This window comes from Notolepis coatsorum (assembly GCF_963971535.1).
Source record: "Notolepis coatsorum genome assembly, chromosome: 11".
NCBI lineage: Eukaryota > Metazoa > Chordata > Actinopteri > Aulopiformes > Paralepididae > Notolepis > Notolepis coatsorum.
This window is the reverse complement of record NC_140175.1, coordinates 106,706,928-106,851,106: the sequence shown is the minus strand read 5'-3', so window position 1 is coordinate 106,851,106 and position 144,179 is coordinate 106,706,928. Positions and strand designations below refer to the sequence as shown.

Sequence of the window (144,179 nt, the reverse complement as noted above, 5' to 3'; positions counted from 1 at the left end):
CAGGTGATGACGCACTGGGCCAGCAGGATTTGTCAGACTTTTTTTTTTGTTTACTTTTCTCTATTGTTATATATTTAGTTGTGTTTTTATTTTTATTTTTTCGTTTGTACAGTAGAGTCGTGGTTTTTATTATTGTTGAGCCGTTGTTGCGTCACGTCAGACCCCGCCATGGCCACAGTTTGACCTAGTTCTCCTCTGTGTGCTCAGCTGCTAATCCGTGGCTGGTTCGGCCTCATGGTCACCATGTTGTGTGTAAAACCGGCCACAGTAGGTTTTCAGTGGCATGGCGTTTTATTACAATGCATGTTTTCTCTTCATTGATAAAAAATGTATTTGTATTTATTTAATTATTATGTCATATTTATTATTTTATTTTATTTGTTGATGTTTGTCAATGTAAGAAAAGAAAGACCAATTAAATGCATTGACTCTGTTTGTAGCCACAGGACTCCCTTCCAGACATTGCAATAAACCACACTAGTAAGTCCACCAAACATCTACCAGTCAGCCATAAAACATTAGACCTGCATCTGTCCAGAATGCACTTTTCATGGTAACTGAGTGATATTGTGATGTGGGCTGAATATAGCAGCACTAGTCTACCCACCAACATCTCCTCTCCCCTTCTCTTCCTCTCCTCCCCTCTGTCATGGTCAGGGCTCGGGCCTTCCTCACACCCTCTCTCCCCTTCTCTTCCTCTCCTCTCCTCTACCCTTCTCTTCCTCTCCCTCTCATCTCCTGTCATGTCCTCTCCTTCTCTTCCTCTCCTTTCCCCTTCTCTCCCTCTCCTCTCCCCTTCTCTTCCTCCCATCTCCCCTTCTCATCATTTCCTCTCCCCGTATCTCCCTCCCCTGTCCTTTCCTCTCTCCTTCTCTTCCTCTCCACTTCTCTTCCTCTCCTCTCCTCCTCTTCTCTCCTCTCCTCTCCCCTTCTCTCCTCTCCTCTCCTCTTCTCTCCTCCTCGCCTCTCCTCTTCTCTCTTCTCCTCTCCCCTCCTCTCATCTCCTCTCCTTTTCGTCTTCCTCTCCTCTCCCCTTATCTTCCTCTCATCCTCTCCTCTTATCTTCCTCTCCTCTCCCCTTATCTTCCTCTCATCCTCTCCCCTTCTCTTCATATCCTCTCCTCTTATCTTCCTCTCCTCTCCCATTCTCTTCATCTCCTCTCATCTCCCCTTATCTTCCTCTCCTGTCCTCTCCCCTTTTCTTCCTCTTTTCTCTCCTTCTTTTCCTCTCCTCTCTCCTTCTTTTCCTCTCCTCTCCTCTTCTTTTTTCTCCATCTCCTGTCCTCTTCTCTCCTCTCCCCTTATCTTCCTCTCCCCTTCTATTCCTCTCCTCTCCTCTCCTCTCCTCTCCTCTCCTCTTCCATCTCCTCTTCTCTCTCCTCTCCTCTCATCTTCCATCTCCTCTTCTCTCTCCTCTCCTCTTCCATCTCCTCTTCTCTCTCCTCTCCTCCCCTCTCCTCTCCCCTTCTATTCATCTCATCCTCATCTCCTCTCTTCTCCTGTCCTCATCTTCATCTTCTCTCCTCTCCTCTCTCTCCTCTTCCTCTCATATCTCCTCTCCTCTCTCCTGTCCTCTTCTCTCCTCTCCTCTTCATCTTCATCTTCATCTTCTCTCCTCTCCTCTCCTCTCCTCTCCCCTTCCTCTCATATCTCCTCTCCTCTTCATCTTCTCTCCTCTCCTCTCCTCTCCCCTTCCTCTCATATCTCCTCTCCTCTCCTCTCCCCTTCCTCTCATATCTCATCTCCTCTCTCTCCTCTTCCTCTCATATCTCCTCTCCTCTCTCTCCTCCTCCTCTCATATCTCCTCTCCTCTTCATCTTCTCTCCTCTCCTCTCCTCTCCCCTTCCTCTCATATCTCCTCTCCTCTTCTCTCTTCTTCCTCTCATATCTCCTCTCCTCTTCTCTCCTCTTCCTCTCATATCTCCTATCCTCTCTCTCCTCTTCCTCTCATATCTCCTCTCCTCTTCATCTTCTCTCCTCTCCTCTTCTATCCTCTTCCTCTCATATCTCCTCTCCTCTCTCTCCTCCTCCTCTCCTATCCTCTCCTCTCTCTCCTCCTCCTCTCCTATCCTCTCCTCTCTCTCCTCTTCCTCTCATATCTCCTCTCCTCTCTCTCCTCTTCCTCTCATATCTCCTCTCCTCTTCATCTTCTCTCCTCTCCTCTCTCTCCTCTTCCTCTCATATCTCCTCTCCTCTCTCTCCTCTTCCTCTCATATCTCCTCGCCTCTTCATCTTCTCTCCTCTCCTCTCTCTCCTCTTCCTCTCATATCTCCTCTCCTCTTCATCTTCTCTCCTCTCCTCTCTCTCCTCTTCCTCTCATATCTCCTCTCCTCTCTCTCCTCTTCCTCTCATATCTCCTATCCTCTCTCTCCTCTTCCTCTCATATCTCCTCTCCTCTCTCTCCTCTTCCTCTCATATCTCCTATCCTCTCTCTCCTCTTCCTCTCATATCTCCTCTCCTCTTCATCTTCTCTCCTCTCCTCTCTCTCCTCTTCCTCTCATATCTCCTATCCTCTCCTCTCATATCTCCTCTCCTCTCTTGTCCTCCTAGTGTGTGGTCTACAATTGGTGGATTTTTCTATAAATGTATTTGTATTTAATGTCCAGATGTTGTGAGCTTAGTGTCACATGACCGTTAGTCTGTAGAGCAGGGGACACTGGGTTCAGCAACCTTATAGGCACGAGTGCCACCATTGGCACATGGTATCTTAACCAATGGCACGCTAACAAGGGTGTAAGAGAGGAACCTTTTAGGATATGTTGAAGTGTCGTCCTCTCATCCCCACGCAGAGTTACCTCTTTCACAGCCGTTGGCAGTTGCACAGCCTGTTATTTATGGTAGTTTGACTGATATACCAGGGATATTTCAGGGTCGGAGCCAATCAGAAGGGTCAGTCTGTTGTTGTTGTTGTTTGCCGAACATTGAGTGTTAAATGCCATTTTGAGACCAAACATGATAATAACTAATAATATCGGCTTGAATTTATATAGCTCCTTTCACATACCCAAGGAGCTTGATGAGAAGACTTTCAAGGATGAGGCAGACATGGCTGAATGTGTCCAGGTATGGCAAGCAAGCATCTCATAAAGATGGCAGCATTCTTGTATAGCGCTCTCATATAATTATGAGAGGAAAATGGTTATTAAAACTATTTATATGCATGTAGCCTATATGGATGGAATAGAATTAAATATCTTATCATAGTTGGAGATTTACATTTTGATGTGGTGTCATAATTAAACTGAATGTTAACCTTAATGTTGATATGGCACACTGATTAACGAGAACATTTTAAAATTTAACTTGGTATCAAAATCTGCAGAGCCTCTTCTTACCGCGTGTTTCCAGGTCGCGTAGCAGCCCCGACACCGGAGATCAAATCAAACCAACGGCGCCCTCCAATGGATAGTGAGTGTTACTGCAGGCACACTGGTACTCATGTAAATTATTTCCTCTGTTCCTGATTCCTTGAATTATTATTAATCCCTAATACACAATAATAATAATAATAATAATAATAATAATAATAATAATAATAATAATAATAATAATAATAATAATAATAATAATAATAATAATAATAATAATAATAATAATAATAATAATAATAATAATAATAATAATAATAATAATAATAATAATAATAATAATATTATGTAAAATAAATGTTTCTTTTTATAATTTGTTGTTGTTTTTCCTCATCAATTGTTTAATAAAATAAAAAAATAAAATAGCCCTCATTTACAATACAATAATCTGGTTGAAGCGGGCTCCGTTACTTTACAGGATATGGTTCTGAGTTACTTTACCTCAACTCACTTTGAGTTTCTTTACAAAGGTCACTAAATTACTTCATAGTATATATAGCAGATATAGCAGACATAATACCTAGGTCCTAGGCATAAGACATACAAGGGATAACATGTAAAAGTGACAAACACTTATTCCAGTAAGCCAAAGCTCATTTAACCCATGTGTAATTTGTATTAATTGTTTTCACAATTAAACCTATTTTGATCAGAAGATCTGTCTACGATATAATCAATAAGTCCGGTTCCATGACAGCACCTTACATGAGCGCATGCTAGTTTCAAGTTTCTTTAATAGTTGTCATACAGCGGGCGGTTAGGTGGTCGAGCGGAGATTGCGTTCGTCACCAGCCCCGGAGCTGTGAGCTTGGTTCGCCTGTTCGAATCCAGCTCACAGCTCCGGGGTTGTCACCAGCTTGGCTGGCCGTCTGCACTGATACAATTGGCTGTATCAGAGGGTGGGAGAAGCTGGCGGGGTGGGTCCGGGTCGTTGTAAACAGCGACTCCTACAGTTCGGTCGGGGCGCCTGCTAAGCGCGGATTGGACGTGAGGGGGATAGTGTGGTCCTCCCACACGCTACGCCCTCTCAATGAGAATCCGCGCTGCCAGGTGAAAAGAAGCGGTGATTGGCTGGACGTGTGTCGGAGGAAGCACGTGGTAGCCTCCACTCTCCCAAATGATCTGACTGTGGGGGGTAAAGCGCAGCGACCAGGAAGGGACTGGGAATTGGCATACGACTAACATTGGGATGGGAGAAAATCGGAGGAAAATGGAGGGGGAAAAAGACCAAAAAAAAAAAAAAAAAAAATAGTTGTCATACAGAAGTACAGAATACTTTCATACAAAATGCTTCTTACTGTTACGCTCCAGAGACTGTGCTAGACAAGATAGTATCAAATAACATAGTATAGCATGTAATTTAGAGGAAGAAAATGAGGTCACAGTGTTCGGTATAGACATATGTACAATGTTCTGAGTTACCATATAATATACAATACTATGCAGTGTACTAATGTACAGTACTATCTAGTGCAAAGCAGAAATGGGATGAGGTACAGTTTAGGTACAATTTACAGTAAGGTGTACGAGTTGTAGTGCAATCCTTCATCAATAAATATAAAGTGTGGGGAGTGGGTGCTACAGTGTGTTTGTTTAAAGTGGGTGTGTGCTATAAAGTGTGTGGAGTGGGTGCTACAGTGTGTTTGTTTAAAGTGAGTGTGTGCGTGTGGATGTGTGTGCTATGTGCGTTTGGTGGTTGTTGTTGTGTAGTGTTCATTCATTGTTCGTTTAGCAGCCTGATGGCCTGGGGATAGAAGCTTCTTCTGAGTCTTTCTGTGCTCGCCTTGAGACTCCGGTATCACTTGCCTGACCGCAGCAGTTCAAAGAGGCAGTTGTTCGGGTGACTGGAGTCTTTAATGATTCTCTTAGCCTTGCCCTTGCAACGCTTGTTGTAAATGTTCTGGAGGGTGGGGAGCCCCCCTCCAATTGTGCGTTCGGCTGAACGTGTCACTCTTTGTAGTCTGCTTCGGTCTTGTGCAGTGCTATTCCCAAACCAGGAGGTGATGTTGCCGGTCAAGATGCTCTCTATTGTACATGAGTAGAAGTTCTTAAGGATCTTCTGACTGACTTGGAACTTCCTTAGGCGCCTGAGGAAGTAGAGGCGTTGTCGTGCCTTCTTCACAACACTGTCAATGTGTGTGGTCCATGTCAAGTCCTCTGATATGTAGGCTCCGAGGTACTTAAAGCTGTTGACTCTCTCAACCGGTGCCCCGTCGATGCTGAGGGGGCTGTAGTCCTTGACCCTCGACCTCCTGAAGTCCACAATCATCTCCTTTGTTTTGCTGACGTTCAGGGAGAGGCTGTTTTCCTGGCACCATCCCGCCAGGACCTTGACCTCTTCCAGGTAGGCCCTCTCGTCGTTGGCAGAGATCAGGCCCACCACCACTGTGTCGTCAGCAAATTTGATGATTGTATTGCTACTCCGCTGAGCCACACAGTCGTGTGTGTACAGGGAGTAGAGGAGGGGACTCAGAACACAGCCCTGGGGGGCCCCTATGTTGAGGGTGATGGATGAGGAGGTGCAGTTGCCTGCTCTCACCACCTGGGGTCTGCCAGTCAGGAAGTCCTTCCTAACCTGGTGTTGTGTCCATGCTGGGTATGGGCCGAGTCAGGTTCAGCATCAGAATCAGAATCAGAATCAGAAAGGTCTTTATTGCCAAGTAGTTTTCACATACAAGGAATTTGCTTTGGATGTTATCGGTGCGCCTCTCCTGACCGATGGACTAGATTCTTCTGTGTGTTTATGTGTTTATGTTGTGCTATGTTGTGCTGTGCTGTATTTATGTATTTATTGTGTCATGTTGTACTGTATTATGTATCCACCCTGGCCTGTACCGAACAAGAATACCACCAACCTGGTTGCGTGGCAATAAAGGAAACTTGAACTTGAACTTGAACTTGAATTAGCGGACAGACATTGACAGACAGATAATACAATAAAGAGGTGGAGTAAAATAAAATGAAATATGAGCTAAGTTAAGCACAATAGAATAATTTATTATGAAATAAAATATAGGCCAGGGCTGTACAACTGTAAATAAGAGGTTGAATAAAATTATATGGGATATAGACTAAATTAAATATAGCACAATAGAATATAGTACAATTATAAGTTAAAAAAAATTAATTGGAATAGGCCAGGGCTGTACAACTGGGCAGATGTGGTCAATTATTAGAATGAAGTAACAATACAGTGGGCAAGTATATAGTCCAGTAGGGGTGTGTTAATGTAACACAGTGGGGGGGTGTCAGTGAGGGTCCCGAGCCTTGTTGATGAGGCTCACTGCAGAGGGGAAGAAACTGATCTTATGGCATGAGGTTTTGGCCCTGATGGACCGCAGCCTCCTGCCAGAGGGGAGTGACTCAAACAGGTTGTGACCGGGGTGGTAGGGGTCGGCCACAATCTTACCTGCACGCTTCAGAGTTCTGGAGGCGTACAGGTCCTGGAGAGATGGCAGATTGCAGCCGATCACCTTCTCAGCAGAGTGGATGACACGCTGCAGCCTGCCTTTGTCCTTGGCCGTGGCTGCAGCGTACCATACTGTGATGGAGGAGGTGAGGATGGACTCGATGATGGCTGTGTAAAAGTGCACCATCATCGTCTTTGGCAGGTTGAATTTCTTCAGCTGCCGCAGGATGTACATCTTGATGAGGTCATGGGAGATGATGGTTCCCAGGAAGCGGAAGGACTCCACAGTGTCCACTGGGGAGTCACACAGGGTGATGGGGTTGAGTGGGGCTGGGGTCCTTCTGTAATCCACAACCATCTCCAGTGTCTTAAGAGCGTTGAGCTCCAGATTGTTCTGGCCGCACCAGGTCAGCAGATGGTCAATCCCCCACCTGTAGGCAGACTCATCCCCACCAGAGATGAGTTCAATGAGGGTGGTGTCGTCCGCGAACTTCAGGAGCTTGACGAACTGGTGACTGGAGGTGCAGCTGTTGGTGTAAAACAGGGTCTATGAACAGAGGCAACACTGTTAATGATGTCATGACGAGAGGGCCTACCTGGAAGAGGTAAAGGTTCTAGTGGGATGGTGTCAAGAGAACAGCCTCTCCCTGAACATCAGCAAAACAAAGGAGATGATTGTGGACTTTAGGAGGTCGGGGGTCAGGGACTACAGCCCCCTCAGCATCGACGGAGCACCGGTTGAGAGAGTGAACAGTTTTAAGTACCTCGGAGTCCACATATCCGAGGACTTGACATGGACCACCACACACATTGACAGTGTTGTGAAGAAGGCACGACAACGCCTCTACTTCCTTAGGCGCTTAACACATTGGACGCCAACAACGTCGTAAATCGTTATTGCCCGCCATGCGTTGAACGCCAACAACGTCGTAAATCGTTTTTGGGATCAATATTTAAATTTTTTTGCCATGGCATTCATAATTCATCCAGCCTCCCTCCGGACTGCAGCGGCACCCTGTCTGATATTGCAACGCCTCAATACCGCCGCCTGGTGGATGGTCGGGCGAGTTACACTCATGCCAAACCGGAAGTGGCGATCGGTGCATCGAGGAAATTCCTCCGGCAGAGATATTTTGTGGCGTGGATCAATATACACACTCGAGTGCATTTAGATCGCTTTCGAAACGCAATAATCGATATGATTTCTGCGTTTATTGCGTCATACAAACCAGAAAATGGATCTAGCAGATCAACGTCAAATAATTGGGATATTTTTCCTCCAGTCTCATCCGCGAACGGTAAGACGAAACTAACGTTATTTTCAGCCCGATTGTTTATTCATTTCACGGCAATCCATCTGATCAATATATCAACCCATACTAAATAAAGCTGTTACTGACGATCAAGGAATTATAAGCATAATGTATACCGATCATATACATTTGAATTTTTTAATATAGCGTGTATAGGAACGAAACACCAATCGATTATCTATCATATGCGTCAGGGCCTATAACTAGCGTTTTTGGAATTACAGCAGAATTCTCGATGGTATTAACACAACAATGTATGAATGAAAAAATATAACGTTCCCACATCCGGAACGATAGATACCCGATGTTGAATGGGCCATAGTAATGCAGATATAGCTATAATATTTAAAAAGTTATAGCCCTGCAAAGAAGGTAAACATCTCCATAGGCTTACAGCGGTGGCACAATGGCTGGCAATCAATGTGTTAAGGAAGTTCAACGTGAGTCAGAAGATCCTCAAGAACTTCTACTCATGCACAATAGAGAGCATCCTGACATTGGATTATTGACAAGACCATACTTGGTAATTTACTGTACATTGGAGGGGGTTGTGTTCGGACATTTACAGGGGCCAGTTTCGAGTTGCAGTCTCCCTTAGGTGTTTTTTGAGAGTGTTTTTGGAAGTGGGTAGTGATTCACATTCCTTTACAGCTTTAGGTAGGGCGTTCCACATTGATGTGGCATAATTGCGAAACTTGTTTAGTCCCTTGTTTGAGCCGAATCTGGGTTTAACATGATTTGTGGAGCTCCCTCTGGTGTTGTGATCGTGGTATTCACTGACCTCCTGTAAAACCCGGAAGTAGTCCGTTTGTGCTGTTTATTTTTAACCCTAACCCTAACCCTAACCCGCAGGAACACAGAAATGCAAATGCTGTCGAGTGTCGAGTCCTCCTCACCATAGATATATATATCTATGCTCCTCACTGCTTGTACAAATAAACAGCACAAACTGGCTACTTCCGGGTTTTACAGGAAACAACACACAGTACAAGCCCAGAAGAAGCCCCGCCCAGACGTTGGGCTTGCTGCTCTGCAGATATACCATATTGACGCCGTTTGCATGCCATGGAACCAATGTGTCTGCTCTGTTGTTTCCCTACATAAGGGGGGCGTCTTTCAGCGGCTCGCCGCCGGCGGTGTCACTGTGTTTCCCGGTGCAGCCAGTGAGGGTCACACACATGAGGAGCTGCTTCTACCGACTAGAGAATCATATAGAAATAAATAGAAACTAAACTATCACCAAGATGCTGAGGTCTGTGTGTCGGAGCGGAGGCCTACTGAAGGTAAACACTCTAGATTTGACCAAGTGAGCTGAACAGAAATTGAGATCCAGTCAAGGCGGGATATTGCATCGTTTCATAGATAGACACAGTACTGTATATCTGTATGTCATATTATGTTATTTATGATTAATAAAAAATGGGGGACCCTGATGTAAACAAGACGAAAGTCTTTCTCTGGTCTGCATCCCCTTAACAATTGTGTGTATTGAGCTGTACTGTACTGTACCCATTCTGCAATCTGTTAATAACATTTTCAATCAATCAATCAATCAATCATTCTGTGCACAGAGTCTCAGTTCGATAGAGAGAGAGAGAGAGCAGGAGGAGACAATCTGAGAAGTGACAAAACATGTTATCTGTACTACAGCGTTTCCTCGTAATAAGCCAGATTTATCCTAAATGGAATAAAGGAATAGTGCTTTTAATGGTACAACGCATTAAGAGGGTGAACATGTGGGTTTTCTAAGCTAACATGGACCCTGATAGACACAGGCTAGGCTAACTGTTCCCAGACCCTAACAGACACAGGCTATAGGCTAACTGTTCCCAGACCCGGATAGACACAGGCTAGGCTAACTGTTCCCAGACCCTAACAGACACAGGCTATAGGCTAACTGTTCCCAGACCCGGATAGACACAGGCTAGGCTAACTGTTCCCAGACCCTGACAGACACAGGCTAGGCTAACTGTTCCCAGACCCTGACAGACACAGGCTATAGGCTAACTGTTCCCAGACCCTGACAGACACAGGCTATAGGCTAACTGTTCCCAGACCCTGACAGACACAGGCTAGGCTAACTGTTCCCAGACCCTGACAGACACAGGCTAGGCTAACTGTTCCCAGACCCGGATAGACACAGGCTAGGCTAACTGTTCATAGACCCTAACAGACACAGGCTAGGCTAACTGTTCCCAGACCCTAACAGACACAGGCTATAGGCTAACTGTTCCCAGACCCTGACAGACACAGGCTAGGCTAACTGTTCCCAGACCCTAACAGACACAGGCTATGCTAACTGTTCCCAGACCCTAACAGACACAGGCTAGGCTAACTGTTCCCAGACCCTGATAGACACAGGCTAGGCTAACTGTTCCCAGACCCTGATAGACACAGGCTAGGCTAACTGTTCCCAGACCCTAACAGACACAGGCTATAGGCTAACTGTTCCCAGACCCTGACAGACACAGGCTATAGGCTAACTGTTCCCAGACCCTAACAGACACAGGCTATAGGCTAACTGTTCCCAGACCCTGACAGACACAGGCTATAGGCTAACTGTTCCCAGACCCTGATAGACACAGGCTAGGCTAACTGTTCCCAGACCCTGATAGACACAGGCTATAGGCTAACTGTTCCCAGACCCTGACAGACACAGGCTAAACTTCATCAATGATAAAACGGAGGAAAACAAACCCTGAGAGCTTTGGAAATGACTCAACAACCAACTAGGCTGCAGTAAGAAACTTTAAGACAGAAAACTCAAAACACTCATCACAGACAAGCTGGATGTGGCCAAATACTTAAACATATTCTTTACAAACATAGCCACAACACTGGTTAATAAACTACCCTCCCAATCAGGGCATTTTGCGGTAGAACACATCCTAGCCTACTACAAAAACCTAGGGGTTCGCGAAGACGATTTCAAACTAGAAGTGGTAAAAACGGATGAGGTGTTAAAAAAAAACTGAGCGCCCTCCAACCTAACAAGGCCACAAGGCAACTACCGTCTATCGCCCTGTTTCTATTCTTACCTCCATCTCGAAAGTTATGGAAAAAAATTTCTATGAACAGGTCAAAAAGTACCTGGCGGGAAAAAAGCTCATCTACGAATTCCAATCTGGCTTCAGAACATCCCATTCCACTGACACATGCCTTCTCTATTTGAACGACCATATCAAACAAGAGGTGGACACCGGCAAATACTGCGGCATGGTCATGCTGGACCTAGAAAAGGCTTTCAACACTGTCAATCACTCCATTCTGATTGATGAGCTAAAAGCAATTGGTTTTGATAGTTCATCAGTGAGCTGGATGCAATCCTACCTGGAGGCGAGAGAACGGATGGTGGTCACTGTCCCCCCCCCCCCCCCCCCTCCCAGTGAGCTGTGGTGTTCCACAAGGAAGCATACTAGTCTAGGACCTTTACTTTAATGACATGTCATCAGCTTGTGACTGCAACTTGTTCCTGTTCGCAGATGACTCAGCCCTGCTGGTCTCTGACAGGGACAAGTTGCAGGTTGAAAAAGCCCTCAGCTCTGAACTCGGTAGAATCTGCACCTGTCTCGCTATCATTACACATGGGCAAAACAGAATCCATTCTCTTTGGATCAAATAGCAAACTCAGCAAGACCGACGGCTTCTCAGTTACAGTGGGTGACAATATGACAATATTGTCACAAGGAAAGATGAAATTACATACCTAGGTTCCATCCTAGAGGCAAATCTTTCCTGTGACAAAATGGCAACCAATGTAGTAATAAAAAAGTCAAGCAACGAACAAGATTCTTGCACCGGATCTCCTCTCTGGTAAACAAGAATACCTTGAAGACTCAAACAGGAGCACTCATTCAAGGGTACTAGTCCTATGCTTGCACCTCAAAGGCCCTTAAAACAAGACTAAAACATCACAAAACAAACTGGTCAGATTACTGCTTGGCCTTACCCCCAGAACCCACCTTACCCCTGCACATTTTGACAACCTAGGATGGCTTAGAGTAGACGACAGAGTACAGCAACTTGCAATGGGCCTGGTCTACAAGATACACTACACCACTAAGATACACATACATAGGGTTGGGCATCGTTTGGATTTGAACGATTCCGATTCTCCATTTCGATTCCTGTTCTAAACGATTCTCGATTCCGATTCTTTGAGGTGCAGGTCAAAACAGGTCACAGCTTATTTCACAGGAGATTTTTATTTTTTATTTTTAATCTTAAATTTTTTTCATACTATTCACATTGTCAGTTGACTTGATACAGTTTAATTTGGTTGCTGTACTGTAACTAGGGTATTAATCAACAAAGTAAAAAAGAGGATCGAAATTAAGAATCGAAATGCAAGAACCGGAAGTTAGGAACCGGTTCCTATTAGAACCGGTTCTCTGTGCCCAACCCGTACATGTCAAAATACTTCCCAAAGGTCAGTGAATACCACGACCACAACACCAGAGGGAGTTCCACAAATCATGTTAAACCCAGATTAGGCGGGGGGGGGGGGGCAGGTGGCGCACGGAGATTACGTTCGTCACCAACACCGGGAGACACTAGGATTCGCCTGTTCGAATCCAGCTCCCGGCGTTGCTATCAGCTTGGCTGGCCTCTCACACTGATACAATTGGCTGTATAAAGGGGGGGAAAGCTGAAGGGTGGGTCCTGGGCGTTGTGGACAGCGACCCCTACAGTTCGGTCGGGGCGCCTGCTCAGCGAGGGTTGGAACTGAGGAGAGATAGTGTGGCCTCCCACACGCTACACTCTCCCCGGTGAGAACCTGCGCGGCCAGGTTGGCCTGCCCCAGGCTGCACATGCGTCGGAGGAAAGCATGTGACAGTCTCCGGTCTCCCGGACCAACAGTAGGGGAAAGTACGCAACAACCAGGAAGGGTGGGATGGGAGAAAAATCGGGAAAAAAGGAGGGGAAGAAAGATATAAAAAAAAAAAAAAACAGATTAGGCTCAAACAAGGGACTAAACACGCTTCGCAATTATGCCACGTCAATGTGGAACGCCCTACCCAAAACCGTGAAGGAATGTGAATCCCTAGCCTCCTTCAAAACCGCTCTCAAAGAGCACCATGTAAATGTCCAAATCCCCCCCACCAATGTACAGTTTCTTCCCCTTCGGATGTATATATCTTTTATGGTATCTTTTTAATACACAGTTCTGTATATCCCTTTGTAGTTTGTCATAAATGTCATGATGAATTGAAAATGGGGGACCCCGATGTAAACAAGACTAAAGTATTTTTCTGTTCTGCATCCTCTTAGCAGTTTGTTTTGTATTTAGCCCGGGTTGTGGAGGACAGGGTTGTGGAGGACAGGGTTGTGGAGGACAGGGTTCTGGGGTTGTGGAGGACAGGGTTGTGGAGGACAGGGTTCTGGGGTTGTGGAGGACAGGGTTGTGGAGGACAGGGTTGTGGAGGACAGGGTTCTGGGGTTGTGGAGGACAGGGTTGTGGAGGACAGGGTTGTGGAGGACAGGGTTGTGGAGGACAGGAGGACAGGGTTGTGGAGGACAGGGTTGTGGAGGACAGGAGGACAGGGTTGTGGAGGACAGGGTTGTGGAGGACAGGGGGACAGGGTTGTGGAGGACAGGAGGTCAGGGTTGTGGAGGACAGGGTTGTGGAGGACAGGAGGTCAGGGTTGTGGAGGACAGGGTTGTGGAGGACAGGGTTGTGGAGGACAGGGTTGTGGAGGACGGGGACAGGGTTGTGGAGGACAGGGTTGTGGGGGACAGGGTTGTGGAGGACAGGAGGACAGGGTTGTGGAGGACAGGGGGACAGGGTTGTGGAGGACAGGGGGACAGGGTTGTGGAGGACAGGGGGACAGGGTTGTGGAGGACAGGGTTGTGGAGGACAGGGTTGTGGAGGACAGGGTTGTGGGGGACAGGGTTGTGGAGGACAGGGTTGTGGAGGACAGGGTTGTGGAGGACAGGGTTGTGGAGGACAGGAGGACAGGGTTGTGGAGGACAGGGTTGTCCTCATGAGGCTGTGTTGTGTTGTGTGTCTCCAGGCCTCCCAGGCTCCCAGGCTGCTGGTGGGTCGGGTGCAGCAGCAGCAGCAGCAGCGCTGGGCCTCCAGCCTCCCTCTGAACACCGTGGTGCTGTTCGTGCCCCAGCAGGAGGCCTGGGTCGTGGAGAGGATGGGCCGCTTCCACCGCATCCTGGAGCCGGTAACACGGGGGGGCTGGGGTTAACCCTTTCACTGCCACGATACATAATGTTAACCCTTTCACTACCACAGTCCAGACGGTTAACCCTTTCACTGTGACAATACATAATGTTAACCCTTTCACTGCCACACGACAAATGGTTAGCCCTTTCACAAGCACACTACAGACGTTTAACCCTTTCACTGCCACACGACAAATGGTTAACCCTTTCACTGCGACTTTCACTGTCATAATGTTAACCCTTTCACAACCACACTGCATAAGGTTAACCCTTTCACTACCACTCGTGTGGTAGTGAAAGGGTTAACCTGCTGTAGTGTGGTAGTGAAAGCGTTAAAAGAGAACACAGTTGATGTAATTAAGGGATAACATAGAGCTAGTAATATACAGGGGCTGTGTGAAAGGAAGACATTATTAGGGCTAAACTCTATTTACTGAAAAGCATCGAGGTTCACGCTCACACACTGTCGAGTCCTGTCTTTAGGCAGAATCACGCATTGGACAATGTGGAAAATACCTTTGGGTGTTTGTGAGAGAGAGACCATGAAGAGAAACCGCACAGAGCACAGAGGGAAAGGCTGCTATATATAAAAGCTGCTATGCAAGCTTTTATATGTTTGCTCCTCCCCAGTGTTGCTGAGTTTGCGCAAAGTGGGTTATATGCACACCCCCATAGATATATATATATATATAATAACTAGATGGTGCAAGGCGGAGTCTCCAGCGTAGTTCACCGGCGGCCATCTTGCCACAGGCAGCACGCCCACTCATAACATGAATGTCTATGGTGCATGTACTATTGAAATAACCATAGCTTGCTCGATTTTCAAACGGTTTGGTTTATTACAAACATTATTAACGTAGCTATGATTCAGGATGCTTGGACACGTTGGAATTATTTTCATATGAAAGTCCATTATAAGTATGCAGTATGATAACTACATCTCTGACGTTTATAACAAACCAAACCGTTTGGAAATGTTGAAAGCTATGGTTATTTCAATAGTACATGCACCATAGACATTCATGTTATGAGTGGGTGTGCTGCCTGTGGCAAGATGGCCGCCATGTGGCAACGTCTGTCTCCATTGGCCAACAGCGCGGGTGAGTCATCTAGCCTTTATATTATGTCTATGCACACCAGGGTCATCCCTATGTTCCCCCTCCTGAAAAAAAGTCTGATACTGTATCTCCCTTCCAAAAAAAGGGTCCTATGTTCCCCGGGTCACACTGGCATTAGCCTACCTTGTTATTACGGGATCCGGGGGCAATGACATTGGCTAAGATAATGATAAGGAAAAATGTGTTCTAGATAATTTTAGATACCATAAACACTGCACCAACCAACATAATATTTGGTGGCGGTGTTGGAGAGAAAACTGCCACGTGACCAACATATTTGATGTAGAGGAAGACAAGAACATAGGACCCGGGGAACATGGATACGCTCCCTGCACACACCCCCTCCCCATTTCACAGGAAATATCAGAGCTCTCGCGACATGGGTTATAATATGCACACTGCCCCTTCCCCATTTCACAGGAAATGGTCTCCCCTCCCCATGTGAACTATGAGTGGTTCTCTCACTGCAGGTCTGGTATGTTAGATTAGGACCCTAAAGCAGAGGGAAGTTTTCTTAAGATTATACATTTGCATGTAATAGTCAATATTATCCTAAACAATCAAAACAAATGTGTAAATGTTGACATTTGTACATGTTTTATACAGTTGAAACAGCCAGGGGTGCAGTCGTAATATCAGAAGTGCCTGTACTCTGTTTAAATGATGCCACGTGCGCGCATGCACATACATGTTCCCTCGCGTGCGCACAGAACAGATGATTATTATGCATAAATAGTAGGAAACATGTTTGTATAGGAAATTACTAGTTTTAGTTTAGTTTTTGTAAATATTGCCTTGAAATAGAGAAGCTGAAAAAGGTAGCAGGATGTAGCCTTCAATATATAAAGAAATTATATTGTCAACAGATATGGTTGAAAAACAAACAATGTTTTAAATGTAATTGTAGATACAATATTGTAGTTACAATTTCTTTAATTGAATTAACTTAAACTAGAAAAGTAAATACAAACTAAATTAACAATGTAACTTAGTTTCCTTCTGAAGCACAACTTATAAGACATGTCTCATCCTTCCAGTCGGGACCATTTGTCACATAGTGAGAGATTCCACAGCTCAAGCAAACCCCACAGGGCTTGTCTTTTGGTTTTGCACTTCTTGTTCTTTGTTATGCTATTGTTGTACATCCGTGCGCATACTACTGCTCAGAGAAGTGCTGGGACGGCGTGGCACCACCACTGCACCACTGGAAACAGCCAGGGGTCAAATGAAGGGTGTGCAGGACATTGAAAACACACCATCTTAACCCTTCCAATACCACACTACCAAATGGTTAACCCTTTCACTGCGTCAATACAGAAGGTTAACCCTTTCACTGCCATACGACAAAGGGTTAACCCTTTCACAACCACACTACAGAAGGTTAACCCTTTCACTACCACACTACAGACGGTTAACCATTTACCCATTTACGTTTACACCTTTTTTAGAAAAAGTCATGTAATAATAAGCAAAATAAAATATTGTCAATAATTTATTTAGATACGTTTAAAATTGATTTTTGTTCAAATTGACCCCAATGATAACACAAGGGTTAAATAAATGACGTAGGTACTGGCCTATAGCTGTTTTGTTTGTCAAATGCACACTTTTCTTCTGTGTTCAATAACCAATTGGATTTGTTTTCCTTATTTATTTTACTAATGAATGGAACACAATTAATATTTTTTTTTGTATCCACTTTTTCTCCCATTTTTCTATATTTTCTCCCATCCCAATTTCGTATCATCCAATTCAACCCTCCCCTGTCACGAACGCTGTTTCTTGCCTCCCACAAGCCGGCTGCAATGTGGACTAAGTCATACATAGCACAAGTCCCCTCCGGTACTTGAGGTAACAGCAGTCGCATCTTTTCACCTGCGCAGCTCGATCTCTCAGTGGTGAGGAGTAACGCGTGGGAGGCTCACGCTGCCCCCGACACTTCCTGATTCTACTGCGCAGGCGCACCAACCGACCTGTAGGAGTCGCTGTCCACAACGCCCGATCCCCACCCATCAGTTTCCCACCCCCTAATACGGCCAATGTGTATTAGTATGAACGACCAGCTAAACTGAAAGCAATGTGGAGCGCTGGGCTCGAACAGGCGAGCCCAGCGTCTCCAACATTTGTGGCGAGCGCCTTGCCCACTACGCCACGTAGCCGCCCTGACATTTTGGTTATTTGTTTAGTGAGGGCGAAGATTTCAGAAGACCTTCAGGTTACTCCTTTTTTTAAAACAATACATCCACAGAACTGGTGCAAAATAAAAGTGTTGACCCCCCCCCCATAAAAGTATTGATTAATGAATTTATAATAAAAATAAATGTTGGCAGATCCAAAATGAATGTTGTTTACATTTTGCGTGAATGCATCCCCTACTTCCCATTTCCCCACATGGAATGCATTTGATTGGACAAATGACACGCTGGTGCTCTAGTGTGACACCTTGTGGCTGAATGTTATCTATGGCACCTTTTTTTAACCGTAAAACCTTTAGAATAGAATATTAAAATATCGATAGGCCGGGGAGGCTAAGTGGCGCAGTGGGCAAGGCGCTCGCCACTAACGCAGGAGATGCTGGGTTCGAGCCCAGCTCTCTCCGTTGCTTCCGGCTTGGCTGGTCGTTCATACTAATACAATTGGCAGTATTAGGGGGTGGGAAAGCCGGTGGGTGGGGATCGGACGTTGTGGACGGCGACTCCTACAGGTCGGTTGGTGCGCCTGTACAGCAGAATCAGGAAGTATCGGGGGCAGCGTGAGCCTCCCACCCGTTACTCCTCGCCACTGAGAGATCGCGCTGTGCAGGTGAAAAGATGCGACGGCTGCCTCCTCGTGTACCGGAGGGGACACGTGATGCAAGGCTTCGTCCTCACTGCAGCCGACCAGTGGGAGGCATGGTCTAGCAACGTTCGAGACAGGGGAGGGGAGAATTGAAGGGAGAATTGGCGAGGCGAAATTGGGATGGGAGAAAAATAGAAAATAAGGAGAAAAAGTGAATACAAAAAAAATATCGATAGGCCTTCAGAATGGCTTCCAACTACGGAAGCGTATCGCTGCCACACCAGAAACAGAAAAAATAAATCCGTATCACGTTATAACGTGATAACTTCTTGTTTTAACATAAAAGTTTCACGTTATAACGTGATAACTTCTTGTTTTAACATAAAACGTTTCACGTTAAACGTGATAACTTCTTGTTTTAACATAAAACGTTTCACGTTATAACGTGATAACTTCTTGTTTTAACATAAAATTGCTCTCGGCCTCCAAAATGTGTGTTACTGTTCAGGTTCCTCAGGTGACCCGATAATAGTCTATGGTCTGTGTTTCATCGTCATATAAATGATAAAGAAGTGAGATGTGTTTGTTCTTCTAGGGTCTGAACTTCCTGATCCCCATCCTGGACAGGATCCGCTACGTCCAGAGTCTGAAGGAGATCGTGATCGATGTCCCCGAGCAGTCCGCTGTGTCCCTGGGTCAGTTAGAAATACATATCTTACATGTGGACATGGGAAGGGCATCTTGTTCTAGAACAGCTTTGCAATCCTTAGTTTGCTCTTCGCTCCCAGTCACAACCGCCCAGCACACCAACAACCCCTTGGTACAACACTCCCTCCGGTTCTGGACCCAGTTCAGAAAACACCTTGGTCTCCACGCCATGTCACCGTCCTCACCTGTCCACAAAAACTTCCTTTTCCCTCCCTCTATGGTGGATGAAGCCTTCAGCAACTGGTCTAAGAATGGCATTCTGAGCATTTATGATTTGTACCAAGACGGTTCATTTATGTCTTTCACACAATTGTCCCTAAAGTTTAACTTACCAAAAACGATTTTTTTTCAGATATTTACAGATACGTGATTTCGTTAAGAACAAATTTGCTCAGTTCCCCCATATACCTCCAAAAACTGTGATCGACCGCATCTTGGAGGTGAAGGTTGCAATCAAAGGCTCAATATCTAAACTATATAACATCATATCCCTATCCCTACCCTCTTCAGTACTGGCTATAAAACAAAACTGGGAGTCCGATCTAAACCATCAATTTACAGACAAAGAATGGGAAAATGCTCTTGCCCGAATACACTCTTCTTCAATATGTGCCCGCCATTCACTGATACAGTTCAAGCTCCTCCACCGTCTATATTGGTCAAAGACTAGACATGCGAAGATAAACCCTGGCATGGATCCCACATGTGACCGGTGCCACCAAGCCCCTGGCTCACTTAGCCATATGTTTTGGCATTGTCCAGCACTGGCCCCTTTCTGGACTTCCATTTTTAAATCTTATTCAGATATATTTTTTGTGAATGTTGACCCATGCCCTCTTATTGCATTATTTGGTCTGACACTGGAGAACGCTGCGATATCTATTGGGCAATCCAATGCCATGGCCTTTGCCTCACTCATTGCCAGACGCCTCGTCCTAATCAACTGGAAGGCAGCCACTCCCCCTTCACATTTACACTGGATGAGGGATATTATGTCTCTTATACATATAGAGAAAATCAGATTCACAACACAAGGCCACACAGATACCTTCCACAAAACATGGCAGCCCTTCCTACTTCATTTCAAAACCCATATGACCTAGTCCCTTCTCCTTCCAAACTTTGGACCCCATGACCCCCCTCCTTCCCCCATCTACCTTCCTGACACTGCTAGCCCACGTATGGCTGGGGAGATGGCATTGTGGTGGTCTGCTGAGGGTGTTAAATTTACTTTCCATTTTATTTGTTTTACCATCTGGAAATTATGCTACTAAAATGGAGAGTATTACTTATATTATATATTATTATTACTGTCTTTCCTATTTATATTTTTTCTTATTTTCTTTTCACTTTACTTCATTTCTTTTTGCGTAGTTTTGTCTGTCACATCTGTATTTCATGTTTAATTATTTAAATTGTCTTTTATTTTTATTTTTTGAATTATATGTATGTTTGTTGTCGCCCTCACTGGGTGGGATGGGGTGGGGATAGGAATGGGGAAGGAAATGGAAGTTGTATAATTTGGAAAACTGAAATGTATAAATCTGCATAAATTCTTCCAATAAAAAAAGATAAACCATAGAAATACATATCTTACACATTATATACTATTAGAAATGCATATCTTACACATTATACACTATTAGAAATACATATCTTACACATTATATACTATTAGAAATACATATCATAGGCGGTTAGGTGGCCGAGCGGAGATTGCGTTCGTCACCAACCCCGGAGCTGTGAGCTGGATTCGCCTGTTCGAATCCAGCTCACAGCTCCGGGGTTGTCACCAGCTTGGCTGGCCGTCTGCACCAATACAATTGGCTGTATTGGAGGGTGGGAGAAGCTGGCGGGGTGGGTCCGGGTCGTTGTAAACAGCGACTCCTACAGTTCGGTCGGGGCGCCTGCTAAGCGCGGATATGACTTGAGGGGGATAGTGTGGTCCTCCCACACGCTACGCCCTCTCGATGAGAATCCGCGCTGCCAGGTGAAAAGAAGCGGTGATTGGCTGGACGTGTGTCGGAGGAAGCACGTGGTAGCCTCCACTCTCCCAGATGATCTGACTGTGGGGGGTAAGTGCGCAGCGACCAGGAAGGGACTGGGAATTGGCATACGACTAACATTGGGATGGGAGAAAAATCGGAGGAAAATGGAGGGAAAAAAAAATAAAAAATACATATCATACACATTATATACTATTAGAAATACATATACACATTATATACTATTAGAAATACATATCTTACACATTATATACTATTAGAAATACATATCTTACACATTATATACTATTAGAAATACATATCTTACACATTATATACTATAAGAAATACATATCCTACACATTATATATTATAAATCCATATCATACACATTATATATTATAAATACATATCATACACATTATATACTATTAGAAATACATATCTTACACATTATATACCATTAGAAATACATATCATACACATTATATACTATTAGAAATTAGGGGTGTAACGGTACGCGGATACGTACTGTACCGCCTCAATGTTTCAAGTTTCAAGTTTCTTTAATAGTTGTCATACAGAAGTACAGAATACTTTTATACAAAATGCTTCTTACTGTTACGCTCCAGAGACTGTGCTAGACAAGATAAGTATGAAATAAAATAAAATAGTATAGCATGTAAAATAGAAGTAAAAATAGAAGTCAGTGTTCAGTATAGACATATGTACAATGTTCGATGCAGAATAGAAGTAACTGAGTTACCATACAATATACAATATACTATGCAATGTACTAATATACAATACTATATAGTGCAAAGCAGAAATGGGATGAGGTACAATTTAGGTATAATTTACAGTAAGGTGTACGAGTTGTAGTGCAAATCCTTTACCAATAAATATAAAGTGTGTTTAGGTGATCTAAAGTGTGGAGAGTGGGTGCTGCAGTGTGTTATTTGTTTAAAGTGAGTGAGTGTGTGCGTGTGGATGTGTGTGCTGTGTGCATTTGATGGTTGTTGCATAGTGTTTATTGTTCGTTGAGCAGCCTGATGGCCTGGGGATAGAAGTTTCTTCTGAGTCTTTCTGTGCTCGCCATGAGACTCCGGTATCGCTTGCCTGACCGCAGCAGTTCAAAGAGGCAGTTGTTCGGGTGGCTGGAGTCCTTGATGATTCTCTTAGCCTTACCCCTGCACCGCTTGTTGTAAATGTTCTGGAGAGTGGGAAGCCCCCCTCCAATTGTGCGTTTGGCGGAACGTGTCACTCTCTGTAGTCTGCTTCGGTCTTGTGCAGTGCTATTCCCAAACCAGGAGGTGATGTTGCCAGTCAGGATGCTCTCTATTGTACATGAGTAGAAGTTCTTAAGGATCTTCTGACTGACTTGGAACTTCCTTAGGCGCCTGAGGAAGTAGAGGCGTTGTCGTGCCTTCTTCACAACACTGTCAATGTGTGTGGTCCATGTCAAGTCCTCGGATATGTGGGCTCCGAGGTACTTAAAACTGTTCACTCTCTCAACCGGTGCCCCGTCAAGGCTGAGGGGGCTGTAGTCCCTGACCTCCGACCTCCTAAAGTCCACAATCATCTCCTTTTGTTTTGCTGACATTCAGGGAGAGGCTGTTCTCCTGGCACCATCCCGCCAGGACCTTGACCTCTTCCAGGTAGGCCCTCTCGTCGTTTGCAGAGATCAGGCCCACCACTACTGTGGCGTCAGCTAATTTGATGATTGTGTTGTTACTCCGCTGAGCCACACAGTCATGTGTGTACAGGGAGTAGAGGAGGAGACTCAGAACACAGCCTTGGGGGCCCCTATGTTGAGGGTGATGGATGAGGAGGTGCAGTTGCCTGCTCTCACCACCTGGGGTCTGCCCGTCAGGAAGTCCAAGACCCACTGGCAGAGGTCATAGTTCAAGCCCAGGTCCCTGAGCTTGGCTATGAGTTTGGAGGGGACTATGGTATTGAATGCTGAGCTGTAGTCGATGAATAGCATTCTCACATAGTTCCCCTTCCTCTTGTCCAGGTGTGATGCTGCTGTGTGCAGCACATGGGCTATGGCGTCCTCCGTGGACCTGTTGGGGCGGTATGCAAATTGCAGGGGGTCCAGGTTGATGGGGAGGGAGGAGCAGATGTAGCCCTTTACTAGCTTCTCAAAGCACTTCATGGCTATGGAGGTGAGAGCTACAGGGCGGTAGTCGTTGAGGCAAGCAGGCTTGGATTTTTTAGGTACAGGGATGATAGTGGACTTCTTCAGGCAGGTGGGGATGACAGCCTGTTCTAAGGACAGGTTAAATATGTCAGTGAATACCGGGGCCAGTTGGTCGGCACAGACTTTTAGGACGCGGCCGGGGATGCCGTCCGGTCCTGCTGCCTTCCTGATATTCACTTTTTTAAAGGTCCACCTCACCTCATGCTCTGTTACCCTGAACACTGAGTCTCCATCAGCAGACCCCCCCCCCCCCCCATTGCCGTGGCTTGTAGGCTGGTGTTGTTATTACCAGCCTCAAACCTTGCATAGAAGGTATTGAGATCATTTGCTAAGGAGATGTCACTGTTCAGTTTGAGGGAGGTGCCTTTGTAGTCTGTCATCGTTTTGAGGCCCTGCCACATAGCTCTGGAGTCAGCCTGTTCAAACTGAAGTTGAATTTTATCCCTGTAGCGCCGTTTTGCCTCTATTACTGTCCTCCTTACGTTGTATCGCGCCACCTTGTGGTCATTCATGTTGCCTGCCACCAGGCCGGCGTTGTATGCTGTGGTGCGCGCTTTCAGAGCCTCACGGACGGATTTGTCTACCCAGGGCTTTTGATTTGGGTAAACTTGAATGTTTATGACCAATGTGGTCCTCCGGTACAGTACGCGCTGTGCACCGAACGGAACTTAAATCCCCCCGGCCCTAATATAACGTGCACAACTAACCGGATGTTGTTTGTTCATCCCACGCAGCGCGCAGCTACACTGAACGAGAGCTGTAATTCAGCATAGCATATTAGCCTTAGTATGGCGAGTCAATACTAACTGACCAGCCAGAGCTAGAAGATGCTCCCACAACATTCAAGTCTCCCGTTTGGGATCATTTCGGATTCTCAGTTAACCACAGTAATGGACAAAGACAGGTGGATCGCACTAAAGCTACGTGCCGGCTAGCCCCTTTCGTGACTGTAATGCACACTTGTGATGCAAGCCTTGCATCACAGTCACGAAAGGGGCTACGTTGCCGGCATTGTTCAACTTTATTGTGAACTTTATCACGCATTTGAAACAGCATCACCCTAATGTGAATATCACTGGTACACCGAAGAAGCAAACCCAGCTCCCCGTAGCATTCAAGCAGCATCTCGCTATTAATTCAGACCGGGCCAAAGCAATAACAAACGCCATATGTGTTTTTTTATAGCAGCAGATCTGCGACCATACTCCGTTGTCAACAACACAGGGTTTAAGCACATGTTAAAAGTAATAGAGCCCCGCTACCTAGTTCCCTCTCGTCCGTATTTCAGCCAGCAAGTCATACCAGCTCTGTATAAACTAGCCCCTTTCGTGACTGTAGCCAGCCCTGCCTCTGTATTCAAGCAGGGCTTGCTCATGAAAGGGGCTCTGTATAAACAAGCACACGCTACAGTTGTCCAAGGCATCTGCTATATAATAATCTTCAGATTTACATTAAGTGGTATTAGTAGGTTACAGCAGTAAGCATTAGTTTGCTCAGTAAATTATGGCCAATTCGTTTTATATTGTTTAATACAGTTAAATAAATAAATATATAAATGAAAAGCAATTTGTTTACTGTACCGAAAATAATACCGAACCGTGACTTCAAAACCGAGGTACGTACCGAACCGTGGATTTTGTGTACCGTTACACCCCTATTAGAAATACATATCTTACACATTATATACTATTAGAAATACATATCTTACACATTATATACTATTAGAAATTAGAAATACATATCTTACACATTATATACTATTAGAAATACATATCTTACACATTATATACTATTAGAAATATAAACTGTTTAATTAGAAACACGTATAATACACAGACTATAAGAAACGCATATCATATACATGTCATAAACTGTTTAATTAGAAATACATGTCATATATCATACACATCAAACTATTTAATTAGAAATACTAATACATACCGGTACATAAACTGTTTAATTAGAAATTCTATATACATATCAAAGTATTTAATTAGAAATGCATATCATAAACTATTTAATTAGAAATACATATAGTAGTGATGCACGATATATCGGCCGCCGATATAATATCGGCCGATATGGCAGTTTTTTTTACACATCGGTATCGGTCCGATATCAAGATGGGGCCGATATGGGCAAAAAAAAATATATATATATTATTTTTTTTACATGTTTTGGCCTTAAATAGTTTTAAAATATCAGTCATTTTTGAAAATAGGTTACAAAAGTAAAAAGAAAATGCGTTTTGGAAAATAGCTCTTTATTTGATTATCATAAAAAAGTGTCTTCTATACAGAGATATCGACATCGATAAATATCGGTATCGGCCAGAACAGCAATATTAATATCGGTATCGGCCACATTTTTCACATCAGTGCATCACTAACATATAGTATACATATCATAAACTATTTAATTAGAAATACATATATACATATCATAAACTGATTAGAAACACGTATAATACACATGGACTATAAGAAACGCATATCATATACCTGTATACACCATTGGCATACAAACATACTGAATATAGCATGTGCAAAATAATATCAATAATAATATAATATCAATGTCCTCAATAATAATAATAATAATAATAATAATAATATAACATCAATGTCCCAAGTGCAATAGTGCTAGTGCAAATAAATAATACAGTGACAGTCCAGTTGAGTTAATGGATGGAGGGGGGGGGGGGGGGGGGGGCATTGGCTTGCAATGGATGGAATAGTGTATAGTGCGGCAATGCAAGTCCGGTTCACAGTTGTTGTAATGTAGAAGTGGGAGTTATGTCACCGGGGGTGGGGGGTGTGGGGGGGCAAGTTGATGTTGATCGTTGAGCAGTCTGACAGCCTGTGGATGGAGGCTGTTGGTCAGTCTGTTAATACCGGACTGGATGGATCTGTACCTTCGACCAGAGGGCAGCAGTTGAAAAAGATGGTGTGCTGCTGGGTGGCACTGGTCCTGTAGGATGTTATTCACACAACGTAGGCAGCGGGAGGTGAAGACTGTGGAGATATCTGGAAGGCTAGCTCCAGTGATCCTCCTCGCAGCCTTGACCACTCTGTGGAGGGCCTCCTTCTCTGCCCTGGTGCAGCTGGAGAACCACACCAGTAGTCCGTAGGTGAGCACACTCTCTACTGCGCAGTGGTAGAAGTTAGCTATCAGTCCCTGTGGGAGTTTAGCCCATTTAAGTGTCCGCAGATAGAAGAGGTGTTGCTGTGCTTTCCCCACAGCAGAGGTAATGTTGACCGCAGGACGCGTGATTATTAAAGGCAACCAACTTGTGTTCAGCTTTTCTCTGATTGGCCACGACCCCACGCCGCTAGCCCGCCCCCTTTTGCTGCGAGTGCGGCAGGAACCTTCAAGTTCCCTGGTGCAAAATAAATCTGGTAGTTCGTTTATGACGTTAATTAATAATAAACACTGTTAGGACTCTTAATAATAAACACTGTTAGGACTATCTGACTCTTAATAATAAACACTGTTAGGACTATCTGACTCTTACTAATAAACACTTTTAGGACTATAAACACTGTTAGGACTATCTCGATTCACGCGTCACTACTGTAACTAGAAACTCTGGGTGTCACTGTACATCAGTGTGGAACTGTACGCTGTAACGTTATGCGTTATTTCGCGTTTTTAACGTCATAAACCAACGCACTACCAGATTCACTCGTCACTGTACATCAGTGGAGGCTGCTTGCTGAAGCGCCAGCGGGGCGATGCGGTGGTTTGTCCCCGGCTTCCGTGCGCCGCCGGCGGCTTGACTCTGTCCAGCTCCAGCAGCAGCGGCCGTGCTCCGTTGTAGAAGCCCTTCAATGACAGAGCTCTCATATTTTGCGAATGCATAAACTATATCTTAAATTATGGCTATGTGTCTAATATGGCTGTCGCTTATCAATGACTTCGCGACAGCCATATTAGACACATAATTTAAGATATAGTTTATGCATTCGCAAATATGAGAGCTCTGTCATTGAAGTGGGTGGTGGCAGTGTAACAGCGTTCACCCTGATGTAAAGTAGCGATTTTTATTGTTTTGTCATGACAAACCAATTACATAAGCTGGCTCTCATATTTGCGAATACAACAGCGTTCACCCACCCTGATGTAAACAAAACAAGTCATTGGGAAGCGGCGCAACTCTCTGCCGCGCGGGAGCGCGGTCACGCAACTCTGCCGCGCGGCAGCGCGGTCACGTGGCCGTGTGGCCAATCAGAGAAACGCTGAACGAAAGGCTGAACACAAGTTGGTTGCCTTTAATATTCACGCCCCCAGGACAGGTCATCAGACATAGTCACGCCCAGAAACTTAAATTGTGAAACCCTCTCCACTTCCTCACTTCCAATGAGGAGTGGAGAGTGGCTGAGGTCACCAGTCCTGCGGAAATCGATGATCATTTCCTTGGTCTTCGTGGGGTTGAGAGCAAGGTTATGACTACCGCATATACAGTAACTAAGACATACATTTGTGGCAGAGGCAGAAAATGGTTCAAAATAAACAAGCTGCATAGGTGGCATAATAAACTGTAAACGAGCAGTTTTTTCTACTTTCCATTATTATATATAATAAATGTTTGCACTGAACATTATACTTGTCTTTTTGCCATTTTATTATAAACCCAGAGACAAGCGCCTCTCATCTATCTATCCTACATTTCACACAACCAGTGTCTATCTGACGGCCTGTTCTGTGGAGCGGACTGGACTATTGAGAAGCGATAGGAATTGTCCATTGGTTCTCCCAGTCCATGTGACCATTTCTAGCATTTCCATTGGCTATAGTGACAGACAGATATATGATAAATAGATGGATACAGTGGATTAGATGCAATCCAGAGAAAACAACCAATATAGATATTTCAAGGTTCTATCTATGCTTTACTTCCGCGCAATGACTGAGAGATCTCCCGATTCCGATACAATAAAGCGAGTCTTTATCACAAATGGATCTAGTCTAGTGTTGCGCCCGGCTTTAGAGGGTTAAATGCCTAATTGTATTTATAATTTAGTTAATGAATGTCTCGTTGTAATTCTTATATACCTAATGTATCACATCTTTTTGAAGCGGATTCAGCATATTTTTCTCCGATTTGACGTCAGTTTAATTGCATTGTTACTGTTCACATGTGTGGTGCCGTCACAGTCACATATAAGTAAAGATAAAGTTTGAATGACTTACTGAACTGATGTTTTAATTTCATACCATACCACACTGCTTGTTTGCTATTTCAGCACCAGGCGCTGTCCACCGACTTTTTTCATGTTGAGCAAGCGCTACATTGCACCTCGCTGCCTATACCTGTTATTCACTCTCAACTTGGATAAAACAAAGTATAATAACTACGGTAATAAGCATTCATTAGGTGGTGGTAGTTTCTCTGTTTGGACATTATAGCTTAAATATATAGCCTAGCAGCATATAGTCGTATAGCCTATAGTCAAAAATATATTCTCAAAATAATTTGACGGGCCAGATATTATTGCTGGCCGGCCAAATTCGGGCCGCCTATTGCCGACCACTGCTCTACGCTCTTGCGCAATGACCAGGAAGCGACTAAATTGGGATGGGAGAAAAAGATGGAAAGGCAAAAAAATAAATACATATCATAAAGGATCTCTCCTCACTACTTACCGAGTTGTGTGTTCAACTTCAAAACACATTTCCTACAAATGTAGCAGAGTGATTTGATAGTAGAGCTAAATGAACTAAACCCAGCAGATGAATTGATTACATCGAGACGCATTGGGAATAGTTTCCATGCAGTGTGTGTGAGCCTAAGATGTGATGAGGAAAATGTTTTGACAACCGTTGGCTAGGGCTGAGCCCAAACGTTCATACCTTCGTCCGTTACGTTGGCATTCGAATTCTAAATCAACATTCAAATAGTTTTTATAAAAGTGTCTATTCATTCTGTTTAAAAACTTTAAACCAATGGGGTTTTTCTTCACAGTTGCATAGAAAGATTAGGCTACACTAATATTATAGTATTAAAAACTGATTAGTTATATTCATTAAAGAAAGTTGATTTAATAAATAAAATAAAACTCATTTAATCAGATTAATCACTTTATTCAAATTGAGGATTTAGTTTGAGGATATTTATATATAAAAAAAGAAAAACGATTTGAAATTATTAAATGTTTTTAAAATTATTATTAAAAACGAAGGTTCGAACGTCCGTTCGAAAAACCCTGACGAAGTTCGAAGCCCAAAAACAGGCTTCGGGCTCAGCCCTACCGTTGGCCGCTATCCTGGTCCCAAGCGTGACTTGCGTGTTGGTTCAGACAGTCAGAATGTTTCTCTGTTTGCAGACAACGTGACGCTGCAGATCGATGGTGTTCTCTACCTCCGGATACTGCATCCTTATAAGGTACGTCAGGACACTGGATCCTTTTAAGGTACGTCAGGACACTGGATCCTTTTAAGGTACGTCAGGACACTGGATCCTTTTAAGGTACGTCAGGATTGACAAAATGCTCGTACCTCTTGTGTCCCAGAGGACACTAATTGATCAAATTACTTTTAGGTCTAGTCAAGATTATAAATGTAGTTTAAAAAAAATGATGTACTGATCATAGAATAAATGCTGCAAAAATAGACGGTTTAAAAGATCTAGAATATTCTTGAGAATAGAGCACCCGTATGTCTCGCACCCACAGTCTGATACCAGTTAGCTGTCTTACGATACATACGAGAGCTCTAGACCCTTGAATGCACAGAGGTTATATACTTTCTTCATTGCTTTGGATGAACATCCGTTGTTCACAGTGAGTGTCCATCACGTGAGACCATGTTGATCTTCTTAGTTGAGCTGCGGTTAGCGGTTCCATTAGTCGGCAATGATTGGGATTCTCTTGTTAGAAGAAACATCCTGTGGCCTTATTTGGGGATGGACCGGGGAGTGTCGCGTTCTCAACTTCTGACTAGTTGACACCCCTCAGCTGGACCTTCAGCCTGTTTTGGTCTTTGTTTTGTTCTACAGGTAGGTCTGGAAGAACCTCGTCTCAGGGTTCCCACTCACATTCAGAGACTAGATTTCCAGTCATGGAAAACCTGGAAAATGTACTCGAAAATGATCGAAGATATGTAAACCTAGGTGTGTTACACAAAAGCAGGGTGTGTAAAAAGTACCCAGAAATTATACTTAAGTGAAAGTATGGGTACCGTCTCAAAATCGTACTCGAGTAAAAGTCAGAGTATCTGGCTAAAAACACACTTGAGTAAAAGTAAAAACGTTTCTACTTTTAAATGTACTTAAGTACTAAAAAGTTAAAGTAAAAACCTTTTTTTATTCCGCGCCAATGAAATGTTCCGTTTTGTCCTCTTCATCATTCGTACTATCGTCTGTGGCCGTCTTCTGTAGCTTGTCACTCTGACTGTCTATTCTTCTGATAGCAGGTATTTAATCAAAGATCCCTGCTTTCTAGTCTTGCACAAGGACCAATCAGCATGGGTATGGGCGGGTTCATTTCCCATTGATGGGGATTTGATTGGCTGTTTTTAAATAAAGAGTGGCCGCAGGATTAATAACGTTAATGTTAGTTCGGCCAGAGAAACAAATATACTACCTTAATTCCTCTAATAGTAACCGGTATTCAATAAAAAACCGGGTCTCTATTAATGACCGGGTGCGCTGTTGAGCTAAGCAATTATAAGCCGGCCTCCTAATACAAGCCGGGTTTCATGTATATTAGAGTTATTGTTGTTATATGCTGGCCTGGCTGTGCAGTAAATACCATATAATGGTATGGTGTTAATGTTTACCAAGAGAGTAATCCTACCTCAGAATTGTATAAAACAAAGTTGTTGTTATTATTATTATTATACCAGTATTGTGATTGCACTATTTTACTTTATTTAACTTTTTTTGACCACCTGTAATTGCACTGTTTACTACCGTATTTCATACAGTACTTGCTTGGTTTCAATAAATGAACCCAGTACATTTTACTGGGTTCAAACTGACACAAAATGTTGATTTATTCATTATGATCTGTTTGAAAATAGAAATATAGGCCTCTCTCTTATACATGCCTCCTCCTAATACAAGCCTGGTATCCGCTACAGTTGAAACAAATACAAGCCGGGGTTACTATTAGAGGAATTACGGTAATTAAAATGGTTGGACCTGCGAGATTTGTACTTTGTAGGTCTGCATTTTAAATGTAAGGAGTAAAAAGTATGTTTTTTCCCTCTGAAAATGTAATTGAGTAAAAGTACAAGTATACAAACCTAATAATACTTGAGTAAAGTACAAAAAACAGTACTTAAGTATTGTAACAAAGTACAATTACTCTAATTAAGTACAAGTTACACAAAAGAACACAAGACCTCTCCTCTGTCATCTTCTACAAGTTACCAGTGACGTGAGGGGGCGGAGCGCACCGCTGGGAAGGAAGCGTGTGCTGCATTTACAACACGAGACAATGAGAGCCATATTGCGTGCGACACAATCTCTATTATCTTGTCTTCATGATCGTGGGAAGACAAAATTGTAATTGCAACTGTATTTAAGCGCCCAGCCCTAGTAGAACCAAGAGAACAGGACGTTGTTGTTGCTACTTCCAGGTCTGGACGGTGTTTGTTGTGATGTCTTGCAGGCCAGCTATGGGGTGGAGGACCCGGAGTATGCCGTCACTCAGCTGGCGCAGACCACCATGCGCTCTGAACTGGGGAAGCTGACGCTGGACAAAGTGTTCAGGGTGAGGACTGAGCGTCGAGCTACTCTAGTCTGCCACTGACACGAGCCTCCCTGCTGGTGGTAACTCTAGGAATGTCTGATCACTGAGTGTGTCCGACTCCCACCTAAACTATCAGTCGACTATCGGCATATTTCGGCCAATCAAAGTCGACTATACAAATCCTTAGTCGAGGTCAGCCCTAGTATACTGTGTACTTTACCTACTCATAGTATATATTTAGATTCTAGTGTTTATTGTAACCATATTTATCGTAATGTATAATATAAATTATGGGGCGTACAGACCCTCAGCTGCATTCTATTCCCCCGTGTAGCTCATCTCATTGATTAGACTGCCTACTTTTACTGTCTACTGTACTATAATTGTATTGCCTGTATTCATGTATTCTACTATTACCCTCCCCCATACCTGTACCTCCCCTCCCCCATACCTGTACCTCCCCATACCTGTACCTCCCCTCCCCATACTGCTATGATGCCTGCATTTCCGAAAGGGGATCAATCAAGGAATATCTTATCTTAATTCCAAGCTTGTCTGTCTCTCTCGTCTGTCTGTCTCTCACTCTGTCTGTCTCTCTCTCTCTCTCTCTCTCTCTCTCTCTCTCTCTCTCTCTCTCACTATGTCTCTCTCTCTCTCTCTCTCACTCTGTCTCCGTCTGTCTGTCTCTCACTCTCTCTCTCTCACTCTGTCTCTCTCTCTCTCTCTCTCTCTCTCTCTCTCACTCTCTCTCACTCTGTCTCTCTCTCTCTCTCTCTCTCTCTCTCTCTCTCTCTCTCTCTCTCTCTCTCTCTCTCTCTCTCTCTCTCTCTCTCTCTCTCTCTCTCTCTCTGACTCTGTGTCTCTCCCCCCCCCCCCCCCCCCAGGAGAGGGAGTGTCTAAACTCCAACATCGTCCACTCTATAAACCAGGCGGCTGACGACTGGGGGATCCGCTGTCTCCGCTACGAGATCAAAGACATCCACGTCCCCCCGAGGGTCAAGGAGTCCATGCAGATGCAGGTACAACCCTCGTGCTGCGGAGCAAGGCACTAACACTGCCAGGGTTAGGGGTTATATTCCCTGTGTAGCTCAATGGTTGTGTGTGTGCACTGCAGGTCCAACCCGTCCAATCTTTCGCCGTCGACTAAAGACGCACTTCTTCAATCGTTATCTGCAATGAAAAAGATCTAACCCTAACTAACCTTACTGTCATGCACTTGTCCTAATAAACTAACCTACACTGTAGCACTCAACACTTTGATGAACATTGTTACTCAGCTGATAGAGTTGTGCCCTTCCTGATGACTTGTCGTACAGAACTTGTAAGTCGCTTTGGATAAAAGCGTTTCAGCTAAATGACTAAATGTGAATGCAGGTGGAGGCCGAGAGGAAGAAGAGGGCCACGGTGTTGGAGTCTGAGGGGTCGAGGGACGCGGAGATCAACGTGGCGGAGGGCAGGAAGCAGGCTCAGATCCTGGCCTCTGAGGGCCTGAAGGCCGAGCAGATCAACAGGGCGGCTGGTGGGAGCTTCTTTAACCCTTGCACTGCCACACGACAAAAGAAAAGTGTTATTATAAATAGTATTATGAATATAATAATGTGAGTGTTATAATAAATATCATTATGAATATAATAATGTGAGTGTTATGCATATAATATTGCTTAACCCTTTCACTGTGACAATACAGAAGGTTAGCCCTTTACCGTCACACAACCGACGGCGATGCTCCATCCGCGGAGCTAATGATGCTAATGATGGAGCATCGCCGTCGGTTGTGTGATAGTAAAGGGTTAACCTTCTGCCGTGTGGCAGTGAAAGGGTTAAGCAATATTATATGCATAACACTCACATTATTATATTCACAATGATATTTATTATAACACTCACATTATTATATTCACAACACACATTATTATATTCATAATAACACTCACATTATATTCATAATACTATTTATAATAACACTTTTCTTTCAACACTCACATTATTATATTCATAATGTTATTTATAATAACACACATTATTTAATTTATTTTGTGGAGAGAAACCTCAGATGGGCTGTTCAAAGGGGATCCAACTACACTATAATAACACTTGCATTATTATATTTATAATAACACTTGCATTATATTTATAATAACACTCATTATTACATTTATAATAACACTCATATTATTATATTTATAATAACACTCACGTTATTATATTTATAATAACTCACATTATTATATTTATAATAACACTCATTATTACATTTATAATAACACATTATTATATTTATAATAACACTCATTACATTTATAATAACACTCACATTATTATATTTATAATAACACTCACATTATTATATTTATAATAACTCACATTATTATATTTATAATAACACTCATTATTACATTTATAATAACACTCACATTATTTATAATAACACCAGGTGTTATACTTGCCAATAGAGTAATCGAGGCGTAGCCACTTACCGAGACCGAAGTTTTTCAAATATCATATTTGAGAGCATATTATTATAAAATGGCTATTATACTTTACCAAGCAGTACAATGTGATGACCATCAATTAGATTAAGTAAAATGTGGTTTTGCATACATAAACGGATATTGTGATACATTGATTTCAGAAAGAAATCCTTTTGATTATTGTGATATCTTTTTATTCTGTATTGCCCAGCTCTACTGCCATGCTTTTTAAGATTTTACAGTGGATTGTGAGTGGGTTTCCTGGGTGCTGTAGTCCGACACCAGCCCAGGGATTCTGATATGGCTACTTTGTTTTTCCAACCAGGTGAGGCCCAGGCTGTTCTGCTTAAAGCAGAGGCCAAATCCAAGGCTATCAGGCTGCTGGCAGAAGCCCTGACTGAACAGGTTAACTATACATCTGTCTAACTAACTATCTCTCTAACTATCTATGTATCTATCTAACTGTCTGTAACTATCTGTCTAACTATCTCTCCAACTATCTGTAACTATCTATATATCTGTAACTATCTATATATCTGTCTATCTATCTAACTGTCTGTATAACTAACTATCTCTCTAACTATATCGTATCTATCTAACTGTCTGTAACTATATCTAACTATCTCTCTAACTATTTGTCTATCTGACTATCTCTAACTATCTAACTAACTATATGTCTAACTATCTGTCTATCTATCTGTCTATCTATCTATCTGTCTAACTATCTATCTGTCTAACTATCTATCTAACTATCTATCCATCTGTCTAACTATCTGTCTATCTATCTGTCTAACTATCTATCTAGAGGATACATTCCTGGTATATGTAAATAGGATGCTTAAATACATTCCTGGTATATGTAAACAGGATGGTTAAATACATCCCTGGTATATGTAAACAGGATGGTTAAATACATCCCTGGTATATGTAAACAGGATGGTTAAATACATCCCTGGTATATGTAAACAGGATGGTTAAATACATCCCTGGTATATGTAAACAGGATGGTTAAATACATCCCTGGTATATGTAAACAGGATGGTTAAATACATCCCTGGTATATGTAAACAGGATGGTTAAATACATCCCTGGTATATGTAAACAGGATGGTTAAATACATCCCTGGTATATGTAAACAGGATGGTTAAATACATCCCTGGTATATGTAAACAGGATGGTTAAATACATCCCTGGTATATGTAAACAGGATGGTTAAATACATCCCTGGTATATGTAAACAGGATGGTTAAATACATCCCTGGTATATGTAAACAGGATGGTTAAATACATCCCTGGTATATGTAAACAGGATGGTTAAATACATCCCTGGTATATGTAAACAGGATGGTTAAATACATCCCTGGTATATGTAAACAGGATGGTTAAATACATCCCTGGTATATGTAAACAGGATGGTTATCCCTGGTATATGTAAACAGGATGGTTAAATACATCCCTGGTATATGTAAACAGGATGGTTAAATAAAGATAATTCCTCTGTGTTTCTACAGAATGGGGATGCTGCCGCCTCGCTGAGTGTAGCAGAACAGTACGTCTCCGCTTTCTCCAAACTGGCCAAAGAGTCCAACACTATCCTCCTACCAACCAACACTGGAGACATCAGTGGGATGGTCACACAGGTGTGTGGTGCATTTAACATACAGTACAAGAAGAAGTCTTTATTTGTCATGCAGATTAATACATGCATGCAAGATGGGCAACATACAGGAACACACACACACACACGCATGCATGCATTGGGTCGCCGATGAAATGTTCCTCTCTGCGTTTGACCCATCCCGTCGTCCTCCCCCCCCCCCCCCCCCCAAGGGCAGCCGGGGACCAATCCAAGTGCTCCTGTCCGTCTTCGTCAGAGTGCGGGGAGAACATGCAAACTCCACACAGAAAGGCCCGGGGGATACCCCACCTGGGTACCTGGTCCCCAAGCGGGAATTGAACCCAGGACCTTTTTGCTGTGAGGCGACAGTGTCAACCACTACACCACCAAGAGCGCGAGATGGGGTTGTCGTGTTTTGAGAGGCTCCACTTCCTCTGTCAAAATGTCACAGTGAAAACTTTAGTGACGGTATAGACCAGTGTTTCTCAAATGGGGGTGTACTGCAAGGGGGTACGCGGGAAAAGTTCTAAAGGTGTGAAAGTCTTTATCATAGTCATGAATATGAAAATCCTGCACCAGTGTCCGTACTGACGCGGGTGCGTCGACGACCGGCCGCGTGAAAGAACTAGGAAGGAGAATCCCGACGTGCAGTGGACTCACTATCATGCACAGGGAAGCATTGGCATCCAAGAAAATGAGCCCTGTGTTGCATGCCGTTTTGAACGATGCCGTCAAGGTAATTAACTACATTAAGCCAAGGCAACTTAATGCGCGACTGTTTCGCAGACTGTGTGAAGAAAAATTGTTACTACACACGGAGGTGCGCTGGCTCTCCCGAGGGAGAATTATCAACGGGCTGTTTGAATTACGATCTGAAGGGCTCATCTTTCTGTCGGATCATGGCTCTCCCCATGCCACCTTGTTCGAGGACACTCGACTGGCTTGCAAAGCTAGCATATCTTTCAGATATATTCACAAAGCTGAACGAACTTAATGTGTGTCTGCAAGGCAAGGACACTAACATTCTGAACCTGTATGACAAGCTGGGTGGTTTTCTCAAGAAAGCAGAGCGGTGGAAAAGGTCATGTGCAGAGGGGGGATCTCACCTGCTTTCCTGGGGTAGATGCTTTCCTCTCCAATGAGGATGTGGAGAGAGCTCCAGTGAAGTCAATAATGGAGTAGGCTGGTAAAGATATACCTCCTAAAATGTGTAAACGGAAGTACAGAAAGTACAGGCTACAGGCTTTCCGGTTTCGACAAAGCAATTATAGAAACGTCTGAAGTGCACAATATTTCCTCGTTTAAGCCACTGCAACAGCTTTGCCTGAAGGATTTAGTACATGACCGGGACGTTCTAGCTTGTTTGCCGACAGGATTCGGGCTAAGTTTAGTCCGTTCGGAGGCAGCTTCCAGGGGAAGTACATACACCAGAAATTCTACCCCATAGACACTTTCGGCAGTAGTTCTTTACCAGGCTTTATCTCACGGAGATACAACTGGGAACAAGGTTAATAATAGAGGGACATTTGGCCAACTTGACTTCTGATTTTAATTCGTACTTCCCTGACATTGAGAAGAGATCTGAACAGCTGGACTGGGTGAGAAATCCATTTCTCTTGTCTGAAAGCAACAGAAGCAAGCTTCCTGCCAGTCTCCAAGAAGATCTCTTGGATGTTTCATGTGACCGTGGTCTACAGATGAAGTCTGAGGGCTGTACTCTCACACAGTTGTGTGTGTGTGTGAAGAAGGAACAGCCAGAGCTAGGAAAGAAAGCCTTGGAACAGCTACTCCCCTTTGGATCCACCTATCTGTGTGAAACATCCTTTTCCGCAATCACCCAGATAAAAACAAAGCAAAGAAACGGGACTATGCTGCATTGCAGAGATAACGAGGAAGAATGCGAACCTTGTGGCTTTTCTTTCACTTTTCTCCAGACCCACACCACTGTAAATCTATTCTCCAGACCCACACCACTGTACATCTATTCTCCAGACCCACACCACTGTAACTCTATTCTCCAGACCCACACCACTGTACATCTATTCTCCAGACCCACACCACTGTACATCTATTCTCCAGACCCACACCACTGTACATCTATTCTCCAGACCCACACCACTGTACATCTATTCTCCAGACCCACACCACTGTAACTCTATTCTCCAGACCCACACCACTGTACATCTATTCTCCAGACCCACACCACTGTAACTCTATTCTCCAGACCCACACCACTGTAACTCTATTCTCCAGACCCACACCACTGTAACTCTATTCTCCAGACCCACACCACTGTAACTCTATTCTCCAGACCCACACCACTGTAACTCTATTCTCCAGACCCACACCACTGTAACTCTATTCTCCAGACCCACACCACTGTAACTCTATTCTCCAGACCCACACCACTGTAACTCTATTCTCCAGACCCACACCACTGTAACTCTATTTCTCCAGACCCACACCACTGTACATCTATTCTCCAGACCCACACCACTGTACATCTATTCTCCAGACCCACACCACTGTAACTCTATTCTCCAGACCCACACCACTGTACATCTATTCTCCAGACCCACACCACTGTACATCTATTTCTCCAGACCCACACCACTGTAACTCTATTTCTCCAGACCCACACCACTGTACATCTATTTCTCCAGACCCACACCACTGTACATCTATTCTCCAGAGCCACACCACTGTACATCTATTCTCCAGACCCACACCACTGTACATCCATTCTCCAGACCCACACCACTGTAACTCTATTCTCCAGACCCACACCACTGTACATCTATTCTCCAGAGCCACACCACTACATCTATTCTCCAGACCCACACCACTGTACATCTATTCTCCAGAGCCACACCACTGTACATCTATTCTCCAGACCCACACCACTGTACATCTATTCTCCAGACCCACACCACTGTACATCTATTCTCCAGACCCACACCACTGTACATCTGTTTCCACTGCTCCAATAGAAGAAGCCAATGACCTTTTCACTGCGACATGTTTGTCTGTTTAACGATCAGACACAGCGAAGCGACACAATGGAAAGCAAAATTGCCCACGAATTTCATATTTAGGCTATTTATCATTCTTATGTATGAGGAATTTGTTAGATAATAGACTTGAGAAACGAAGAATAATAGAATAATGATAAATTAGGGCGGTTAGGTGGCGTAGCGGAGATTGCGTTCGTCACCAACTCCGGAGCTGTGAGCTGGATTCGCCTGTTCGAATCCAGCTCACAGCTCCGGGGGTTGTCACCAGCTTGGCTGGCCGCTCACACTAATACAATTGGCTGTATTGGAGGGTGGGAGAAGCTGGCGGGGTGGGTCCGGGTCGTTGTAAACAGCGACTCCTACAGTTCGGTCGGGGCGCCTGCTAAGCGCGGATAGGACCTGAGTGGGATAGTGTGATCCTTCCACACGCTACGCCCTCTCAGGGAGGATCCGCGCTGCCAGGTGAAAAGAAGCGGTTGATTGGCTGGACGTGTGTCGGATGAAGCATGTGATAGCCTCCACTCTCCCAGATGATCTGACTGTGGGGGGTAAGTGCGCAGCAACCAGGAAGGGGATTGGGAATTGGCATACGACTAACATTGGGATGGGAGAAAAATCGGAGGAAAATGGAGGGGGAAAAAGATTTAAAAAAAAAGAATAATGATGATGATAAATTAATAATAATAATGTCTCCTCTCTCTCCCTCAGGCCATGACTATCTACGGCGCGCTGGCCAAACGGAACCCCATCGAGGTTGCGAGTACGACACCGGCCCAGTAGCCCGGCACGGCGAGGACCTGCGGCGTGGACACGGATTGAGCTCCGCCCTCCGCCGGGAAACTGCTTTCAGTGGGAATCGGCACCGAGGGAAAATCCTCAAGGGGAGTTTCTACTTCAAACAGAAGTGTTTCTTTAGGAGGGAAAGAATGTCGGCCGTTTCCTTTTGGCCAGTTCCATATTTTCTGTTCACGCTAACCATCCCGTTGTTCAACACAACCTACCCGTTGTCACTAGTTCTATTCCTGAACTCCGCCCACCTTCTGCTCCGTTCACAAGTCATGTAGACCGCTGGTGAATTCACCACGGAGAGAAACCAAAACGGTCTGAACAGCTGAAGAGAGGGGGAGATATAGAGAGAGAGAGAGAGAGAGAGAGAGAGAGAGAGAGAGAGAGAGAGACATGTATTTTCCTTCTGATCACACATCTCTGTTTGAAGTAGAAATAATACCCTCTGACCAGAACCAGGCTTAATCCACGTCTACGGAACTGGTCATGTAAGAACTGTAAGAACCTGTGCGGTAACGGGAAGCAGGGCGTCGCAGCCAGGGGGCGCTGTGTGACCCCAAAGGGTGTCTTGTATGAAGGACTGACATTAACGGCTGCAGAACAAGAGGACTTCCAACCAGGAGGATAAATAGAAGAGGCGCATGAATAGTGGGGGCTTCCTGCCTCTGACCGAGGACACTATAAAAGAAGGAAGGGTCATCACGTCACTGTGTAGCTCGTGAACTCACATTGCTGCCAAGTGTGGAAACGTCCTAATCGGCCGACATTGAGTTGAATGGGATCAGCCATCTACTCAAAATCATCAGCAATCTGTTGCATTGTTAACTAACAATATTTTTATATATTGGTTGATATATATATATTTCCTCAGATAGCTTATTTTGCTTCTCCGTGCATAGGTTTCAATAGAACTGGCACCAAGCTGAGCATAGAACGCTGGTATTCTGACACGTTGACCCTTCCTTCTTTTATAGTTTCCTTGCCTCTGACAGGGATGTGATCCTTCAGTTTTGATTGGACATTCACAATTGTTTACATCTACCAGCTATTCTTTTGTTGTTGTTGTGTGTCCCCCCGTATAGTTTCCCCCGTATAGATCCACACAGAGTGGCCGGGCTGAGCAGGAAGATCGCTCCTAACTCATTCAGCGCCAGCTATTATCCTCATCCCTGTAGTCACTGGGCCACACTAAAAGATAGGCATTTTCACTGTGCGTCACGATTTTTGCAGTACTATATCTATATTCTATATTATAGCTATGGAGACAATACTATGGCTCATTTGACAGTCACTATCTCTCGTCCAACATGTAAAAAAGTTAATTTCTTCATGTATACGTTCGCGTGTTATCCTGTGGTGAATATTGTATAGTTTCAGAGTGATCTGGGCTAATTCCTGGAAGCTGAGTTATGGAGCTGAGTTATATGTGCATTTTGCGAAAGTTGTTTGCGTTGCTCGCCTGGACACGCTATTATTTCCAAATCAAAGGTATATACCGGTAATAGGTATTGTGTTTCATCGTGAAGGCATCAAAGGGGGTGGGGGGGGGGGGTTGTTTTTTGATGCCTCTGATCGTCAGCAACGGCATACTTTTTGAATAACCGGACCATATAAAATGTAACACACAGTGTGAAATAAGGTTTCAAAGGGTAGGCGATACTGCCACCATTGCTCTCTCGAGGTCTCAGAATGAGATATTACGTGATTGGCGCTCAACCGCTGGCGAGCAAACACGATATTATTGTGTGGATGGCGCTGAATGAGTTAACGAGGTCCCCTCCTCGACCACCGGGGGGCTTCTGGAGGGAGGATACTGCTGGGTTCTGTATCGTTATGACTTCAGAGTTTTGGTCACATCCCTGATCGGAGGCCTGGGGTCCTGGGATGTTTTATTAGGGCTGTCCTCCACTAAAGACGTCCCTAGTCTTAATGCCTAATAGTTTCTATTATTCTATTAGGATTCTGTTAACTGATCAATTAATCTATTTCATACACAAATCTGTAAAATGTGAGTTTCCCCAAATGCAATTTATGCAGAAGAACCTTTAGAAATATAGTGCTTACTAGAGATATGTGTTTTCAGGAAGTAACTCATTCAGCATCGAAATAAAAACAACTACTAAGGTCTTGGTCGACTAGGAGAGGGCAGCCCTAATGTTTATATTGATGGGGATGTTTTACAGAGTTCCAATATGTTCATAATGTGAGTGTGTTTCGCTTAACTCACTTTCAGGAAGTGGATTTTCTTCAAAAGGTCAAGGTTTTTGCCTTGAGAAGGTCGTCCTCCAACCTGTTAACAAAGTAACTGAAAGTCCAGACGGTCTTTCATCACCAAATAAACTGCAGTATCTGTTCATGTTGTAATGTTGACCCTCATCCACCACCAGGCACACCAGGAACAGGATCTGTCGGGGATTCCGACAGTGTTCAGATCATCTTTGATAGCGGGGGATCCGTCGCAACAAATTATTTTGTTCTATTCAGATGTGGATTTTTTTTTTTTATAGTTTAATTAGGCAAAAGTATTAATAATAAACGGAGCGGTTGATGCAGAAGCAATAAAAGACAATATATATTCTCGATCAATGAGTCCCCGAGATACACTGCCACACAGACTGGCGGGTCCAGTTAGCTGTCCAGCAGTTTGTCTCAAGAAGCTCCCGTCTGTCCAGAGAGTCTGTCCTATATATCAAAACGTAGGAGTTCCTGGCCGCGTCAACACTTCAGGCAACCAACTTGGGTTCAGCGTTTCTCTGATTGGCCACGACGCCCATGTGACCGCGGCAGCGCGAGAGAGCGGCAGTGCGGAAATAGGCTGCATTCTATTGCCATGCTCTGCGACAAACTAACCTTAACCAACTCCGAAAGAATGCCTAAACTTAACCGGCGAAAGAGATATTGCCATGCTCTAAGACAGTGGTTCCCAAAGTCGGGGTCGCGACCCAAAGGTGGGCCGCGAGCAGCCACGGGTGGGCCGCGAGATGTTTAAAAAAATATATATTTTTATTATTTTTTTTGTCAGGCCACTGAACTTAGAAGCAGGCCAGGACAGTGTTTCTAGTTGTATTCTAAAATTCTATTCTATTGTATTCTAAAATGAGACTATATGGTTTTATATTAACTTAATAAATAAACAAAAACGAAAAATCTACTTATTTCAACGAACATTTCAAACTAAATAACAGATTATGCACATAAAACACTGAAAACAACCGAAGCAACAATAGTATTTTAATGAGGCTATGATTATTATCATTATTATTTTGCAACAAGTTAGCCCTCTCATAAATAGCACATATAAATGAATAACTAACTTGAACTAACTTAATAGGATTGAAGTGATATTTGGCTTAAAAAATCGGTCGCCTGGCAAAAAAAAAGAAAAAAAAAGCCTGACGATGTGCATTGGGCCGCGGCTCTCTGACGCCTTATTTTCTGGGCCCTGGCCTGAAAAGTTTGGGAACCCCTGCTCTAAGACAAACTCTAACCTTAACCAACTCCGAAAGAATGCCTAAACTTAACCTTAACCAACTCCGAAAGAATGCCTAAACTTAACCTTAACCAACTCCGAAAGAATGCCTAAACTTAACCGGCAAAAGAAAGACGTTTATATAGAGAGGCGAACGAGTTGAGCTAACCGTCGATGTTAAAACGGGGGATTGCGTGCGGCAACCTGCGCGCCTCTGCCGCCTTCCGCTCTGGCGCAGGGGCGTGCTAGGCGCAAGATGGTTGCCTTAAGTAATGAAGCTTCCTGGCCCTCCCTCGACAGAGAGAGAGAGAGAACTCTCAAGGTCGCTCTACAAATGGAATGCCGGTTACCATGGAACCTCAACAGTAGATATGGCATATTGTAGACACTGTTTCATAGTCCTTTTACAATAGATAGAATTATACATGTTTTACAAATCATCTGGATATTCTATAGGGTTAGAATCATCTGGATATTCTATAGGGTTAGAATCATCTGGATATTCTATAGGGTTAGAATCATCTGGATATTCTATAGGGTTAGAATCATCTGGATATTCTATAGGGTTAGAATCATCTGGATATTCTATCGGGTTAGAATCATCTGGATATTCTATAGGGTTAGAATCATCTGGATATTCTATAGGGTTAGAATCATCTGGATATTCTATAGGGTTAGAATCATCTGGATATTCTATAGGGTTAGAATCATCTGGATATTCTGATATAGGCCCGCCCTCCTGATTACCAATTGTGGGCTTCAAAGTTTCAGTAGTAATTAATTATCAGTGAATAGTAAGCTTCGTTCTTCCTGCGTGTGAGGTGTCAGTGTGGAGGGTAAATGAGCGCTACATGGTAGACAGCTGGCATGACCAAATGCCTTGTCTGAGAACTGATTTTCAGAATGAATTTTGGATTATCATTTCTATAAGCTATTATGCTGATGTAAGCATATTTTTCGAGCATCAGTTACCATGGCAACTATTGAAGCATTGGTTACCATGATATCATACTCCACATGGATCATGACAGAAATCAAATGAAAGTAATCTCATTTTGTCTTCACAAGTTCACACACAGAAGGGTGGTGGTCAATCTCTAATGGAGACAATGGATTATAAAATGTAGTTAAATGATCGTTTGTACATTGACTAAGCGAATGGTCTAAGTCTATACTTTTGATATCTGCTGATATACAGTAGTATCTGTCAGTACAGTACAGCCTCCCTCAAGGCAACTGGAACTCGGCGAGTCCACGTTACTGGGAGCAAGATTTTGTTAGTTTATTCAGATACGTGACTTGTTTTACACAAGTCCAGGCTCACTGGTGCACTACGACAATACACAGAGGGTTAAACGGGTAAAAATTCACAACTGAATATAACCCAGAGAGCAGTTAGTCCTCCTGTCCTCTGATTGGTTTAAAGCAATAGTTGTGATTTTCGGAACCCTATAGCCTTATTTCCTACTTACTGTACCAATGATGGTATTGATGGATGGAGTCCTTTCTCAGCTCAATGCATGCTAGGCCTCTTACTATCAATCAATCCATTTATATTTATATAGCACATTTACAACAGTTGTGTGACTGTACCAAAGTGCTTCACAGATAAAAACGGAGCAAAGAAGAAAAATACATATACAAAACATACTAAATATAAAAGTGCAAATACAAATAAATAAGTGCAGGGGTTCAGATAAAAATAAAAGAAGAATAAAAGAAAGAAAAGTGAAGTAGAATAAAAAAAAAAACAAGGCATAAAAGGACTAAAAGTAACAACCTAGGAGGCAGGCTCAGCTCTGGTCAAAGGCCAGGGAGAATAGTTGAGTCTTAAACTGGGACTTAAAGACCTCAAGAGTCTGGGCTGACCTGATGTGGAAGGGGAGGCTATTCCACAGTTTAAGGGCGGCTATGGAAAAAGCGCTGTCCCCTCTGTTTCTGAGCCTAGACCTGGGCACCTGTAGCAGCAGTTGCTCGGCTGACCTTAGGGCTCTGGATGGGGTGTGGAGACACAGGAGCTCGGTCAGGGACTGTGGGGCCAGGCCATTTAGGGATTTACAAACAATATACTAGCTCCAGATAGTTGGGCACAAACCAATGCAAAGTCAACGGAGTCAAGCTCCTGTCTGTACAAGCTGACTGAAGACAACGGAAATCTCCACAGTGCAACACAAACAACGTGTCGGTTCCCTTCAGTCAGCCTGTACTGACCGGAGCTGCATTGACTTTGTATTGCTTTCTGAGAAAGAATGCTATTGATCAACATCACCATTGGTAAATAGCAAATAGGGATTCCAAAAAAATCTGAACTATCCATTTAACCCTTTCACTACCAAAGGGTTAACCCTTTCACAACCACACTACAGAAGCTTAACCCTTTCACTGCGACAATACAGAAGGTTAATCCTTTCACTGCAAGGTTAACCTTCTGTAGTGTGGTAGTGAAAGGGTTAAGTTATAATGTTTCTATATACATGATGAGCAGGGATGCTCACATTCATTATTATTATTATTATTATTATTATTATTATTATTGGATTCACCATATTACAAATGGATGAGCAGCTGCCCAGCAGGTTTACTATTCAGACTAGACGATGTGTGAGATTGAAAAGCAGGCTGATAGAAGTGGCACGTGGCTCCAGAGAGCTGCTGGAGTCCTGAACACATCTGTTCCACTACAGACCCCTATCTGACAGGATCTAGTCCCAGGGCGTCGCATCTGAACACATTTATTTGTTGGATATAATAATCAGAGGCATTCTATATAATAGTGATGATTCAATTCATCAGGACATATATGACATACATGACATACAGATAGACAGTACTGCTACATCTATACATTTATGACATACCAGATTTGCAAATACAGTACTGTTTGTGATACAAAAAGAGTCCAGAACAGAGAGTATATACATTTGACGTAAAAACTGTACATTGGAGGAGGTTGGGGGGGGGGGGGGGGGGGGGACACTGTACAACTGTACAAGCAAAACTGTACATTGGAATATTGACAAAACACTGCCACTGTTGTGTGGCAGTGAAAGGGTTAACCTTATGCGTATTGTCGCAGTGAAAGGGTTAACCGTTCGGTAGTGTGGCAGTGAAAGGGTTCAATGACATGTAATCTGTCTGTTCTGCTTTACATACCTTGTAATTTTAATTTGGTTGTTTGTTTGATGTGTATTTTATTTCTTTCCCTGACCTCTGTGATGTATGCGTCGTCTTATCTCTTTTCTATTTAATTTGATTATTTTCTTCCCCTTTCCCCATTTCCCTTCGAGAGGCCCTGTTGTCCTCTCACCGGGCCGTCATTGTAAATAAGAATTTGTTCTTAATTGACCTGCCTGGTTTAAATAAAGGTTAAATAAAAATACATTTGCTGGGGGACCCTCTATATAACCTCCTCGAGAACCCAATGGAGGTCCCCACACCTTGTATACCAGTCAGAAGAACTGTTCCCTTTCAGGTCTGAACATCTCGTCAAAAACACAGATGAGTCGGCCTACAGCGAGGAGGGTCGTCAGAACGTGACGCGCCGACAACAACCTGGCCCTCAACACCAAGGAACCCAAGGAGGTCACCGTGGACCTCAGGGAGACCAGAGCCTGCGCCCCCTTCCATATCGACCGGACCTCAGGAGGACCAGAGCCTGCGCCCCCTTCCATATCGACCGGACCTCAGGAGGACCAGAGCCTGCGCCCCCTTCCATATCGACTGGACCTCAGGAGGACCAGAGCCTGCGCCCCCTTCCATATCGACCGGACCTCAGGAGGACCAGAGCCTGCGCCCCCTTCCATATCGACCGGACCTCAGGAGGACCAGAGCCTGCGCCCCCTTCCATATCGACCGGACCTCAGGAGGACCAGAGCCTGCGCCCCCTTCCATATCGACCAGACCTCAGGAGGACCAGAGCCTGCGCCCCCTTCCATATCGACCGGACCTCAGGAGGACCAGAGCCTGCGCCCCCTTCCATATCGACCGGACCTCAGGAGGACCAGAGCCTGCGCCCCCTTCCATATCGACCAGACCTCAGGAGGACCAGAGCCTGCGCCCCCTTCCATATCGACCGGACCTCAGGAGGACCAGAGCCTGCGCCCCCTTACATATCGACCGGACCTCAGGAGGACCAGAGCCTGCGCCCCCTTCCATATCGACCGGACCTCAGGAGGACCAGAGCCTGCGCCCCCTTCCTTCCATATCGACCGGACCTCAGGAGGACCAGAGCCTGCGCCCCCTTCCTTCCATATCGACCGGACCTCAGGGAGACCAGAGCCTGCGCCCCCTTCCTTCCATATCGACCGGACCTCAGGAGGACCAGAGCCTGCGCCCCCTTCCTTCCATATCGACCGGACCTCAGGGAGACCAGAGCCTGCGCCCCCTTCCATATCGACCGGACCTCAGGGAGACCAGAGCCTGCGCCCCCTTCCATATCGACCGGACCTCAGGGAGACCAGAGCCTGCGCCCCCTTCCTTCCATATCGACCGGACGGAGGGCGAGCGTGTCTCCAGCTTCAGATTCCTGGGAGTCCACATCTCCGACTCCGAGGACCTCTCTTGGAACCTCAACGCCTCATCACTGGTCAAGAAAGCTCACCAGGTGGCGCAGCGGACATTGCGCTCATCACCAACGCATGAGACACCGGTATCGAATCCGGCTGTCGCCGTTGCCTCCGGCTTGGGCCGGCCGTCATACTGACTCAATTGGCAGAGTCAGCGGGAGGGAAGTCGATGGGTGGTAATCTGGAAGTTGTAAACAGCGACTCCTACAGGTCGGTTGGAGCGCCTGCACAGCAGAGACAGGAAAATGGCGGGGGCAGTGTGAGCCTCCCACACGTTACTCCTCGCCAAATGAGAGCCCGCGCTGGCAGGTGAAAAGATGCGACTGGCTGCCTCCACATGTATCGGAGGGGACATTTGATGGGCTTCTATCCTCCCTACAACCGGCCAGTGGGGGGCACATGCGAGCAATGTTCAAGACAGGGGAGGGGAGAATTGGCACGGCTAAATTGGGATGGGAGAAAAATTGAAAAATAGGAGAGAAAAGTGGACCACCAGTGTCTCTCCTTCCTGTGGAGACTGAGGAAAGCCTACCTGTCTCCTCTGAGGGAGATGGAGCGCATAGCCGAGCGTATAGCGAGAGATAGAATGGAGCTAGGGATGCTCGATAATGGCTTTTTTACCGATACCGATATACCGATATTGTCCAACGTTTAATCAACATCGAAAGACCCCCCCACTTCCTCCCAGACACCCATTCCAAGAGCCTGTTCGCTTTCCAGGTCTCTCTCTCTCTCTCTCTCTCTCTGTCTGTGTGTCTCTCTCTCTCTGTCTGTGTGTGTGTGTCTCTCTCCGCACGTGTCGGAGGAAGCGTGCGGATACTTCAGGGTTCCCTTGTACCGACCAGTAGGAGAACATGCGCACAACATGTTTGAAGACATGGTTAAGTTTCAAACAATGTTAATTATGTTTAGGGCAAGAAATAATACACATAATTCTCCTGAGTTTAGTAGGAGAAAATACAATTTTAAACATCAGTTTGCACGTACCACACTTAAACAGATGTGTCCTTCAGTTATTGGTGTAAAGTTGTGGAATTCTCTCCATAGCGAGCTTAAGGGATGTAATAGTGTTTATCAATTCAAAAAAAATTATAAAAAAAAAATATTTAGTCTGTATGAAAATCAAATGTGATCTGAATAGTGAGATCTTTTCTTTTTTTTTCTTTTTCTTCTCTTTCTTTTATTCTTTATTCTTTATCATTATTATTATTATTACATTTTTTCTTGTTTAACTGTGGATTGTGTGTTTCTTTTATAATGGTATAAATGATTATTTGTGTAAATTAGGTTGTACGCAGACCATTAAGTAAATACTTGTTAGTTTAGGAATAAGGGGCAGGTAACTATAAGATTTATTCTTCTTCCTGCTCCTTTTGTCCATGGAATGACTATTTATGATTGTGTAATGAAGAAACTATGATTGTATGATTCCATGTGGCAAATAAAAACTCTGAACTGAACTGAACTGAACAACCAGGTAGGGGAGGGGGAGGGGAATTGGCACAACGACAAAATTGGGACCGGGAGAAAATAGAGAAAAATCTGAGAAAGAGAGATACAAAAAATAATAATAATAATAATAATAGAACATTTGTGATGTCACAGTATGATGTCATAATCAAACATTCTAGAACATTTGTGATGTCACAGTATGATGTCATAATCAAACATTCTAGAACATTTGTGTTCTATATATATTCAACAATTCTAGAGGTAAAGTACGCAAGAGTTTTGTGGGATGGGAATCTGGCCGTAGGGTGTGGTAGTGAGGGGCAGGTGGAGAGGGCTAGGAAGATGAGGAGCATTGGGGGGGTGGGTATAAGTAAGGTGGCGAGAGTAGGGGAGAAGAGGGAGGGGGGATGTAAGGGGGTGATAGCTGGGGTACCGGTCGAGGTTACCGTAGAGCAGCTGGTGGAAGAGTTAAAGGGGGACGGGCGTAATGGCATAGTTAAGAGTGCAGAAAGGATGAAGAGGGGAGCAGAGAGGGCAGTGACGGAGACGGTAGTGATTAAGTTTGAGGGTGGGGTTGTTCCTAGGGAGGTGTTTGTAGGGCATAGGATGTATAGGGTTAGGGAATTTGTTCAGAATCCTCTTAGGTGCTATAGGTGCCAGGAGTTTGGCCATATAGCTACCACGTGTAGGAAGGGGCTGAGGTGCGCTAGGTGTGGCGGGGAACATGACTATGGGAAGTGTGGAGAGGGAGTGAAGCCGATGTGCTGTAGTTGTGGTGGGGAGCATAGTGTAGCGTTTAGGGGGTGTGAGGTGATGAAGAGGGAGGTCGCGGATCGGAGAGTGAGAAGGGAGGGTAAGGTGTCGTATGCTGAGGCGGTTAGCAGGGTAGGACAGGGCAGCCAAGAAAGGGTGCAGGGGGTTGAAGGAGGGCATTTGGCAGAGAGGGTAGAGCAGGAGGAAAGAGAGAGGGGAAGGGAGGAGAAATTAGGTATTGTGGCCTTCGTGGCAGGGGTAGTTACTGGTATGGCAGAGGCTAAGGGTAAAACAGCGATGGTGAAGATGATTGTTAGGATAGCGGTTCAACATCTGGGAATGGAAGGTCTGGACTGGGAGGAGGTGGTTAGGGAATTGGCTGAGGGGGCTGAGAGGGACAAAGCAGCCCAGAATAAGATCGCAGGGGGCAAGGAGGGTCCCGCGGAGGGGGGCTCAGACAGGAAGTAGCAGCATTAGCTGCACTCCAATGGACAATGTAGGGGATGACGGGGTCCAGTAGAAGAAGAAGAAGAAGAGCCCATAAAAAGAATTGCGGAGGGCAGTAATACGCCACGATGCGTCTACACTGCCGGAAATTCAAATAAGAAGAAGAAGAAGAAGAAGATCTCATGGAGGGGAGACAGAGACTGAGAAGAAAGGGTTCCCCCTCTTGGGGGGGCCCTCCAAGAGAGGAGATGATGTTTGTATTGTGATTGTATGACAAGAGGAGCAGAGAAGAAGGAGACAGACAAGAGGAGCAGAGAAGAAGGAGACAGAGACGATAGTAATGTGTTTTGAAGATGAGAAGAAGAAGAAGAAGAAGAAGAGTGTAAACGTTCTGTGTGGGCGAAGCATAAGAACTGCGGAGGGCAGTAATAAGCCATGTTGAGAGCGTGATTGTGATTGGAGAAGTGGATCAAGATCGGGACTCGGGTTTCTCGGCCTCTGAAGTGGATGTGGACATGGGGTAGGGGACATTTGGTGGCTTGCCGGGTGTGGCTTTTGCTTGCAGTTGATTGCTTTGGAGTGGTGTTCAGCTGGAATGGGGTGAAGATGGATGGATGTCGGGGTGTCTGTGGAATGTGAATGAACGTGTGGTGGATGTTGGGTAGAGGCTGTTCACGGCACATTTGTCGCCGGGAAGCATGTGGCCAGAAATGTAGGGCGGTGGGAGGTGGCGGGGGGGCCCCTAATCTCCCCACCGGGGCTCTCTGTCGCTTCTTGTTGTTTCTCATGCCTGGTGGAGGGTGTGTTCTGGGTGGTTTTTGTTCTGCGTTTGTTGGGCATGTGTTTGCATTTTGTAGATGTTTTGTTGTTCATTGGTTTTTGCTTTGTTCTGGTTGGGTGCTGTTTTGGAGCGGTCGGCTGTGGGTGAAGGCCGCACTTGTTGGCTGTCGGGTGTTTTTTGTTCCGTGTTTGGGTCTGCTTCGGAGCCTGAGGGGGTGATTTTTTGGTGGGTGTTGACAATATTGTATGACAAGAGCAGAGAAGAAGGAGACAGACAAGAGGAGCAGAGAAGAAGGAGACAGAGACGATAGTAATGTGTTTTGAAGATGAGAAGAAGAAGAAGAGTGTAAACAATCAGAAGTTGATTTACCAGAGACCATACTATGGAAACCATACTACTAGCGTAGTATAAGAACTGAGGAGGGCAGTAATACGCCACGATGCGTCTACACTGCCGGAAATTCAAAAGAAGAAGAAGAAGAAGAAGATCTCATTGTGCATCTTTGAACAGTACTGAACAGATAGACTAAACTCTTGCTGAAATCACTGAAAAGGTTATGAAATGAACAAGCATCCGCAGTTATCGAGATCAACTAATTTGACCTCACCAGGGCCCCGTTCCCCGTACCTGGCTAACTGAGTTAGCCGGATAATTTTCAGCATAGCTTGACTTAAGCCAGACATTTCCGTTCCCAGACGTCGGATTTTCTAAATCGCCATGGTAACAGATCAGAAAGTTTGAACCTGGTCGAGGGCAGGGTTTAGTTCAGTTAGCTGGATGGCCACACCCTCGCAAAGAAATGCCAGCTCCCTTCCTGAAATATTTCTCACAGTCTAGATCCCATTATACCATTCTGAATTATGTTTTTGTGCTTCGTTTGAAATGTAAAATAATAGGTCTGCAGTAACGCTGATAATAAATCATATTCAGCCTATGAATTTACGTTGTCCTATTATGCACGTCATATTTATACGGATACGGTGCTCGCGACACACACAGTTATTTTAATAACGGACTAAACAGATCATTGCAAATGTGAATCCCGCAGGGATATTTTTAATGAATGAAACCTATCGGGCATTTGGCTCTGATTAGTTTCATATTCTTTGCTGTGTATTTGCTTAACGGAGCGCCCGGATTGTGTTTCATTCAAGCTGAAGCGTCTATGCGCGGATTGTGGATATGAATTATGAGGAATCTGAATCTGTGGAGTGTTTAATTGTATCACTGTCACTGTGACAGTGTCACACATTATTGTGATATTGTAACTGGGTTTAAAATATATGAGGAGATGCGCTGTTTGATGGATTTGATGACGTGACGTGACTTGATAAATTGAATGAGCCTTTGACGTTTTGATGAATGAATTTGAGAAAATGCATTTCAAGCACTGATGATGAACATGAGGTGTCACTGGTATAAACTGAAGGTTAATCAATTCAATGCATGTATGGATGAACAGATTAAAACCTGATTAATACTGTAACTGCAAGCCTCCCTCCAAGCCTCTCTTTGGGAACCATGTATAATATTTATATAGTACATAATACATAAGCACATACAGTAGGCCTACAGATATCCTCATAATATAATTCGTATCAATTAGATATACTATTTGGGCTTGTTTTTATCCTTATTCTGAAAGAGTTGAACAAATTATTTTCGCTAGCAAGATCTCATTTGATTATTCATTCCATTAAGCCTAGTGCCAGCAGGCACATTTAAAGAAATATAATCTGATTTATTGGGGTAATGAGGGACTTAAAATGAACCTATAGATATGCATTTAACTTGTCGGCGAGGCTATTGAGCCGTACTGTATTGTACCCATTCTGTAATCTGTTAATAAAGTTTTAAATCAATCAATCAATCAATCAATCAATCAATGCCGTTAGAAAATCAGGATTTCTGGGCGGCTACGTGGCTTAGTGGGCAAGGCGCTCGCCACGAATACTGAAGACGCTGGGCTCGCCTGTTCGAGCCCAGCGCTCCACATTGCTTTCAGTTTAGCTGGTCGTCCGTACTAATACACATTGGCCGTATTAGGGGGTGGGAAACTGATGGGTGGGGATCGGGCGTTGTGGACAGCGACTCCTACAGGTCGGTTGGTGCGCCTGCGCAGTAGAATCAGGAAGTGTCGGGGGCAGCGTGAGCCTCCCACGCGTTACTCCTCGCCACTGAGATCGAGCTGCGCAGGTGAAAAGATGCGACTGCTGTTACCTCAAGTACCGGAGGGGACTTGTGCTATGTATGACTTAGTCCACATTGCAGCCGGCTTGTGGGAGGCAAGAAACAGTGTTCGTGACAGGGGAGGGTTGAATTGGATGATACGAAATTGGGATGGGAGAAAAATATAGAAAATGGAGAAAAAGTGGATAAAAAAAAAAAAATCAGGATTTCTGCGATCGACACCTGCTGTCTTTTCAGCTGAGGCGGCCGCGCGCAATTATCCTGAGTCTCAAGTCTGGTTCAAATGAACAAGACTGAATCCACCTTCGAGGAACAGGAAAAGCGCGGATTCAAACATCAGGTTAATTTAATCTGGATAATGGGATTTTTTTTTTTTTTTTTTTTATCTTTCTTCCCCTCCTTTTTCTCCCATTCCACCCTTCCTGGTTGTTGCGTACTTTCCCCTACTGTTGGTCCGGGAGACCGGAGACTGTCACATGCTTTCCTCCGACGCATGTGCAGCCTGGGGCAGGCCAACCTGGCCGCGCAGGTTCTCACCGGGGAGAGTGTAGCGTGTGGGAGGCCACACTATCTCTCCTCAGTTCCAACCCTCGCTGAGCAGGCGCCCCGACCGAACTGTAGGGGTCGCTGTCCACAACGCCCAGGACCCACCCTTCAGCTTTCCCACCCCCTGATACAGCCAATTGTATCAGTGTGAGAGGCCAGCCAAGCTGATAGCAACGCCGGGAGCTGGATTCGCCCGGTGTTGGTGACGAACGTAATCTCCGTGCGCCACCTGCCCCCCTGGATAATGGGACTTTTGATCGACTTAGTTGAACCAGGTACGGGGAATAGGGCCCTGTTCCACTTATCTCTTCTATCTACAAATAAGGGCAGCTTTGAAGGCTCACAGAGTCCCATTAGATGTTCCACTTGAGCACCACAGATTTTACAAATTCTTTTATGACAAGGAGATGTCGAGAGGCTTCGTCTCTGACTTTTATCACCACTTACTTACGTCCTCATATAAGGTCCTTCCCCTATAGACTCGATTTGGAGGAAGGATATCCCAAACCTGGAAGTAGATTTTGATTGGGATGCAGTCTGGGAAAATGTTCGGCTATCATCACGCAACCCAGATCACCAACAGATTAATCTTAACTTTGTTCATAGGACTTACCTGACCCCTACCTAGACGATTGCACCTAATGGGTCTCAGACCGGACTCTCAATGCTCCTTGTGTTTAAACGATGCTATTGGTACATATATGCATATGTATTGGGAATGCCCTCCTGTCAACACTTTCTGGAAAAATGTCACCACTCAATGATCAGAATTTTTGTCTCTGACCATACCGACACTTCCTTCTGTATTGTTGTTGAATGATGTTTCTCAGTTATCGTCCTCTGTACATGTAAAGAGACTCATTTTGGCGGGTCTTACGGCTGCCAAAAAGTTGATAGCGTCACGCTGGATTCAACCGGATAAAATGTGCCGGAAGGTATGGGTTCTCACCTATCTCAATGTGATTTATCTAGAGATATCCACTGCACAAATTTTAGGTGTTAATGAAGCCAGCATAGCAGTCTGGGTAGCTGTGGTGGATAAGATAAAGGGAACACATATAAATTTGGAATTTTCTGATGTTGAATGAAGTAGTGGATGTATAGTCCAAGTGGGGGTCCTGATCAAATAAGTAATAAAAACGGAGCTCAACGCATACATTTGATCAGTAGAAATCCGTTTGTTTCCCCAATACCAATATGGCGGCGGTCTCATGACGTCAGAGTGTCTTCGAGAATGGTTTATGGTCTACTCAAATGTATATACACTCTTTTTCTGGACACTTTTTGTATCACAAACAGTACTGTATTTGCTAATCTGGTATGTCATAAATGTAGGGATGTAGCAGTAGCCTACTGTCTATCTGTATGTCGTGTGTGTTGATTGATTGATTGATTGAAAAGTTTATTAACAGATTGCAGAATGGGTACAGTACAGTACAGCTCAATACATACAATTGTTAAGGGGATATATAAGGGCTGATAACAAACTATCATTACACATGGGCAAAACAGAGTCCATTCTCTTCGGTTCAAATAACAAACTCAGCAAGACCGACGGCTTCTCAGTTACAGTGGGTGACAATATTGTCACAAGGAAAGATGAAATTACCTACCTGGGTTCCATCCTAGAGGCTAATCTCTCCTGTGACAAAATGGCATCCAATGTAATAAAAAAAGTCAACCAACGAACTCGATTCTTGTACCGGATCTCCTCTCTGGTAAACAAGAACACCCTGAAGACTCTGGCAGGAGCACTCGTTCAGGGGTACTACGACTATGCTTGCACCTCATGGTACCAAAGCACCTCAAAGGCGCTAAAAACAAAATTACAAACATCTCAAAACAAACTGGTCAGACTACTGCTTGACCTTACTCCTAGAACCCACCTCACCCCTGCCCACTTTGACAACCTAGGATGGCTTAGAGTAGACGACAGAGTACAACAACTTGCAATGGGCCTGGTCTACAAGATACACTACACGACCAAGGTACCCATGTACATGTCAAAATACTTCCCAAAGGTCAGTGAATACCACGATCACAACACCAGAGGGAGCTCCACAAATCATGTTAAACCCAGATTCGGCTCAAATAAGGGACTAAACACGTTTCGCAATTATGCCACATCAATGTGGAACGCCCTACCCAAAGCTGTAAAGGAATGTGGATCACTACCCACTTTCAAAACCTCTCTCAAGGGACACCTACGGGAGACTGCAATTCAACACTGGCCCCTGTAAATATCCTAACCCAACCCCCTCCAATGTACAGTCATTTACCTAGTATGGTTTTGTCAATAGTTCAATGTACAATTTTGTTTGTTTGTACAGTGTCTCCTCCCCCCCCCCCCCCCTCAATGTACAGTTTTACTTGTTTATACAGTGTGCCCCCCCCCCCAACCACCTCCAATGTAAATTACCCAGTATGGTTGTCAATATCCCAATGTACCCAACCCCCCCCACCCAACCTCCTCCAATGTACAGTTTCTACGTCAAATGTATATACTCCCTTTTCTTGACTCCTTCTGTATCACAAACAGTACTGTATTTGCAAATCTGGTATGTCATAAATGTATAGATGTAGCAGTACTGACTATCTGTATGTCATGTATGTCATATATGTCCTGATGAATTGAAAATGGGGGACCCTGATGTAAACAAGACGAAAGTCTTTCTCTGGTCTGCATCCCCTTAACAATTGTGTGTATTGAGCTGTACTGTATTGTACCCATTCTGCAATCTGTTAATAAAGTTTTCAATCAATCAATCAATCATGCAGACCAGGGTCCCCCATTTTCAATTCATCATAACATATATGAATGAATGAAATGAATGAAAACTTTATTTAACAGATTGCAGAATGGGTACAATACAGTACGGCTCAATACATACAATTGTTAAGGGGATGCAGACCTGAGAAAGACGTTTGTCTTGTTTCCATCAGGGTCCCCCATTTTCAATTCATATAGACATATATGACATACATGACATACAGATAGTCAGTACTGCTACATCTATACATTTATGACATACCAGATTTGCAAATACAGTACTGTTTGTGATACAGAAGGAGTCAAGAAAAGGGAGTATATACATTTGACGTAGAAACTGTACATTGGAGGTTGGGTGGGGGGGGTCGGGTACATTGGGATATTGACAACCATACTGGGTAATTTACATTGGAGGTGGTTGGGGGGGGGGGGGGGGCGGGGGGCACACTGTATAAACAAGTAACACTGTACATTGAGGGGGGGGGGGGGAGGAGACACTGTACAAACAAACACAATTGTACATTGAACTATTGACAAAACCATACTAGGTAAATGACTGTACATTGGAGGGGGTTGGAATGATTGGGTTAGGATATTTACAGGGGCCAGTGTTGAATTGCAGTCTCCCGTAGGTGTCCCTTGAGAGAGGTTTTGAAAGTGGGTAGTGATCCACATTCCTTTACAGCTTTGGGTAGGGCGTTCCACATTGATGTGGCATAATTGCGAAACGTGTTTAGTCCCTTATTTGAGCCGAATCTGGGTTTGACATGATTTGTGGAGCTCCCTCTGGTGTTGTGATCGTGGTATTCACTGACCTTTGGGAAGTATTTTGACATGTACATGGGTACCTTGGTCGTGTAGTGTATCTTGTAGACCAGGCCCATTGCAAGTTGTTGTACTCTGTCGTCTACTCTAAGCCATCCTAGGTTGTCGAAGTGGGCAGGGGTGAGGTGGGTTCTAGGAGTAAGGTCAAGCAGTAGTCTGACCAGTTTGTTTTGAGATGTTTGTAATTTTGTTTTTAGCGCCTTTGAGGTGCTTTGGTACCATGAGGTGCAAGCATAGTCGTAGTACCCCTGAATGAGTGCTCCTGCCAGAGTCTTCAGGGTGTTCTTGTTTACCAGAGAGGAGATCCGGTACAAGAATCGAGTTCGTTGGTTGACTTTTTTTATTACATTGGATGCCATTTTGTCACAGGAGAGATTAGCCTCTAGGATGGACCCCAGGTAGGTAATTTCATCTTTCCTTGTGACAATATTGTCACCCACTGTAACTGAGAAGCCGTCGGTCTTGCTGAGTTTGTTATTTGAACCGAAGAGAATGGACTCTGTTTTGCCCATGTGTAATGATAGTTTGTTATCAGCGAGCCATATGCAGATTCTGCCTAGTTCCGAGCTGAGGGTTTTTTCAACCTGTAACTTGTTCTTGTCAGAGACCAGCAGGGCTGAGTCGTCCGCAAACAGGAACAAGTTGCAGTCACAAGCTGACGACATGTCATTTGCATAAATTAGGAACAGTAGCGGTCCTAGTATGCTTCCTTGTGGAACACCACAGCTCACTGTGAGGGGGGGGGATAGGGTACCGTTTACCTCCACCATCTGTTCCCTCCCCTCAAGGTAGGATTGCATCCAGCTCACTGATAGACTATCAAAACCAATTGCTTTTAGCTTGTCAATCAGAATGGAGTGATTGACCGTGTCAAAGGCCTTTTGTAGGTCCAGCATGACCATGCCGCAGTATTTGCCTGCGTCCACCTCTTGTTTGATGTGGTCATTCAAATAGAGAAGGCATGTGTCAGTGGAGTGGGATGTTCTGAAGCCAGATTGGAATTCGTAGATTAGATTTTTTTCCGCTAGGTACTTTTCGACCTGTTCGTAGACTATTTTTTCCATGACTTTCGAGATGGAGGTGAGAATAGAAACAGGGCGGTAGTTGCCTGGGTCTAATTTGCTGCCCTTTTTGTGCAGAGGGGTCACCCTCGCAATTTTGAAGTCCTTGGGGACGTGTCCCTGTTTTATGGAGAGGTTTATTATGTGTGTGATGATTGGTGTGATGGCGGCTGCTGAGTCTCTGAGGAATTTGGAGGGGATGTTGTCATGGCCAGTGGCCTTGTTAGGTTGGAGGGCGCTCAGTTTATTGAGTACCTCATCTGTTGTTACCATTTCCAGCTTGAAGTCGTCCTTGCGGACCCCTAGGTTTTTGTAGAAAGCTACTATGTGTTCTACCCCATAAAGCCCTGAGTGGGAGGGTAGTTTGTTTACCAGTGTTGTGGCTATGTTTGTGAAGAAAATGTTTAAGTAATTGGCTACATCCAGCTTGTCTGTGATGAGCGTGTTGTCAGTTTTTATGTTTATGTTTGAGAATCTGGTTTTAAGTTTTTTACTGCATCCTAGTTGATTATTGAGTAATTTCCAAAGTTCACGTGGTTTGTTTTTGTTTTCCTCAGTTTTGTCATTGATGAAATTCTTTTTTGCAGTTTTGATCATGGAGTTTACGTCGTTTCTTAGTCTGTTTCTTTCTAGTTTGAGTTCAGTCACGTGGGCTTGGAGTTCACTGCTCGTGCTTTTAGTAAGCTTTGACTGACTTTTACGAAACTCAGAGCATTTTTTGTCTCTGGTTTTCATAGCGGCCAGTATTTCGGAGTGCATCCACGGCTCAGCGCGATTTTTTACCCTGGTGGTTCTTAGGGGGGCCATGTCGTTTAGTATTGCTGAGAATTTGGTTTTGAAACCAAGCCATGTTTCGTCAACCAGTGTACCATTGAGTTCATCTGACCAGTCCAGACTCTCCAGTTCAAGGTTGAAGGCCTCGCTAGAGTAGGTTTTGAGGTCTCTAGATGTGACTATGACATACATGACATACAGATAGACAGTACTGCTACATCTATACATTTATGACATATCAGATTTGCAAATACAGTACTGTTTGTGATACAAAAGTGTCCAGAAAAGGAGTGTATATACATTTGGCATAGAAACTGTACATTGGAGGAGGTTGGTTGGGTGGGGCAGTGGCGGACTGGGACACAAATTCAGCCCGGGACATTCAGACGCACCAGCCCACACACCGGCCCACGCAACGGCCCACGCACCGGCCCCGAAACCGGCCCACACAACGGCCGTTATGAAACACTTGTCCAGTATTAAACAAACCAAGGCTGTGGCTAAGGAGTCAACATCAGGGAGACCAAATCTACACACCGCCCCTAGATGTGCACTCATGCACAGTGCACACACACACACACACACAGAGACACACACATACATATACCGTTACTTCCTGTCATTGGCATATGTTTATTTTTTTTACTAACATCTTAGTGCCTCATTAGCCTAGGGATTAAGGATACATGAAGTATTAACTACACCATAATAATATTGAGGTTTTGATCCATAGAAAAGGTCTGTGCTACACAATTTCAGTTAGATTGGATTTATTGTCCTTTAATTTGGCACTCATGACATTAGTTGCTTGCCGTTTAATCAACATCGAAAGACCCCCCACTTCCTCCCAGACACCCATTCCAAGAGCTTGTTTCTCTCTCTCTCTCTCTCTCTCTCTCTCTCTCTCTCTCTCTCTCTCTCTCTCTCTCTCTCTCTCTCTCTCTCTCTCTCTCTCTCTCTCTCTCTCTCTCTCTCTGTGTATGTGTCTCTGTGTGTGTGTGTCTCTCTCTGTGTCTCTCCCTCTCTCTGTGTGTCTCTCTCTGTGTCTCTCTCTCTGTGTCTCTCTCTCTCTTTCTCTCTCTGTGTGTCTGTCTGTCTGTCTGGACTGGGCTCTCTCTCTCCCCTCAGGGTCAGCTGTGCTGGACTGGGCTCTCTCTCTCCCCTCAGGGTCAGCTGTGCTGGACTGGGCTCTCTCTCTCCCCTCAGGGTCAGCTGTGCTGGACTGGGCTCTCTCTCTCCCCTCAGGGTCAGCTGTGCTGGACTGGGCTCTCTCTCTCCCCTCAGGGTCAGCTGTGCTGGACTGGGCGCTCTCTCTCCCCTCAGGGTCAGCTGTGCTGGACTGGGCGCTCTCTGTTTCCTCAGAGTCAACTGCATAAGAAGAACATCAGCAATCAATAATAATGGCTTGAATTCATACAGCGTTTTTCAGCCTTTTGAAAACACCCAAAGTAGTAGTAGTAGTAGTAGTAGTAGTAGTAGTAGTAGTAGTAGTAGTAGTAGTAGTAGTAGTAGTAGTAGTAGTAGTAGTAGTAGTAGTAGTAGTAGTAGTAGTTTATTCAGTCATCATCTCACACAATACAATATACACCATCATTTAACAATATTTGATTTTACAGTGACTGAGAAGGTACAGACTGAAGCAATGCTTATATAGCCTATGCCTGTCCTATATTCTTAACAAAAATTAAAAAAATTAAGACTCCAAAACAGTATTCTAAAAGAAAATAGCAAAAAAAACAGTATTATTCACCCTTGTAGTTTTCAAAAATAGCTTTACAAACCATATTCTTAAAAACCAAAAGCGAATTACTCATTCTTAACTGTATATCAGCATTGTTCCACAAAGCGCTTCACAGAAACCATCAAGCATTCACACTCACACAGTCATACGCTACTGGTGGTTGTGAGCAGCATCAGCAAACACAGCTTCCCTGTGGCAGACTGACGGAATCATGTCTGCTATTCAGCGCCAACCACCATCAACAACCTTCATAAATACATTCAACATTAATGGAATAGGCTAACTACCAACTTAGCTGTAGCAGTTAGCTGTTATATGCAATCACATTTGTTTAACTACGGGGTAGTAGTTGACCTAGTTGTTAGCTTAAGCTAGTTAGCTGTGGTTATCTACAAACATGTAGATGAGACTAATCGAGAACATGGCTAACTGTTGGGAATTCTAAGGTACATCTTATTTAAGCATGTAAAATGGCAACTAATCAATTCAATCAATTAGATTACCAATATTATATCAACATGAAAATTTGAAAGGGAACATAATAGTATTTTATTTGAGTATTTACTATTATAATATTAGTAGCCAATTAATTTGCAGCCCGTCCTAGGTTATGATTGGCTCTCTAGGTTAGCACTTTAGCTTCTGATGCTGTGGTGGGCACTAGTCCTAACATTGCTAACTAAACTTTTAGTCAGAGAAAAAACGTCACGAGTCACGACTATTTACGTCCACGTGCTGTAAGGAATCAGGAATACGGAAAGCACATTGTCTTGTAATAGAATGACTGAAATCACTGCAAGAACTAGTATAGGCTAGCTAGCCCTCATGAACCGGCACACACCAACAGTAGAATATGCACTAGGCTACTGCACACACCTGTCATGTTACTGTTGGTTCCTTCCACTTGAACTTCATCATCATTAGCAGCAGCAGCTACTCTAACGCCAGCCCTTCCTCTACTAAACATGTCTGTAATTTTAGAACATTGTTCTGCGTCTTTTACTAGCAATTCTAGCTTTTTCAGCTCCACCCTTTATTTTTTTGCATTCTCCATTTCTGCGCTTCTAGGCCTACTCGCGGTTGGGAGGAAACGTGAATCTCATTCACTGATGTCTCATGTCTCATTCAAGACTGGCTAACAAAAGAATGTCTTTCACTTAACACCAAGAAAACAGTGTGTATGATGTTCACAAAGTCACCAGTAGAGGTCACTCACTCTAATGTGTTTCTGGGAGAGGCGGAGCTGGACATTGTACATTAATTCAAGTATCTTGGGGTCACATTGGACTCTACATTGACCTTCAAAAAGTAATGTGAAGAAAGTGACAAACACAGTCAAGTTTAACATCGAAAACTTCAGGCAGATCAGGCCCTGCCTGCCAGTTAATGCTGCAAGGATGTTTCTGCATTCAATGATTTTATCACACATCGAGTACTGTTTTATCAACTGGTCTCTTTCATATGTCACTACTCTTACACCAATATAATTACTCTACAAAAAAGCCATAAAAGTATTTGATAGGAAACCAATTTCATTTCAACACTGTAATGTTTTAGAAAAAGTTTCGAGAATTTCCAAGTTTTCAAATATACTTGCTTCATGTACAAGGTTCTGCATGGACTTGCCCCTCCCCCATTGAATGAGTTCATCCAACAGAAAGGAGACACTGGCATTACCACCAGGGCCATCAGTAGAGGGGACTGTAAGGTGCCTTTTCGGTATACTACCATTGCAAAAACTGTGTTCTCTGTTAAAAGTGGTAACTACTGGAATAGCCTACCAGTTGTGATTAGAGAGTGCCCTACATACTCCATGTTCAAGACCCATCTTAAACTGCATCTTAAGGCAAACCAGAACTGTGATCATTTTTAATCTGATTTAGTTTATGCAACTTGTTTATTGTTTTTTTGCCGGCCCACACACTGGCCCACACACCGGCCCACATAATGGCCCACACACCGGCCCACATACGGCCCACACACTGGCCCACACACTACACCGGCCCACACACTACACCGGCCCACACACTACACCGGCCCACACACTGGCCCACACACCGGCCCACACACTGGCCCACACACTGGCCCACACACTGGCCCACACACCGGCCCACACACCGGCCCACATACTGGCCCACACACTGGCCCACACACCGGCACACACACTGGCCCACATTAGTGGCCCACACACCGACTCACACACCGGCCCACACACTGGCCCACAGACTAGCCCACATACTGGCCCACACACCGGCCCACATACTGGCCCACACACCGGCCCACAGACTGGCCCACATACTGGCCCACACACCGGCCCACATACTGGCCCACACACTGGCCCACATACTGGCCCACACACTGGCCCACATACTGGCCCACACACCGGCCCACATACTGGCCCACACACCGGCCCACATACTGGCCCACACACTGGCCCACACACTGGCCCACATTAGTGGCCCACACACCGGGCCACAGACTGGCCCACATACTGGCCCACACACCGGCCCACACACCGACTCACACACTGGCCCACACACCGGCCCACACACTGGCCCACACACCGGCCCACACACCGTCCCACATACTGGCCCACACACCGGCCCACACACTGGCCCACATTAGTGGAGACACTGGCATTACCACCAGGGCCATCAGTAGAGGGGACTGTAAGGTGCCTTTTCGGTATACTACCATTGCAAAAACTGTGTTCTCTGTTAAAAGTGGTAACTACTGGAATAGCCTACCAGTTGTGATTAGAGAGTGCCCTACATACTCCATGTTCAAGACCCATCTTAAACTGCATCTTAAGGCAAACCAGAACTGTGATCATTTTTAATCTGATTTAGTTTATGCAACTTGTTTATTGTTTTTTTGCCGGCCCACACACTGGCCCACACACCGGCCCACATAATGGCCCACACACCGGCCCACATACGGCCCACACACTGGCCCACACACTACACCGGCCCACACACTACACCGGCCCACACACTACACCGGCCCACACACTGGCCCACACACCGGCCCACACACTGGCCCACACACCGGCCCACACACCGGCCCACACACCGGCCCACATACTGGCCCACACACTGGCCCACACACCGGCACACACACTGGCCCACATTAGTGGCCCACACACCGACTCACACACCGGCCCACACACTGGCCCACAGACTAGCCCACATACTGGCCCACACACCGGCCCACATACTGGCCCACACACCGGCCCACAGACTGGCCCACATACTGGCCCACACACCGGCCCACATACTGGCCCACACACTGGCCCACATACTGGCCCACACACTGGCCCACATACTGGCCCACACACCGGCCCACATACTGGCCCACACACCGGCCCACATACTGGCCCACACACTGGCCCACATTAGTGGCCCACACACCGGGCCACAGACTGGCCCACATACTGGCCCACATTAGTGGCCCACACACCGTCCCACATACTGGCCCACACACCGGCCCACACACTGGCCCACATTAGTGGCCCACACACCGACTCACACACTGGCCCACACACTGGCCCACATTAGTGGCCCACACACCGACTCACACACTGGCCCACACACCGGCCCACACACTGGCCCACATTAGTGGCCCACACACCGACTCACACACTGGCCCACACACTGGCCCACACACTGGCCCACATTAGTGGCCCACACACCGACTCACACACTGGCCCACACACTGGCCCACACACTGGCCCACACACCGGCCCACATTAGTGGCCCACACACTGGCCCACACACTGGCCAAAAAAAAAGAAGTAAAAAAAAAAAAAAGGTAAAAAAAAAAGTATACAAAAAAAGATTTTTTTTTTTTTTTTTTTTTTTTTTTTGGGGACCAGCCCACTTTGGTTCCGGCCCATCGGGATTCGTCCCGAACGTCCCGATGGCCAGTCCGCCACTGGGGTGGGGTGTCATATATGGGGGACCCTGATGTAAACAAGATGGAAGTCTTTGGTCTGCATCCCCTTAGCTATTGAGTTAGTATATTGTGAGACTCTTCGAGTTGAGTGATAGTGAGTTGAGTGATAGTTAGTTTTAGTATATGCACGGCGGAGGCGAAAACAATACGAGGAAGTTGAGTGATAGTTAGTTTTAGTACGATGCACGGCGGGGGCGAAAACAATAGGAAATGGGGCTGAGCGAGTAGTACGGCTAACGCGATTGGGCGCTGAGAGGCCAATCAGGGCGCGCAAACCGAACGCGGAAGGATAACTGACTTGGGTAAAGTTTCACGCGAACGGGGGGCGTCTGCGTTATTTTTAAACCTAGCCGCATTTTGCGGAGACGCTCTCTGATTGGCCACTGACTGACGCTCTCTGATTGGCCACTGACATGTTTGCCCAATCGCGTGACGAGCTGTGTCTTTGCCCATTTCCGGGTCTAACAGCAGCAAACTACCTAACGCCTAGTTTATCACTGGTTAAGCTTAGGCGACTCTTTCGAAGTTGGTTATGGTTAGAGTTTGGAATCAGGGCTGGTGTTCTATCTATCGCCCTGCTCTAAGACAATTAACCAACTTCGAAAGAGTCGCCAAGCTTAACGGTTAACCAGTGTAGAAACAGGCGTCGGCCAATCAGAGAGCGTCTCCGTAAAATGCGGCTAGGTTTAAGCCGAACGGGGGGGGGGGGGGGGGTGTTACGCTGAAATCCCACCGTCGGACACTTCCTGCCGTTATCTGCACGCTGTGAGTAGTTCCGGTGGGTGGGTAAAAGCTGCGCCTCTCTTGTCATTGAGCTTCGAGACCCAATGAGCACCGGGCGGGCGGGGGTTGTTGAGTCTCTCTCTCTCTGCTCACCTGAGACACCTGTCGGCTCACCGGCTTCCGCTGAGGACACACCGCCACGACGGAGAAGAACAACACAAGGTCAGTTACACACAGCTAAGTTGTGGTTAGCTGCTGCTAACGGCTAACGGCGGTGAACGTTACCGGGAAGGTTCAGAGACAACAGCACCAGCAGCAGGTCTCTGGTTTATTATCCACAACACCTGACCTCACTGTCTACCAGGAGGAGTGGAGCTAGCTTTAGTGTCGGTGGAGGAATTAAACCTCCTAACCGTGGTGGCAGTGTTAGTGCCTTGCTCTACCCGGCTTTGACACATGGAATGGAACCCCTAACCTTGGCAGTGTTAGTGCCTTGCTCTACCCGGCGTTGACACAGGGAATGGAACCCCTAACCTTGGCAGTGTTAGTGCCTTGCTCTACCCGGCGTTGACACAGGGAATGGAACCCCTAACCTTGGCAGTGTTAATGCCTTGCTCTACCCGGCGTTGACACAGGGAATGGAACCCCTAACCTGATTGATTGATTGCAAACTTTATTAACAGTTTGCAGAATGGGTACAGTACAACTCAATACACACAATTGTTAAGGGGATGCAGACCAGAGAAAGACTTTCGTCTTGTTTACATCAGGGTCCCCCATTTTCAATTAATCATGACGTCTGTCTGTCTGTCTGTCTGTCTGTCTGTCTGTCTGTCTGTCTGTCTGTCTGTCTGTCTGTCTGTCTGTCTGTCTGTCTGTCTGTCTGTCTGTCTGTCTGTCTGTCTGTCTGTCTGTCTGTCTGTCTGTCTGTCTGTCTGTCTGTCTGTCTGTCTGTCTGTCTGTCTGTCTGTCTGTCTGTCTGTCTGTCTGTCTGTCTGTCTGTCTGTCTGTCTGTCTGTCTGTCTGTCTGTCTGTCTGTCTGTCTGTCTGTCTGTCTGTCTGTCTGTCTGTCTGTCTGTCTGTCTGTCTGTCTGTCTGTCTGTCTGTCTGTCTGTCTGTCTGTCTGTCTGTCTGTCTGTCTGTCTGTCTGTCTGTCTGTCTGTCTGTCTGTCTGTCTGTCTGTCTGTCTGTCTGTCTGTCTGTCTGTCTGTCTGTCTGTCTGTCTGTCTGTCTGTCTGTCTGTCTGTCTGTCTGTCTGTCTGTCTGTCTGTCTGTCTGTCTGTCTGTCTGTCTGTCTGTCTGTCTGTCTGTCTGTCTGTCTGTCTGTCTGTCTGTCTGTCTGTCTGTCTGTCTGTCTGTCTGTCTGTCTGTCTGTCTGTCTGTCTGTCTGTCTGTCTGTCTGTCTGTCTGTCTGTCTGTCTGTCTGTCTGTCTGTCTGTCTGTCTGTCTGTCTGTCTGTCTGTCTGTCTGTCTGTCTGTCTGTCTGTCTGTCTGTCTGTCTGTCTGTCTGTCTGTCTGTCTGTCTGTCTGTCTGTCTGTCTGTCTGTCTGTCTGTCTGTCTGTCTGTCTGTCTGTCTGTCTGTCTGTCTGTCTGTCTGTCTGTCTGTCTGTCTGTCTGTCTGTCTGTCTGTCTGTCTGTCTGTCTGTCTGTCTGTCTGTCTGTCTGTCTGTCTGTCTGTCTGTCTGTCTGTCTGTCTGTCTGTCTGTCTGTCTGTCTGTCTGTCTGTCTGTCTGTCTGTCTGTCTGTCTGTCTGTCTGTCTGTCTGTCTGTCTGTCTGTCTGTCTGTCTGTCTGTCTGTCTGTCTGTCTGTCTGTCTGTCTGTCTGTCTGTCTGTCTGTCTGTCTGTCTGTCTCAGACAGGGTGTGTTGCACAGGGTTACTTGAATATTTATTTGATTTGAAATCTTTATTTCGAACATGTAAATACAAACAATATAAAAACAAATCATTGATCTCTAGCAATGAAATGGAATAATTTTTTTATAAAAAAAACAAAAACAAAACAAAAAAAGTACATGTTCGAAAAGGAGTAGGAAGAAGTATACACTACTTTCCACTACTACTCAAATTAATGTACTCATTTAAAACCTTACAAAACAAATATATGCAAAACGAAAAAATTATATATGTAAAACATGAAAAATAAAATACAAATGTTAACACTGTGAATGTCAAATCCCTTCCTCATCCCTGTACCTCGTGAAAATGATTGTAATCAATTGTACTTGTACTTCCTACTGACTGGAGCTTGTTGTGTTTCCCCCTGAATGGTGTCAGACCAGGATGAGGAGGCTGCTGGTTCTGGCCCTGCTGCTCTGGCTGTGCGCCGTGTTCTACACCGGCATCTTCCTGTTCCTGGGCGGCTTCCTGCTGGTCCGTCTGGAGGTGAACAGAACCAGCACTTGTGAGGACGTCCTCCTCCCGTCCTCCTCCTCCTCCTCCCGCGGAGCCTTCTGCCAGGGCGCGCCGCGCTTTCGCCGCGCCGTCATACTCGTCATCGACGCCCTGAAGTTCGACTTCGCCCGCTACGACCCGGCCAACGCCGAGCCCCGCCCCTTCGAGAACAAGCTGCCCGTGCTGCACGAGATGACCTCGTCGAGGCCCGCCCACAGCCGCCTGTACCCGTTCCGCGCCGACCCGCCCACCACCACCATGCAGCGGATCAAAGGCTTCACCACCGGCTCGCTGCCCACGTTTATTGACATCGGCAACAACTTCGCCTCCAGTGCCATCCTGGAGGACAACCTGATTCACCAGCTGGGGCTGGCAGGTCAGTACAGTAAGGCCCTGGCAGGTCAGTACAGTAAGGCCCTGGCAGGTCAGTACAGTAAGGCCCTGGCAGGTCAGTACAGTAAGGCCCTGGCAGGTCAGTACAGTAAGGCCCTGGCAGGTCAGTACAGTAAGGCCCTGGCAGGTCAGTACAGTAAGGCCCTGGCAGGTCAGTACAGTAAGGCCCTGGCAGGTCAGTACAGTAAGGCCCTGGCAGGTCAGTACAGTAAGGCAGGTCAGTACAGTAAGGCCCTGGCAGGTCAGTACAGTAAGGCTCTGGCAGGTCAGTACAGTAAGGCCCTGGCAGGTCAGTACAGTAAGGCAGGTCAGTACAGTAAGGCCCTGGCAGGTCAGCCAGCACGCTCCTCTCTCTCTGCAGGTCTCTCTCTATCTCTCTCTGTTAACACTTTCCGGTGCCCCGGAACCCTGTTGCGTGCCAACGCCCACTTCAATGATGGAGCTCTCATATTTGCGAACGCATAAACTATATCTTAATGTGTATAATCTGCCCGTCGCTTATCAATGACTTGTTTGCAGTCAACATTGTCGAAACGGATAGTTTTTTAATCGGTTCATTTCCGTTTTATACCATTTTGAAAAACGCTCGTTTTATGAAAGTTCCAGAAAATGTCAGAAGATTCTGTGATAATCGCCCTTTAGTGGAATACACTGGAATACACAAAACACGTTGTAATTTTTTCGGCCTATTTATGAATCGATTTCAAATAAACGCCAGATTATCGATAGTATATGTGTACTTATGCACGCTATAGAAGCGGGCTGAAAAATCCATTATCCATTTCCTGATCAGCACACACACACGTTGATATATAGGTGAAAAAAGCTCTGATTATCCCAATACTGGTAAAATAGATTCCTTACCTCAGATCAGATGTTCTCCAAAAAGATTATTCCAATTCCTGATCGCCATTCCAAATATCGATTGCGTTAATTGATCCAACGCTGGGTGGTCGAAACACCGATTCCACGCTGTTCTGATGGTCCACAATGAATCCGATCGGCTCGAGTTACATGCCTGAGAAGTCAAATGTGGAAGCAGGATTTTTTTTTTCATGCGTTTCATTCAATCCAATCCAAAGGGGTGCAGTACCACACGGAGAGACAATAGGGGGCGGTAATTTCCCAATGGAGCTCAGACAGAGTCCCAGTGGTAACGGGAGGCTAGATTGATGAAATATGAATGGAAATTGCTAATAAAAAAAAGAAACAATCAAAAACGAGATCTCTCGTCTCGTTGGCACTCAACGGTTGGCATGAACTAACGAGAAATCTCGTTGTTGGCACTCAAAGTGTTAAAGCCTCTCTCTCTCTCTCTCTCTGTTAAAGCCTCCCTCTCTCTCTCTCTCTCTCTCTCTCTCTCTCTCTGTTAAAGCCTCTCTCTCTCTCTCTCTCTCTCTGTTAAAGCCTCCCTCTCTCTCTGTCTCTCTCTGTAGGTATCTCTCTGTAGGTCTCTCTCTCTGTTAAAGCTCTCTCTCTCTCTCTCTCTCTCTCTCTCTCTCTGTTAAAGCCTCCCTCTCTCTCTGTCTCTCTCTGTAGGTATCTCTCTGTAGGTCTCTCTCTCTGTTAAAGCCTCTCTCTCTCTCTCTCTCTCTCTCTCTCTGTTAAAGCCTCCCTCTCTCTCTCTCTCTCTCTGTAGGTATCTCTCTGTAGGTCTCTCTCTCTGTTAAAGCCTCTCTCTCTCTCTCTCTCTCTCTCTCTCTCTCTCTCTCTGCAGGTAAGCGGCTGGTCTTCATGGGCGACGACACCTGGGAGAGTCTCTTCCCCAAGAAGTTCCAGCGCTCTCTCCCCTTCCCCTCCTTCAACGTGAAAGACCTCCACACGGTGGACGACGGCATCCTGCGCCACCTGAACCCCACGCTGGTGTCCGACGACTGGGACGTCCTGGTGGCCCACTTCCTGGGCGTGGACCACTGCGGCCACCGCTACGGCCCCGACCACCCGGCCATGGCCGCCAAGCTGGCCCAGATGGACGGCGTGGTGCGCTCGGTGCTGGAGCGCCTGCAGGACGACACCCTGCTGGTCGTCATGGGAGACCACGGCATGACGGACAGCGGAGACCACGGGGGAGAGAGCCAGAAGGAGACGGACGCCGCCCTCTTCCTCTACAGCCCCGCCCCTCTCTTCCCAGGACCACCCACTGAGGTCAGTCTCCTCCCCCTCCCTCTTCCTCTACAGCCCCGCCCCTCTCTTCCCAGGACCGCCCACTGAGGTCAGTCTCCTCCTTCTTCCTCTACAGCCCCGCCCCTCTCTTCCCAGGACCGCCCACTGAGGTCAGTCTCCTCCCCCTCCCTCTTCCTCTACAGCCCCGCCCCCCTCTTCCCACGACCGCCCACTGAGGTCAGACTCCTCCCCCTCCCTCTTCCTCTACAGCCCCGCCCCCCTCTTCCCACGACCGCCCACTGAGGTCAGTCTCCTCCCCCTCCCAGACCGCTGCAGCATATATATATATAATAACTAGATGGTGCAAAAGGCGGAGTCTCCAGCGTAGTTCACCGGCGGCCATCTTGCCACAGGCAGCACGCCCACTCATAACATGAATGTCTATGGTGCGTGTACTATTGAAATAACCATAGCTTGCTAAATTTTCAACCGATTTACCAACGGTTTGGTTTATTACAAACGTTATTAATTAACGTGGCTATGATTCAGGATGCTTGGACATGTTGAAATAATTTTCATATGAAAGTCCATTATACATTATGCATGCAGTATGATGACTACATCTCTGACGTTTATAACAAACCAAACCGTCTGTGTGTGCGTCTACATTAAACAGCTGTGTCTGTGTCTACATTAGATAGCTGTGTGTGTGTGTCTGTACATTAAACAGGTGTGTGTGTCTTAAACAGGTGTGTTTCTGTACATTAGACAGTTGTGTCTCTGTCTACATTAGACGGGTGTTTCTGTACATTAGATAGCTGTGTGTGTGTCTGTACATTAGACAGTTGTGTCTGTGTGTGTGTGTGTGTCTACATTAGATAGCTGTGTGTGTGTCTGTACATTAGACAGTTGTGTCTGTGTGTGTCTACATTAGACAGTTGTGTCTCTGTGTGTGTCTGTATATTAAACAGTTGTGTCTCTGTGTGTCTGTACATTAGATAGCTGTGTCTTGTGTGTGTGTCTACATTAGATAGCTGTGTGTGTCTGTACATTAAACAGGTGTGTGTGTGTGTGTATCTGTACATTAAACAGGTGTGTGTGTCTGTACATTAAACAGGTGTGTGTGTCTGTACATTAAACAGGTTTGTCTGTGTGTGTATCTGTACATTAAACAGGTGTGTGTGTCTGTACATTAAACAGGTGTGTGTGTCTGTACATTAAACAGGTTTGTCTGTGTGTGTATCTGTACATTAAACAGGTGTGTGTGTCTGTACATTAAACAGGTGTTGTACATTAAACAGGTTTGTCTGTGTGTGTATCTGTACATTAAACAGGTGTGTGTGTCTGTACATTAAACAGGTGTGTGTGTCTGTACATTAAACAGGTTTGTCTGTGTGTGTATCTGTACATTAAACAGGTGTGTGTGTCTGTACATTAAACAGGTGTGTGTGTCTGTACATTAAACGGGTTTGTCTGTGTGTGTATCTGTACATTAAACAGGTGTGTGTGTCTGTACATTAAACAGGTTTGTCTGTGTGTGTATCTGTACATTAAACAGGTGTGTGTGTCTGTACATTAAACAGGTGTGTGTGTCTGTACATTAAACGGGTTTGTCTGTGTGTGTATCTGTACATTAAACGGGTGTGTGTGTCTGTATATTAAACAGGCATGTCTGTGTATCTGTACATTAGACAGTTGTGTGTCTGTACATTAGACAGTTGTGTGTGTGTGTGTCTGTACATTAGACAGTTGTGTGTGTGTCTGTACATTAGACAGTTGTGTGTGTGTGTACATTAGACAGTTGTGTCTGTGTACATTAGACAGCTGTGTCTCTGTGTGTGTGTATGTACATTAGACAGGTGTGTGTGTGTGTGTACATTAGACAGGTGTGTCTCTGACCAGTGTGTGTGTATGTACATTAGACAGGTGTGTGTGTACATTAGACAGGTGTGTGTGTGTGTGTGTGTACATTAGACAGGTGTGTGTGTACATTAGACAGGTGTGTCTCTGACCAGTGTGTGTGTATGTACATTAGACAGCTGTGTCTCTGACCAGTGTGTGTGTGTGTACATTAGACAGGTGTGTCTCTGACCAGTGTGTGTGTGTGTACATTAGACAGGTGTGTGTACATTAGACAGGTGTGTGTGTGTGTGTGTACATTAGACAGCTGTGTGTGTGTACATTAGACAGGTGTGTGTGTACATTAGACAGGTGTGTGTGTGTGTATGTACATTAGACGGGTGTGTGTGTGTGTGTACATTAGACAGGTGTGTCTCTGACCAGTGTGTGTGTATGTACATTAGACAGCTGTGTCTCTGACCAGTGTGTGTGTGTACATTAGACAGGTGTGTGTGTGTGTGTACATTAGACAGGTGTGTGTGTGTGTACATTAGACAGCTGTGTCTCTGACCAGTGTGTGTGTGTGTGTACATTAGACAGCTGTGTGTGTGTACATTAGACAGGTGTGTGTGTGTATGTACATTAGACGGCTGTGTCTCTGACAGTGTGTGTCTCCTGCAGGATGAACCGGAGGTGGTGCCCCAGACGGACCTGGTGCCCACCCTGGCTCTGCTCCTGGGCATCCCCGTCCCCTACAGCTCTGTGGGTCAGGTGCTGCTGCCTCTCTTCCCCTCACACACACAGGCCGCACATACCGGCCTCAGCCAGGTGGAGGCGCTGTGGATCAACGCCAGACAGGTAACTGGAATAATGTGTCGGGGAGAGAGCTCTCGAAAACCTGAACCAGGAGTCTTTCAGACGCGTCACTTTCCCTCCCGGGGGGGCGACCTTGTTAGGGTCTTCATGGTGTCGCGATGAATACCACGACAACAGCAGATATACTGTAGGTCTTTTCAGCCGAATTCTGTTGCAAACATTGTATTAGCAAACATTGCAACAGGAAATAAAGTTGGGCCCATTTAAATGTTTATGTTGTCAAAGTTAGAAAAGGTTCCACTGTCTAATCACATCACTGGTTCTTGTCAATTTCTTCTGTGATTTGGGGAAATCTTTGGCTTAAATAATTAACTTTAATACACGCCAATAAATGTGTTTTACAAAGCACATGGTGAGCAGGTTAGCGCCGTGTGTGGTTGCCTCCACCGTCGGTGTGTGAGTGGTCGGGTGAATATGAAGCATAAGTTCTTGGTACCATTTACTGCACAATTCTTGCAAAAATGTGAATCACGATTTTTCTCCCTAAGAATTGCACTCTTTCTTAAACGGACAACATAACATATCAGAGTGCTTGACTTAAACTTAAAGTCTCTTGTAACACTTTGCTCTCGTCAGTCAGCTCAGGGCGTCATTTGACAAGCGCTCCGTCAAATGACCACTTTCGGTTCTGACCTTTGTCCCGACTCTAGCGTCAGAATGTTATGAAGTGGACGGCCATTTTGGATAATAACGCTATATTTTTACCGGTACACACAATTACAAAAAAGTTTCTACAAAACTAATTTACCTTGGGATTTTTCTAAACTTTGGACTGTATGACTATAAGACTTCAGGCTATGGAACCGTTGTGTTGTCCAGCTCCTACCTCTCACCTGGAACCCAAAAACAGGAATCTGGCGACAAGTCAACACAAAAGTAAGAAAATATATTGAATGTTGAATTAATAGCGTGTTTTGCTTTACATCGTGTAAGTGTGATTGATATCGCAACTGGGATTGTTCTGAAGAAAATAAGTCAACCCGTGAATGCAGCATGACTTGAATGCATAGGGGAATAGGAGCGAGTGTTTTTAGTGGTGGGACTCGATCATTTTCTTTTATAGAATTCATTTGATACTTTATAGTTAATTAATCAAAATTAATAACTTTTTTTGTATCCTCTTTTTCTCCGCCTGATTTTCTATGCTTTTCCTCCCATCCCAATTTTAGTCGTTATGCCAATTCCCCCCTCCCCTACCTGGTCGTTGTGCGCATGAGCCCCCTACTGGTCGGTTCAAGGGAACCCTGAGGTCTACCACATGCTTCCTCCGACACATGCGGAGACAGCCAGCGGCTCTCTTTTCACCTGGCAGCGAGGACTCTCATTGGTGAAGTGTAACGCGTTGGAGGTTACGCTGCCTTCACCACTTCCTGTCTTTCGCTGAGCAGGCGCCCAGACCTGACCTGTAGGAGTCGCTGTCCACAACGCCAGATTACCACCAACGACTTCCCTCCCGCTAACTCAGCCAAACGAGTTAGTATGACGACCGGCCCAAGCCGCAGGCAATGCTGACTCCGGGAGTCGAGACCGCAGCCTCTTGCATTGGTGACGAGCGCAATTTCCGCTACGCCACCCGGCCGCCCTAAATTAATCACATTTTAATCGCATATCAATATTTGATGCAAAAAGCTAAATTTTTTTTATTCAAATACATTTTGGTATATGAGTGAATCAATGAATATACATACTGTATTAGTTACTACACAGACCAACAATGCAATTTTTAACAAAGTGCAGCAATTTTAGGAATAATATATATATATATATATATATATATATATAGTGCAAAGGACCTTTTGTAAACTCAAGCACTTTCGAGGTAAAAGTAAAACGCAGTACTTTCAAGTACATTCCAGAACAGTTGACCATTGAAAAAAAAAACTCTTGATTGATCTCAATTTCTCTTATTTTATTTATTTTTTTGACTAAACCAGACTAAGAAAAAAAGTTATTTGCGATTTATTATACTTTATACTTATAGCACATGCATTAGTCTGCTCTCCTTTTTTATTTTTTTATTATCTTTTTTTCCTCCCTTTTTTCAGATTTTCCTCCCATCCCACTGTTAGCCGTTATGCCAATTCCCAACCCCCTTCCTGGTTGTTGCGCACTCCCCCCTACTGTTGGTCCGAGAGGCCGGAGACTGTCTCATGCTTTCCTCCGACGCATGTGCAGCCAGCCGGCAGCCAGCCTGGCAGCGCAGATTCTCACCGGGAGAGTGTAACGTGTGGAAGGTCACACTACCTCCCTCCAGATCCTACCCTTGCTGTGCAGGCACCCCTAACACTGCCAATTGTGTTAGTGTGAACGACCAGCCAAGCTGATAGCAACTTCGAGAGCTGGATTCGAACCCAGCGTCTCCAGCGTTGATGGCGAGCGCCTTGCCCACTACACCACCTAGCCGCCCAGTCTGCTCTCCTTTGAAAGATCACATTATTACACAATAAAGAAAAATCATCATGCGATTAAATTAATTTCAGCCTTCATTTAATTTCAAACCTTATTTAAACTCGAAAGGCAACAAGGTTTCCCTAATTTACAATCACATCGAGTGTACACACAGAAATAAGCACAAAAAAGGCATATAAAATCATAGCAATAAGACAACAAGACGAGGCAAAAAGTAAGGATAACAAATCAATTAAAACACGTACAACTTGATTGACAAAGGTTGGAGACCAAGGTTTTAAACTTTGTAACAGAGCGGAGAATCTCAAGCTGGACTGTTGGAGTTCATTCCATGAGCTATGGGGGCATCATAGCAAAATGCAGATTCACCCTGTTTAGAGCCAACTCAGGGGACCTTAACACTTTCACTGTGCGTCGCGTTGTTTGTAGACAGTATGAACCTTCCGTTCAAGATGCAAAAAAGAACGAATTTTTCCATCCATACGTTCCCGTTTTATACCGTGGTGAATATGAGTGTTATTTCCGAATGATCGGGGCTAATTCCTGTGAGGAATTTATAAACCGCGACGTGTATTATACCAAATCCATTGGCGTTTTGTCCCTACACACGCTACAGTTAAAAAATCAAATGCATATGAATGATGGGTATTATGTTTCATCATGAATGCATGAAAGGCGGGGGGGGGGGGGTCATTTCTGATTAATTGATTGCCAATAACGGCATTCGTTATTACCACAACATACGCTGATCAGGGGGATGGCTATGAAATCCTTGCACGATCAAGCTGAAATTGACGTTAAATTGTCCTTACCTGTGGCCGGTCGGATTCCAAAAAGAATATTCCAATTATTTGATTGCCATCTGGTAGATCATATGTCCATTTGGCCCCACGATATAACCCACCACAGCGTGGTGAGTCGGGGGTCCCGAGGACTATTCAATGCGATCGGGTGAAGCCATAGGTTCACGTTAGTAGAAAAGTCCGCCCGGAGCGTTTTCAGTGTGGCACCCGGTCTGGAACAGGGGTTAGTACATTCTCGAGACAGCGCCACTAGCAGGATCTGGCCGGTGCTGCACCTTATATGCCCAATATGCCTTTTCCAGGCAAAATACAGCTCCCTGACATTGAATAGGGTATTAAAATCGAATAAAAGAAAAAACTAGTTAAAACGTATATATACGTTTTTGGCCGTTAACCGCTGGCCAGGAATGTGTTAAGACCAGCCAGTCACTAGAACGGGTTCCATAGGTTCCACAATTCCATTCCAATAATGATGTAGTATAAGGAGGTAGCTTACCAATAATGATGTAGTATAAGGAGGTAGCTTACCAATAATGATGTAGTATAAGGAGGTAGCTTACCAATAATGATTTAGTATAAGGAGGTAGCTTACCAATAAAGCTGTAGTATAAGGAGGTAGCTTATAGGGGTGGGAATCGCCAGATACCTCACGATACGATACTATCGCGATACTTGCGTCACGATACGATAGAAATATATCGCGATACGCTGAGTATTGCGAAATTAAAATTTTTTTTTATCAAATTTCATTTATTACCTTTTTTCAACTGCAAAGTAAAACAGTCAACATGTTTTATCTAATAAATTTCAGTCTGTTCATCTCACTTCCATAATTTTTATTGCAGAACATGGTATTTTCTCAAGCAGACAGATGTAAACACTGTAATCTGTGTTGCATGTACCTGACAAACTGAACTGTTTGTATTACAGTCATATTCCAACTTAACTGAATGCACATGTGTATGTGGACTACTGTACTATTATAGGTATTGAAATGAACAATGCAACTTCCTTATACAATTGTTTTATTTTAATTTTGTATGAATAATTAAATATCGATACTTGGCGTTCCTGTATCGATACAGTATCGCCACGCAAAGTATCGCGATACTACTATGTATCGACTTTCCCCCCACCCCTAGTAGCTTACCAGAAAGGGCCTTACAAATATACAAAAAAAACAGTGTTTAGGGCCAACCAACCTTTTCATTGATTTGATTTGACATTTAAAGAAATACAAGATTGCAGAAAAACGTCAAGGATGCTACACAAAAAAGTCAAGACTTATTTCCATTGTGGTCCTTGGTCTCAGACAGATCAGCAATACAAAACAGGACCGTAAATAACAATTTGACAAACTACATAGACATGAACATTTTAAATGCAGTACAAAAGTAGCCACAGACAACAATGTATCGGACAACATTATCATGCATTTTAAAATCTAGTTTTTGACATTGTCGAGGAGCCATGATTTGACTTTTTTCTTAAAATTGTGTCGGCTACTAATGCATTTTAGCTGTGAAGGTAGCAAATTCCAATTTGTGGCTCCCCAGAATTTAAAAGAACATTTTCCCATATTTGTTTTGAACCTTGAAATACACATGAAGAACCCGGTGATCACATCGTAGCCTGTTCCTAGTCGTCTGGTCCGACACGCTGTACGCGTTGTGGCGTCAGACCCACGGAGAGCTTTAAACGGGGACAACAACACCGGCTCTCCTTGTCCCCCAGGTGCACCGCTTCCTGCAGACCTACTCCGGCATGGCGTCGGACATCCCCGCCGAGAGCCTGGCCCGGCTGGACCTCCAGTTCTCCCTCGTCTCCTCCTCCTACCAGCGCACCGTGGGAGCGGGTCAGCCCCCCTCCCCCGAGCTGCTGCGGTCCCTGCAGGCCTACCTGACCTCCGTCCGGGACACCTGCCGCGCCTCCTGGGCCCGCTTCAACCCCCTGAAGATGTTCTCCGGCCTGGTGGTGCTGGCGCTGGGCTGCCTGCTGTGTCTGGTGCTCTCGGAGCTGTCCGGCGCTCTGCTGAGGGAGAAGAGTCCCATGAGGCGCCACCTGCTGGCCGCCGGGGGCGTGGGTCTGGCGGTGTCGGCCGGGCAGCTGCTGACTCGGGGACGTGTGGAGGTATGCTGTTTAACCCTTTCACCGCCACACTACCAACACGGTTTAACCCTTTCACTGCGACTATACGGAAGGTTAACCCTTTCACCCCTTTCACTAGTAAATACATTTATCTGCTCTGTAGGGGCAGTGACTAGTTAATATCTCTGTAGGGGCAGTGACTAGTTAATATCTCTGTAGGGGCAGTGACTAGTTAATATCTCTGTAGGGGCAGTGACTAGTTAATATCTCTGTAGGGGCAGTGACTAGTTAATATCTCTGTAGGGGCAGTGACTAGTTAATATCTCTGTAGGGGCAGTGACTAGTTAATATCTCTGTAGGGGCAGTGACTAGTTAATATCTCTGTAGGGGCAGTGACTAGTTAATATCTCTGTAGGGGCAGTGACTAGTTAATATCTCTGTAGGGGCAGTGACTAGTTAATATCTCTGTAGCGGCAGTGACTAGTTAATATCTCTGTAGGGGCAGTGACTAGTTAATATCTCTGTAGGGGCAGTGACTAGTTAATATCTCTGTAGGGGCAGTGACTAGTTAATATCTATGTAGCGGCAGTGACTAGTTAATATCTCTGTAGCGGCAGTGACTAGTTAATATCTCTGTAGGGGCAGTGACTAGTTAATATCTCTGTAGGGGCAGTGACTAGTTAATATCTCTGTAGGGGCAGTGACTAGTTAATATCTCTGTAGGGGCAGTGACTAGTTAATATCTCTGTAGCGGCAGTGACTAGTTAATATCTCTGTAGCGGCAGTGACTAGTTAATATCTCTGTAGGGGCAGTGACTAGTTAATATCTCTGTAGGGGCAGTGACTAGTTAATATCTCTGTAGCGGCAGTGACTAGTTAATATCTCTGTAGCGGCAGTGACTAGTTAATATCTCTGTAGGGGCAGTGACTAGTTAATATCTCTGTAGGGGCAGTGACTAGTTAATATCTCTGTAGGGGCAGTGACTAGTTAATATCTCTGTAGGGGCAGTGACTAGTTAATATCTCTGTAGGGGCAGTGACTAGTTAATATCTCTGTAGGGGCAGTGACTAGTTAATATCTCTGTAGGGGCAGTGACTAGTTAATATCTCTGTAGGGGCAGTGACTAGTTAATATCTCTGTAGCGGCAGTGACTAGTTAATATCTCTGTAGGGGCAGTGACTAGTTAATATCTCTGTAGGGGCAGTGACTAGTTAATATCTCTGTAGCGGCAGTGACTAGTTAATATCTCTGTAGCGGCAGTGACTAGTTAATATCTCTGTAGGGGCAGTGACTAGTTAATATCTCTGTAGGGGCAGTGACTAGTTAATATCTCTGTAGGGGCAGTGACTAGTTAATATCTCTGTAGGGGCAGTGACTAGTTAATATCTCTGTAGGGGCAGTGACTAGTTAATATCTCTGTAGGGGCAGTGACTAGTTAATATCTCTGTAGGGGCAGTGACTAGTTAATATCTCTGTAGGGGCAGTGACTAGTTAATATCTCTGTAGCGGCAGTGACTAGTTAATATCTCTGTAGGGGCAGTGACTAGTTAATAGGCGTGTTCAAGATTGGCGAGGCGGACGCAGATCTGCGCAGGTTTTACTACAGCCTCGCCGAGCGCGTTGCATGACGGTTAGAATGTTGTCCGACTTGCTCTGGAAATCTGACGAGGCGAGGCGCGGAAATCTCGCGGGACCGAGCCACGCACAGCCTTCAGAGCGAGGCGCCACAGTACCTCTCACCCGACTGCTCCACGCAAATGCATGATGGGAAACTACTTGCTATCGTTGCCGCAAAGCGCCCCATTGGCTCAGAAAAGTTGTCACCTCCCACAAGAGGAAGTTATGAGACGTTTGATTGATTGAAAACTTTATTAACAGATTGCAGGATGGGTACAATACAGTACGGCGCCCGTCTACCCGTCTACCCGTCTATCCCGTCTATCAGATAGATTTATTATTATTATTGGATACAGGAGTTTGGGTACCAAGAGCTTCTTCAAAGTCGATTCTACAGACGGACTGTTTCTATCATCGTAATTAAATAATTATAATGATAATAAATACGACAATTACGTTTTGCATTTATAGTCATGACTCAATGAGCAATCTGAGCATTACCGCTCTATGTACAGTACTTCTCTAAGCCATCTGGCTCACAGTTAACCGACTAGAATAGATGAACGAATTCCATATAAATCTATAGTTCATTAACGATGCAGCAGCTGATACTGTATACACACACACACACACACACTGCTGAATAATTCTGTTTAGCCTCAATATACAGTATAATATATTGATGCAAAACAGAATTATTCAGCAGTGTGTTGTGTGTGCGTGCGTGCGCGCGCTGCGGTGGGCAGGAGCGCTGAACAAGATGGTATATAAATATGATATATTAATACAGTCTAGTGTGCTGTGTGATGACGATACATTTGAATCTAATCTAATTGTGCACACGGCCCTCGCATTATAATGAGCTGGACAGGTGTGTATGTGTGTGTGCGAACGTGAACGCAATATCTGCCGTGCGAGACTAGGCGAGAGGCTGTCGTCAAATCTGAAGTGTCCGACGTTCTGACTCCTCCCCCGGCTGCACTCGTCTACTTTCGAGGCGAGCCGAAATCAATCTCGAACACGCCTATTATCTCTGTAGGGCAGTGACTAGTTAATACATGTCTCTACTCTTTAGGGCAGTGACTAGTTAATACATGTCTCTACTCTGTAGGGCAGTGACTAGTTAATACATGTCTCTACTCTGTAGGGCAGTGACTAGTTAATACATGTCTCTACTCTTTAGGGCAGTGACTAGTTAATACATGTCTCTACTCTGTAGGGCAGTGACTAGTTAATGCATGTCTCTACTCTTTAGGGCAGTGACTAGTTAATACATGTCTCTACTCTTTAGGGCAGTGACTAGTTAATACATGTCTCTACTCTGTAGGGCAGTGACTAGTTAATGCATGTCTCTACTCTGTAGGGCAGTGACTAGTTAATACATGTCTCTACTCTGTAGGACAGTGACTAGTTAATACATGTCTCTACTCTGTAGGGCAGTGACTAGTTAATATCTCTGTAGGGGCAGTGAGTGATTGCTCTATGTCTCTACTCTGTAGGGGCAGTGACTAGTTAATATCTCTGTAGGGGCAGTGAGTGATTACTCTATGTCTCTACTCTGTAGGGGCAGTGACTAGTTAATATCTCTTTAGGGCAGTGACTAGTTAATACATTTCTCTACTCTGTAGGGGCACTGTCTACTATATGTATCTACTCTGTAGGGGCAGTAACTAATACTAATACCTTTGGGTAACACTTTATAATAACACTCAGTTATAAGACCTTTATAAGGTATTTGTAGATAATGAACTAATCATGAACAAACCATTTATATACATTCATAAATTATTATTAAATCATTTATAACTATTTGTATAACATTTACAAATTAGTTCTACATTATTTATAACTCATTATCAACATTGTTTGTACTTGATTTGTTCATCATTAAATAATGTTGTTTAATGTGTAGTAACACATTTGTAGATGCTTTGAAAAATGAATATGAAAAAACGACTATACTGTACCTCCATTTACTTGTTCATGTTCAACAAATGATTTGTTAAGACATTCATAAAACATCTATAAATCATTTGCAGATGCTATTGTGTGCCCTAATCTAAAGTGAAGCCTATTCATCATAAAAGTTTGTTTATTTGTGGACTTTTATGAATACACGAAGCAATGACCAGACTTGTCATGTTTAACTAATTATTTGTTAAGACATTCATAAAACATCTATAAATCATTTGCAGATGCTATTGTGTGCCCTAATCTGAAGTGAAGCCTATTCATCATTTACAAATGTCCAGTGTTGTGCTAGTTACTGAAAAATAGTAACTCAGTTACTTTACTAGTTACTTCATTTCAAAGTAACTTCGTTACTGTACTAGTTACTTACACCCAAAAGTAATGAGTTACTGTGAAAAGTAACTATTTAGTTATTTAAAAAAAAAAAAAAAAAAAAAAAATTGCTCAAGTCCCATGCCCCATATACTCAAAATCGGTTGATCAACTTGACAGTTTCCATTCACATCACCGAACTCTGCTAAGCAATGTGGTCTAGAGCGTTTCATTATATATTCCCTCCCCGCTGTATGTATATTTCTCTCCCACCCACCCACCCCCTCCTAATGTACAGTCCCCTCCCCATCATATGTATATACTCTGTCAGGATCTAGGGGTAACAGTACTGTATATTTGAATACCGCTTATGTCACAAATGTATCAGTACTAAATACCTATATGTCCCTATGCCATAAATGTCATGTATGTTGTGTATGTCATAAATGTCTATATGAATTGAAAATGGGGGACCCTGATGGAAACAAGACAAACGTCTTTCTCAGGTCTGCATCCCCTTAACAATTGTATGTATTGAGCCGTACTGTATTGTACCCATTCTGCAATCTGTTAAATAAAGTTTTCATTCATTCATTCATTCATTCATCCATTCATTAATTCATTCATAACCATCTTGCAGCGTTGTTATCAAAGCATTGCAACGTTAGAATAGTTAGGATATCAATTGTGCATGAAAGGACTATATTTATATTGTTTGATTAGTATTATGAGATTCCCTGGCAGATTTCGTACAGTCAAAATCCGTTGATCTTGAGTTTCAGTGAACACATTGCACTCACCGTCACCAGTCTGCGGTGGTCGAGATGTAACGTTAGTCCAGTTGACTCCAGCAGCCCTTCAAACATGTTCTTTATCTCGTTTCCATGTTGTATATTAATTATCTCTAAAGTAGTTGCTAAATGGTTTGTTAGTTCGTTATTATTACTGCGTTCTTATTATGTAGATTCATAGCGAGCGTCCTCTTGTTGTTTACTGTAGAGAGCGCCTATTTCTTTCAGAACGTCAGTGGCCAATCAGAAGTGCGAAAACAGAATGAGGCTACGGAAAGAAATAATAATAATAATAATACTTCGTTTTATATAGCGCCTTTCAGTCTACAGTAAACAAAACAAACGCAGGCGAAATAAGGACGCTCGCTATGAATCTACATAAAAAGAACGCAGTAACGAACTAACAAACCATTCAGTAACGTAAGTAGCGTTACTGAATTTCAAAAGTAATGCGTTAGAGTACTAGTTGCGGCAAAAAGTAACTTCGTTTCTGTAACGCGTTACTTTGTAACGCGTTAGTCCCAACACTGCAAATGTCTAATACAGTTAATTATTTGTTTACGTTTTCATCACCTGTTACAAATGTTGTAGACAGCTTTCGGATACACCCTTCTTTGTGACATCAAACAGTGACAGAATTAGGACTATAGATAAATGCAATTGTATTAACATATAAAATACATGCATAACATATAGTGTAACGTGTGTGCTCAGTATATTGCGGTATGTGATGATGACACAAGGGTAATAATTATTAGTATTTTCAGGCTGTATCGGTGCCTATACAGCCTGAAAATACAAATAATTATTACCCTTGTGTCATCATCACATACCACAATATACTGAGCACACATTAGGAACAAACACATAATTCAAATGTAACGTTAGCGCCCACCACATCAAGTACGTCTACACAACATATGGTATAAGAGTTGTAGGTCGGAAATTATGGAATAGATTTACCAACAAAAAAGGTGTTTAGCCTGCTCATACCTTAAAAGCGTGGGGCAGCACAAATGAATCGTGCTTCAATTCAACAGACGGCAACAAACGTGAAGTCAAGTCTCACTCGCGTGATACTTCCTCTACATACTCTGTCAATACCTGGCCAGGGTACTCCTGGGTCCTAGTGCCCCCATGTTACACTATATGTTATGCATGTATTTTATATGTTAATAAAATTGCATTTATCTATAGTCCTAATTCTGTCACTGTTTGATGTCACAAAGAAGGGTGTATCCGAAAGCTGTCTACAACATTTGTAACGGGTGATGAAAAAGTAAACAAATAATTAACTGTATTAGACATTTGTTAATGATGAATAGGCTTCACTTTAGATTAGGGCACACAATAGCATCTGCAAATGATTTATAGATGTTTTATGAATGTCTTAACAAATAATTTGTTGAACATGAAAAGACAAGTCTGGTCATTGCTTCGTGTATTCATAAAAGTCCACAAATAAACAAACTTTTAGACATTAAGTTAATGATGAATAGGCTTCACTTTAGATTAGGGCACACAATAGCATCTGCAAATGATTTATAGATGTTTTATGAATGTCTTAACAAATAATTTGTTGAACATGAAAAGACAAGTCTGGTCATTGCTTCGTGTATTCATAAAAGTCCACAAATAAACAAACTTTTAGACATTAAGTTAATGATGAATAGGCTTCACTTTAGATTAGGGCACACAATAGCATCTGCAAATGATTTATAGATGTTTTATGAATGTCTTAACAAATCATTTGTTGAACATGAACAAATAAATGGAGGTACAGTATAGTCGTTTTTTCATATCCATTTTTCGAAGCATCTACAAATGTGTTACTGCACATTAAACAACATTATTTAATGATGAACAAATCAAGTACAAACAATGTTGATAATGAGTTATAAATAATGTAGAACTAATTTGTAAATGTTATACAAATAGTTACAGGGCTGTACGTAAACTTTTTTTGCACATAGCACTGGTGCTACAGAGGTTGATAGTTTTGTAGCACATGCCAAAATCTTGTAGCACAAGTATAAAACGTGTTATATTTGTAACAGTCACAAATGTGCCTATTGTATTTGTGTTATTTAGTTGCAGTGCCATGTTTGGCTGTCATTTAGTATATCGCCATGTGTTATTATTACTATAATACTCTCATATGCTATTTTCAATTAACACTTTAATCATCGATGACGTGTTTAGACGTCATTCCTCGCCATGCTCATTCTGCCGAAGATGCCGTAACTCGTCTTTGATATCAATAATTCAAAAATCTGTGATCGAAATCATATTTCTCCTCCGGAGACATGAGATGTACTGGTGAGCTCCACTCAACTGTCTAACGGTTCAAGAGCGCCATCTGTTGGCCGATCGGCAGATCGGCCAAGAGGGAGGGGCGCGCCAAACAGGAAGTGCTCATCCATAATCCGTCCGGGCACTCGCGATCGGTAGCCGGACTCCATCTCAACACACTGGATAATCAATCGCTCGCCCTAACTCAATAAACAACGTTATTTGGACGTATATAGTATTATACAACCTGGAAATGGTTCATCAGGATCAACATCCCATAATCGAAAACTGTCTACTCCACGCTGATCGTCCAACGGCGCGAGGAAGATACGGTGAGTTTCAACGTTATTTTCTAACGTATTCTATACTAACTGATCTGATGATCATATGACCCACACTAGATGAATGGTATAACGTTGCCCACGGAATTATAAACGCCCCCTCGCCCATCCGGTCAATATCAGATGATACGTAGTAACTTCTAGAAGTACCTCCAGTTGAAATTTTTCATCTGGCACCAATCGCTACCAAACTGTATTTGATCATCAATATAATGCATTTGGGGCTATAAATCAAGTTCTGAAGAAAGCTGCAGAAAACGATAAAAACATACTTATACTTTAGACCATATTTTAGTATGAATATGTGAATGAAAAAGTATAACGTTGCTACACCCTGAACAATATATATAGGACGTTGAATGGGCCATAATAATGTCAATTTAGCAATACAATTTAAAAAGTTATAGCCCTGCAAAGAAGGGGAACTTCTCCATAGACAAATAGAGCTGGCGAGGGATGGTAAATTATGAATTTAACCCCGGCGATCAAAGTGTTAATAACAAATACAATAATCAATCATAATGAAAACAAATTAAATAATACAAATTAAAGTGCAAGTTTAAATGTAAAGGTAATGTGCAAATAATGTTTTAAAAGTAGCAGCCTCTGCCCCAGCACTGTGGTTCTGATGGGGCTGTTAACCTGGTCCAGGAGGGTGACGTGGATCCACTCACCACTAGGCTCCACCATCTCCAACAGCTGTAAGGGAGGAGAGGAGGACGAGTCAGATCAGAGACTTCTAGGACTTTTGTTTGCTGTGTGTGAGTGAGAGGAGCTGTGTGTGTGTATGTGTGTGTCTTACTCTGATCTCCTGCAGAGGAACACACCATTTACAAATGACAGCGTCCATAAAGGAACCCGTGATTGCATTGCTATAGCAAACTTATAAATCATCAGATATAAGATAGCTAGCACTAACGTTCCCTGTCTCTGCAGTCTTAGCCCAAAAAGTTAAACTATTTTTAACTGAGAAAAAAAAGCAGCCTAGTCTAGACCACGGCGCTATATAGACAGTGGACGGTTGGCACTAGCTATCTTAACTTACCTAATTAATACTCCAGTCTGCAAAAATACGACACTTGGTGCTAATTCACGGAGCTGTAAACACCGGTAGCCTAGCCAAGCTCTAGTAGGCTGTAAGCTTGGCGCTGTTTAACGTTAGCTAACGTTACATAGTAGTTGGTGGACACGCAGCCTCAACAACATATTAACTGAAATGGCGTTCGCTTAGCAAGCATTATCCATGAGACATTCTGTTTTCCAACATGTAAGCTAAAACGTACCCATGATCCGAGTAGCTGTCATCACGGTTCTCGTGCATCACTGCTTTCTTCTTCTTTGTCGTTAGTACACAGAATGCAGTCATGGCAGACGAGGGAAATGATACTGCCCCAGCACTTCCTGTGGTGCATTTGCGCAGTTTTGAATGAACGTTACCGGCTCTGTTTACTTTTTTATACGACGCATCGAAAAAAAAAATCGGTGTCGACGAATTTTTATGATCGGCGTCGTCGATTATGTCGACTAATTGTTGCAGCCCTACTACCGACTAAGCTAATATGCACTCAAGTTCAACACTGTTTGACAAACAATCTTACTGACCCTTAGCTGCCAGTGTTGTACCCTTCCTGCTGACTTGTTGTACAGAACCTTGGATAAAAGCGCTCAGCCAGATGACCACATGTAAACCATGTGACTGTACTCCATGCCTCTGCTCCGCTAGATGACTACATGTAAACCATGTGACTGTACTCCATGCCTCTGCTCAGCTAGATGACCACATGTAAACCATGTGACTGTACTCCATGCCTCTGCTCAGCTAGATGACTACATGTAAACCATGTGACTGTACTCCATGCCTCTGCTCAGCTAGATGACCACATGTAAACCATGTGACTGTACTCCATGCCTCTGCTCAGCTAGATGACCACATGTAAACCATGTGACTGTACTCCATGCCTCTGCTCCGCTAGATGACCACATGTAAACCATGTGACTGTACTCCATGCCTCTGCTCCGCTAGATGACCACATGTAAACCATGTGACTGTACTCCATGCCTCTGCTCAGCTAGATGACCACATGTAAACCATGTGACTGTACTCCATGCCTCTGCTCCGCTAGATGACCACATGTAAACCATGTGACTGTACTCCATGCCTCTGCTCAGCTAGATGACTACATGTAAACCATGTGACTGTACTCCATGCCTCTGCTCAGCTAGATGACCACATGTAAACCCTGTGACTGTACTCCATGCCTCTGCTCAGCTAGATGACTACATGTAAACCATGTGACTGTACTCCATGCCTCTGCTCAGCTAGATGACTACATGTAAACCATGTGACTGTCCTCCATGCCTCTGCTCAGCCAGATGACCACATGTAAACCATGTGACTGTACTCCATGCCTCTGCTCAGCTAGATGACTACATGTAAACCATGTGACTGTACTCCATGCCTCTGCTCCGCTAGATGACCACATGTAAACCATGTGACTGTACTCCATGCCTCTGCTCAGCTAGATGACTACATGTAAACCATGTGACTGTACTCCATGCCTCTGCTCAGCTAGATGACTACATGTAAACCATGTGACTGTACTCCATGCCTCTGCTCAGCTAGATGACTACATGTAAACCATGTGACTGTACTCCATGCCTCTGCTCAGCTAGATGACTACATGTAAACCATGTGACTGTACTCCATGCCTCTGCTCAGCTAGATGACTACATGTAAACCATGTGACTGTACTCCATGCCTCTGCTCAGCTAGATGACCACATGTAAACCATGTGACTGTACTCCATGCCTCTGCTCAGCTAGATGACCACATGTAAACCATGTGACTGTACTCCATGCCTCTGCTCAGCTAGATGACCACATGTAAACCATGTGACTGTACTCCATGCCTCTGCTCAGCTAGATGACTACATGTAAACCATGTGACTGTCCTCCATGCCTCTGCTCAGCTAGATGACTACATGTAAACCATGTGACTGTACTCCATGCCTCTGCTCCGCTAGATGACCACATGTAAACCATGTGACTGTCCTCCATGCCTCTGCTCAGCCAGATGACTACATGTAAACCATGTGACTGTACTCCATGCCTCTGCTCCGCTAGATGACCACATGTAAACCATGTGACTGTACTCCATGCCTCTGCTCAGCTAGATGACCACATGTAAACCATGTGACTGTACTCCATGCCTCTGCTCAGCTAGATGACCACATGTAAACCATGTGACTGTACTCCATGCCTCTGCTCCGCTCTGCAGGGACCCTGGGCTGTGGCAGCGGCCGTCCTCTGCTCGGAGCTGCTGATGCTGCGGTGGGCCGGCCAGCTCAGGACGTCCGCTGCGCTCGGGGACGACGACGGCGCCAGCAAGACCCCGCGGGGGGGGCAGGCGGGCGGCGGCTGGCCGACCCTCCTCCGTCAGCTCCTCGCTCCCCCTCTCCTGGTCCCGCTGCTCCGCTGTGCCGCGCTGCTCTCCGACAGCTACGTGATCGCCGAGGGCCGCGTGGTCACCTTCCTCCTCTTCTCCCTGGTGGCGTACGTCCCGCTGCGCCTCCACTGGGACGGCCTGCTGCTGCCGCCCGCCCACGACCCCCTGAAGCCCGCCCTGCTGCTGCCCTCGCCCGCCCTGTCTCCCGGCTGCGTGCGCAGGGAGGGCGGCACCGTGCTGAGCTGCGTGGGCCTCCTGCTCGCCTGCCTCTACCTCTCGCTCTGCTTCCACGGCTGCCGGGAGGAGCAGGGCGGCGCCTGCCAGCCGTCCGCCTTCCTGTCCCCCCTGGCGCGGCTGCAGGACAGCCGTCTGAAGAACCTGCACTACGGCCTGGCGCTGGCCTCGCTGGGCCTCGCCACCTACGCGCTGCGGCGCTGGCTCCGGCACTACGGCAACCTCAACGCGGCGGGCGGCGCGGTGTTGGTGGCACGCTGGCTGCTGCCGGTGTTGTCGCTGTGCATGGGGCTGCACTGGGCGGTGAGCGCCACGCCCGACAACAGCTTCCGGAGCCTCGGGGAGCTGATCCGACTGGCTCAGCTGGTTCTGCCCCGCGCCGCCTTCTGCCTGCTGGGCCTGGGCCTGGCGCTGGTCTGGTTAGACCCTCTGACTGTGTTCATCAAGAGCAGAGCGGCCACGCCGAGCAGAGAGCCGCCGCCCCCCCGGTACAGAGCCAGCACCGGCATCAGGTGAGTTTGGGTTTCTGCCCCCCCTCCCCCACCGCCTCATGTCTTCCCCCAAGCTGGTTACCTTTCTCTTTTTCCACCGAAACCATTTGCCAAAAATGTGTTTCACAACGCTTCTTTTTTATATATATATATATATATATATATATATATATATATATATATGCACAATCTCAAGCACACGTTCATGTTGATAAATCCTACACTTTGCTTAGAAATGATCGTACGCACGGTTTACACACATATCTGTGCATACGCAGCATTGATAAATGAGGGCCCACGAAATCCAAAATAAAATGTCAAATAAATACATTTAATTAATGCAAGATCAGATATTCCTTTATTGATCCCCTTGGGGAAATTCAGGCATCACAGCAGGAGGGGGGAGGGGAGGTACAGGTAGTAAAAAGCAGTGTAAACAATATAACAAATCAATATACATAACATAATTAAATGAACTCTGGACATGTGCATAATGGTCAACAAGGTGCGAGGGGAGGGTATGCATGCTCCCACTCCCAGACACACCCCTCGCGAAGGGAAGGAAAAACTCACAAAAAAACCTAGCAATAGGGAAAAAAAGCACCACAGGCAATATGGAGGAGGGAAACCTCTAGAAGGGCCGTGAAGGAAGTTGATCAAAGTTGTTGTTGTTCCCCTCCCAGCCCCCAGGCGGAGCTGCACCACCTCATCCCTCAGATCTACCAGCGCATGAGGCGCTCGCTGGAGGACGGGGAGCCGGCGCGGCTGGCCGAGGCGGAGGGCCGGCCGGCCGTGGAGGCGTACGGCCTGGGCACGGTGTACTCCGCCCCCCTGGTCCTCCTGGTGGGGCTCCTGGGGGCCGGGCTGCTCCTGCTCCACCCGGAGGGCATGGCCCCCGCCTTCCTGCTGCTGCTGCTGGAGATGGGAGCGCTGCTGCACCTCCACGCCTCGTCCTGCACCCTACACAGCCTGCAGGGGGCGCCCTCTGGTAAGAGCTTCACTGTCACACGCACTCCTCCACCCTGCACAGCCTGCAGGGGGCGCCCTCTGGTAAGAGCTTCACTGTCAAACACACTCCTCCACCCTGCACAGCCTGCAGGGGGCGCCCTCTGGTAAGAGCTTCACTGTCACACGCACTCCTCCACCCTGCACAGCCTGCAGGGGGCGCCCTCTGGTAAGAGCTTCACTGTCAAACACACTCCTCCACCCTACACAGCCTGCAGGGGGCGCCCTCTGGTAAGAGCTTCACTGTCAAACACACTCCTCCACCCTACACAGCCTGCAGGGGGCGCCCTCTGGTAAGAGCTTCACTGTCACACGCACTCCTCCACCCTGCACAGCCTGCAGGGGGCGCCCTCTGGTAAGAGCTTCACTGTCAAACACACTCCTCCACCCTACACAGCCTGCAGGGGGCGCCCTCTGGTAAGAGCTTCACTGTCAAACACACTCCTCCACCCTACACAGCCTGCAGGGGGCGCCCTCTGGTAAGAGCTTCACTGTCAAACACACTCCTCCACCCTACACAGCCTGCAGGGGGCGCCCTCTGGTAAGAGCTTCACTGTCAAACACACTCCTCCACCCTACACAGCCTGCAGGGGGCGCCCTCTGGTAAGAGCTTCACTGTCAAACACACTCCTCCACCCTACACAGCCTGCAGGGGGCGCCCTCTGGTAAGAGCTTCACTGTCAAACACACTCCTCCACCCTACACAGCCTGCAGGGGGCGCCCTCTGGTAAGAGCTTCACTGTCAAACACACTCCTCCACCCTACACAGCCTGCAGGGGGCGCCCTCTGGTAAGAGCTTCACTGTCAAACACACTCCTCCACCCTGCACAGCCTGCAGGGGGCGCCCTCTGGTAAGAGCTTCACTGTCAAACACACTCCTCCACCCTACACAGCCTGCAGGGGGCGCCCTCTGGTAAGAGCTTCACTGTCAAACACACTCCTCCACCCTGCACAGCCTGCAGGGGGCGCCCTCTGGTAAGAGCTTCACTGTCAAACACACTCCTCCACCCTACACAGCCTGCAGGGGGCGCCCTCTGGTAAGAGCTTCACTGTCAAACACACTCCTCCACCCTACACAGCCTGCAGGGGGCGCCCTCTGGTAAGAGCTTCACTGTCAAACACACACACACTGATGGCTAGCAGGGTTCGCACAAGGTCCTTGAAGTGCTTAAAAGTGCTAGATTTTTTACCAAAAAAAAGTCAAGACCTGGAATTCCTTGAAAACGGCCCTTTTTTTAACGGGGTGCTTAAAGTCCTTTAAATTCAAATCAACCATTCACATTGACAAGCTTTATTCATCCATGATACAATTGTTCTGAATCAAGAAATACTTTTTTTTAATTTAAAGTGTAACTAATTGTCGGAAATTGGTTTTAAGCCATACATATTGGATCAGATATTTCTTTCTATAAAAACCTGCATTTAAAAGTGAATTGGGTCCTTTTAAATGCCCTTTTTAAAATGAAAAATAGTGCTGGGAAAAGTACTTGAAAGTCCTTGAATTTCATTTAGCAATGTCTGGGAACCCTGGGCTAGGGTTAGTCTTTCTCTGTCTCTTAACTCATTCAGAGCCACGCACACATTATGACCAAATTAGGGCTTGTATGCCAGCGCTTTAGTCAATGGGAGGACGGGGATATTTGCGAACTCTTAAACTATATCTTAAATTATGGCTATGTGTCTAATACACCCGTCGCTTATCAATGACTTGCTTCCAGTCAACATGTACGAACCGGATTGTTTTTTAATCGGTACATTTCCGTTTTATACCATTTTGAATACGAGTATAGTTTTGGAGATTTCTAGTAATTCTAGAGTGGAATACACAAAACACGTTGTCATTTTTCGGCTGATTTATTAATCGTTTTCAAATAAACGCTAGATTATCGATAGTATGTGTCCTCATGTACGAAAAGAAGCGGGTCTGAAAAATCGCTTCTCCGTACTTTGGTCGCCGCGAACCACACACGCACACACACACACACACACACACACACGCTCCGATGGCGGAGAAAGGGACATCTGTTTACCCCAAGATTCGTAACATAAAGGCCTTACCTCACATCTGATGTCATGCAAAAAGATTAATCCAATTCCTGATCGCCATTCCAAATATCGATCGCGTCCATTGATCCAACGTTATAGTCCAAAACACATAATCCACGATGCTCCCAGTGGGGGGACTCAATGAAATAGTATCCAGCTGCATGCCCGAGAAGTAAAACCTGGACTGGACTTATTTTTTTTATGCAAAGTCCCAGCCAATCCAATCCAATGATGTGCAATACCATCCAGGAGACGATAGGCAGCGGTATTTGCCCTTTGCGAGCTCAGACCCATTCCCAATGATAACGTCAGGCTGGATGGATGAAAAATGTATGGATATCGCTAATAAAAGAAATAACGATTAAAACCTGACTACTCGTGATTGGCACGCAAGCAATGGCGAGTTAACCCGACTATACTCATGGTTGGCACTGAATGGGTTAAGATGAGGACTTATTTCATCCCAGTGAGGACATGGGACCATTATCAACAACACTCTATGTTAATCTATCGGAGCTAAGGATGGAAATCGACTAAATAAAAATAAGGAACTCTGTCTGTCTCTCTCTGTCTCCTTGTCTCTGTCTCGCTCTCTCTTTTGTCCTTCTCTATTTCGCTCTCCTTGTGTCTCTCTTTTGTATTTATCTCTCTTTCCTTGTATCTCTCTCGCTGTCTCATCTTTCTGTTTATCTCTTTCTCCCCTCTCTGTCTCTCTCTCCTTGTCTCTCTTTTGTATGTCTCTCTCTCTTTGTATCTCTCTCTCAGTCTCTCTTATCTCTCTCATGCTTGTTGTGGAATATTTCAAATGAGCCAAACAGTGAAACTGTAGAAATTCAGACGAGTCAATTTTATATATATAAAAATATAGAACATAGTTTATTTCTGTGGCCACAGAGCTCAGTTTACAATCGGACACACGGACGTCTGACCAGAAAGTGAGAAAGAGCTTTGGTAAATACATGATTGTCATGACTTATATAAGATTCAAGATTTCAAGATTCAAGAGGTTTATTTGTCACATACCAGGGCATACAGTGAAATGCGGGTGGCCATTTTGAATAATACTAAATAATAAAATAGACATAATAAACGGGTAATAAAATAGACATGATAAAATAGATATGTTAAAGGAAAACTCCAACATTTTGGGAAATTAGTATAGTGGCTATTTACAAACAATTTCGTATTTGCCACTTCCACTCCGGGGATAGCTTTAGTCTACTCGCACATAATAAAGATTCTGATCCATCCGTTTGGCTGTCACAATGAATCAATCATTTATTTCCAATAAGCAAAACAAACAAAACTCGCATATCTAATACATGCGTGCGTTGCGTGCGGTCCACGTCTCCCACGCAAGCCACCACCCCTTATCAAGGTAAACCACACAGGTGAATAGCTCAGGTAGGTCTCTTTAAAGGGAAAGTGCACATAGTTTCAAATCATAAGAATAGTTACAATAAGATAATCAGTGTAAATAATATCATGACTTGTCAATCAAATTATCAGTTTTCGTTTTCATATTTCGTAATCCATAAAGCAGTTTCATAATTCAAATAATTGCATGATACAAACCCAAAGATTAAATAACTCAAGAATGGCTCCTACAATTAGCTTATTTGCCATCTACCCTGGAGTTAGACAAGAAGATGCATACCCTTTTCTTCTCTGTGCATGCAGTAGGAGTAGGAAGACGTTGGGAACTAGGCTAATGGAGGAACCTACTTCCAGTGACTGACGCTAAGCTAGGCTAACGGTGCGCGTCTTCCTACTCCTACTGCATGCACAGAGAAGAAAAAGGTATGTATCTTCTTGTCTAACTCCAGGGTAGATGGCACATAAGCTAATTTCCCAAAATGTTGGAGTTATCCTTTAAAGTCCTGAGATAATGCAATACAATGTTAGCACCAGCGTGCCAGTACATCAACCTCCTCCCGGTAGGCCTTCCCGTGGTAAGATGCCCAGATATGACAAGAAAAGTAAACAAAAATGCCCTAGTGAGGAAATGAAAACAAAGAATGGGTCTATGGCTTTGTTGTGTCTTCACACAAAGAACTGGAGAGGAAAAGAACCTTGGACGTCTCGTATCTCCTGGCCCGCTTGGCTGTTGTTATAAGAACACTGTTAAGACTGTCGCCTAGTGACTTTGAGCTGTAGCTAGTTAACCTATATTAACTCTTTAATGGCCATACCCGAGTATAGTCGGGTTATCTCGCCAACGGTTGAGCGCCAAAACCAGAATATACTTTTTTTATCCTTTGATATTTTCCTTTGATCCCCGTTCTATACGGTCAGCCGGAGCCATCTAGGTGTCTATGATTCATCTACCTAAGTTGGAATTGCAATGACGGTCGAATATCACCAGGTGGCAGTATTGCCTACCTTTTGAACTCTGATAGAAAGGGAACAGGAAAGAGAATGAATGAATCGGACTATCAAGACTCGCTCTGAGGGGGAGGAGCTCCTGCAAGGCAATTGCTAGCAGATCTGCTCGCCTCAAAACCTATAGTGTCCCGTAAACACGTGTAATTACATATAAACGAGTAATCGCGATCGCCGATGGGATCATTGGAATTATTCTTTTTGGAGTACCTCCTGGCTAAGGTAAGGACCCCCTATGTCTATTTTACTGAACCTGAAACATGTTTCTGTAATGATCACAGTGGCTTACTTTACCGGACATAAACCAAGCTTCTTCTAACAATCCCCCCCCCCCCCCCCCTTGATGATTTTGTGAAGGTACATATGTACATGTTATATACCTTTTTTGATTTGGGAGTATTTGGGGTTTCAGGGAATCAACCAGAACGATTCGGCGCATTGCATATAATGCATCCTATCTCGCGATCTATGGAAAAATACTGGATTATTCCGGAAATGGGGCGCTGTTTAGCGTGTAACAAATTACAGTGTGTAGAAATGAGCTGATTAGTCAGTAATGGACTATGAACAATGCCTGTAAAATGAGCCATACTATTGTCTCCATAGCTATAATACAGAACACACGATGGGTCTGCAAACATAGCTGAAATGGTCATTAACGCTGGCCCCAAACAGTGCAGATGGCAAAAGCTAGTGGCCGTGAAGGAGTTAACTAGTCAAGGCTATCGACATAGAATATGACATGATAATAATGATAATATTTTCCTATCACACGCTCTTTTGTCTTTCCCTCTTTCTGTCTCTCTCTCTCTCTCCTTGTCTCTCTTGTGTCTCTCTCCTTGTTTACTCATTTTTACTCACTGTACTTAGATTGTACCTCGGTTGTACTTTAGATTGTATATTGCATTGTATATATGTATATTGTATGTTCCTCTTTACTTACCTTTTACTTACTTTCTTACTAACTTAGCACACTCTCAGGGGCTCATACAGAACCAAGCATTTCACCGTAAAGTATGTGTATTTTATTGTGACAATTAATAAACAAACTTGAAACTTGTCTCTCTCTCTCTCTCTCTCTCTCTCTCTCTCGCTCTCTCTCTCTTGTGTGTCTCTCTCTCTCTCTCTTTCCTTCCTTGTCTCTCTATTGTGTCTCTCTTGTGTGTGTCTCTCTCTCTCTCTTGTGTCTCTCTCTCTTTCCTTCCTTGTCTCTCTCTTGTGTCTCTCTTGTGTGTGTCTCTCTCTCTCTCTTGTGTCTCTCTCTCTTTCCTTCCTTGTCTCTCTCTTGTGTCTCTCTTGTGTGTGTCTCTCTCTCTCTCTCTTGTGTCTCTCTCTCTTTCCTTCCTTGTCTCTCTCTTGTGTCTCTCTTGTGTGTGTCTCTCTCTCTCTCTCTCTCTTGTGTCTCTCTCTCTTTCCTTCCTTGTCTCTCTCTTGTGTCTCTCTTGTGTGTGTCTCTCTCTCTTGTGTCTCTCTCTCTTTCCTTCCTTGTCTCTCTCTCTCTCTCTCTCTCTCTCTCTCTCTCTCTCTCTCTCTCTCTCTCTCTTTCCTTCCTTGTCTCTCTCTCTCTCTCTCCCTCTCCCCCCCCCCTCTCTCTCTCTCTCTCTCTCTCTCTCTCTCTCTCTCTCTCTCTCTCTCTCTCTCTCTCTCCCCCCAGGTGGTCTCTTTGACGTGTCATGGTGTGCTGTAGTCCTGTGGTCTCTAGCAGCGGGTCAGTTCTTCCACGCCACAGGTCACCTGGCCACCTTCCCGTCCATCCAGTGGAGCGCAGCCTTTGTGGGCTTCCCTGACGGTCACAGTGGCACCCTGCTCCCCGCCACGCTGGTGGCCCTCAACACCTTCTCCTCCCACATCCTGTTCTCAGGTACAACACCTCCACAAGACCTCTCTCTCTTTCTCCATCCTCTCTCTCTTTCTCTCTCCCCCCTCTCTCTCTCTCTTTCTCCCTCCCCCCTCTCTCTCTCTCTTTCTTCCTCCCCCCTCTCTCTCTCTCTCTCTCTCTCTCTCTCTCTCTCTATGTCTCTCTATGTCTCTCTCTCTCTTTCTCTCTCTCTCTCTCCCCCCCCCCCCCCCCCCCCCTCTCTCTCTCTCTCTCTCTCTCTCTCTCTCTCTCTCTCTCCCCCCTCTCTCTTTGACCCTCAGAGACACCTTCTCCTCTCACATCCTCCACAAGACCTCTCTATCTCTCACCCCCCCCACCCCCTCTCTCTGCTTCGTGCAGGAAGTAGCTCTGCAGAATCTCTGCATGCAAAAAGAAAAGCACACGGATGCGACTGAGCAAAGAGGCTCATGGGAAATGTATTGAAAACATGCAGTACTGCTGAAGGCCACCAGGTCGCCACAATTATACACCGCGTTGCTTTAATGTCAGACTGGAAGGAGATTCATGCCAAGTAAGTTCCAAGCATGAAAAGCTGTCAATTTAAACGGGGTTCGCACAAGGTCCTTGAAGTGCTTTAAGTGCTTGAACTTTGACAAAAAATAGTCGAGGCCTGGAATTCCTTGAAAACTGCAACATTTTTCAAGTCCTTGGAATTCAAATCAACCATTCGCGTTGAACATTTTGTTCATCCATGATACAATTGTTCTGAATCAAGAAATTGCATTTTCTTTTTAAATCTAAAGTGTAACTAATTGTCGGAAATTGGTTTTAAGCCATAAATATTGGATCCGATTTTTTTCCAAAAAAAATCAGAAAAAACACATTTAAAAGTAAATTGGATCCTTTTAAACGCCCTTTTTAAAATAAGAAAAAATAGTGATTGGAAAAGTACTTGAAAGTCCTTGAATTTTGTTTTGCAATGTCTGAGGGAACCCTGTTTAAAAGCTCTTGTCTGAATCGGAACAAGAAAATCAATGTGTAAGTTGCTTTGGATAAAAGTCTCCGCTAAAGGTAAATGTATATATATATTATATATGTGTGTGTTTTCAGTGAGCTGCCCGTTGCTGCTGTTCTGGCCCTTGGTGTGTGAGGTCCGGGGGGGCCGTGCGGGCCGCGGGGGGACAGAGGAGGGAGAGGATGTTGTCATGGAGATGAGACTGAGAGACAGCCCCCTGCAGTTTAGCTCCGCCCTCCTCCAGCTAGCAACACGCTACCTCTTCATCAGCTCAGCACAGGTACACACACACACACACACACACACACACACACACTCACGCACATATACACAGACACACACGTACACACATACACACACACGTCACGTACACACTCACGCACAGACACACACATACACACACGTACATTACACACTCACGCACATATACACACTCGCACACATACCTGCTACAGCGAGCAACACGCTACCTTTTCATCAGTGCAGCACAGGTAAAGACTTCCCTTATCTACATCATGGATGTGGAGAATATATGATGCTTATGTAAGGGATAATCAACGAGTAGGTGTGCATTAAACGGTTTTAACCTGTTAAGCCCTAGGGTCCCCCTGCTGTTTTCTCATAAATCTATCAATACAAAGACTGTATGTATTAACACTTTAACTGCCGAAAACGCCAGAACTCGTCATTCCCCGCCATGCTCAAGTTGCCGAGGACGCCGGAACTCGTCTTTGATATCAATATTTCAAAAATCTGTGATCGGAATCATATTTCCCCTCTGCAGCCTTGACACACAGTTCTTTTTTTTTTTCTTCACTTTTTTGTTTATTATACTTTTTTGAGGACATAGACATTATAAGTATATGTCTGTATATATACATTGTTGTATTGTCATTGTCCACATAGAACAGATAACAACATTAAACAGAAGAAAATAAAATAAAAAAATAAAAAAACAAGAAAAAATAAAACAGAGTTCAAAAGTAAATAATAATACAAACAAACACTGACTTGGTCGCTCGACAGTCGTCTCAAACGTATATACATAGTATATCAAATATATAGCACATGTTTAGGTACCCAAATATGCTTCTCCAATGTATATCCGGTATATCAAATAACTCACGTTGAATTAACGTTCACACAGATAAATACCAACAAGCAGCATACAAATTGTTATTCTGGAATAGTATGGAACTGTACATCATCCACAAGTACAAGGAATGAACCCCACGTTTTCTTGAACATAGATGAAGAACCTCTCAGAGTGCATCTTATCTTTTCAAGTTTGATAAAGTATAGTATGTCTCTAATCCAGTGAAGGTGAGTGGGGGGAGCAGCGGACTTCCATTTAAACAGAATCAGCCGCCTGGCCAGTAGAGTGGTAAATGCCACAATGTGTGCTTTGTGCTTTGAAAGTGATAACATAGGTGGGGAGTATCCAAAAAGCGCTGTCAATACATTTGGTTCAAGATTTGTCTCAATACTTCCCGAGATGGTTTCAAAAATATTTGTCCAATACCTGTGCAAGGAGGGGCATGTCCAAAACATGTGAGTATATGTGGCTGGGGCCGAATGACATCTATCACATATAGGATCGATATCTTCATACATTTTGGCTAATCTGACTTTCGTCAGGTGTACTCGATGAACAATTTTGCATTGTATCAGCCCGTGTCTTGCACAAATAGAAGAAGAATGAACAAGACGTAGAATGTCAACCCAAATGTCATCCGAGATCTCCTCCTCTAAATCCTCCTCCCATTTACTTTTAATATTGTGTATTGTGGTTGGACATAAGGAGAGAATGAGATTGTACATAGTCGATATCATGCCCTTGATGGAAGACATCGGGGTTAAAAAGGAGTCGATGGGTGTTACCTCTGGAAGGTTGGGAAATATAGGGTTAATGCTACAGACATAGCTACGAATCTGTAGATACCGAAAGAAATGTCGGCTATGGATTGAATATTTCTCTGATAATTGCTGAAAGGAGGCAAAAACATTATCTATATATAGGTCACCTAGTGTTTTAATACCGAGTGAGGCCCATAAGGAGAATGCTCCATCCATCAATGAGGGGTGAAATAAAGGGTTAGCTGCTATCGGGGCCAAGTGGGATAGAGTTTTAAACCCAAAGTGGCGTCTGAATTGATTCCAAATTCTGAATGTAGTTTTAACGATTATATTTTTGAAGTAGGGGGCCAATGGAGAACTAATGGGGGCATGTATAAGACCGGTTAGTGAAGCAGGTTTGACAGATGAGGCTTCGATGTCAACCCACATAGGGCACACCAGAGGTTTGTCTGACTGTAGCCATTGCTGTATGATTCTGAGATTGGCTGCCCAATAGTAGGCTCTGAAGTTAGGTAGAGCCATGCCACCCAGAGATCTACTCCTTTGTAATAGAGCTTTACTAATTCTGGGAACTTTGTTATTCCAAATAAATTTGGACACTAGGCTGTCAATTTTTTGAAAGAATGAGTGGGGAAGAAAGATAGGCAGGCACTGGACAAGATAAGAAAACCTTGGGAGAGAGTTCATCTTAACGCAATTGATACGTGCAGCAAGAGAGAGAGGTAATAATGACCAACGTTCAAAATCTTCCTGAAATCGAGTCAGTAGAGAGCCAAAATTAAATTTGAATAGGTCCCCAAATGTATCCCTAATTTGGATACCGAGATATTTGAAGCCATGGGGGGAAATTTTCAATGGGAAGTTATGCAGTGGATAACTTCGAGCTTCTGCATTCAATGGAAGAAGTTCACTTTTGTCTAAATTTAGTTTATACCCTGAAATACGGCCAAATCGGGTGAATATGTCAAGTGCAGCTGGAATAGATGTGGAGATGTCAGACACGTATAGAAGCAGGTCATCTGCATATAGGGAGGTCCTCTGTTCAACACCCCCTCTGATTATACCTTTTATACGAAGGTCTGATCGAAGTGCGATGGCCAACGGTTCAATGGCAACATCGAACAGGAGTGGGCTCAAATTGCAACCCTGTCTCGTGGAGCGGTGTAGATGGAACTGTGCTGAACGTGTGTTGTTAGTCCTTACTGAGGCAGTGGGAGAGGTGTAAAGTAATTTCACCCAAGCTACAAAGTTATCCCCCAGTCCAAACTTTTTCAATGTGTCGAAAAGATATCCCCACTCCACACGGTCAAAAGCTTTGGCCGCATCTAGTGAGATGACAGCCTCCGGGCTAGTTGTGGAGGAAGGGCTATATATGACATTAAAGAGACGTCTAATGTTGGAAAATGAATATCTATTCTGGATAAAACCTGTTTGGTCTGGAGATATGATAGTGGGAAGGACAGGTTCTAAGCGCATAGCTAAGAGCTTTGATAGAAGCTTTAAATCTACCGTCAACTGACTGACAGGACGATAACTTCCACAGGATAGGGGGTCTTTATCTTTTTTTAGCAACAGAGAAATCGAGGCTTGAGTAAGGGATGGGGGTAACTTAAGTGACCTAAATGAATCTGCATACATGTCAATTAAAATGGGTGCCAATTTATCAAAGAATTTCCTGTAGAACTCTATAGGGTAACCATCTAGCCCCGGACACTTCCCTGTTTGCATAGAGTAGGCGGCCTCTCTGAGCTCATCTATCGTGACTGGTCCCTCCAGCCCTGTGGCAGCCTCCGGGTTTATCTGTGGTATATCCAATGAATTAAAAAAATTATCATAGGCAGAAGGGTCAGAGGTTTGTTCAGATGTATATAAGGAGGAATAAAAGTTTTTAAATTCTTCATTAATTAGCTTGGGATCCGTAGTTAAACCATTGGTTGTCTGGATTTGAGGGATCTGATGTGAGGCAGAGGCCTGTCGTAACTTATGGGCCAATAATTTATTAGACTTGTCTCCATGCTCATAGTACGTCTGTCTGGATTTAATCATTAGATCCTCCACGTAAGCAGAGGAGAGGACATCAAATTTAGCTTGGAGGGAGAGACGTTCTTTATAGACATCCGGGGATGGTTGAGTAGCATGTATGTTATCTAATTGACTAATCTGCTTAGTCAAGTCACTCATCTGTCTTTTTCTATCCTTCCTTTCATAGGCGCTATATGAGATTATCTCACCCCTCAGATATGCCTTCAATGTCTCCCATAGTAAAGATGCTGAAATCTCAGGGGTCTTATTGGTCGATATAAAAAAATCGATTTGGTTGTGTATGAAATTAACGAAATTCTCATTTGACAATAAACGGCAATTTAGGCGCCAGGGAGGTGGCGAGTTGTTATATTCCTGGAAGCACAACTCCAGAAGCACTGGAGCATGATCCGACAATACGATCGCTTCATAAGAGCAGGAGTGTAGTGATAGGATGAGTCGATTATCAATCAGAAAAAAGTCAATACGAGAATAAGTTTGATGAACATGTGAAAAGAAAGAATATTGTCTTCCTTGTGGGTTTAAAAATCGCCAGGGGTCAGAGACCTTGAATTCATTCATAAAGGCATGAATGATTTTGGCAGATCTTGAAGGTACACTATTCCTGGGTGATGAGCGGTCTAATCTAGGATTAATCCAGACATTGTGGTCTCCACCCTGAATCAGATAATGTGTTGACATATCAGGTATCCTGGCAAACAGTGTTTGAAAAAAGTTCTCATTGTCCCAATTGGGGCCGTATACATTAGCCAGAATTACTGGTACATCATACAGCCGTCCTATAACTATCACAAATCTCCCGCCAGGATCCGAGATAATATCGGAGTAAACAAAGTTGACAGATTTATGGATTAGAATGGCTACCCCTCTGGATTTCCCTTGAAATGACGAATGATAAACCTGACCCACCCATCTCCTCTTTAATTTGATATGATCCGTTCCCTTTAAGTGGGTCTCTTGAAGGAAAGCAATGTTAGCGCCAAGATGTTGAAGATGATGTATCACCTTACTACATTTGATCGGTTGATTTAGGCCTCTGCAATTCCAGCTGCAAAACCTAAGTACACCTCCCGACCGCTGTGCTGATCTAGGTTGGGTCATAATACCGGCAAGATAATGAATAGATGTGCTGGGTACACCGCCAATGAGAAACACTGAAAACAATAAAATAAAACTGCAATAGGGCGACCAAGCCAAGTACACAAAAATAAAAAAGAACTGATACAGACAACATTACTCCCCCTTCCCTCCTCCCCCCTCCCTCCTCCCCCCTCTCCCCTCCCTCCTCCCCCCTCCCCCCTCCCCCCTCACGCCGAAGCATCTCCCGCTGAGATACGCGTGTGGTGTGGTGCCCGGAGCTCCTGCCCTCTCCCGAGTTTCGTGGTCTCTGTCCAGCAGAGAGATTTTTACAACTTTTTGAACTAAACCTATAAACTGAAGCTATGGCATCAGATATGGCCACAAGTAAATGTCTCACATTTAGCAGATGGACTTTATATGAACTAATAACTGCAATAAAGTGCATATACGTATTGCACGTGTGCCTGCGTTAATGCTGCACTTACACACCTGACATGGGCTTTGAGTGAAAATAATAAGTGTGTGCGTGCACCTGCTGCCCATGCATAATGAAAAAAAAAAAAAAAAAAAGCTTTAGATGAAATAGTAAATGTAGTATTCATACCAACGCAGTGAATGGGCTTTAAGCGAGATCATATTAAATGCATGCGTATATGTGCTGCACCTATCTGTGCAGTAAGTAGGCTTTTTAGGAGAAATAATAATAAATGCATACGTACTGTGTGTTCGCACATACACACACACACATGCCTGTCCAGGAATGTATGTGTACTCACACACATTCATATAGCCATGTGCATGCAAACAAGCCTATAGTACCACACTAATTGTCAAAAATTCATGTTCTTGGAGAGCTAACGAAAAAAAAAAAAAAAAAAGCGAACAAGCTGCAATAATAATAATAATAATAATAATAATAATAATATACAGTAGTGAAGATGGTCGTGATAATAATAATGACAATAATAATAACACTAAGCAAAACACGTTACATTAAAGTATGTTGCGTGACTCACTTGAAAGAGTTTGCATACTTTGATTAAGTGTCTCGAAAAAAAGCGAATAACAAGCTGCAATAATAATAATAAAAGAAGAAAAAAAAAGACAGTAGTGAAGATGATCATGATAATGGAAATAATAATAATGACAATAATAACACTAAACAAAACCTGCTATATTAAAGTATGGCAAGAGGCTTGACGAGCGAAACTAAACCAATACAGCTGCACTGTGTTAATCAACAAGCTACTGTACAGCATAACCAAATTGACTGCACTAATTCAACACAGTAGATCATTAATTAAATATATTAATATAAATATTCAGTAGGCTCCTATGCAGTTCTTTAGTGATCGATTATCCTCCAATAATAGTAGGCATAGCATTGGTGAAATAATAATGAAGTAAATAGAAAAGACAGTTCAAATGTTCAGAGATACATAACCAATTGACTGCTCTAATTCAACACCGTAGATCATTAATTAGATATAAATATGGCTATGGGCAAATGTCTATGGGTGGAAAAAAAAATTAAGTAAAGAGATAGAAGTTCAAATGTTCATAGAACAGTCACTTATCTTGATCCGTTGGTTGTCATCTTAGTGTTCAACAGTTGCTGGGCCGCTTTTATTAGTTTTCTGATGAAGATTGTTCTGCTTGAGAAACACATCAGCGTCCTCTTTTGAATGACACATCACCTGCTTCCCTTTGAAGTCGATCTGTAATGATGTGGGCCAACGCATTCTATAGACAATGCCATTGTCTTGTAGGGCTATTTTGGCCTCGAGAAACATCTCCTTTCTCATCTTTTGAATGGCCGGTGGGATGTCCTGAAAGATTTGGATTTTGGCACCTTCAAATGTGAGGGACCGCTTTTCCCTAGCCAGTTGTTGAATTTTATTCTTCTCTTGGAGACGGAGAAAGCGAACCCAAACATTACGAGGCGGGCGGCCTGCAGGTGGACGTGTGTTCGGGGCCCGGTGCGCTGTTTGTAGCTCGATGCGCCTCGGGAGCGCGTCAGGGCCGAACAGGTTCGAGAAGAACGTCTCGAAAAATGCGGTTGGGTCGGGACCTTCTCTCCCCTCGGGAAGGCCGTGGATTTTAAGGTTAAACCTTCTGCTGCGATTTTCCAGGTCGATATTCCTCTCCGTCAGGTATGATATTTCTTTTTCTAATTTGAGGAGTCGGCTGTCAGCTTGTTGGGTGTGGTCCTCCACGTCGCTGATGCGCTGTTCCATAGTATCGACTCTTGTTGTCAAACCTGTCAGCTTTCCATCCATGGCTGTCAATGCAGATTGGATTTGATCCACTTGTTTGGCGATTTTGTTAGAGACATCAGTCCCGTCTTTAATAGCCTTCATTAGGTCACCTAGATTTAATTCCGCTGAGTCTGTCATGACTGTTGGCGGCGTGTGACGTATGCGTCGTCTTGGCTGTATGTCTACAAGCGTGTCGGGAGGGCCTTGGCTCCGTAGTCCTTTACTCATTTAATAAATGACATTTAAATTAAATCCGACCATAAACGAAATGTCTAAGCAGACAGGGTGGTTTCAGTGTAAAAGTGGCATTCGTCAATTCTTTAGGCAAGCATTAAGTTGCTATAATAAGATTGGCATCGGGAGCACAGGGAGCGTGCGACTACTCTAGCACTGCATCTCGCCACTTGACACACAGTTCTGATCTCCTCTCAATCCTCTAGCGGTTCAAGAGCGCCATCTGGTGGCCGATCGGCAGATCGAAAAACCGGATGTCAACCTTTAACCCGGCAGGACTCACTCCATATGTGGTCCGGGCACTCGCTAATGTTAGAGAGACTCAGTCTTCACACAGTGAACATCGATCGGTGGAAATAACTCGAAAAAACAACATGATTTGGACGTATATACTATTATACAACCTGGAAATAGATCCGGTATTTCGACATCCCATAATTGAAAACTGTCTACCCCACGCTGATCGCCCAACGGCCCGAGGAGACTGGGGTGAGTTTTAGCGTTATATTCTAACGTGTTCTTTACTAACTGCTATGATGAACATATGACCCACATTCGATGAATGGTATAACGTTTCCCACGGAATTATAAACGCCCCCTCGCCCATCCGGTCAACATCAGATGACATGTAGTAAATTCTAGAAGTACGTCCAATTGAAATTTTTGATCTCGCACAGATTCCTACCAAACTGTATTTCATCATCAATATAATGCATTTGGGGCTATAAATCACGTTCTGGAGAAAGCTGCAGAAAGAGATGAAAACTTACTTATACTTTAGACCATATTTTAGTATGAATATGTGAATGAAAAAGTTTAACGTTGCTACACCATGAACAATACATATAGGACCTTGAATGGGCCCTAATAATGGCAATTTAGCAATAGAATTTAAAAAGTTATAGCCCTGCAAAGAAGGGGAACTTCTCCATGTTAAATAGAGCTGGCAACGGATGGTATATCATGAATTTAGCCTTAGGCAATCAAAGTGTTAATGTTGTGTTTCTTTTTCAAATGTAGCCAAGAGTAAAGACCCTAACCCTATCAAAACAGCAGTCAACGTGTATATTTTCAGCACTACGTTTGTTTACCGATGTTTAAAATGTTTTCCGAAAATAAGAATTTATCGGAATAATGCGAATTCTATCGCTCTTTTATCGTAAAACGTGAGGAAATGGCTAAATCCCAGATTTAACACTGCCATTGGAAAGAGGAGTTTTCCCCCCCTATCCATAGATGTATGACTTGGAATTCAAATCAACCATTCGCGTTGAACATTTTGTTCATCCATGATACAATTGTTCTGAATCAAGAAATTGCATTTTCTTTTTAAATCTAAAGTGTAACTAATTGTCGGAAATTGGTTTTAAGCCATAAATATTGGATCAGATTTTTTGCTACAGCACTTTGAGCTACATGACATGTATGAAAGGTGCTTTATAAATACTTACTTACTTACTTACTTACTTACTTACTTACTTACTTACTTACTTGGCCATAATAAGGTCATTTATAGTTCATAATTACATTTTGAATGTATAATTCAGTATTGTATCGACAAATCCTTCTGTTTAATCATCTTCCCTTTATTCATTTGCTTAGATTTCATGTACACTTGATCTCAATAAGGTGCTGAATGAGCTCAGTGAGAGAACCTGCCCAACCACAATGTTAGCATGGTGTTATTCACTGTCAAAGATGCAAAGACAAATTATGATTTATATTCTCCTCCGTTTCATCACAATTTACTCAAGCATAGTAACAGACAGACAATATTTCTGACACTGTGAATACATTCCCTGGGGTCCATAGATGTTCTTAGATACCAAGAACATGCAAATTGACCTTGTAGAAGTGGAGCAATCTTCCATTTACTTGGGCATGTACGTTCAGGCGGATTTTCAGAAAATAGGGCTCCAGCTTAACAGGTTAAGGCGCAACATGGAGGTAAAGAGCCGACAGAGGGGCAGCGGAGTGCCTTAACACTGTAACGCACATCTACAAGTTGATTACTCTGCTTCTCATGTGCCATTTATTCATATTTTTAACATTAAAATATAAAGAATTATGTTATTAGTGCTTTGCTCACTGCTGACTTTCATTATAGTTCCTCTGCGCCGCCTTAGCAACTCCTTTACATCCACCCGTCACCTGACCGATGCCAGGGACAATGACCCAGGAAGCTAACTTTATGCTGGCAAGCCTTTCTGTCAATAACTTTGCCTATGGTTAACAAACAATAAATGTGATACGGCTGTATGTTTTGAGGCTGGCTTGCTAGCCAGACATCTCATTGTCCCCAAATCAATAACTTTCTTTTCACATTAAATCTGCACGGTGGTCAGTCATAGCCTCAATATTGTGGCGAGTTGAATTTCGAGGACGGGATGGGCCAGGATTTTAAATGGATTATGCAAATCCAGGAATAAATTGCCTCTCCACATACCAATCTGCTTTTAATAATCCCCCAAAAGAATAATACTACTGCGTTCGTAATTGCAGAATAACTATACGTGTGTAAATCGCAGCAGTACAAAAGTAATTATGTCTGATGTAAGAAAACTGATGCCAGAGTGCCCCAGAGACACCATACCAGAGGTAGTGTAGTATACTATTGTATATTATTAACACTCTTTAGACAAACCCAGAGACACCATACCAGAGGTAGTGTAGTATACTATTGTATATTATTAACACTCTTTAGACAAACCCAGAGACACCATACCAGAGGTAGTGTAGTATACTATTGTATATTATTAACACTCTTTAGACAAACCCAGAGACACCATACCAGAGGTAGTGTAGTATACTATTGTATATTATTAACACTCTATAGACAACCCCAGAGACACCATACCAGAGGTAGTGTAGTATACTATTGTATATTATTAACACTCTATAGACAACCCCAGAGACACCATACCAGAGGTAGTGTAGTATACTATTGTATATTATTAACACTCTTTAGACAACCCCAGAGACACCATACCAGAGGTAGTGTAGTGTACTATTGTATATTATTAACACTCTATAGACAAACCCAGAGACACCATACCAGAGGTAGTGTAGTATACTATTGTATATTATTAACACTCTTTAGACAAACCCAGAGACACCATACCAGAGGTAGTGTAGTATACTATTGTATATTATTAACACTCTTTAGACAAACCCAGAGACACCATACCAGAGGTAGTGTAGTATACTATTGTATATTATTAACACTCTTTAGACAAACCCAGAGACACCATACCAGAGGTAGTGTAGTATACTATTGTATATTATTAACACTCTTTAGACAACCCCAGAGACACCATACCAGAGGTAGTGTAGTATACTATTGTATATTATTAACACTCTTTAGACAACCCCAGAGACACCATACCAGAGGTAGTGTAGTATACTATTGTATATTATTAACACTCTATAGACAACCCCAGAGACACCATACCAGAGGTAGTGTAGTATACTATTGTATATTATTAACACTCTTTAGACAACCCCAGAGACACCATACCAGAGGTAGTGTAGTATACTATTGTATATTATTAACACTCTATAGACAACCCCAGAGACACCATACCAGAGGTAGTGTAGTATACTATTGTATATTATTAACACTCTTTAGACAACCCCAGAGACACCATACCAGAGGTAGTGTAGTATACTATTGTATATTATTAACACTCTTTAGACAAACCCAGAGACACCATACCAGAGGTAGTGTAGTATACTATTGTATATTATTAACACTCTTTAGACAAACCCAGAGACACCATACCAGAGGTAGTGTAGTATACTATTGTATATTATTAACACTCTTTAGACAACCCCAGAGACACCATACCAGAGGTAGTGTAGTATACTATTGTATATTATTAACACTCTATAGACAAACCCAGAGACACCATACCAGAGGTAGTGTAGTATACTATTGTATATTATTAACACTCTTTAGACAACCCCAGAGACACCATACCAGAGGTAGTGTAGTATACTATTGTATATTATTAACACTCTTTAGACAACCCCAGAGACACCATACCAGAGGTAGTGTAGTATACTATTGTATATTATTAACACTCTTTAGACAACCCCAGAGACACCATACCAGAGGTAGTGTAGTATACTATTGTATATTATTAACACTCTTTAGACAACCCCAGAGACACCATACCAGAGGTAGTGTAGTATACTATTGTATATTATTAACACTCTTTAGACAAACCCAGAGACACCATACCAGAGGTAGTGTAGTATACTATTGTATATTATTAACACTCTATAGACAAACCCAGAGACACCATACCAGAGGTAGTGTAGTATACTATTGTATATTATTAACACTCTATAGACAAACCCAGAGACACCATACCAGAGGTAGTGTAGTATACTATTGTATATTATTAACACTCTTTAGACAACCCCAGAGACACCATACCAGAGGTAGTGTAGTATACTATTGTATATTATTAACACTTTAGACAAACCCAGAGACACCATACCAGAGGTAGTGTAGTATACTATTGTATATTATTAACACTCTTTAGACAACCCCAGAGACACCATACCAGAGGTAGTGTAGTATACTATTGTATATTATTAACACTCTATAGACAACCCCAGAGACACCATACCAGAGGTAGTGTAGTATACTATTGTATATTATTAACACTCTTTAGACAAACCCAGAGACACCATACCAGAGGTAGTGTAGTATACTATTGTATATTATTAACACTCTTTAGACAACCCCAGAGACACCATACCAGAGGTAGTGTAGTATACTATTGTATATTATTAACACTCTTTAGACAACCCCAGAGACACCATACCAGAGGTAGTGTAGTATACTATTGTATATTATTAACACTCTTTAGACAAACCCAGAGACACCATACCAGAGGTAGTGTAGTATACTATTGTATATTATTAACACTCTTTAGACAACCCCAGAGACACCATACCAGAGGTAGTGTAGTATACTATTGTATATTATTAACACTCTTTAGACAAACCCAGAGACACCATACCAGAGGTAGTGTAGTATACTATTGTATATTATTAACACTTTAGACAAACCCAGAGACACCATACCAGAGGTAGTGTAGTATACTATTGTATATTATTAACACTCTTTAGACAACCCCAGAGACACCATACCAGAGGTAGTGTAGTATACTATTGTATATTATTAACACTCTATAGACAACCCCAGAGACACCATACCAGAGGTAGTGTAGTATACTATTGTATATTATTAACACTCTTTAGACAAACCCAGAGACACCATACCAGAGGTAGTGTAGTATACTATTGTATATTATTAACACTCTTTAGACAACCCCAGAGACACCATACCAGAGGTAGTGTAGTATACTATTGTATATTATTAACACTCTTTAGACAACCCCAGAGACACCATACCAGAGGTAGTGTAGTATACTATTGTATATTATTAACACTCTTTAGACAAACCCAGAGACACCATACCAGAGGTAGTGTAGTATACTATTGTATATTATTAACACTCTTTAGACAACCCCAGAGACACCATACCAGAGGTAGTGTAGTATACTATTGTATATTATTAACACTTTAGACAACCCCAGAGACACCATACCAGAGGTAGTGTAGTATACTATTGTATATTATTAACACTCTATAGACAAACCCAGAGACACCATACCAGAGGTAGTGTAGTATACTATTGTATATTATTAACACTCTATAGACAAACCCAGAGACACCATACCAGAGGTAGTGTAGTATACTATTGTATATTATTAACACTTTAGACAAACCCCAGAGACACCATACCAGAGGTAGTGTAGTATACTATTGTATATTATTAACACTCTTTAGACAACCCCAGAGACACCATACCAGAGGTAGTGTAGTATACTATTGTATATTATTAACACTCTTTAGACAAACCCAGAGACACCATACCAGAGGTAGTGTAGTATACTATTGTATATTATTAACACTCTTTAGACAACCCCAGAGACACCATACCAGAGGTAGTGTAGTATACTATTGTATATTATTAACACTCTTTAGACAAACCCAGAGACACCATACCAGAGGTAGTGTAGTATACTATTGTATATTATTAACACTCTATAGACAAACCCAGAGACACCATACCAGAGGTAGTGTAGTATACTATTGTATATTATTAACACTTTAGACAAACCCAGAGACACCATACCAGAGGTAGTGTAGTATACTATTGTATATTATTAACACTCTTTAGACAACCCCAGAGACACCATACCAGAGGTAGTGTAGTATACTATTGTATATTATTAACACTCTTTAGACAACCCCAGAGACACCATACCAGAGGTAGTGTAGTATACTATTGTATATTATTAACACTCTTTAGACAACCCCAGAGACACCATACCAGAGGTAGTGTAGTATACTATTGTATATTATTAACACTCTTTAGACAACCCCAGAGACACCATACCAGAGGTAGTGTAGTATACTATTGTATATTATTAACACTCTTTAGACAACCCCAGAGACACCATACCAGAGGTAGTGTAGTATACTATTGTATATTATTAACACTCTTTAGACAACCCCAGAGACACCATACCAGAGGTAGTGTAGTATACTATTGTATATTATTAACACTCTTTAGACAACCCCAGAGACACCATACCAGAGGTAGTGTAGTATACTATTGTATATTATTAACACTCTTTAGACAAACCCAGAGACACCATACCAGAGGTAGTGTAGTATACTATTGTATATTATTAACACTCTTTAGACAAACCCAGAGACACCATACCAGAGGTAGTGTAGTATACTATTGTATATTATTAACACTCTTTAGACAAACCCAGAGACACCATACCAGAGGTAGTGTAGTATACTATTGTATATTATTAACACTCTTTAGACAAACCCAGAGACACCATACCAGAGGTAGTGTAGTATACTATTGTATATTATTAACACTCTTTAGACAAACCCAGAGACACCATACCAGAGGTAGTGTAGTATACTATTGTATATTATTAACACTCTTTAGACAACCCCAGAGACACCATACCAGAGGTAGTGTAGTATACTATTGTATATTATTAACACTCTTTAGACAAACCCAGAGACACCATACCAGAGGTAGTGTAGTATACTATTGTATATTATTAACACTCTTTAGACAACCCCAGAGACACCATACCAGAGGTAGTGTAGTATACTATTGTATATTATTAACACTCTTTAGACAACCCCAGAGACACCATACCAGAGGTAGTGTAGTATACTATTGTATATTATTAACACTCTTTAGACAACCCCAGAGACACCATACCAGAGGTAGTGTAGTATACTATTGTATATTAACTTCTTCCGCCGGCGGACCGCAGATCACGTCATAAAGCAATCTCTCCAGATTGTCTGACAAAATTATCATTTTATTTTTCAAACGTATTCAAGAATAAACATAACCATGTCACAACAGCTGTTATAATGTATATTATCATCAATACGTTAGTTTACCAATAGGTTAAAGTGTTATTAGGGGAGGAGATAGCAGGGGGAGCAAATGAATGAATGTGGATGAGAGCCTTGATGTAAGTGGTTGCAGCTACAAGGTAGAGACATGATCGAATAGACTTGTATGCGCCTGAGTCTCCTGAACACGGCGCGACCCATTCCAAATCGATCGGAACTTAATCGGCAGAGATAAAGTCCCTTTCTCAGCACCTACTCCCCATACGCATGCGCAGATTGCCAACGTATTCTGACGGCAAGCGACGAGACGCGAAACCGGGTTAGAACGTTCCTTCAGAGGGGGGAGCTTGTGCCTGCTTCGATCCCACTCAATGGCCAGACGCGTCTTATGGCGACATCTACAATTACCTCATTGAGTCTCCAGGTGGATGGATGGAACTGATGGAACATTCTAACCCGGTTTCGCGTCTCTCGTCGCTTGACGTCAGAATACGTTGGCAATCTGCGCATGCGTATGGGGAGTTGGTGCTGAAAAGGGACTTTATCTCGGCCGATTTAAGTTCCGATCGATTTGGAATGGGTCGCGCCGTGTTCAGGAGACTCGGGCGCATACAAGTCTATTGGATCATGTCTCTACCTTGTAGCTGCAACCACTTACATCAAGGCTCTCATCCACATTCATTAATTTGCTCCCCCCGCTATCTCCTCCGTGATTTCAATGTAACGCGGAAGTGCAGTGGTCTATTCGTTTTTGTGTTGTTGTGATCGTGAAAGTTGGCCATTTTGAAAAAGCGACCATCGGTAATTGTAGTCATTTTGACGCCATTTTGAAGAGGACATCCAGAGATTTCAATGAGCGCTGGAATAAAAAGAAAAATACACTTCCCAAAGGCCTCTAGGTGACTTCAAGCAAATTACTTCTGTATGAATTTCTTTAATATCTCTTACTCGGGATAATATACCACAAAACTGAATGTTATTGGCATATATTGGAGCGCAGTTAGTTTGTCTCCCCTATTTTGAGCATTTAGCAACAATCTGATTTGAAATCAGTTTCAAAATGGCTGAACTCTTGCAAGAATAAGAAACCTACTGTACATACAGTAGATTTCGTTCTCTGTTCTTCATGCACGCCTGGTGATACTAAATCCAAATTGAACTTGCCCATTTGAAAGATAAGATTTGGCACAATCCATAAATGTGCGAATTGGCTATAATAAGGTCATTTATAGGCCTGCTATTCTATATCCTATAATAATATTTCAAATGGCATTGGTCCGGATGGGAGAATTCAGTACTGTATCTACAAAACCTTCTGTTTAATCATCTTCCCTTTATTCATTTCCTTAGCTTTTCTGTACACCTGATCTCAAGAAGGTACTGAACGAGCTCAGTGGCAGTTCTTCATGTCTGGTCATTTTTAGCATGGTGTTATTCACTGTCGAAGATGCAAAGAAAAATCATAATTCATATTCTCCTTTTTGTTTCATCACAATTTAAGCAAGCCTAGTAATAGACACACTTTTTCTGACACTGGGAATACATTCACTGAGGTCCATAGATGTCCCTAGATACCAAGAACATGCAAATGGACCTTGTAGAAGTGGAGCAATATTCCATTTACTTAGGTATGTATTGTAGGCAGATTTTCAGAAAATAGGGCTCCAGGCTTAAGAGATTAACACTCTTTAGACAGACTGATTAATATACTAGGCTACTAGGTTACATATATTTGTGCAAGGAATTTTCTCTCCTTGCAATTCAACTTGCAACAATGAATGTACTTGAGGCTACGAGTTGACTGGCAGTGATGCAGCTATACCACGCATATTTGATGTATTAAAAAGAAAATTATTGATTTTGGGACCACAAGATGTCTGGCTGGCTAGCACGCCACCTATGGGTTACAGATTGAGTAGCAGATTCATTTAGAACAGTGATTAATCTTGAGCCGAACTATGCATGCACTATATTTAATAATTACATTTAATTTATTTAAACTTTTTTTTTATCCACTTTTTCTCCCATTTTCTATATTTTCTCCCATCCCAATTTCGTATCATCCAATTCAACCCTCCCCTGTCACGAACGCTGTTTCTTGCCTCTCACAAGCCGGCTGCAATGTGGACTAAGTCATACATATAATAGCACAAGTCCCCTCCGGTACTTGAGGTAACAGCAGTCGCATCTTTTCACCTGCGCAGCTCGATCTCTCAGTGGCGAGGAGTAACGCGTGGTAGGCTCACGCTGCCCCCGACACTTCCTGATTCTACTGCGCAGGCGTACCAACCGACCTGTAGGAGTCGCTGTCCACAACGCCCGATCCCCACCCATCAGTTTCCCACCCCTTAATACGGCCAATGTGTATTAGTATGAACGACCAGCTAAACTGAAAGCAATGTGGAGCGCTGGGCTCGAACAGGCGAGCCCAGCGTCTCCGCATTTGTGGCGAGCGCCTTGCCCACTACGCCACGTAGCCGCCCCAATTTATTTAAACTTTAAAGGCAACTGAGGTTTCCCACATTTACATCACGTTGAGCGTATACAGAGTTAAGCAAAGAAAAAGGCATATAAAATCACACGGCACATACAATCAACAAGGCGAGGCAAAAGTAAGGATAACAAATCAATTAAAACACATACATCTCGATCAACAAAGGTTGGAGATCAAGGTTTTAAACTCTGCAACAGAGGGGAGAATCTCAAGCTTTAAGGACCGTTGGAGTTCATTCCATGAGCCAGAGGGGCATCGTAGCAAAATGCACATTTACCCTGTTCAGAGAAAACTCAGGGGACCTTAACTCATTGGGGGCCAACAGCAGAGGGCGCTGATGGCACGTCAGCGCCAGTTTCAAGTTTCTTTAATAGTTGTCATACAGAGGTACAGAATACTTTTGTACAAAATGCTTCTTACTGTTGCGCTCCAGAGACTGTGCATGACAAGATAAGTATGAAATAAAAACATAGTAAAGATTAGAAGTAAAAAAAGAGGTCACAGTGTTCAGTTTAGACATATGTACAATGTTCGTAGACGTAGTTACCATACAATATACAATACTGTGCAGTGTACTAATATACAATACTATATAGTGCAAGGCATAAATGGACGAGGTGCAGTTTAGGTACAATTCACAGTAGGTGTACGAGTTGTAGTGCAAATCCTTTATCAATAAATATAAAGTGTAAGTGTGTTTGTGTGATCTAAAGTGTGGAGAGTGGGTGCTGCAGTGTGTTGTTTGTTTGAGTGAGTGTGTGCGTGTGGGTGTGTGTGCTGTGTGCATTTGATGGTTGTTGCATAGTGATTATTGTTCGTTTAGCGATTATTGTTCGTTGTTCGTTTAGCAGCCTGATGTGCTTTATCCAATGTAGGGATAGCTTTACTTGCGAGTGCTTAAAATATATGAAATATTATAGCTATGGATCTAATTAACACGTTGATTGTCAGTGAGTTGCTTCCAGTCAACATGCATGAAACAGATAATTTTTTCACACATACATTTCCGTTTTATACCGTGGTGAATATGAATATATTTCTAGAGCGTTCTGTCTAATCTCAATAAACTCCAGCAAATCGAGCTTCAATGTATTTCCTTAGAAATCGTGCCATTTGTCGCTTGATTTATGAATAGTTTTCAAATAAACGTTGGATTATCGAATCTATCGATATTATGTGTCATCATGCACAAATAGAAGCGGGGTCTGAAAAATCGCTTCTCCGTACTTTGGTCAGTGCGAACCGCAGACACACACACACGCGCTCCGATGGCGGTGAAATAAACATCTGATCAACCCAAGATTGGTAACATAGAGTCCTTACCTCACATCTGATTAATCACAAGATTAATCCAATTCCTGATCACCATTCCAAATATTGATCGTGTTTATTGATCCAACGTGATATGTCCAAAACACATAATCCACGCTGCTCCGAGTGTCCCCAGTCCATGTGTGATAAATGTTACTCTTGCCCGAGAAGGAAAACCTGGACCGGACTTCTTAGATCGATGCACAGCCCCAGCCAGAGGGATTCCAATGATGCGCAATACCGGCCGGGAGGCGTAGGCAGCGGTATTTGCCCTTTTGCGAGCTCAGACCCATTCCCAATGATAACATCAGGCTGGATGGATGAAAAATTAATGGATATAGCTAATAAAATAAATAACGATTTAAACCCGAGATTTCTCGGGTTTGGCGCCCAGCGCATGGCGAGTTAACCCGAGATATCTCGGGTCTGGCGCCGAATGGACCAGCCAGTCACTACAACGGGTTCCATAGGTTCCAAAATTCCATTCTAATAATGATGTAGTATAAGGCGGTTTTAACGCACACCTGTTGGCCAATCAGAAAAGAGTATTCACCCAGATCATGGTATAAGATACGTACCGGTATGTTATATGATGACCTGAAGGCAGTGCTGGGGAATGCAGAGCAAACATTTTTCTAAGGCAAACTACACTCGAATCCATAAGTATGACTTGAATCTATTGTATGTCAGTATGAATGTTTTATTATTATTATTATTATTATTATTATTATTATTATTATTATTATTATTATTATTATTAGGAGTACGTGTTATTTGTACATATAAAAAAAGAATTATCCACTTTTTCTCCCCATTTTCTATTTTTCTCCCATCCCAATTTCGTATTATCCAATTCTTCCCTCCCCTGTCTTGAACGTTGCTAGACTATGCCTCCCACTGGTCGGCTGTAGTGAGGACGGAAGCCTTGCATCCCGTGTCCCCTCCGGTACACGAGGAGGCAGCCGTCGCATCTTTTCACCGCAGCAGCTTGATCTCTGTGGCGAGGAGTAACGCGTGGGAGGCTTCCTGTTTCTGCTGTACAGGCGTCACCCAACCGACCTGTAGGAGTCGCTGTCCACAACGTCCAATCCCCACCCACCGGCTTTCCCACCCTCTAACACTTGCCAATTGTGTTAGTATGAACGACCGGCCAGCCGGTAGCAACGCAGAGAGCTGGGCTCGAACCCAGCGTCTCCTGCATTAGTGGCGAGCGCCTTGCCCACTGCGCCAATCAGCCGCCCGGACATATTTAATGATTATTTAATTCTACACTTGAAGGTCAGATGTTCCAAACTGTTAGCTCTCTCCTCAGGTCCTCTCTCCTCAGTCCTCTCTCCTCTCTCCTCAGTCCTCTCTGTTCTCCTCTCCTCTCTCCTCTCTCCTCTCTCCTCTCTCCTCTCTCCTCTCTCCTCTCTCCTCTCTGCCCTCTCCTCTCTCTTCAGGTCCTCTCTCCTCTCTCCTCAGTCCTCTCTCCTCTCTCCTCTCTCCGCAGTCCTCTGCTCTCTCCTCAGGTCCTCTCTCCTCTCTCCTCAGTTCTCTCTCCTCAGTCCTCTCTGTTCTCTCCTCTCTCCTCTCTCCTCAGTCCTCTCTCCTCTCTGCTCTCTCCTCAGTCCTCTCTCCTCTCTCCTCTCTCCTCTCTCCTCAGTCCTCTCTCCTCTCTCCTCTCTCCTCTCTCATCAGTCCTCTCTCCTCTCTCCTCAGTCCTCTCTCCTCTCTCCTCTCTCCTCTCTCCTCTCTCCTCAGTCCTCTCTCCTCAGTCCTCTCTCCTCTCTCCTCTCTCCTCAGTCCTCAGTCCTCTCTCCTCTCTCCTCAGTCCTCTCTCCTCAGTCCTCTCTCCTCTCTCCTCAGTCCTCTCTCCTCTCTCCTCTCTCCTCAGTCCTCTCTCCTCAGTCCTCTCTCCTCTCTCCTCAGTCCTCTCTCCTCTCTCCTCTCTGCTCTCTCCTCCTCCTCTCCTCTCTCCTCTCTCCTCTCTCCTCAGTCCTCTCTCCTCTCTCCTCTCTCCTCTCTCCTCAGTCCTCTCTCCTCTCTCCTCTCTCCTCTCTGCTCTCTCCTATCTCCTCAGTCCTCTCTCCTCTCTCCTCAGTCCTCTCTCCTCAGTCCTCTCTCCTCTCTCCTCTCTCCTCAGTCCTCTCTGTTCTCTCCTCTCTCCTCTCTCCTCAGTCCTCTCTGTTCTCTCCTCTCTCCTCTCTCCTCTCTCCTCAGTCCTCTCTGTTCTCTCCTCTCTCCTATCTCCTCTCTCCTCTCTCCTCAGTCCTCTCTCCTCTCTCCTCTCTCCTCTCTGTTCTCTCCTCTCTCCTCAGTCCTCTCTCCTCAGTCCTCTCTCCTCTCTCCTCAGTCCTCTCTCCTCAGTCCTCTCTCCTCTCTCCTCAGGTCCTCTCTCCTCTCTCCTCAGTCCTCTCCTCAGTCCTCTCTCCTCTCTCCTCAGTCCTCAGTCCTCTCTCCTCAGTCCTCTCTCCTCTCTCCTCAGGTCCTCAGTCCTCTCTCCTCTCTCCTCTCCTCAGGTCCTCTCCTCTCTCCTCAGGTCCTCTCCTCTCTCCTCTCTCCTCCTCTCCTCCTCTCCTCTCTCCTCAGGTCCTCTCCTCCTCTCCTCAGGTCCTCTCTCCTCTCTGCTCTCTCCTCAGGTCCTCTCTCCTCTCTCCTCAGGTCCTCTCTCCTCTCTCCTCAGTCCTCTCTCCTCTCTCCTCAGTCCTCTCTCCTCTCTCCTCAGGTCCTCTCTCCTCTCTCCTCAGGTCCTCAGTCCTCTCTCCTCTCTCCTCTCTCCTCAGTCATCTCTCCTCTCTCCTCAGTCCTCTCTCCTCTCTCCTCAGGTCCTCTCTCCTCTCTCCTCTCCTCAGGTCCTCAGTCCTCTCTGCTCTCTGCTCTCTGCTCTCTCCTCTCTGCTCTCTCCTCAGTCCTCTGCTCTCTGCTCTCTCCTCTCTGATCTCTCCTCTCTCCTCTCTCCTCAGTCCTCTGCTCTCTCCTCTCTGCTCTCTCTTCTTTGCTCTCTCCTCTCTGCTCTCTCCTCTCTCCTCAGTCCTCTCCTCTCTCCTCAGGTCCTCTCTCCTCTCTCCTCCTCTCCTCAGGTCCTCAGTCCTCTCTCCTTTCCTCCTCTCCTCAGGTCCTCCTCTCCTCAGGTCCTCAGTCCTCTCTCCTCAGGTCCTCTCTCCTCTCTCCTCCTCTCCTCAGGTCCTCAGTCCTCTCTCCTCTCTGCTCTCTCCTCAGTCCTCTCTCCTCCTCTCCTCAGGTCCTCAGTCCTCTCTCCTCCTCTCCTCAGGTCCTCAGTCCTCTCTCCTCTCTCCTCAGGTCCTCAGTCCTCTCTGCTCTCTCCTCAGTCCTCTCCTCAGTCCTCTCTCCTCTCTGCTCTCTCCTCAGTCCTCTCCTCAGTCCTCTCTCCTCTCTGCTCTCTCCTCAGTCCTCTCCTCAGTCCTCTTTCCTCTCTGCTCTCTCCTCAGTCCTCTCCTCAGTCCTCTCTCCTCTCTGCTCTCTCCTCAGTCCTCTCCTCCTCTCCTCAGGTCCTCAGTCCTCTCTCCTCTCTGCTCTCTCCTCAGGTCCTGGCCACGGTCTGTGCGGCTGCTATCCTCAGGAGACATCTGATGGTGTGGAAGGTTTTTGCACCCAAGTAAGTGTCTAATGCTTCTCTCTGCTGCCAGTAAAACTCTAGAGAAGATACTGTCTCTGTTAGAACTGTTAGGACTGGTAGAGCTGGTAGGGATTGCAATCAGTCTCTGGATTGCAATGTAATGATGTAAAGTCATCAAAAAAAGTATAATAAATAAAAGCCCTACCAGATGACGTCCTCTCTCTCCTCTCTCCTCTCTCTCTCTCAATTTCAATTAAATTCAAATGGGCTTTATTGACATGGGAAACATACGTTTACATTGCCAAAGCCAAACAACAATCAAACAGAGAAATCAAAAGAAATCAGTACATTACGGAAGGAATTTCTTGTACAGTCTTTATGGTGGTTGTATTCCGCTGGATGTCCTTTTCTTGTCACAGCAGCTCACAAATCTTGCTGCTGTGTTTGCACATTCTTGTATTTCTCCCAGTAGGTATGGGAGTTTTGAGTTATTGTCCATGTTTTCAAAGTCTCTTTTGGGTGTTTGCAATTTGTGGGAAGTATCAGGGTTTCCGTTAGAAAAAATTGTTGCCGGTCTCCGTGACCTGCAAGATTTCAACTACCGGACAAATGAGATTAATTCCGGTCATAGTTTATTGAGCTTTAAAACAATTGATAGGCAGGCTCATGTCATCCTCAAGGCATGTAGATTTATAATATTATTACTTAAAACTAGGCTACTTTTGCGTATACAGTCATTAATATATTCCAAATAAAATAAGTCCCTCGATACTCCGTCTCCGTGCTGCTGCTGACTTGAAATAAAATAGACCGCGTATGTGGCAGTCGGTCCGACACTGAACAGCAGTCTGTTATAATCACATTTTTATGAGCTAACGAATTCCGTTATATTGGACATTTGTATTAATTATATCAAGCGAAGAACTGAGAAAGCAGAGAGACTGCAACATTATCGTGGTTTGCGTGACTACTCTCTCCACCTCAATGTCACGCGGTCGAAAAGGGCGCTTGTCTATTGGACAGTGGAAATGTGTGTGTGGCTGCGATCCTGTGTGTGCGCGCGCGCGTGTGTGTGTGTCTGTGTGTGTACTGCGGAGCCCAGATCAGCGGAGCCGAGTTTTGACATGGCATTGATCCATTGTTCTATTGAAGCACATTACCTACCACCATCCTCTCGCTAAACAACTTGTAGACCACGGTGTTTTTATGAGTGCCCACAAGTAGCCGTTTTAATAATATAATAAGCCGCGCGCCTCGGTAATAATAATAAGCCGCGTTTTTTCTTCCTTCTTCCCAAGATGCACAGACATAGAGAGAGAGAGAGAGATAGATAGATAGATAGATAGATAGATAGATAGATAGATAGATAGAGAGATTAGATGCAGTGTGCTTGTTTTGCAGTGAGTGCTGCGAGCAGTGGTAATAATAATCACTTCCTATATTTGGTTCGCGTTTGGTCCGATGAAGCGAACCGAGACCTACGTTTTTAAAGCTCTCGCTGACAACGTCGTTGTCATTATTAGAAGCAACGAGGAAACAAATGTAATGATCGTTTCGTTCATCGCATAGGCTATTTAATTTTAGCCTATTTTAATACAATTCAAATAATCAAATTGTGCTTAGACTCAGGGAATTATTTTCACCGGACATTAAGACCGGAGAAATTAAATATGTCGGACTTCAGGAGATTTTGCCGGACAAATACCGGTAATTACCGGCTAACGGAAACGCTGGGAAGTATATGTCTCTGATGTCTTGGTATAGTGGGCAGGTTGTTAAGAAGTGGAGCTCGGTTTCCACCTCATCTTGTGTGCAGTGGGTGCACAGTCTGTCTTCTCTTGGGAGCCAGGTCTGCCTATGGCGGCCTTTCTCAATGGCTAGGCTGTGCTCGCTGAGTCTGTACCTAGTCAAGGATCTTCTTAGTTTTGGGTCAGTCACAGTGCTCAGGTATTCTGCCACTGTGTACTCTCTGTTTAGGGCCAAATAGCATTTCAATTTGCTCTGGTTTTGGGTTGATTCTTTCCAATGTGTCAGATCATTTTCTTTTTGTTTTCTTAATAATTTGATTTAGTCCAGTGTGGTTTCTGTCTGGTGGCTCTGCTTGTGTTTGTGAGCAGAGTCCCAGAACCATCTGTTGTGGAGTGTGTCTGGGTCACTTTCTTTTAGGTGATTGTGGAATTTAAATGCTCTTTTTTGAATTTTGATGATTAGTGGTATCTTCCTAGTTCTGCTCTGCATGCATTATTTGGTGTTTTCCATTGGGTGTGGAGAATCTCTCTCTCTCTCTCTCTCACTGGTCCTCTCTCTCTCTCACTGGTCCTCTCTCTCCTCTCTCTCTCTCACCGATCCTCTCTCCTCTCTCTCACTGGTCCTCTCTCTCTCTCTCTCTCTCTCTCTCTCTCTCTCTCTCTCTCTCTGGTCCTCTCTCTCTCTCCCACTGGTCCTCTCTCTCTCTCTCTCTCACTGGTCCTCTCTCTCACTGCTCCTCTCTCTCACTGAGCCCCTGTGTCTCTCTCACTGCTCCTCTCTCTCACTGAGCCCCTGTGTCTCTCTCCTCTCTCTCTCACTGCTCCTCTCTCTCACTGAGCCCCTGTGTCTCTCTCCTCTCTCTCTCTCACCGATCCTCTCTCACTGGTCCTCTCTCTCTCCTCTCCCTCTCTCTCACTGGTCCTCTCTCTCACTGATCCCCTGTGTCTCTCTCTCACTGGTCCTCTCTCTCTCCTCTCTCTCACTGGTCCTCTCTCTCACTGGTCCTCTCTCTCTCTCACCGATCCTCTCTCTCTCTCACTGGTCCTCTCTCTCACTCTCTCTCTCTCTCTCTCTCTCTCTCTCTCTCTCTCTCTCTCTCTCTCTCACTGGTCCTCTCTCTCACTGATCCCCTGTGTCTCTCTCTCTCCTCTCTCTCACTGAGCCCCTGTGTCTCTCTCTCTTCTCTCTCACTGAGCCCCTGTGTCTCTCTCACTGATCCCCTGTGTCTCTCTCTCCTCTCTCTCTCACTGAGCCCCTGTGTCTCTCTCTCCTCTCTCTCACTGGTCCTCTCTCTCACTGATCCCCTGTCTCTCTCTCTCTCTCCTCTCTCTCTCACTGAGCCCCTGTGTCTCTCTCTCTCCTCTCTCTCACTGGTCCTCTCTCTCACTGATCCCCTGTGTCTCTCTCCTCTCTCTCTCCTCTCTCTCTCTCTCACTGGTCCTCTCTCTCACTGATCCCCTGTGTCTCTCTCTCTCCTCTCTCTCTCACTGGTCCTCTCTCTCACTGATCCCCTGTGTCTCTCTCCTCTCTCCTCTCTCTCTCTCTCTCTCTCTCTCCTCTCTCTCACTGGTCCTCTCTCTCCTCTCTCTCACTGGTCCTCTCTCTCACCGGTCCTCTCTCTCTCCTCTCTCTCTCTCACTGGTCCTCTCTCTCACCGGTCCTCTCTCTCTCCTCTCTCTCTCTCACTGGTCCTCTCTCTCACCGGTCCTCTCTCTCTCCTCTCTCTCTCTCACTGAGCCCCTGTGTCTCTCCCCTCTCTCTCTCCTCTCTCTCTCTCACTGGTCCTCTCTCCTCTCTCTCTCTCTCTCTCCTCTCTCTCACTGAGCCCCTGTGTCTCTCTCCTCTCTCTCTCTCTCTCTCTCTCTCTCACTGGTCCTCTCTCCTCTCTCTCTCTCTCTCCTCTCTCTCACTGAGCCCCTGTGTCTCTCTCCTCTCTCTCTCTCTCTCTCTCTCTCTCTCTCTCCTCTCTCTCACTGATCCCCTGTGTCTCTCTCTCTCTCTCTGCAGGTTGATGTTCGAGGCCTCCGGCTTCCTGGTCAGCAGCGTGTTCGTCCTGGTCGGCGTCGCCATGGTGATGAGGGTCGACGTGGCCGTCAGCCGCTGGTTCAAGAGACTGATCCCCGACACGCCGTCCAGGTAGCGGGGTGACACGCCTGCTTCTCCGGCGGAGCCCCCCCCCCCGGAGGGTCAGAGGTCACCACCGTGGTGATGGACACGGCTGTCAGTGGGAGAAGATCATCTTGTTGGTCTACAGATAGGAAAAGATCACTGGGGGTGAGAAAGGACCAACGGTGATCAATAAGCATCTCGCCGAGCTCTCTAGCTAAAAGCTGCGGAGGCCACCTGTCGGTCTGGCCAGCTGGACTCTGAGCTCCCCTCGGACCCCGTGGGTATATGAGCTCTAAGTTGAGCGTAGCGATTTGATTGGTTTTGCATATACGTCACTCAAACCTGTCGAGTCACAGAGAGGAGGGGTGGGGGAGGGACACACGACAGAGAGAACTCTTATGTGATTGGTCTAATAAAACGGGTGCTCCAGACAGTCGAAGGACCCTTTCTGTCAGCGAACGCCGAAGAAACTCACCAGATTCTTTGTGTGTCTGTCTTCTTCCGTGGAAGTCTGGTTAAGGCCAGTCCATAATATCCACCAAAGAGAAGAGATGGTGTGCGTCCGTCCTCCTGTACACAATTCCATGATTGCAAAAGAAACGAGGCATTGCTGTGTTTGTGTGTAATGGAGATGTATGGTACATAATGGACAGGGTGGTCTATGGGAATGTTTATCATGAACACTCCACAACAAACCTTAAGAGGCATCATTAGCTTGACACACACACACACACACACACACACACACACAAACCATTGAATATTTCTACATCTTTATAGCCAACCTTGCTTGTGAATCTGTTTACACAACTGAAGGGGTTAAAGGTCTTTAAAGGACCCACAATGCTCTCTTTTGGTGCTTTTAGGAGGTGCTGTTGAATGTCTCCTCCTGGAGGCCAGTGCTTCAGCCGGATGAATCCATCCCAACCAAAGGGTGTTACTGTGACACTCACCTGGGACTTCTCTGGGGGGAAACCATCGATTCCTATTCTGTTCTGATTATTCAACTTGTGCTTAACCCTTTCACTGCGACAATATGCAGAAGGTTAACCCTTTCACTGCCACACGACAGCAGGTTAACCCTTTCACTGCCACACTACAGAAGGTTAACCCTTTACTATCACACTACCGTAGTTGGTAGTGTGATAGTAAAGGGTTAACCTTCTGTAGTGTGGCAGTGAAAGGGTTAAAGGATACGGCCAACTGGTACTGCACACGCCCCATCCGGCTGGTACACATGCTACTGTATTAGGGCTGTCACATTATTTTCGAATTTAGAATTTAATTTAGAATTGACATAAAAACACGAGATTCGAACATGAAGGGAGAAATTAGAATTTGAAAAAAAAAAATGATATATATATATTATAGGGGTGTAACGATTCCACCTCACAACGATTCGATTCGATTACGATTCTTCAGGCAACGATTCAATGCATCATGAAATCTCTTCATTTGACCACGATTCGATTCGATTAGTTAATTTTCGATTAATTTTCTATCAGTTAATTCCCCCAAAAGAAATGTATACACAAATGTGGCTGGGGGAACTGATTCACTCAGCATGAATGGACTATAGGTTAATAAAAACAATACACAAAAAAAAATACATTTATTATTATTTTTAAATTATAATCGATTCTAACATATTCAAATCGATGCATCGAATCGAACACATTAGAATCGATGCATTTCGATTGATCGATGCATCGTTACACCCCTAATATATTATAATAATAATAGTAATAAAAAATATATTAAAAAAGTAGCCAACACTTTGAAAATAGCTTAGACTTTTTTTAGGTTTAGTTATTTTTTTATATATATATATATATATATATTTTTTTTACTGAAATTAGAATTTGTCTGCAATTCTGCAACGAATTTCGAATTATATTTGTTGTTAAAGTGACAGCCCTCTACTGTATAGATACACACGCCCCCTCCGGGTGGTACGCGTGGGTTCAAATCAACAAGCCAGCATTGCTACTGGTCTGTCTTAAAGCCTGTTAGCATTATTGTTTATTTATACCATTTACTGTCTGCTGAGAGAGCAGTGAAAGAAAAGTACTTCAGAATTGACAACGCTAGCATCGTAACCTAATAACAAAAATGGATATAAAGGTTCAACAATGATGTTAAGAGAAATGGCTTGGTGTGTGTATCTAGTAAGTACTCTCTTAAACAGTCTCACCGATAACAGTCTTATTTTCTCCCGGTGGTGTCCTTGAAATTTATATTTTGTTTGGGGCTTATTATTTAGTATTTTAATGGTTGATTTAATCATATTTTCTAATCAGAAATCAGAGTTGTCTTAAGTAGGCCTGAAGCACCTGCTCTGTTGAGTCGGCGCCTACAGTCGCTTTAATGATCGCCTTTTATTATGACTTTCTACTGCACTGCATGCTGACGACAGGCTCCTTACGCAACCATTCAAACTGTACACACAACACTACATACCACATCTGGGGCTACATCATTTCAATCAACTCAAAATGTGAATTGAAACAACAATGCACCATCATAAAAGCTGTATTTGCTAAATGCAACAAATGTACAGGAATTCCCCTTGGAATGATTAAGAATTCTCATTTCTTCATAGACTTCATGATATTATGAGATTGTTTTTATAGCGAAAACTTTTCAAATTTCTAATTTGAAGGAAATCAGATTTCTGAATTGAAATTGATTTAAAAAAGAAAGCTTCTGTATGTAAGACATCAACATGCTACTCGGCCGTGGTATTAAAGACCGTCTACCCCTGTCTGTGACATCATCTGTTCCTCCAGGTCTACCCACAATGCAACGCATCGCAGATAGGTTTGGTAGTTATACCGAATTATGAAGGTATACTATACTGTCATGGATTATTACTACACTGTCACTCTCATATATAAATATACATACTGTAGAGTGGTTCTCAACTGGTCTAGCCTCGGGACCCAACATTTTCCTTAGTCATTAACACTTTCAGTGCCAGCAGGGGGCGCACGATTTAGTGCTTGAGTGCCACCACCCACTTCAATGATAGCGCTCTCATATTTGCGAACGCAACTACATCTTAAATTATCGCTATGTGTCTAATCTGGCCGTCGTTTATCAATGACTTGTTTGCAGTCAACATTGTCGAAACGGATTGTTTTTTAATCGGTTCATTTCCGTTTTATACCATTTTGAATGTTTCAGGAACATTCTGTGATAAACGCCCTTTACTGGAATATTCTGGAATACACAACGTGTTTTCGGCCTATTTATGAATCGTTTTCAAATAAATGCTAGATTATCGATAGTATATGTGTACTTATGCACGCTATAGAAGCGGGCTGAAAAATCGATTATCTCATTTCCTGATCAGCACGCACACACACACACACACATAGGGCACATGTTGATATCTCTGTGAAAAAAGCTCTGATTATCCTAAGACTGGTAAAATAGATTCCTTACCTCAGATCAGATGTTCTCCAAAAAGATTATTCCAATTCCTGATCGCCATTCCAAATATCGATCCATTTATTGATCCAACGCTGGGTACTGGAAATATGTATTCCACGCTGTTCTGGGCCTCGGCAATGAATCCGATCGTCTCGGGTGACTTGTCTGAGAAGTAAAATGAGGAAGCAGGATTAATTTTCCCCCATGCGTTTCATTCAATCCATTCCAAAGGGGTGCAGTACCACAGGGAGAGACGATAGGGGGCGGTATTTTCCCAATGGAGCTCAGAGAGAGTTTGCAGCACTAACGTGAGGCAAGATTGATGAAATATGAAACGAGATCTATCGTCGTTGGCACTGAACGGTCGGCATGAACAAACGTGATATCTCGTCATTGGCACTGAAAGTGTTAAGTCGCGACCCACATTTTTGAACCACTATGATTTATTTCAATTTAATTTTTTGCAGTAGGCCTAATACACAATCTTTCATGCACTGTTAAAAACATGAAATAAACACAAAAAAGTGCAACAAAAGTACAACTAGGGCTGAAAACCCAATGAAATAAAATAATAAATAATATATGCTTCTTAGCAGATTTCTTAGCTTAACATAACAAACCTAAGTGTGGGGGAACTAATGGGATAACTGGGGTTGCAACAAAAGTGCAGCTAGGGCTAAAAACCCAATGAAATAAAATAATAATAAATAATAATATAGCTTCTTAGCAGACTTCTTAGCATAACATAACATACCTACAGTAAGTTTGGGGGAACTAATGGGATAACTGGGGTTGCAACAAAAGTGCAACTAGGGCTAAAAACAATGCAATCAAATAATAATAATAATAAATAATTATCCTTCTTAGCAGACTTCTTAGCTTAACATCACAGGGAACTAATGGGATAACTGGGGATGTTGTTTGCTCCTGACAAGAGTATCAAAGTCTGGGGTGATGGTAGACAAAGCAACTCTGAGGTCATGCTCAATGTCCAATCTGTTCCTCTGCTTTGTCTTCAGCTGGACCAGAGCTGAGAAGCCACTTTCACAAAGATAGGTAGTGCAAATATATATATATATATATTTTTTTACACACATCCGCGACCCACTCAAAGTGGATCGCGACCCACCAGTTGAGAAACACTGCTGTGTAGACTATATTTTAAAGTTGATCAAAGAAGATCCGTGCAGCAGTATTCAAAAAGTGAAAGAAAATAGACCATATTGGATGAAACGGCACCATGACAATTGTACTTATAAATAAATACTAGTACAACTAGTAACAAGTTTGTTGGCAGCTAACGTTACGGTCTAATGCTTTGTAACATTAACACATTGAGTGCCACCGACGAGATTAGTCGTGCTAACTAGCCATGCGTTGAGTGCCAATGAAGAGTTTTCTCGTCTTTTAATCGTTATTTCTTTTATTAGCGATATCCATAAATTTTTCACCCATCCAGCCTGACGTTATCATTGTGAATGGGCCTGAGCTCGAAAAGGGCAAATACAGCCGCCTATCGTCTTCCGGATGGTAATGCACATCATTGGATTGGCTGGGGTTGTGCATCAGGAAAAAAAGTCCAGTCCGGGGTTTTCCCATCTCGGGCAAGCAGTATCGTGTTACCAGATTGACTGAGGACCCTCAGAGCAGCGTCGATTATGTGTTTCGGACTATAACGTTGGATCAATAAACGCGATCAATATTTGGAATGGCGATTAGGAATTGGATTAATCTTTTTGCAGAACATCTGATGTGAGGTAAGGAGCTATTATCGTGTAATTTCTCTGGAATTACTAGAACTCTCCAAAACTATACTTTTATTCAAAACGGTATAAAACGGAAATGTACCAATGAAAAAACAATCCGTTTCGTACATGTTGACTGCAAGCAAGTCATTGATAAGCGACAGGTGTTTTAGACCCATAGCCATAATTTAAGATATAGTTTAAGCCTTTGCAAATTTCCCCGACCTCCTATTGACTTCAGCGCTGGCACGGAACGGCCATATATGGCCAAAGGGGATCAGACCACGGAGCATTCAAAGTGCTTTTTGGTCAGAAATAAAAACAAACATGAAGGTTGTCGAGCTGGGATTTGGTTCTGGCTGCTTATTTCTTATTGTGCACCGGGGTCTGACAACGTTTTTTTTTTATAGTTTATTTATCGCAAACATATACAATTAAAACATAAAAAAGCAAGAAAAACATTTACCTAAAGCAATTAGCAAAAAACATGTTCAGTAGGGGACAGGAGGAAGTAGAGCAGCTTAGCTGGACAAATCGATTGAATTGTGCATTGTGTGATAGAAGCATGAACTTTGGTACACATGTAGTTCAAAGCATTCCAAAATTATTTGGATACAGAGCCATCATGAATTTTCAATATGGCACCCGTGGCAAATTATTTTTTCAAAATGGTCGTTAGTCGCCAGTGCCAACCTTTTTATGATCCGTTTACTTATCAGGGATGGATATGTAATGCTATTAAGAACATCATTTATCAACAATATATAGTTCTTATGAATGGTCATGTGGATAACACATTTTTCAAAATGGATGTGCCAGTGTGCGAGAGCTGAGCCAAGGGTGATGGGGCTTTACGTGACTTTCATGTAGTTACTCGATGGTGTACAGATCGCACAGGAATAAAATGGCACTGGATGAACGATCGGGCTACAGGTGTAGGTTGTTTGTTCTGGGCATGGGAAGAAGACGGGGTGGGCTGTGTGGACAGTCTTTCCAGAGCTGACACCTGCCCTGCTGACACTATCTTCTGCCCCGGATGACACACCACAGGAGGTAATGGCCACAATCCAGAGGTTTGTTATCCTTCTTCATGACCGAACCAGCACATGTGAAGAAGGACGAGGCAAGAAAGAAGATGTTTGTGAAGAGGCACGATGTGCTGTCAATCCCTCCAACAAAGGCTGCCTTAGAGCAGCACGTGAAGAGAGCGGTGTATCAAGGAGGCCATGTGTGGGGTCAGATGCTGGTGTCCACACCGTGTGAATGGGGATGGTCAAAGTAATTACAGTATATGTCCCCCTCCCTCCCATTTGTTATCAATTCAATTCAATTCAAGTGGCTTTATTGGCATGACGCAGCTTGTACATGTTGCCAAAGCAAATGGTTGATAACATAAGCATGGATTACAAAACACATATTAATGTCCTAGTATATACAAACATTTTCATCATAAAATAGAACATAAAATATTACGGCATAAACATGTCAGGTGACTGTCACTCACTGTCCCTCAGTTTGTGGCAGGCAGCAACATAGGCTGCTGCTAGCTCACAGCTTGTTGAGTCTTCCCCTAGTAGGACTGGTAGTTTTCCTGTATCTGGTAGTGCAAGAAAACCTTTTGTTATTAGTTCAATTTTTTTTAAATGCGTTTCTCTAATATCTTTATATTTTTCACATTTGGTGAGGAAGTGCAACTCAGTTTCAGGCTTACTGAGGATGCAATGACTGCATAGCCTTTGCTCTGCAGGGAGCCAGGTTTTCCTGTGCCTCCCCTTTTCAACAGCGAGGCTGTGCTCACTCAGTCTGTATTTTGTCAAGGTTCTTTTTAGTTGTTGATCAGTCACCATGCTCAAGTAATCTGCTATGGTGTACTGTCGATTTAGAGCCAGATAGCACTGCATTTTGCTCTGTGCTTTTGTTTGTGTTTTCCAATAGGTGATGTAGTTTTGTTTTAGCTGTGTAGTAATTTGATTTATTCTGATTGGTGACGTGTTCTGTTCCTGAGGTGTGTTAAGAGAGCAGGTTTGTGGACTCAGCCTCAGGACCAGCTGGGTAAGGGGGTTCCTGATGCTCCTCAGCTCTTGGCACTGCAGGGCTTGATAATGGTACGAGAGGGGGTCACTTCGTTTTAGGTGTGTCCAAAAGTTAATTGCTCTTTTTTGTATTTTTAGTATTAGTGGGTAACGGCCTAATTTTAACAGATTGCAGAATGGGTACAGTACAGTACAATCTAACAAGAATTAACGTATTTACAAGTGTGTCAGTGTAATGGTGAAGTCAAGTGCTTTGAGCAGGATAAGCTTATACTTATATTATATATATGTTACTTACAGTATATAAAAATACCGTTTTTACTTTTGTGCAGTAACTGAAGCTGCCACTAGGGGGTGCTGCCGCTCCCCCGCACCCCTTGTTCCAACGTGCCTGGCCATACCACCTTCTGGGGAAATACTACCTCTGGACTGGACTACTAACTACTACAGAAAAACTTGATTTTTTTTGTCGACTATCGGCACATTTTGGCGACTACAAGTCGACTATACAAATGCTTAGTCTGGGACAGCCCTAGAGTGGACTTGAGAGCTTACTTGGGGACAGCTGGTGTCTCCGTTGAGTCATTCCTTCTATAACTGATAATAAACCTGTGTTTACCAAGTCTATATTTGATCTACATTCAGTGATCGGGTTAATTTCCCCCACAGTACTAAACCCTTCTGGACATGCCTACCAGATGCAGGCCATTCCAGCCATGAATGTGTGTCTCTTGCAAATACAAAAAGGGGTTGATTGATTGATTGAAAACTTTATTAACAGATTGCAGAATGGGTACAATACAGTACAGCTCAATACACACAATTGTTAAGGGGATGCAGACCAGAGAAAGACTTTCGTCTTGTTTACATCAGGGTCCCCCATTTTCAATTCATCATGACATGATACATGACATACATATAGACAGTACTGCTACATCTATACATTTATGACATACCAGATCTACAAATACAGTACTGTTTGTGATACAAAAAGGGTCTAAAAAAGAGAGTATATACATTTGAGGGGGAAGAAACTGTACAGGGTCGTTAGGCAATGCAAATGGAAAAAAAGCTGCATTGGACTGCACAGCCCTCTGTGAAGGGGAGTGCTTAGCAGACTTTCCTGTGATAGATCCTAGGTTTACCGAAGCAATGTTATGACTTGTTTTGAGTCTTGTAGCTTAATTCTGAGCAATTCTGTATTTCTGAACAATGTGATCAATGTTATCAAAAATAGAGGAAGAAACATTTGTTTCTGTGTTTAAGGTCGTTGTCAGCATCTGAAGTTCATTAGCTAATGGAGCTGAGGGGATGTGGATTACCCTTGATGCTGGAGCAACTAGAAAAGATCAATCTAGAGATGGACTGATATAGATACTGATACTAGATACTAGGGATGAGCCAGAAAGCACAGATAATGAGATTGACACAGATATTTTTATTATACAGATATTAATATTATTATTCAGGAATGAAAGAATTTTTATGTTATGATTTCCATTGACGAAGCACGCGCCGCCTATAGGCACACCACCTGTTTGCCATCAAAAACGACCTGCAGGACCATCCTGTTTCTTCATTTGCACCCACGGATATCAGTAATCATATTTTTATAGTTTTTAGAGAAAGCTATTTGATTTATAGATATAATTTAGCTGTTCCAAAGTTGTCATAGGTCAACGATCAGACACGGAAAACGACATTATTGGAATCGGGGACGGTATCCGCTTGTCCTTCCTCATGTATGGAAAACAGCAGAAGAATTTCATATTTAGGCTATTTATCATTCTTATGTATTATGATATGTACTATAATAATTTGTTAGATGATAGATTTTAGAAACAATCTTTACCATGGGCCAATTTAAATTTGTAGACGATATATGAGCATTTTTAATGATTAGATTCAAGTATCATGCTTAATTTCTGCACTATAAACCTGCTTTTGTTTTCAGAACATCACACAAATATTAGATTTGATTAGATTAGATTCAACTTTATTGTCAGAACAACCAAATCTGATGGGAAGCCTATTAGTCTACAGGTTGCTTAAACGACACACCTCATTTAGCAGGGGAGGGGAAGGTGGGGCGTGTGCAAAGCCATGCTGTTCTACACTCTTACCAAGAGGGTGCTAAATAGCACTAAAGGCTCATCTACAGGTTGGGTAGACACATTAAAATAATAATAAAACGGGCAAAAAAGTGAATGTATACTATTACTGTTATGTAATACTGTTGTAAATATTTCTTTCAGTTTCTGATTGTTCAATATCCCCCAGTTAATAAAGGGGAGGGTTCAACTACAGACAGTTCATACAACTTAGTTGAGTTAAAAATAAGAATATAGAGAGAGAGAGCACAAGTCTCTCTGTCCTAGCAGCTGGTGTTCGCAGTCGTCTGCCTGACCTGAGCAGCATGAACAGGCTGTTGTTGGGGTGGTGTGGGTCTTTCATTATTCTGCAGGCTCTGGATTTGCACCTCTTGTTCTATAGGACCTGCAGGGGTGGTAGTGCAATACCCGTGGTACGCTCGGCTGAGCGCACCACTCTCTGTAGGGCCTTCTTGTCCTGTGCCGTGCTGTTTCCATACCAGGCAGTGATGTTTCCAGTCAAGATGCTCTCTACAGCTCCGGAGTAGAAGGACTGGAGTATCTTCCCAGATACTCTGAACTTCCTTAACTGTCTCAGGTGGTAGAGGCGTTGCTTCGCCTTTTTTTACGACTGAGTCTATGTGTGTTGTCCATGTCAGATCCAGACCAAAACAGAACACTAAGAATACACTTACTGAGGCGAGGTACTAGACAGGTAACAAAACAGAGGCAGAGCGTAGGCTCACAGGAACAAAACAGAACACTGAGGCGAGCGGGGCTGGGTAACAAAACAGAGGGTAAGACAAGGGTTGCGTTGCCGAGGTACTGATACGAGAATTGCTCCACAAGCTGAGAGGTGCCGTAGCACAAATACGAAGACTGCTTACACGAGCTGAGTTGCGAATACAAAATACAAGTACGAAACCGTAACAGGAAACTATGAACGAGCGCCGGACTAAGGCGGGGCGAGACACTAAATACTAAACACATGATTACTAAACAGGAAACAGCTGAGAGACTAGGGATACAGAATACTGACACATGAATATAAGGGGCTAGACTAGACACTAATACAATAGAGAGAATGTATACCACAAGACAAGGACACTAGACTAACAGGCAGGAATAATAAAGACACATAATCATAGGCAGTAACAAGGCAGAGAACACACATGACAAATACATAATGATAGCAGAACGGATAGTCTCTGCCAAGAGTAGTACTGCCACCGGATGGTGCCAGAGGGTAATGTTCAGGATTGTTCAAAGGATTGTTCAGAGTCAGAGGTGAACCACAACAGTACCCCCCTCCCAATGGACGGCTCCCAGACGGCCAAGAAGACCACCCGGGAACGGCCAAAGAGGGGGCCTGGGCCCCCGAAGCAAAATGAGGAGTGAGGACAGGACGAAGGGGGCGAGGACAGGAAGAGAACTGGGTGGGTGTGTGTTTGCAACAGAGAACTGGGTGGGTGTGTGTGTTTGCAACAGAGACAGGGAACTGGCGAGGGGGGCTGGAAACGGAACAGGACCAGGATGAAGGGGACGAGGACTGGGAAAGACCTGGGTGGGTGTGTGTGTGTAAGCAACGGGGACAGGGGGCCGATGAGGGGGGCTGGAGACTAAGACAGAGGGCCGCCGAGGGGGGGCCGTAGACGGAACGAGACCAGGACGAAGGGGGCAAGGACTGGGAGATGTCTGGGTGTGTGCGTGTGTGTGTGTGTTTGAAACGGAGACAGAGGCCCGGAGTGGGACGTCGAGACAAAGGGGCGAAGGTGACAGCCCCGGAGCGGGACCCTGGACGGGCCCCTCTAGGTGTAGACCTCGGGACTGGGCGAAGGACCCCAGATGGGGGTCTTTCCGGCGTAGACCTCGGTGCAGCCCGCGGCGTCGACCACGGCGCAGACCACGGCGTCGGACTGGACCAGATGCAGAAGCCGACCTGGACGTAGAGCCGGGACCAGTAGAAGGCGCATGACCGGGTGCTGAGGAGGGACCAGACGAAGAGCCGGGACCAGACGAAGAGCCGGGACCAGTAGAAGACGCAGGCCCGGGTGCTGAGGTGAGACCAGACGATGAGCCGGGACCAGACGAGGAGCCGGGATCAGACGAGGAGGAATGGCCGGCGTGGAGGCCGGGCCGGACGCAGAGACGAAACCAGACGAGAAGACCGGGTCAGACGACGAAGAATAGCCGGGCGTGTAGGCCAGGCCGGGCCGGACGTAGAGACGAGACCAGACGAGAAAACGGAGGCAGGCGACTCCCCGGGGACAGGAGCAGGAGCATGATCCGGACCGGACATCAGGAGCTCCCCGGGAGCCGGAGGAACGAAGTTGGCATGGGTGCAGTGTGTGTGTGCGTGTGTGTGTGTGAATGGAGTAAGCGTGTGTGGTGCGTGTGTGTGTGGGGTGTGTAACAGGTGACTCCCCGGGGACGGGAGCCGGAGCATGAGCCGGACCAGAGGTCAGGATCTCCCCGGGAGCCAGAACGGGGACAGCCAGGGTCGCACTAGCGGGGGCTAAACTAGCCGTGGAAGCTAAGCTAGCCTTCTGGGCAGTGCTGACTGCTGGGGACAAACTAGCTGAAAGATCAGTCCTAGCCGTGGGGAACAAGGTGACCACCCCGATAGGAGCTCGGATAACGGGAGCGGGGCTGGCAGTGGGGGCTGGGTTGGGTACCTGGGCAGTACTAGCAGACAAGGCTGAGGCGCTAGCAGTGGAAGCTCTAGCGGAAGGGGCTGAGATGATAGCAGCAGTGGCTCTAGCGGATGAGAACGAGATGCTAGCAGCGGGAGCTCTAGCAGACGAGGCTGAGGTGCTAGCAGCAGTGGCTCTAGCGGACAAGACTGAAATGCTAGCAGCGGGGGCTCTAGCAGACAAGACAGAGGTGCTAGCTGCAAGGGCTACACTAGCAGGGGCTAGGTTGGTAGTAGAGGCTGGGTTAGCTGCCCGAGCAGTGCTAGCTGCAGGGCCTGTGCTAGCTGCAGAGGCTACCCTAGCCGAGAAATGAAAAAGACTGAATGAATGAATGAATGAAAACTTTATTTAACAGATTGCAGAATGGGTACAATACAGTACGGCTCAATACATACAATTGTTAAGGGGATGCAGACCTGAGAAAGACGTTTGTCTTGTTTCCATCAGGGTCCCCCATTTTCAATTCATATAGACATTTATGACATACACAACATACATGACATTTATGGCATAGGGACATATAGGTATTTAGCCGTAGTACCTACACTAGCAGGCAGGGCTAAAGTGCTAGCAGTCGGGGTGACTCCAGCAGGAGGAACAAGGGTGCTAGCTGCTATGACTACACTAGCCGGTGGGGCTAAGGCATTAGCAGTGGGAACTCTAGCATGCGACACTGAGGTGCTAGGCTTGGAACCTTAGCAGACGGGACTAGAACACTAGCTGCAGGAGCTCTAGCGGACAAGACAAAGTTGCTAGCTAACAAGGCTACATTAGCACTCCGAGATAAGCTAGCAGGGGCTAGACTAGCTGAAGGGTTACGAGTACTAGCTGCAGAGCCTGTGCTAACTACAGGGCCTACACTGGCCGACAGGCCTAGAGTGCTAGCTGCAGAGGCTACACTAGCCGTCTGGGGTAGACTAGCAGGGGCTCTAGCGGACAAGACTTGGATGCTAGCAGCGGGAGCCCTAGCAGACGAGACTAAAAGACTAGCAGCAGGGGCTCTAGCAGACAAGACAGATATGCTAGCAGCTGGTGCCCAATAGGACAAAACTGAGGCGCTATCAGCGGAAGCTCTGGCGGAAAGGGCTGAGATGCTAGCATCAGTGGCTCTAGCGGACGAGACTGAAAGGCTAGCAGCGGGAGCTCTAGCGGACGAGGCTAAAGGGCTAGCAGCAGGGGCTCTAGCAGACAAGGCTGAGGCGCTAGCAGTGGAAGCTCTAGCGGAAGGGGCTGAGATGATAGCAGCAGTGGCTCTAGCGGACGAGAACGAGATGCTAGCAGCGGGAGCTCTAGCAGACGAGGCTGAGGTGCTAGCAGCAGTGGCTCTAGCGGACTAGACTGAAATGCTAGCAGCGGGAGCTCTAGCGGACGAGACTAAAGGGCTAGCATCGGGGGCTCTAGCAGACAAGACAGAGGTGCTAGCTACAGGGGCTACACAAGCCATCTGGGGTAGGCTAGCAGGGGCTAAGATAGCAGTGGGGGCTGTGCGAGTAGCCTGGGCTGAACTGGTTGATGGGGCTACTCCAGCAGCAGAGGCCGTGCTGGCAATAGGAATCCTGCTAGCTGTGCTAGCTACAGGGGCTAAGCTAGAGGTAGAGGCTGTACTAGCCTGTGGAGATGAGGTCTTAGGGGTAGGGACCCTAACAGAGACAAAAGTACTAGCAGCCAGAGCTGTAGCGGGAGGAACTGGGACGCTAGCAGCAGGGGCTCTAGTGGATGAGACTGAGATGCTAGCTACATGGGTTAAGCTAGCGGTAGAAGCAGTACTGGTAGCCTATGCTAGTCGACGGGGCTACACTGGTAGCCAAGGTCATGCTAGCCACAGAGGCCCAGCTAGTAGTACTAGCTACCGGGGCTAAGCTAGCGGTAGCGGCTGTGCTAGTAGGACTAGCCGAGGTGCTAGCCACCGGTAACCTAGCAGGTGAGGCTAAACTAGCCTTCCTAGAACTACTAGCTCTCCGAGACCTACGAGCAGCGCAAGCTACGCTAGCAGACGGAGCAGAGGTACTGGCAGTAGCTAACCTAACAAGGGAACCAATACACTTACTAGCCGTAAGTTCTGAGCTAGTGGTGGCTACAGAGGCCTTACTGGTAGTGGTCGAGCGGAGGACTGGAGCGTGGAACAGCATTCGGAGCATCCTGGCTTGCTCCATCATTTGGGGTTCCTGTTCCAGGCCCCATGCCCTGACGGAGTAGTGTAAAGACAACAAGTCCGTTCTCTCCTCCAACGTGGGGGAGAGGTAATCTCCTTGAAAAAACTCCTCGATGTATCTGAGGACTGCGCTCGCCCTGTCCACGGGGTCCCAGAGTGGCTCATTCATACTGTTATGGGACGTGTTGGTGGTGGGACCCAAGTAGTGCAGACAGAGGAGGAAGTAGTCGGAAGACGAGAGTTAAAAAATAATAATGTCTTTACTGGTCAAATCCAAACACGAAACGTACGAGAGAACAAGGAACATAACAGAGGCACGGCCAAGCCGGCGTGGGACAAGGAAAAACAAAAGGCTAAACTAGCCCTGACCAAACACGGACTTAGACACAAAATCAAAGAGGACCAAACAGAACACAATACACTTACTGAGGCGAGGTACTAGACAGGTAACAAAACAGAGGGCAGAGCGTAGGCTCACAGGAACAAAACAAAATACGAGACGAGCGGGGCTGGGTAACAAAACAGAGGCTGAGGTACAGATACGAGAACTGCTCCACGAGCTGAGAGGTGCCGTAGCACAAATACGAAGACTGCTCACACGAGCTGAGTTGCGAATACAAAATACAAGTACGAAACCGTAACAGGAAACTATGAACGAGCGCCGGACTAAGGCGGGGCGAGACACTAAATACTAAACACATGATTACTAAACAGGAAACAGCTGAGAGACTAGGGATACAGAATACTGACACATGAGTATAAGGGGCTAGACTAGACACTAATACAATAGACAGAATGAATACCACAGACAAGGACACTAGACTAACAGGCAGGAATAATAAAGACACATAATCATAGGCAGTATCAAGGCAGAGAACACACATGACAAATACATAATGATAGCAGAACGGATAGTCTCTGCCAAGAGTAGTACTGCCAAAAGGCCACCCGATGGTGCCAGAGGGTAATGTTCAGGATTGTTCAAAGGATTGTTCAGTCAGAGGTGAACCACAACACCTAGGTCCTACCCTATTTCCTATTTATATCCATTATGTATCTCGTGATATAAATGCTTCAGTACTGATGACAGTGTTTTATATTGTTGCGCACACACAGTTGCCTCCGCTGTTGAATGTCTGCAGTCTGCTTTCAATGCCATTCAGTCTAACCTGCTTCGTCTTAGACTGGTGTTGAACACAGACAAAACCAAGGTCATGTTCTTTTCGAACAAAAAGAAGCTCCCAGCAGTTCTTCTTGGTATTTCATCGGACCAAGGGACTTCTATCGAAGTTGTGTCCACCTATAAATACTTAGGCATTTTAACTCAATCAGCGCCACGGGCCTAGCCCATCTTTGTTCCTACTGCGCCACAGGCTCAGTACAAACGTGTCTGTTCCTCTCTCACCTGTCGTCCTTCATGCTGCAGAAACAGAGTCGTTCTGGCCTGCACTCACAGGATAATTTAACTCTCTCTGTACCATTTGCCCGCACAGAACTAGAAAAAACAGCCTTTTCCTATTCTGCCCTGTCTACGTGGAACTTATTGCAAAAGGAACTGAGGCTCCCGAACCTAATTCCCATTGGGGATTTTAAACGTCTTATACGCAATATTGAGAGCGTGTAACGGATATGTGCCGCGATAGTGTGACTACGGCACATAGAAGTAAAACTCACTCCCCAGAGGCATCCAAACTGAGCGCTTAGGAGGGAATTCCTTTCTTGGCGCAGCGGTTTGCGATGCTGGCCCCGGTGCGGACGCCCGGGGTTCGACTCCCACTCAAGGCATGGTCGAAGTAGTGGCAGGTTCGTGTGTATCCTTTCCGCAACGGACTTCGGTTTCCGGGTTCCTCTGATTGGCCGCGACCCCCACGTGACCCGCGCTAGCGCTGCCGCTCGCCTGTGTGTAACGGCAGAGGTCCGTCCCGCGTCTGCCTTCCTCAATTTATATGCATGGAAGTATTGACTGAATGAATGAATGAATGAAAACTTTATTTAACAGATTGCAGAATGGGTACAATACAGTACGGCTCAATACACACAATTGTTAAGGGGATGCAGACCTGAGAAAGACGTTTGTCTTGTTTACATCAGGGTCCCCCATTTTCAATTCATATAGAACGACTACGCCGTAACGAATAATAATAAAAAAAATACTGTTAACTGGAATATGTTGTGCCTTTACACATATGTTGGATTATGTAATTGGTTTGTCATGACAAACCAATAAAATATCGCATCGCCACACCAGAGCTCAGCCAGCGGCGAGAATATGCTGCCGCGAGCGGCATCGCTGAGCATATTCTCGCCGATTCTTGGTCGAAGTAGTGGCAGGTTCAGCGTTGAACCGGCTACAAGCGCATCCATGGGGGCCTGTTCTTGTTCTTGCTCTTAATTAAATGTATCTTGATTTGAGCCTCTCTTAGACTTTTTGTTGAGTTACTTGTCTTGTATTTGTCTGGAACTTGTTTTATGTATTTGTTGTATTTGTTTGGTGGATCAGGTCACTCTTGCAAATGAGACTGTGTCTCAATGAGATTTTAACATTCTTTCAAAGAAGAAAAAAAATAAACATCCGGTATAAACCACGCCCACTTCCATTTTTCTATCCAGATACAGATACAGATAATGGTCCTTATTCTCGAACGGACATACCTAAAATGTACCAAGGAATTCCTTCGTACCTGGATTTATGTACTTATTCTGCATTCTCGAATCTCTGTAGGATTAACGTAGGATATATGCACTCGAAAAGGCAGTCGTAGATCGGACAGACCGGTGTGTGCCCGTGTTCTCAACATGTTTCTCTGGGACAAGTCATTGGGGATTGCCGATACTACAGACATCCGTGGAATTATGATTATTTATTTGTATCATTAATAATTATGTTTTGCATTTATAGTCCTGACTCGATGAGGCATCGTGAGCATTACACACAAACACTGCAAACTAAATAAATAAGAACTAAACCGATCGCCGCGGATATAGCTACTAGTGGAATATATGTGTATGTAAGAAAGTAGGCAGGGGGATGTGTGTATGTAAGAAAGGAGACAGGGGGATGTGTGTATGTAGGAAAGGAGACAGGGGGATGTGTGTATGTAAGGAAGGAGACAGGGGGATGTGTGTGTGTAATAAAGGAGACAGGGGGATGTGTGTATGTAAGGAAGGAGACAGGGGGATGTGTGTGTGTAAGGAAGGAGACAGGGGGATGTGTGTATGTAAGGAAGGAGACAGGGGGATGTGTGTATGTAAGGAAGGAGCCAGAGGTTGCCAGCACATAGCTCCCTCCAGTGGTTTGTCAGGATATCACCAGGCCACCACAGAAATCTGAGGAAGTCCCTGTGGTTCTCATGGACTTGCACTTGGTAGAACATTTCCTTGATGTCTGCCATGAAGGCAATTCGCTACCTAAGTCAGGACCTTGGAGGAGTTCCCTGTTCAGAGATGTGCCTTTGTATGTTAAAGCTCAGTCGAACAGAACTCGAAGTTTGTGCTTTTGTTGGTAATAAACATCATGGTGAGGTATGTACCATACCTGTCCATCCCTTCGATGAAGCTGTTCTCTTTCTCCGCATAACCTTTTTTGAGCACATCATCCATAGATGTTTTATATTCCACAGCATATCCTGGATCCCTCTTAAACGTCCTCAGAAGGTTTAGAGTACGTTGTTCTGCCATGTCATAGTTGTCAGGCATGACTATGTCTTTATTGCGAAAAGGCAAGTGATAGTGTCCATCTTTGAGAACTACTGAGTTGGATGTTATCTCCATGAACTTTTTGTCGTCATTTGACATTTCATTTTTCTCCTCATACTCCTTTTCAGAGAAGTCCTGGTTGTATTGCATGATGAGGAGATCATTTGGATTAGCAACTGATATTAGATTGGCCATCGCCAACACGGGTCCAGATTCCACAGCAGCACAAGAGGAGAGTGGACCATTTACCACCCATCCGAACAATGTCTTGACTGCATATGGTCCATTTACCAGACTGTTACTTATGTCCCAGGGCTCCATTGCCTTAGGAACATCAACTCCTATCAGAAGTTCAATGTCAGCATCAATTTCATTAATCTGTATCCCGCTTAAATAAGGCCATCTCTCCAGCTCCTTTTGAGAAAGCATATTTTCTTTTGAGACGGGTATCTTACTCTGTGTATACAGCTCGTAACTCTTTACAGCTCTCTCCTGGCCCATAATAACTGTCGTTTTTCGTGCTTTAGGATTCAGCTGTTTCATTATGTTCTCTGTGCAAAATGAAGCTGAGCTGCCGGGATCAAGGAATGCATGGGTCAAGATTAATTTGTTTACTTTATTGACCTTGACTCGGACTGGCACTATGGCTATAGTGCACAATCCTTACCGGCTCCAGTTGTTTCACACCTGCTGAAACAAGCGCACTGCTGATTGAAGTTTATTTCTTTTCAATAGAGTTAGGCGTTTGACGTTCCTGGCTTGTTGTCTCCACACCCTCTATGTGGAGTATGGTTGGATGATTCCTTTGGCACTTTTGACATGTCAGCCTCTTTTTGCAGTGTTTGCTCAGATGACCTTTTATTAAACATCCAAAACAATGTCCATTCATTTTCAGAAACTCAACCTTTTGTGTGTGTGTGGATGTGTTCTGAACTGTGAGCAATCAGGTAGCACATGCTTACCTTTACAGAAACTGCATGATGAAAGGACTGCCGCCACCTAGTCTCCCCATTTTCATCATCCATTTCGAGGCTGTGTTGAGTTTCAACATCCATCTAAACTTTCTAAAGGCTTTGGAGTACTTTCATTTGACCAGCCGATGCTACAATTTCTGAATCCAGCTCCATTTGTTCAATTTCGAATTAATATCTCTCTCTGAGACACACATACATGTAGACATTAATATCTCTCTCTGAGACACACATACATGTAGACATTAATATTTCTCTCTGAGACACACATACATATAGACATTAATATCTCTCTCTGAGACACACATACATGTAGACATTAATATTTCTCTCTGAGACACACATACATGTATACATTAATATCTATCTGAGACACACATACATGTATACATTAATATCTATCTGAGACACACATACATGTATACATTAATATCTCTCTGAGACACACATACATGTAGACATTAATATCTCTCTGAGACACACATACATGTAGACATTAATATCTCTCTCTGAGACACACATACATGTAGACATTAATATTTCTCTCTGAGACACACATACATGTAGACATTAATATCTCTCTGAGACACACATACATGTAGACATTAATATCTCTCTGAGACACACATACATGTAGACATTAATATCTCTCTGAGACACACATACATGTAGACATTAATATCTCTCTGAGACACACATACATGTAGACATTAATATCTCTCTGAGACACACATGCATGTAGACATTAATATCTCTCTGAGACACATAATGTAGACATTTCATCAGAGAGTTCAGAGCTCAGGGTCAGATATGTCCAGCACCCCTGGAG

The 144,179-nt window shown here is 44.5% G+C and overlaps 3 protein-coding genes across 4 annotated transcripts in view; 2 read left to right on the top strand and 1 right to left on the bottom strand.

Moving 5' to 3' along the window:
- unc13bb (unc-13 homolog Bb (C. elegans)) overlaps nt 1-9,270 on the bottom strand; it is a gene marked incomplete at both ends in the record, with an annotated part of 291,089 nt that extends 281,819 nt beyond the window's left edge. The window contains 2 exon segments of the mRNA XM_084325041.1: nt 6,962-7,304; nt 9,191-9,270. Coding sequence (XP_084181167.1) covers nt 6,962-7,304; nt 9,191-9,270 — 423 coding nt within the window.
- stoml2 (stomatin (EPB72)-like 2) lies at nt 9,173-41,998 on the top strand. The gene is made up of 10 exons (XM_084324673.1): nt 9,173-9,373; nt 14,105-14,263; nt 18,759-18,858; nt 29,386-29,444; nt 31,675-31,776; nt 32,640-32,774; nt 33,130-33,274; nt 34,552-34,631; nt 35,738-35,866; nt 39,567-41,998. Exons 1-10 carry the CDS (start codon nt 9,335-9,337, stop codon nt 39,636-39,638), a joined length of 1,020 nt encoding a protein of 339 aa, XP_084180799.1. The 5' UTR covers nt 9,173-9,334; the 3' UTR covers nt 39,639-41,998.
- Nucleotides 41,999-65,758: 23,760 nt separating this feature from the next.
- pigo (phosphatidylinositol glycan anchor biosynthesis, class O) lies at nt 65,759-127,291 on the top strand. 2 transcript variants are annotated; one of them, XR_014620280.1, is made up of 12 exons: nt 65,759-65,917; nt 67,973-68,465; nt 70,200-70,627; nt 73,106-73,282; nt 78,247-78,642; nt 89,203-90,116; nt 90,779-91,083; nt 97,183-97,389; nt 98,458-98,642; nt 120,646-120,716; nt 124,434-125,610; nt 125,714-127,291. XR_014620280.1 is itself a non-coding variant. In XM_084325319.1 (11 exons), exons 2-11 carry the CDS (start codon nt 67,979-67,981, stop codon nt 124,564-124,566), a joined length of 3,303 nt encoding a protein of 1,100 aa, XP_084181445.1. In that variant the 5' UTR covers nt 65,759-65,917; nt 67,973-67,978; the 3' UTR covers nt 124,567-125,631. The 2 variants fall into 2 exon arrangements, 1 of the variants encoding a protein (XP_084181445.1); XM_084325319.1 differs by lacking the exon at nt 125,714-127,291 and having other exon boundaries at nt 124,434-125,631.
- Nucleotides 127,292-144,179: the final 16,888 nt, after the last annotated feature.

Bases quoted from the DNA above. Each gene is read 5' to 3' on its own strand.
- pigo (XM_084325319.1), top strand. From the start codon at position 67,979: ATGAGGAGGCTGCTGGTTCTGGCCCTGCTGCTCTGGCTGTGCGCCGTG. The intron at 68,466-70,199 runs GTCAGTACAGTA...CTCTCTCTGCAG, and splicing joins TCACCAGCTGGGGCTGGCAG to GTAAGCGGCTGGTCTTCATG. The intron at 70,628-73,105 runs GTCAGTCTCCTC...TGTCTCCTGCAG, and splicing joins TCCCAGGACCACCCACTGAG to GATGAACCGGAGGTGGTGCC.
- stoml2 (XM_084324673.1), top strand. From the start codon at position 9,335: ATGCTGAGGTCTGTGTGTCGGAGCGGAGGCCTACTGAAG. The intron at 14,264-18,758 runs GTAACACGGGGG...TTGTTCTTCTAG, and splicing joins TCCACCGCATCCTGGAGCCG to GGTCTGAACTTCCTGATCCC. The intron at 18,859-29,385 runs GTCAGTTAGAAA...CTCTGTTTGCAG, and splicing joins GCAGTCCGCTGTGTCCCTGG to ACAACGTGACGCTGCAGATC.